This window comes from Meriones unguiculatus, chromosome 18 (assembly GCF_030254825.1).
Source record: "Meriones unguiculatus strain TT.TT164.6M chromosome 18, Bangor_MerUng_6.1, whole genome shotgun sequence".
NCBI classification, from domain to species: Eukaryota; Metazoa; Chordata; class Mammalia; order Rodentia; family Muridae; genus Meriones; species Meriones unguiculatus.
This window is the reverse complement of record NC_083365.1, coordinates 51,224,932-51,369,110: the sequence shown is the minus strand read 5'-3', so window position 1 is coordinate 51,369,110 and position 144,179 is coordinate 51,224,932. Positions and strand designations below refer to the sequence as shown.

Genomic DNA, 144,179 nt, shown 5'->3' with positions numbered 1-144,179 from the left:
TTTTGAATATGATTTCCTGCACTTTGCCCAAAGTTTGGTTATGAGCCACAGAATTTGCTTTGATACACTGCTGGGTCAATAGTCCTCTGTTGAGAATTCACTGCTTAGCTCCATACCCCAGTTTTTAATTGGATTACTTGGTTTCTTGGTGTCTAATTTCTTGAGTTCTATATATATTCTGGATATTAGCCTTCTATCAGATGTAGAGGTGGTGAAGATCTTTTCCCAGTATGTAGGCTGTTAATCTGTTCCGTTGACAGTGTCCTTTGCTTTAGAAAAGCCTTCCAGTTTCATGAGGTCCCATTTACTGATGGTTGATCTTAAGAGTCTGTACTGTTGGTGTTCTGTTCAGGAAGTTGTCTACTGTGCCAATGAGTTCAAGCCTCTTCCCTGGTCTTACTTCCAACAGATTCAGTGTGTTTGGTTTTATTGTGAGATTTTTTTTTATCAACTTGACTTTAATTTTCTGCAGGGTGATAGATACGTCCCTCTTTGCACTTCTCTATATGTAGTCTTCCAGTTAGACCAGCACCTTTAGTTGAAGATGCTGTCTTTTTTTCCATTGTATGGTTTTGGCATCTTTGTCAAAACTCAGCTGTCCATAAGTGTGTGGATTTATTTCTGGGTATTCTAATTGATTCCATTGATCCACTGGTCTGCTTCTATGCCAGTACCATGCAGTTTATATTACTGTTGCTCTGTAATACAGTTTGAGATCGGGGATGGAGACACTGCCAGACAAACTTCTATCATAGTGAATTGTTTTATCTAACATAGGATTCTTATTATTCCATATGAAGTAGAGACTTTTTATGTATTTTTATTGATTACACTTTATTCACTTTTTATACCCCCTGTAGTTCCCTCCCTCCTCCCCTCTCAATTCCTCCCTTCTTCCTCCTTCTCCACACATGCCCCTCTCCAAGTCCACTGGTAGGGGAGGTCCTATTTTCCTTCCTACTGATCCTAGTCTATTATGTCGCATCAGAAGTGGTTGTATTTTCTTCCTCTGTAGCCTGGTAAGGCTGCTCCACCCTCAGGGGGGAGGTGATCAAAGAGCAGTGCAATTAGTTCATGTCAGAGACAGTCCCTGCTCCCATTACTATGGAACTCACTTGGAGACTAAACTGTCATGGGCTACATCTGTGCAGGAGTTCTGGGTTATCTCCATGCATGCTACTTGGTTGGAATATCAGTCTCAGGGAAGACCCCTGAGACTTTTTTATTTCAAGGTCTGCAAAGAATTTTGTTGGTAATTTGATGGGAATTGCATTGAATCTGCAGATTGCTAAAGAAGCTAAACACTACGGAGGACACTCAGAAGGTTGCTTAAATCTCATTCAGAGTGGCCAACAGGATAGGCACCAGAAGCAGTGAAAGAGAGGAAACATTATGGGAGCCTAATATAAAGGGTCTTTGAAAAGCATCCCAACAGGGGATTGAAACAGCTGTTGAGACTCACAGCCAAACTTTGGGCAAAGTTCAAGGAGTCTTATAGAAGAAGAAAGGGGTGAGAAGAGAGGGACATGGAAGGAACAGAAGCCCCACAAGGAGACCAACAAAACTAAAAGATCTGAGCCCAGGCTGTCCTGCAGAGATTGATGCATCAAAGGAGGACCATGCATGGAGAGGATCTAGACCCCCTGTTCAGATGTTGCTGATTGGTAGCTCAGTCTCCATGTGGATCTGAGTGTGGAGAGCAGGGGATGCCTCTTTCATGAACTCAGTTGACTGTTCTTTGATCACCTGCCTCTGATGAAGCAGCCTTACCAGGTCACAGAGGAAGAGGATCCAGGCAGTCCTGATGAGACTTAACAAGCTATAGGCAGATGGCTTAGTGAAGATCTATTCAGTGGATTAGGGGAAGGGGATGGGGGAAAGAAAGGGAGGGAGAGAATAGGAGTAGTTGAGGTAGTAGGCTTCAATCAGGATATATAGTGACTAAATTGTGAAGAAAAAATAAAATTAAAAAAGGAAAAATTTTTTTGAAAGTGGAGAACTGATAAAGTAGAAAAATAAAAGTAGATTTTCTAAGTGAATTTTACTGTGAATTTTGAGGAGACTTATGGTAAACGTTAGGTATGCCAACATTAGAAACAATGCCTCTTTATTGTGCTATTGGAAAACATGGGCAAAAGAACCACATGACATGAACTCAGGGGCAGGCTCTTTGATCACCTCCCCCTGAGAGGGGCGCAGCCTTGACAGGCCACAGAGGAGGACAATGCAGTCAGTCCTGATGAGGTCTGATAAACTGGGGTCCGATGGAAGGGGAGGAGGACCTCCTCTATCAGTGGACTTGGGAAGGGGCAGAGAAGGAGATGAGGGAAGAAGAGTGGGATTGGGAGGGAATGAAGGAGGGTGCTACAGCTGGGATACAAGGTGAATAAACTGTAATTAATATAAAAAATAAAACTTTAATAAAAAAAAGAACCACATGTATGAGCAGCTCCAGCTTAGGACTTCTGTCATTACAGAGTTAGATGATGTGTGAGTTTCTGTAAGATCTACTTACTTGATTTTGCTGTTGAGTTAGAATCTGTGGAAAGAATCAGTCATAATGTTGTGGACTTCGTCTCACCACAGTCTAACCCTCATCATAGCTTCATTTTTTGGTAGGGAGAAGATAATGTGCTCCATACATATAGCAGGAACTACATTATTTTTTTTCTAGTCAGCTCCTTTGAAGTAGTGTACATGAAGTAATGTCCAAAAAGAAGTCAGTGTCCTTGCACCTTGTCCATGGAACTGTAGGCTAAATTTATGTGGAATGCCTAATCATGTTTATCTTTCACCTGAACCCACAACTCTGAATGTTAGGTTATGAATATATTGTCAGGAGCACTGATATAATTGAGAATACAAATAGTCTTCTATTTTCTTTCAAGTGAGAGAAGAGGATCTTATAATGAAGATCTTTACCCAGGTGGCTATGTTTAAACTCTGACAGGTTTTTAATAATTGCTTGCCTTAATTTCTCCCCATTTCCCTCCACTCTGGACATCCCATTAATCATTCAATAGAATGTGAACTCCATTTTGGAGCACATAGATAGTTAAACCCCAAGTCCCTGACTGTGCCTAAGAAACGTCTCAGCTTCCCACAGCAACCGTAATAATCTCTTCCACCATTCTGTCTTGTTGGATCAGATGATGATATCCCTATGCCGCCCTCCTCAGAAACCTCCACTATGAAGACATCAAACCTTTTTATACAAACATGCCTATGGAGTACAGAAGCACAATAGTTTAACCAACATTTGTAAACAAGGTTTGTTATAATAAAAGATTAAAGGACTGTCACATTGACAGTTGACATGAAGAATACACTTGGCAAATTAGCTAGGAGCAAAGCGTCTTCAAATTCTGTGTTTTAGACAGTGCTGTGAACGGTGAGGATAAAATACTTCCCAGAGGCATTTCTCTAGGAGGTCTATACATCAGATCTGTTACTATGACCATAATCCTAACCATATGTCTGATATAGAGCTTTGCTCCTGGGCACACACATAAGCAATGTGTCTGAAGATTTTTTTTTTAAGTTAGGAAGTAGAGACACACCTCTGAGAAAAGTCAAGAATGTCACAGTATTTTCAGCTCTTTCTCTTGTAATGTGAAAGTGAAATGCCCGGAAGCCTAGAGTTCTGAAGGAATTCTTACAGAAAGTTAGTATTTTTTAGTTAGATTCTTTTCTAAAATACATCTTGATTATAGCTTCCTTCCCTCTGTTCCACCCAGCTTCTCCCCACCTGCCCTCCCCTCCAGATACACTCACTTTCTGTCTCTCACTATATAAGAAGAAGCTTCTAAGAGAAAACAACAAAACAGGACAAAATACTATGTGATAAGATAAATTAAAAGCTGTCGTATCAAAGTTGGACACGCTCCACTCCATAAGAAACAATCCATGACTTGGGGAGTGGCATGCATGCAGAGGGAGGAGGGAGGGTGGAAGGATGGGGCTTATGGGGGGATGCAGAATGAATAAAGTGTAATTGATGAAAAATTTAAAAAAAAAGAAAAAAAAGACGTAATCCCCAGGATGTTCTTGAAAAATAAACATTAAAGACAACAACAACAACAACAAAAAAAAAAAAAAAGAAAGAAAAAAGAAGCAGGGAGAGATAAATGCATGCTGCTACTCACTCTGGGGTTTTCCATTTAGTCAACCATGAACCCAGACAGAGAATGGTGCTGCCCATAGGAGACAGTGCATCCCATCTCAGTTAATGTAATGGAGAAAATCCACAACACATGTGTCCAGAGGCCCATTTCCCAGTCATCATGTCAAATTGACATTTAATACTAAGGACATGTCAGGATGCTTGAACATTACTTGCCATGATTTTATTACATACACTGAAATAATATATTGTACCTCATAATTTATAACAAAACCTAGAACCCCTGCACAGATGTAGCCCATGGCAGTTTAGTGTCTAAGTGGGTCACATAATAATGAGAAGAGGGACTGCCTCTGACATAATCTGATTGGCCTGCTTTTTTATCACCTCCCCTTGAGGTGGGAGCAGCCTTACCAGGCCACAGAAGATGACAATGCAGCCACTCATGATGAGAACTGATAGACTAAGATCAGAAAGAAGAGGAGGTCCTCCCCTATCAGTGGACTTGGGGAGGGGCATGCATGCAGAAAAGGGAGGGATGGTGGGATCGGGAGGGGAGGAGAGAGGGGCTTATGGGGGGATACAAAATGAATAAAATGTAATTAATAAAAGTGAAATAAAAAAAATAAAAAAAGAAACAATCCATGTACAAGACCTCATGGGTAAGTAAAAAACAGAGGCTAGATAGCCCAGAAAATTAGGTAATCCAGAGTCCTGCGATGAAATAAAAATGCTACTGATCTTCAAAGTAAAAAGGCATCATTAAAATGACTCCTAATGATGTTCTTCTATATTCATAGATCATTGTCTTATCCAGTCATTATCAGAGATGCTTCCTCTGGCAGCAAGTAAGTGAGAAGAGATGCTGAAAACCACAGTCGGATATTACATGGAGAGAGTATAAATGGGAGGTCACCATGTAACACTAACATTGAGAGCTCAGGAAAAATGAAGAAGAGGCAAAAAAAAAAAATGAGTGTATGAACCAGAAAAGTTGAAGAACATCAGGAGAGCAAGACCCTCTAAATCAACTAAGCAATGTACATATGAGCTCACAGAGAATGAAGCACCAATCACAAGGCCTAAATGGTGCTGCACTAGGTCATATATGATATGATATGATATGATATGATATGATATGATATGATATGATGTAATGTAATAATATATAATAATATATATTATGTATATATTACCTTAGTATTTTTATGGGATTCCTGACTGTGTGAACAAGTAGGTCTCTGACTCCATTGGGACTCTTCTCTTTCTGATATATAATTTCAAGGGAGTTAATTCCTACCTTTGTCAAAGATGGAATCATCTTAAGTACCGTTTAAGATTAAGGTCATACATTGAAGTGAAATAAGACACAGGAATTTATACCAGGAAAAATATATATGTCAGATGCCATAAAATTAAATGTATCATTATGTTACTTTATTCTTATTCTAATGTCATTTGTCATTTCTAAATACATATATTTAAAACCGATAAACATTTTGTTATAAATAGAATAGAAAAAAAACTAAAATTATTGTGAAATTACAAGTTATTAATAATGTTAAAAATAATAATTTTGTGGTCTTGTGTGTTTTGCAGAAGGGTATACATAATGATAATTAACTCTAAGGACTTGAAAATGCTAGGAAAATAATCTAGCACTTAGATACAGGCTTAACCCAATGGTTACATTTATTATGATTCTTATTCAGTAGACTAGCCTTGTGAAGTAGGAATTCTTACTTTCTATCCCACTTAACACATTAAAGCATCACTTTATAGATATCAAACTAAAGTTTCAGTATTCTATGTGGAAATCATACCAAAAACATTACAATAATCCCATTACTCACACCATATTTTATAAAGGAGATGTGCATAGCTATTTTGTGTTAGTGGCTTGTTGTCAGTGATATTTTCTTTAATAAAGTGACTGTGTTCTTACACTGAGTATATTTTGGCAGGCTAAAACATTCCCTTGTGATACATTTCTATTTGTACTTCCTAACAAAAACAGATGTTATAACTGTGTCTTCATTTCCCTTTTAGGAATGGTGGATTTATTCAAACTCAGTGTGACTATTAGAAACTTTATTCAACAGTCTTTAATCTATAATTAATTAATTCTGAAAACATATGCTTTAAATGTTTAATATTGTCTTTTTCTAGCTGTGTGAATTTTCCTTTACTCTTGGCCATATTGCGGGTAGAAATATTTAAAATTAGGTACTATCTTAGAGATTCTACTGCTGAAAAGAGACACCATGACCACATCAACTCTTATAAATGAAAATATTTAATTTGGACTGGCCTACAGGTTTCTTTATTTCTTTTTTTCAATAATATCATGGTACATGCTATTTACCAACAGCAATTCAGAACAAAGAATGATACATGAAACCGAATTATATGAGTAACAAAGAGTATAACTAGAGCAGCATTAAACTAATGTGATTTCATGATCAGGACTATACATACATATATTAGAAAAAAGTATTGACAAATGATGAATGTAAAGGACTGCCATCAATAGGCATTATGTTAACCTGCGTCTTTTTATTGGGGAGTTGAGGCCATTGAAGATCAAAGATATAAATGACCAGTGGTTGTTACTTCCTGTTATTTTGATGGTGGTGGTGGTGGTATACTGTGTGTGTGTGAGAGAGAGAGAGTGAGAGAGAGAGAGAGAGAGAGAGAGAGAGAGAGAGTCAGGGGAGAGAAAGAGAGAATTATTCCCTTCTTTTGGTTTTGCTGATATGGGGTTATTTATTACTTGTGTTGTGCTGGGTGTAGTTGGACTCTTTGGGTTGGAGTTTTGCTTCTAGTATCTTCCAAAGGGCTGGATAAGTGCACAGGTACTGCTTAAATCTGTTTTTGTCATGGAATATCTTGTTTTCTCCTCTATGGTGATTAAAAGTTTTGCTAGGTTTAATAGCTAGGGTTGACGTCTGTGTTCTCTTAGTGTCTGTGAGATATATGTCCAGGTGCCTCTGAATTGTAGAGTTTCTGATGAGAAGTTGGGTATAATTCTGATAGGCTTTTCTTTATATGTGATGTGGTATTTTCCCCTTGCAGCTTTCAATATTTTTCTTCATTTTGTACATTTAATGTTTTGATTATTATGTGGCAGGATGATTATCTTTTCTGGTCCAATCTATTTGGTGTTCTATAAGCTTCTTGTATGTGTATAGGCCTCCCGTTCTTTAGGTTGGATAAGTTTTCTTTATGATTTTGTTGAAAATGTTTTCTGGCTTTGGAGCTGAGCGCCTCCTTCTTCTTCCATTCCTATTATTTTTATGTTTTATCTTTTCATAGTGTCCCATATATCTTGGATGTTTTGTGTCAGGCAATTTAACATTTTTTTAGACTGATGTATTGATTTCTTCAACAGTATCTTCTACCTTTGAGATTCTCTCTTATATCTCCTGCATTCTGTTTGTGATGCTTGTGTCTGTATTTTCCATCATCTTGCCTCAGTTTTTCATCCCCAGGTTTGCTTGAGATTGTGTTTTGTTTTATTACTTCTCATTCCGTTTTATGAACAGTATTACTCATTTTCTTTTCCAGTGTGTTTGTAGCTTCTTGCAGTTCTTTAATTTCCTTAAGAGATTTGTTCTATGCTAGTGACACAAAGTCCAGCATACTTTCATTGACAGCCTTAAAGATGGAGCTGGTTTCCGCCTTCCACCTTCCCGATGGTGAGTGCTCTCTGTCATGAACAATTCCACATTTGGCTAAGGCTGAGGATCTGGCTTGCTTCCATGTATGTGGACCTATCTGCATTGCCCCCGTGGCACGCCTGGGTTGGCTACCCAGAGGCTATTTAAGCTGTGGGCTGGCTTTCCCCGGGGTCCGAGGATTGTTCAATGTTCCTGAATAAACTGCATTGGAAAAAAAAAAAAAAAAAAAAGAGATTTGTTCTATTCTTTCCTCTGTTTGATTGTATTTTCCTGTGCACCTTTGAGAGCTTTATTTTCCTATTTAAGGCCTCTGTCATTTTTATGACCTCAGATTTAAAATCTTTTTATTGTTTCTAGTGTGATAGTGTCTCCAGGGCTTGTGGTCATAGGACGTCTGTTTTCTTCTGGTGTCATAGGTCCCTTACTTTTGCTGCTTGGGTTGTTAAGCTGGACTCTAGCCATCTAGTTGACAATGGTGTTGGCTGTCCTGGTGGACGCTCTGCCTTGTCCACTCTCAGTGTTACAGGTGGGCCAGGCAAATGGGGAGCAGGTGGAAAGATCACCAAACTGAACACTGCTTGGGTGCCCCACAGACCCCTTGAGGATGGGAGACAATGGGCTTGGGTGCTGCCACCCACCTCTGCTGGGTTCACTGTCTCAGGTGGGTTCACCATATGTGTTTCAGGTGGGCTAGGCAAATGGAGAACAAGTAGAAATATCTCCAAGATGAATGCTCCTCTCATGTCTCACAGGCCCACTCATGATGGGAGGACAATGGGGTCTGAGGCCACAATTCACCTCTTCTGGGCTCTCTGTCTGTGACCTAGGTGGGGCAGACAATGGGGAGCAGGCAGAAAGATATCTAAACTGAATGTCCACAGTCCTGTTAGCTCGTTTTTAATGTATAAAGTGTTTTAAATAAATATTCTATCACTTGAGTTTTTCATCTTGGCCATTCTGATGGGTGTAAGGTGATATCTCAGGGTCGTTTTGATTTGCATTTCCCTGATGGCTAATGAGGATGAGCATTTCTTTAAGTGTTTTTCTGCCATTCAATATTCCTCTGTCCAGAATTCTCTGTTTAGCTCTGTTCCCCATTTTTTAATTTGGATTACTTGGTTTGTTGCTTTTCAGCTTCTTTAGTTCTTTGCATATACTGGATATTAGTCCTCTGTCAGATAAAGGGTTAGTGAAGATTCTTTCCCAATCTGTAGGCAGTCGTTTTGTTTTGATGACGGCATCCTTTTCTTTACAGAAACTTTTCAGTTTCATGAGGTCCCATTTATTGATTGTTGCTCTTAGAGCCTGTGCTGTTGGTGTTCTGTTCAGGAAGTTGTCTCCTGTGCCAATGAGTTCTAGGCGGTTCCCCACTTTTTTTTTCCAATTGATTTAGGGTATCTGGTTTTATGTTGAGGTCCTTGATCCACTTTGACTTTAGTTTTGTGCAGGGTGATAAATATGGATCTATTTTCATTTTTCTGCATGTAGACATCCAGTTGGTCCAGCACCATTTGTTGAAGATGCTGTCTTTTTTCCATTGAATGGAATTGGCTTCTTTGTCAAATATCGAGTATTCATAGGTGTGTGGATTTATTTCTGGATCTTCTATGCGGTGCCATTGATCCTCCTTTCTGTTTCTATGCCAATACCATGCAGTTTTTATTACTGTTGCCCTGTAGTACAGCTTGAGATCAGGGATGGAGATACCTCCAGATGATCTGTTGTTGTACAGGATCGTTTTGGAGATTCTGGGTTTTTTGTTTCTCCATATGAAGCTGAGAATCGTTTTTTCAAGGTCTGTAAAGAATTGAGTTGGTATTTTGATGGGAATTGCATTGAATCTGTAGATTGCTTTTGGCAGTATGGCCATTTTCACAATGTTAATCCTACCAATCCATGAGCACGAGAGATCTTTCCATCTTATGATATCTTCTTCGATTTCTTTCTTCAGAGAATGGCCAAGATGAAAAACTCAAGTGATAACACATGCTGGAGAGGTTGTGGAGAAAGGGGAACCCTCTTCCACTGCTGGTGGGAATGTAAACTGGTACAACCACTCTGGAAAGCTATCTGGCACTTTCTAAGACAATTAGGAATAGTGCTTCCTCAAGACCCAGCTATACCACTGCTAGGTATATACCCAAAGTTCGTTTAAGTACACAAAAGGGATACTTGCTCAACCATGTTTATAGCAGCTTTATTTGTAATAGCCAGAACCTGGAAACAACCCAGATGTCCATCAACAGAGGAATGGGTACAGAAATTGTGGTATTTTTACACAATGGAATACTACTCAGCAATCAAAAAGGAGGAAATCATGAAATTTGCAGGCAAATGGTGGGATCTAGAAAAGATCATTCTGAGTGAAATATCCCAGAGGGAGAAAGACAAACATGGGATATACTCACTTATATAGACCTATAAGATATGATAAACATAATGAAATCTATACATCTAAAAAAGATAATCAAGAGAGCAGACATGGGGTAAGATGATCAATCCTCGTTTAGAAAGACAGATGGGATGTGCATTGAACGTATGACAGGAGTCTACTGAGCGCATCTGAAAGACTCTAACTAGCAGTGTTGTCAAAGCAAAGACTCATGACCAAACCTTTGGCAGAGTACAGGGAATCATAAGAAAGAAGGGGAGTTAGTCTGATGGGGAAAGGATAGGAGCTCCACAAGGACCAAATATATCTGGACATAGGGTCTTTTCTGAGACTGACATTCAACCAAGGACCATGTATGGATATAACCTAGAACCTCCACTCAGATGTAGCCTGTGGTAGCTCAGTAACAAATGGGTTTCCCAAAGTGAGGGGAACAAGGACTATTTCTAACAGGAACTCAATGACTGGCTCTTTGGCCTCCCCACCCCCGAAGGGAGGAGCAGTCCTGTTAGGCCACAGAGGAGGGCTTTGCAGCCAGTCCTGAAGATACCTGATAAAACAGGATCAGATGAATGGGGAGGAGGTCCCCCCTATCAGTGGACTTGGAAAGGGGCATGGTGGAGATGAGGGAGGGAGGGAGGGACTGGGAGGGAATGAGGGATCGGGACATGGCTGGGATACAGAGTTAATAAAATGTAACTGATAAAAAAAATAATAATAAAATAAAAAAAGAAACAAATAAAAAAAATAAATAAATATTCTATATAACAGAAAGCAATACCTTTCGTTATGAAAAGCAAATAATAATGTAATCTTTTTTTCTTCTTAATCTTTTTCCACTATGTGTTTGAATGATCTTAATTCTTAATAATATTTCACTAATAGGAGTGTTAGTGTTTCTTATGTAGGGTTACGTATTTTGGTAAGTGTTATAAAATGTGAATAAAACTGTTTAATTTCTATTCTTGGGCTTCATTAATAATATTAAAGTAAACGTGTCATTTATGAGGTATACTCTGTTACTAGAAAAAATGGCATGCTTTGTATTTTTACATACAGTAAACAAATAGTAAACAAATTAATAGCAAAAATTCAGAAAAATTTAAACATGGCTCGTTTTCAAGACAGTATAAAATAATATGGAGAACAAACTACTACATTCTAATGTGTTTCTGTATTGTTTTATACACACTGTATCATCAATCACAGGGTGTTTCCCGTTGTTGTTAGTTCTAGCCTACTCATGAGAAAATGCAGTCAATATGACTATTAGCATTTTTCTGTGTGAATATGCATGCATATGTATGATTGTATTCCCAGGTCTCTGTTTCCTTCTGAAAGACTGACGTCAATAGAAGGTGTCTTCCTTAATTGTTTCTCCACTTTTTTTGTCACATTCATTTTTGTTTTTGTTTTTGTTTTTTTCTTTGAACTTGGTCCAAGAGGTTCGGTTAGACTGTTCAGCCAGTGAGTCCCAAGAATTTTTTGTATCTATTGGTACACTGCTGGGGTTGCAGACAGATACATACTGTCATAATCACTTCCCACATGATTTTGGAGATATGAAGTCAGGTCATCATCTTTCATCCTTACCAACTCTGATATCTCTGCTTACTAAAACAAACTCATTTTTGCTCACAATTACACAAATACAAATTGCTGACCTATTTATACACTATGATAAATTCTATCCAATTTCCAACATAATAAAATATATACTACTGAAAATATGTTTCTTGACTTTACATTTCATAAAATACATCTTATATGGTTTAAATTGCTATTCTGATACATAAAAAATTTAAATTTGTGAAATTTAATTTAATTTAATTTACTAAATGCCAACCTTTAGTAGACTGTTGTAGTAAATGCCAAAAGAGTATATTGAGCTATATAATGTTTATCATTAGTCCTAAGAACATCACAGTGGTATTATTTAACCCGCTATCACAAATAACAAGACACAGACACCTGTTAGATTTGTAATTGCCTCATTTACCTTAGGCAGGGCAGATATTACACCATCTATTTCCCAGCCCTATCCAATGCCATCCTCCTTAACCATCCTATCTTCTGTCCATAACCTTATAAATACTTGCTTTTATTCTTCACTTGGCCCTTTTCATGCCATTATTGGAGTCCTTCTTTCAGGCCCCAAGTGGTTTCTTCTCCTCCTTTTTTCTCTCTTCTTGCCTGACTTCCTCTCATGATTCTCTCTGTCCTCTCCAAGCACAGGAATCTTATCCATGCCTACCCCATTCTTCCCTGTCCAGGTATAGGCTGTATAAATAACCAACAAGGTAGGTGTATCCAGATTTAAGGGCTAGTAACACGTATCAGACCAACCTCCAACAGTAGAGGCAACTTGGCTTTTCATTTACATTGAAAAACTACTAATTGAAATAAAGCATGTCAATATGCATTTTGTATTAGGGTATGAGGAATTCTTTAACTCTGTTAAGTAATTCAGGATTTTTTTAATTGATATTCGTGTCATATCTTTTTTATACTTAGAATTTTAAATTGATGATTGAATTTAAATATCAATATCCAACATTTCTTCATTGTACATTAGTTTCCTTTTCTATAATGACATTTTATATTTGTTCTTTGAAAAACCTATACAGGGATCCAATGTTTATTGATCATGTCTGTCTCTACTGCACACTTCAAATTATCCCTGGAATGTCCAGCACATTTCTCCTCAAGTTTATGTCATTCCTTTTATTAATAAGTCACTGAATCTACTTAGCGCTTTCTATGTGTGTATGGAAATTTCCCTTCTCTTGAGCATAGGCAACCCACCAGTGGCCATATGCACTTTCACACACACACACAAGGTGACATTCCCTCTCCAGCAGTCATCAAGTGTGAATATTTCTTCCACCAGTTGGAGGACACTTTTCATTAGTTTTCCTTTAAAGAGTTTAGTTAGGCATTTTTCAAATCATTGCTTCCACAGACACACTTAATAAAACTTAGAAAGAATATTGAATTGACCATGAAATAATTGTCTGAAAATATGAAGTTAAGGTACACAATCTTTGGACAGTTAATTTTCATTTATCTAATATACCCATATGGTTATGATGCTAATTTCGTGGGTGTGTTTAAGTTATCTAAAAATCTTACACATTTTCAATTTAACAGATATTTCATTTAATACTCAGCTGTTTTATGAGGTTGTTTATGAATGCTTCTTCCTGAATATCATTGAAATTTACTCCTCCTAGAGACAACTCCCTTTGTGTGTTTTGATTGTAACCCTTGTCCTGTTGTCATGTGTGATCACTTACTGATCTCTTAGCTAGGGCTCTATGTCTAAATCCATTTCTGACTCAGAATTTACCTGGCTTTATTATTATTATTATTATTATTATTATTATTATTATTATTACTGTGGTATACAAATAGTTTTTCATTGTTTCTCATTTTCTATGACAAAACTGTCTCTAATTCAATCTGATTTTTATTATGGGACTAAAATAAAACTAAAGATAATTCCTTTTCACTATTGTAACCGATGACTGTATGGTTCCTTTGAAAGTGCAATGGCTGGCTCTTTGACCTCCCCAATAGAGTTAATAAACTCTAACTAATATTAAAAACATAAAAAAAAATTAAAAAAAAAAACAGAAATCTTAACTGGTGAGCTATCTATTCAATCTAATTCAGTGTATTTTCTCATTCCTTGAGATGGACCATTAATTTGGGACATTTTCATTTAGAATTGAAACAAAGGATTAAGTCAGAAATCACTGCATGGAGACCATCACTCACATATGCAATTGGCAAGAGTGATTTATTTTGTGAAAACTTGCACGCAAGGTGGAACCATTTTCCAAAGTGGTTACCCTAGACAAAGGCTCGCAGGTTCTTTTTATAGGAAACTAGGGAAATTCTGGCAAGGGTTAGTTAATCTAAAACCTCATTTGTGAGTGCTAGGGAAGTCATAAGGGTAAGTTCCTCACTGGCTTTCATTCAGGTGGCTGGTGGGCTGCGTTCCTGTGCCATGATGAGATAAGGCTGCCCAGCACAGATGCCCCATCCTGAGACTAGACATTTTCCCATTCTTGTGGTGATCTCCATACTGCTCCTTGGAAAGGGGTTTTTATTGTCTTGTTCCTGGAATTGGTGACCTATGGCCTAGTCCTAAAATGGAGACAAAATGAAGTTTATGTCAACCTCTCAGTATGAATAAAAGGTTTTTGTACTTATATTCCCATTTTAGAATAATTATAAAATCTGCAATATAAAAATGTACTGACTTATATATGATAATCTACATGGTAGTTGGTTTGTTAGCTCTTGAAAAATGGTAATATATTAATATGGAAAGGTATATACCTGTGTTAGTAAAATAAAATATCTCAATAATTCACAGTAGGCTAAGTTATACATGGATATATACTTCTTTTTTTCATTTATTTTAATTTTTATTATTAGCTACATTTTATTAACTCTGTATCCCAGCTATATCCTGCTCCCTCATTTCCTCCCAATCCCACCCTCCCTCCCTCATCTCCACCCTGCCCCTTTCCAAGTCCAAATATAGGGGAGGTCTTCCTCCCCTTCCATCTGACCCTAGCTTATCAGGTTTCTTCAGGACTGGCTGCAAAGCCCTCCTCTGTGGCCTAGCAAGGCTGCTCCTCCCTGGGGGGTGGGGGGGAGATGATCAAAGAGCCAGTCATTGAGTTCATGTCATATATAGTCCCTGTTCCCCTTATTAGGGTACCCACTTGGATACTGAGTTACCATGGGCTACATCCGGGCAGGGGTTCTAGGTTATATCCATACATGGTCCTTGGTTGGAGAAACAGTCTCATAAAAGACCCCTGTGCCCAGATATATTTGCAGGAGCTCCACAAGATTTCTTTTTTCTCTTTCAGAAAACTGCAGTTTGATTTCTGGAACTAACATGGTGGCTCAGAACTATCTGTAATTCCAGTTTGGGGAGATCTGCTGTCCACTTTTAACTCTGCAGATACCAGGCAAAGTTATGGTCCTAAGAAATACTCATAAAATCATGCTCTTTTTAAAACTCACATTCTCAAGAGTTTTAATGCCATAACACAAAGCTGACAAGAGAAAGTTAAGTACAAAAAGCAGAATATAAATGTACCTCTGCTACAGAAACAGATTTCACTAAAACAAGTGTGATTCTGTTTGTTTGAATGGGATGGAGTTAGGGAGAAAATTCTCTCACACTCTTAAGAGTAGTTGTCTGTGCCCCAGTGCATAGACTCACTCTCATGCGCATACGAACAGTACTCATTGGGCTCAGGGAATTATTAGTAGCAAAAATGTGTAAAGGTGGACATGAAATTGAAAGGCTGATGGGATGAGGGCACTAGGAAGGGTTGGAGGAAGATAGGGTTGGATGAACATGGTCAAATATACTGTACATAGCCAGAGAGATGGCGTCAGCAGGAAAGGACACTCTCCACCAAACACAAGGACTTGAGTTTCATCGCTGGTATCTATGCAGTAAAAAGAGAAAGCTGACTCCGGAAAGTTATCCTCTGACCTCCACAGGTACTGAATGTGAAGGCCAATCTACACATAATAAATAATAAATGTAGTAAAATGTATCTTTAAAACAAATTGTATAAATGGACAAATTTTTCAGAGAATAAATGAAAAGACAAAAGGGAAAAATACTAATACACTTGAAATAAGATGAATAAATCTAAAATATTTTAACTGAGTATATCTGAAGTGATAACATTACAAAGGATATATTGTTAATTACATATGGAAATATAGTTAATTGATGTTGTGTTATGTTAATAATAATGTAGGAGAATAAAAGGAGTGAAAGAGAAAGGAGAAAAGAGAAAGAGAGCAAAAGAGAAAACTAACACATAATAGAGCATTGATTAGTACAAAGTTTTGGTACTGGCAATGTGGTGGAAACTTCTGGTAGGAGTTCCTGTAATCTGATGAATCCCACTGTGGTCATAAGGCTCTTTGCTTCTCTTTTCTTTGAGATTTTGTAACATATGGTTGAGTTTATTAAACAAACATCTTAAAAGTCTTTTAAAATGCTATTCATGAACAACATAAAATTTGTTAGAAGGATAAGGATAATATTTGAATTTCACCATGGTTTTATTTAATCAATCTGTTTTCAAACTGCTTTGTAATCCTTTTTATTTATTTTTTTTTCATGGCTCAGGATCCTTTATTTTTTGGCAAAGATCAAATAGAGTATGAATCTTACTCACATGGGAGAAGACAGCTGCTTTGTTAAATATCTGTTTATTTAAATATCAGTACTATCTAAAAGCATTTACAAAATAATCTAAACTAGTGTTTAGCCAAATTGAAAACAATGACATAAGACATAGCTATAAAATCAAACAAAATAAATATAGAGGAGAAAATAGAACAGAAAATGGATTGTGAACTAGAATAACCAAGTGTGGAATTAGACTATGAATATTTTGTATGAAGACACTGCCTGACACATAAGCTCAGTATTTTTGTAAAAATGAAAAATAAAATATTAAGCATTTACTCAGTAGGAAAGTCTTGGCCTTCATAGACACAACTGAGCACAGTACAATGTGAACAATCTGGAAATAATGTGAGTATACAGTCTTTGGGTTTATCTATATTATTAGTATAACATTTTACTTTTTATTATATTTTTTCTTTATTGTTGAGAATTCCATATTTTTATACTACAAAATGTGATCGTATCCAAATCCATGTCTGTTCCAGTATCTCAACATCTTCCCCAACAAATCATAAATTTTACATTTTCATCTATTATATATGATGCTTAGTTTGAAAAGACATGGACTATCTAAAAGAAATAAATAAGTGAAATCATAAATGATGTTAGTCCATGGCGTGCCTGAAGCTATTCTTAGGGGCCCATGTAGAATGTACCTAGTCACAGCTTTGAGTGAGTGTATATATATATATATATATATATATATATATATATATATTTGTGTGTGTGTGTGTGTGTGTGTGTGTGTATATATAAACACATAAAATGTATTAATGTTATTTCTAGATGTTTTATTGCACTGTGTTTATTTGGGTTTATATAATAAAATGACTTTCTGATGAATAAAAATATTTTACATTTTCACATTTATTATATTTATGGTATATGTGATATATATCTCACTTATTCTATTAGTGTTCCCCTTCTGCTGATGGGTATAGGACCAGTCACTAGAGCATGAGAAACCTTCAAGTAGGAACAATCTCAAAAGAGAATTATTTCCCTTACCCAACAGCTGAATACTGTCTAGAGCTCCAAAGTAAATACTGTCTTTAAATAGTTTTAGTTAAAATCAATTTCCAGGGCTAGAGAGCTGGCACAATTCAAAGCCTTCACTGCGTTTGCAGAGGACCCAAGTTTGATTCCCAGAATCCATAAAAGATACATTTGCTTTTCTTAAAAGTTGCCACTAAATAGTGGGGTAGGCATTAACCATTTTTAGTTTAAAATAACAATAAACAAACAAACAAACAAAAAAAGTCATGAGTGGAGATGTGATTGCAGTAACAATAGATACAAATATCTAAGTAAAAATATTGTCTGATGAAAAAAAAATACTGGTGTTGAATGCACTTGCTGCTTCATCCTGAGTCTTTCAAGACTGTGCACCATACATACTGTCACTAAACTATTTCTGATCCTGAAAAGTCAGGACTAGCGATGGAAAGAACTGATGCTTAGTTTGAAAAGACATGGACTATCTAAAAGAAATAAATAAGTGAAATCATAAATGATGTTAGTCCATGGCGTGCGTGAAGCTATTCTTAGGGCCCCATGTAGAATGTACCTAGTCACAGCTTTGATTGAGTGTGTTCAGCTGAGTGTTGCCTGATTCAGGTGACTGACTTCAGCAAATGTCTGAACGTAGAAAAATAAATCAAAGAAAGTTCTTAATAGAACTGACAACTTTTAAAATATATTGTTCTAGCACCAAGTAGCAGAATTGTATTATAAGACTGAAAAGATTCATAGGCATATTTTAATGATCTACTGGCTACTTTCAAAAATTGAATTAAACAATTAAAATAAGTGTCAAAAGCTTGTTCTGTTTAGCCCAGTATTTCTACATCATTATCACATGAAATGTATAGCAACTATTGCCTGGCATGTATATGTGTTGTTTTTGTTGGGGGGGGGGAGTTTGTGGGGAGAGCTTCTTTGTTTGTTTACTTTAACTCTGAAATTCTGTGTATATTTAATTGCAAAAGGAATTATTCTGTATATATTAATTAAGTGTGGTAAATCATTATAGAAGTTGTTATTTCTAAACCAGCTGTTATCCAAATAAAGACAGAGAAACTTGTTAGATTTATAAGCCTTAAAGCAATAGAGCTGGGCATAAATTAGCCTTCTAAGTTATCTTGTCTGCTTCCCAGTCAAAAAACTTACAGATATGTGTACTTGCTTCATTTGTGCTGCTTCTGCTTCATCAGGCCGGCCCTCAGAGCAGGCTTCTCTGACTATGTTCTCCTGGCCCATGTCTCCCCACCGCAATTTCCTGTTCTTCTCTGTCTTTTTCCTCCTCCTTCTCTTCTCTTTAAGATCCTTATGAGACCCAAGCCCAGGAGCCATAGTTCCTCCTACCTTTCTTTTGTCCAGCCCAGGCTGTTGGTAATTCTATAGCAAAACAAGGATAACGGGCAAGTATTATTTATTTCACATAAATAGAGAAGATGGTTCAACATATATAACAATGCCTGCGGCAGGGAGGTAGCCAGATCTCAGAACACTGAAATCAGCACCCAAACACACAGGACACAAGAGCCTCCTCCAACATTTTATATTTATATGACATCTTGGGCCAGATTATCTACATTTCAATTTCTCAATAATCACATTTTTTTTAGTTAAATCATGGGAGAGCTTGACCCACCCTCAGCCAGTCTCTGCAAGACTCTGGAGAACAGTCCCCCGCTCCCCCCAACACACACACACACCCTGCCTGGACAACACAGTAGTCCTGACCTGGGTGGCAGGGATGTAACTGGCTTGAGAGCAAAAGACCTGCACCTCACACCACCATCTGCTGCAGTACCCATAAATGCTGGCCCTGGTGGAGGGGGCACCACTATTGAGCCAACTCCAGGGCATTCGAGCAGGGAAACAGCCCGTTCACTTGCCACCTCGCATAGACAGGAAGGCTAGCCTTTGGCCTGTGCAAAGCTGGCCTTGGTGGAGTAGGTGCAGGAGAGCTGGTGGACACACCAGCTTAATTACCACCCAGGTCAAGTTTTAGACCTTGAGTTAGGCCAACCCAACACTTAACCCATCTATGAACTGCTGGAGCCCTTGAAGGGACTAGTCAGGCAGAACTAACGCTGGCTATGTCCAAGACATAGGACAACAGGTTATCCGAGAGGCGAGTCCCTTGGAGGACCTGGTATTGAAAGGGTGGCCGGGGCCAGAGGCTTCAAAAGAGACCACAGACTCATTGCAATGAACATTTGGAGGTGAAACTGTTTGGACAAAGAGTATCTTGAGTTAGAAACAACCTCTGTACCACTTACTAGGGAAGCGAGGATCAGGTAGAAGGGGAGAGGAGGCCCTCCCCATCAGGGGACTAGGGAAAGGGCATGGGGGAGAAGAGGGAGGGAGGGTGGGACTGGGAGGAGAGCAGGGAGGGGGCTGAAGCGGGGATACAAAGTGAATAAATTGTAATAAGTAAATATATAAATAAATAAAATAGAATTAAATAAATAAAAAGTAAAAACACAAAAACGAAACAAAACAAACAACACCCCCCCCAAAAAAAAAGAAAGGATATACTGTGTAACACTCTACAGCTTCCATGGTCACATTTGTTTTGTTTGGTTTTGTTTTCCCCTTGCTTTAGATCCCCCCCCCCTTTTGGGGAGGAGGGTGAAAGGGCTGATTGCCAATACAGAGGGAAGTAGAGATGAATGTGATTGGGGTGTATAATGTGATTTTCACAAATATCATTTAACAACATTTACCTACAAATCAGGTTGTTCAAAGCACTAACAAATGCATAAAGTTATAGCAACTATAAGGTCTCCCTTGGGAATTAAGAATATCCATGTGAGACACCAGAAATTGTATTCTACATAAAATATGTACTTAAAGATCTAGTTCTATCCAAAATGCCATGTATGTATGTGGTTATAAAAGTCATACTTGAAGGTATGCTCAAATATAGTTTGCAAAATCAGAGCTATAAATAGTAAAGAAAGACTGATTTTGCCAAAATAATTTTTCCTCCTAGAAAATATGCAATGAAAGAGCCACATGTCAGTATATGCACACGAATAAAAGATGTCTAATTTGTCTAAGAAACCACATGAGAACAAATTCTCAGAAATGTATTACTTGCTATTAGTAATTCTTTTATGACCTTCTGTGTGCACATTAATAAATACTTCACTTTCTCATTGATAAATTGGGATAAGGAGACAGCCCATTTTCAAGTCCTTGGTGTTTCTGTTAACAGAGGAAAAACTCTATAAGAAAGTTGTGTTTTTAGAAGTTAATTATTTCTGTAAATTAAATGTCATATAATTTGCCTTTTACCTTTCTTAATGGAAATCAACATGCATAATGTTAACTGATATAATTTGTGTTTAGCAATTACAAGATTAGACTAAGAAAGTAAGGTATCTGGAAATTACCCATGGTAGAACACTGTAAGTGAGTGTTTTACTTTCAAATTGTCATGATGTTCACTAAAACCCAGAATAAATATATCACATTTTAGATGTAGATGATAAAATGTAGGAAGAATAAATTGCTAATTATGTAATATTATCCTCATAACATGATATAAGACTTCTTACTAATTCAATTTTACACTACTCAAATCATTAGGTTCTAAACAATCATAAAGGACTTTGCCTATCCAAGAAATTTTATGTTTAACACGGACTATATAAAATAATGTTGCTGTAAGTTTATGCAAAATAAGTGCATGATAACATTCAGGCAGCCACACTTCATTTAATTCTTATTAAGTTGAAATAGGAAGCATTTATGACCCAAAACAGCAATCTGCTCTCAATCCAATATTATTTATTCTTCTTTCCGAGCTACTGAATTTCACAAATATAATTTATACCTATCATGAGAAACTAATTTAGGTTATCATTGATCACCTTTTAAACACACAGTGATGTACTATGCTCTGAGGTTATTAAAGGGTTAAGTTTCAACATGATAACTTAGGATCAATACAGATGGAAGTAACAGGTGAGTAAAATAATCAAACCTAGAAAGCAGTAAAAAGACATTTTTATAAAAGATAAGTAACCCTATAGTGTCATATAGCTTCGTGTCTTTTAAAGTGGCCAAGCAATAGAAATGATTGGAATTTAATCCTTTCCCGATATATTTTGGATGAATGTAAAAATGTTCTGAAAATGTGTATGTGGAGAGAGAAAGTGCTTCGAATTTATTCTACAGTAAAATTTATTAGTACAAATTCCTATGCCTAGCAGACTGATTCACACTGGATCATGTTTCAAAATAAAATTCCCCATAAGGATACTGTAGTTACATCCTAAAAGGTGCATGTTTTAGAAAGTTTCCATAATTCTTTAGTAAAACACTAAACCCACTTCACTGTTAAATTACATACGAATAAAATGATCTACAGCCCTTGCTTTAGAGAGATGACAGAGATGATGACTATTTAAAGTAGATCTGTGTCTTGTGAGAGGTACTGTATATGATAATCACCATGCAGAAAGTGTCCATTCAAAGAAATGGCTGCATGGGGAGGAATTATGGATGTAAAGTGGAGTTATATGCTAGAGACTGAGGTTACTTCAAAGTCAAACACTTTCAAAAGAACCAAGTGAATGCAGAACCAACTGACTAAGCAACAATAGAGGAACAACAGAGATTGTGACCATCAGTTCTGCGAGATATCGATGAACACTGACTTTGATTTCTGTTATTTTGTTGCTTTTGCAGTGATAATGGTAGTGGTGGTAGTGGCGGTGTGTGAGCATATGGGGAGGATCAGGTTGTGTGTCTGATCACGTCCCTGCTTTTAATTTTGCTGAAGTGAGATTATTAATTCCTCATGTTTTCCTGGATGTAGTTAGCATTTTTAAGTTGGAGTTCTTGCTTCTGGCAGCTTTAGTAGGCCTGGATTTGGAGATAAATATTGCTTTAATTTGGTTTTATCATGAAATATCCCATTTTTCTTTATCTGTGATTATTGAAAGTTTCACTGGATATGATAAACTGGGCTGGCATCTGTGGCATATTACCATCTCCAGTCAATCTGTCCAGGCCCCTCTGGTTTTTAGAGTTTCCACTGAGACGTTAGTTGTAACACTAATATGTCTATCTTTATGTGTTACTTAACCTTTTCTCCTGGCAGCTTTGGCTGTTCCTTCTTTGTCCTACATGTTTGTTGATTTGATCATTATGTGGAAAGGATCCTTTCTTACCTGCTCCAATCTACTTGATGGTTTATATGCTTCTTTTATCTTCATAGCCATCTCCTTCTTTACCTTATGAGGTTATGAAGATTTTTCTTCTATGATTTTGTTGAAAACATTTTCTTGACAGTTGAGCTGGGTTTCTACTCCTTCCTCTGTACCAATCACACTCAAGCTTAGTCTTTTCATGGTGCTCCAGATTTCCTGGATGTTTTGTGTCATACGTATATTTAGATTTAACATTTTCTTTGATCGATTCTTTTTTTATTTTTTTCCTTTATATTTATTTATTACAATTTATTCACTTCATAGCTTCAGTTCCAGAAATTCTTCCTTACCTTGTATTTTGTTAATGCCTGCCTCTGTAATTTTTGTTTGACTTCCTAGATTTTTCATTTTCCAGAATTCAACCTAGGTTGACTTTTCTTTATCACTTCTATGCTCATATTCAGGTCTTGAATAGTTCTATTCCTTTCTTTCAACTGTTTATTTGTGTTTTCCTACATTTTTAAGTGATTTTTTTTATTGCCTGTTAATATTATTCTAGTATATTAGGTGTTTATTCTTCTGTCACTTTATTCTGAGTGGTTAAGCAGATGAAGTTTCATGTGTGCTGGACTCATGTAAACTCAAAGGAACCTTGAATAATGATATATTCCTGTTGTCTGGTAAGGTGTTCCCTTGTAATAGCATGTGTGTTGTTCTTAAATATATAGCACTATAGCATTTCAAAAATATTATATTAAAATATTTAATGTCACTCAAACTCTCAAATAGACAAAGCAATAAAATTTCCCATAGGTAGAGTGCAGGAAATCTTATGAACGAAGGGGGAGATATAAAGACCTGGAGGGGACAGGAGCTCCAAAAAGGGAGCAACAGAACCAAAAATTCTGGGCACAGGGGTCTTTTGTGAGACTGATACTCCAAACAAGGACCAAGCATGGAGATAACCTGTTATACCCAGTTCGCGAGCCCCCAAAAGATCTACAGGAATTGACTCCGTTGCAAAACACATGAGGGTCTTTTTATTGTTAATTACAAGCTGCAGCTTGGGCCTACATAGAACCCAACCCCGAAGTGTGGGAGCTGAGCGCGCTGCCCCAGGTTAGTTGGGTGATATATAGATTCTGGTCCCTCCCAGCATGCCCAAGGCAGGGGCAATTCCTGCCTGGCAAGCATCTATTGGTCAAGATGCTACATTTTGAATTGATTGGCTATAGGAAGGTTCCCAGACCATGACCAGGTGTCCCTCCCTAGGGGCATGGTCCAGTTTCCTAGCAACTGTATCTCTAGTGGGTGGGGAAAGAATGCAGTAAGGCAGTCCTTCCCCTCAGGGCATTACTAGACTTCTCCACCCACATAGTTCAGGCCTTAATAATAGCTGCTAATTTTTAATCTTTTTGGTCTCTCACCTAGAACCCCTGCACAGAAGTAGCCAAAGGCAGCTCAGTATACAAAAGGGTTCCCCAATAATAGGACCGGGGACCATCTCTGACATGGACTCATGGACTGGCTCTTGGATCACTTCCACCTGAGTGGGGAGCAGCCTTGCTAGGCCACAGAGGAAGACAAAGAAGCCAGTCCTGATGAGACCTGATAGACTAGGATCATAGGGAAGAAGAGGAAGACCTCCCCTTATCATGGGACTGGGGGAGGGGCATAGGAGAAGTGGGAGGGAGGGTGGGATTGGGAGGTGATTTAGAAGGGGGCTACAGCTGGGATACAAAGTGAATGAAGTGTAATCAATATAATAAAAAAATTCCCTAAATCTATGTTGTCTACCATTTCTTGGTTAATTTTATTTTTGTTTGCTGCTGAGGCACACTACAGACACAGGCCATGCCATGCGTTTGTTTCTGACGTTTAATGATATGATCTCTCACCTTTGGAAACATTAAAAATGTACACTGCATCCACCACTACCCCAGGGACTCCTTGACCTGACCCTAGTATTCTAACTTGTCTCCCTCTTTTTTTTCATTATCAATGCAACCCGGGATAGATATGATATTTAGAAATTTATTATGATTTCCTCAGAACTGAGGAAATGTATTAGGGCAAAGGCTAATTATAAAAACCACATATTAGATCATTTCTACTTTTGTTAAGAGACAGCCTGGGAGAAACAGAGCTCACCGAATTGGTTTATGAGAGTAACGATCCTGTTGCAAGTTTTAAGCTTCTCAGAGGGACTGTGGCCATGTCAGATATACTTAATTCTAAGCTTTCAAACTTTAAGAAACGCTATTATCAGTAATAATAGAATGCCCTGATTAAGTTAATTCTATATACAGTATGAAAATAAATGGAAGCAATTAAGAGAATGAAATATAGAGTCTGCTTCTAAAACAGACAGTGGTGTTCCTGACATAAAGTATCATTTGGTTTTTAGAATTGTGAGGTGTGTGGTAAAGCAAGAGTCAGCATGAAATAAAGACTAAAATCTTTCTTCCGTTTCAAACCCCACAGTTCTACCAGCTTTGTACAGCACTTGTTAGAAAACAAAACACATTCCAAGGCAGCAAAATAGTACAATTCCAAGACTTTGTGCTATGCAAAATGCCAACACACTGTCATGACTCAGCCATAAAAGCAAAACTATTACTCTTTACACTGGTAATGCCTGCATATGTTAATGAATTCATTAACATTCATTAGTGTTGGATACAAAAAGCAAAAATAATAAAATAAAAATAAAAAGCCTCCAGAAAGTGTCAAAACTTAGGACTCTACTCACATACAAAAGTCTGTGCATGCTGGTGCTATTTTCTGTCCATATTCACTTACTTTCTCTTCTCCTGAATCAGGCAGCCAATGCTGTTATTGGCACAAGTACAACCAATCCCCTGAGCTGATGATGTTCTCTTTGCTGGAGAAAGGCTCATGTCACATACGGCTCAAGAGATCAGAAGCATCAACACTGTCTAATGAACAGGTACAAATGCTAGGGAGGAAAGTCTTGGCCTGGCTGAAGGATTAGAGTCACATGCAATGCTTCAGGACAATGCTTCCTTCATCCTTCAGTTATGTTAAGGAGGGTTTTGTGTGACAAAGCAGCCCTGGAGTCACTCATTTTCTTCTAAATGACTCCTCTTCTCCTGGATGTAGCCCAAGATCACCTTGGATGGGTTATCTCTATATTCTGTTCTTAGTGCCCTATCTGGGATGAATAGACCTTTTTTCTACCCCACCCCAAAGCCATATGTTAAGAAAAACATATAAAATCTCTAGTCATGTGACTAGACCGTTCCCCTTGCTGGGATGACTTGTCTATTGGGCTTTGCCAGGTCATAGTCAAACCAGTGTTCAACCGTAAGAACAATAAATTGCAATTACCTGTCAAGATCAAAACAATGATTCAATGTTGACAATTGTCTCTGTATTCTAATATTTTCTCCAAAAATAATAGCAAGAAAATATTTTTAGATTAATTGCTTTCCATTTGTTGGGATGGAAATAGCATAAAAAGCAATCTTGTAAGCACATGTATTCTTTCATAACGTGCTTAGGTATGCAGCTCCTGATTAATTGTTTACAAAACTAAAAGAAAAATATTGTTTTAAAAAATTGAACATGTTCAGTAACACTAAAAAAATACTTTATCTTTGTTTGAATATTTTAATATATAACTCAAATATGGTCATTTCTTGCAGAAAACATGGAGTAAGTAAAAAGTTATAGTAAGTTACTACATGTTTTATATTATCTCAGATTTTAACTATTTAACAAAACTATCCTACAGTAATTAGTGAAATTTTCTCTCTAGCCCCTAGAGGTTCAAAGTTTCAACTTGGTGTGGAACAACATCACCGGGAATAACAAAATACAAAATGCTAATGGGGAAATGTGTAGCATTAAATATTTATATTAAAACTCATAATAATAAGAAAATGGTTGATGCTCTTTTAGAGTGAGTGTATATATGTGCTTACGTGTGTTCAGGTGCACGTGTGTGTGTGTGTGTGTGTGTGTGTGCGCGCGCGTGTACTGTGCATGTTTGTGTGTGTGTTTTTAGGACAGATGCTGGTTTTAGCTGTCTGGATCAACCTCTCACCTCCTTATTTGAGAGAGAACTTGTAAGTCTCTAAACTGACTAGCCAGAAAGACCCTGATTTTTCTCTCTTCTCCTTCCTAAGCTGGGACTTAAAATGTGTTCTTCGTTGTTGAGCACTTTCCATGAGTACTGGGAAACTAAACTCAGTTCTTCATGTTTCAACAGCAAGTGCATTACAAACTGAGCCTCCTCTTAAGCCCTCATGTTTGCTTTTAAAAGCATATTTTTTTTAAGAATTTCTTCATCCCCTGTATGTATGCATTCCTGTGTGGATATCTATAGTTATATTAAATGCTGATGGAGTGACAGCATCTTAACATTCTAAAAGCAATTGACATACTAATGTATTTGAAGGTTCCAGTTACACAAAATGTATGTATAGCTGGAGACTGTATAGTGTAGTAGAATAAAGCTTGGAATTTTAGAATTCATTGGTTCTATTTTCAACTGTACCTTTTGGTGTATATATGCCCAAAGATTGATACTTCTTTTTCTGAAGGTAATTTTTCTTATTACTACTCTGTAAAGGTGACATAATACATTATATTAATGACAGGGTAGAACTAAAAGTACATTTACATACCCCAACTATAATAGCTTAGAACTGTAGTTATGGAGCTTTGTGAAAGGTTTACTTCATCTATTCTGAAAAAAAAAATGTGAGGATACAAATCTTTCCATTCAAAGTAAGATCATTTTAGATCAAACAGCACACATCCATGAAAACCAGGGAGAAATAACTGCTCTCTTTGAACTACAGAGGGAGCCGAATTCATGTCCACATTCAGTATCACTTTAGAAATATCTGATGCTCACAAATTCCCTTCATTTCAGCTCCAAAGAAGCATCACTGTGTTATCATAAAAGGCACAACAGGATTTATTTATTGAGTATTCTTTTCAGGAGATGGGGATATAGTACATTTGATCAAATATTTGCCTAGCATCTAAAACACCTTGGATTAGATCTCCAACACGTCAGAAACTAGGCATATTCTCAGCAAACAGTAGGTAGTGGTAGGTGAATCAGAGGTTCAAGAACATCTTTGGCTACACATCAAATTTAAAGCCAACATGGGGACACAATTCTTTGTCTCAAATACGCCAAAACACTTCAATTTGAATGTCTAGCTATTAACATGAAGAGGCTGACTAAATCTACTTGTAAATTAGATACTAGGAATATAACATATTTCACGTCTGTTATTTTCTTAACAAATAAGTCTTTGCATAATTAACATTTTATATTAGAATGAGTGAAAACAATCTTGAGTTTTCAAAGTTCTACCAGTATCACTGTATTTCTGAATACAGAGTCAATTTAACAATTGTTATATAAAAATAGAGTAATATGAATGTACTTGATATGTTATAAAGAAGACACTCTTGCTCATGTAAATTGTAGTACAGAAAAATTTATTATTATGGTATGCAATAATGATATGTTACTATTAGTAAGCATATAACATGAAATGTCCAGTTTTGTTCATGTAATTAAAAACTGTGAAACATTTCAAATGATTGGGTACAGTGCTCTACAGGAAAATTTAGTATTAGGAGAGATGCGTTAGTGTTAAATTGACTTAATATAGATGATTAACTTTACAGAGAAAGCTTCCAGAATAATGAAGAAGTTGTCTGGGATCATCGGAAACAATCTGAATTTTGACATGAAATAATAAATGGACAGCTGCCTGAAATGTGCCCAAGTTGTAGCAGGTGCTCAGATATTAAAGATATGGTGAAAATTTACGTGTGTGGGAACACATGGCAAGGTGTGCGCAAATACATTTTCAAAGAGAAGAGGGAAATCTAATTTAAGATAAAGATGCAAAGCTTAATTTGTCAGAAATGAAAACAATTGACTTTTAATTTTAGCTTCTTTTTTTTTTTTTAACACAAATTGAGTGCCATGAATGACAGATGTCGGAAATGGGGAACATATTTACCAGACTTCATATTGGATGCGTTAACATCTATCTCTTTTCTCTTTTCTTTCTTGTAGTTCTAACACAATGAACAGTTAGTTCGTCTGTCACATAAAAAGAGAACAAGTGAACAGCACTAACTCCACTTTAACAGACTTGTTTACAAAATGCCCGTACCAGAATAATAAGTTGCTAGAAAAAGTTATTTGTTATGCAACTTTTCACTTTCTTTCCAAAATAAATGCCATAGAGAAATTATCTTCTACTGGAAAATTCAATGCATAATGTATAAAATAAGCAATTAACTTTTTTTCCTTTGGTAATAACAGAATAATACCCGGAGGGAGGGGTGGGTGGGAATAAATAGAAAGGAAAAGCAAACTAATTATTGCCCCAAATTAATTCATTTTCTTCCTTCTTCTTATCCATTTTAATTTGAGAAGTTGTGTAAGAAGGTAGATCTATGAACCTTTCTGAAGGTAGCATCAATATTTTAATAATTTTCTTAACAGTTATGACATTAGGTATATATGTGCACTATTTGCCATGGTTTAGGGATACTATATGTATATATATATTAGTTGGGTATAGTATAATATAATACATACATTCCCTGTTTATGAGAAATTTAGTTAGATTCTACAAAAACTTCATGCATTCTTAATATCCCTATTTCATAGATCTAGGGTGTCAAGGGAAAGAGTTTTAAATAACTTGCCTAAGGTTAGACACCAAAAAATATTATGAGCTAGAAAATAATTAAAAGTAAACTTTAAAGACCACTTATCTAGCATACAAATAAGGCAAATTATAGAAATGCGAAATTAGTGCACAGATGTAATCAAATCATGTCCAATTTCTTTTATGGCATTAAAATTCTATTGATTTTCTTCTCTAGTCATGAGATATTTGAATTACCATTTCTGGTTTTATTTATGACAGAAATACGTAAATTTATACTCTGGAAGTACTAATGCCTGGCATATATTAAATGGTAAAAGAATACAAAAACTGTATGGAATAAAGTTAAATAAACTATTTTAATATAACCTAAAAGGGCAGGAGAGATGGCTCAGTGGTTAAGAGCACTGGCTGCTCTTTCAAAGGTCCTATGTTCAATTCCAAGCAACCACATGGTGGCTCTAAAATGAGATCTGGTGACTGATTCTGGTGTGTTCACATAAAAAAACAAACAAACAAACTTAATATATATATATAATCTAATATATTTATTATTATTATTATTACTTACAATTAATTCACTTTGTATCCTTGTTGTAGCCCCCTCCCTCAGATCCTCCCAGTCCCACCTTTCCCAACACTTTTTCCCATATCCTCTCCCACTCTCCCATCGGAAGGGACATCTTCCGGTCCCATTGGGGCAGCATGGATCCTCTTCCTCTGTGGGCAAGCTAGATTGGCCTACCAGGGAGAAGTGATCAAGAAGCAGGCAACAGACATGCAGGAGAGACTGCTTCTTCTCTCCTTACTAGGGAGCCCACAGGGATACTTGTCGCGTGCAATCCTTCGCCGATAAGGAAGACGCGGCAACCGAAGATTTGTCCAGCAGAATCTTTATTGTAGAGCTCTTGTAGGTGGATGGAGAAGGACCCCAAACCCCAAGCGCGCTCTGCTTAAATAGCCTGCAGGGCGGCGTGCTCGTCTGTGATTGGTGCTCCGCACAATACCCAATTAGCATGTGTTCTCTGATAGGGAGAGCACTCAAATCCGTATTAGCATCATGTGGCGCATGCGCCGCTGTAAGGCGAGTTCTAGCAAGAAGAACCAGGAAGCAGGAAGCCAGCGCCATCTCGTAATGGCGAATGCGGCTCCCGACAGATACTGAGCTGCCTATGGGCTACATCTGAGCCATGGGTCTAGGTCGCCTTTCTGCATGGTCTTTGGTTGATGAATCATTCTTTGCAGTCCCTCATGGGGCCTGCATTTTCTTGGCCTTGTTGGTCTCCTTGTGTGGCTCCTTTCCCCTCCTAGTCCTTTTTATATCCCCTTTCTTCCATAAGACTCCCTGCCCTCTGTCCAAAGTTCAGCAGCAAGTCTCTGCATCTGCTTGGAATCTCTGCTGTGTGGAGCCTTTTAGAGGACATCTGTCCTAGATCTCAATCTTGTTTCCTCTCTTCTACTGCTTCCGGGTGTTTATCCTGTTTTCCATTCTGAATGAGAAATAAGCATCTTCTCTAGAGTCCTCTTTGTTGTTTACCTTCTTTACATCTGTAGATTTTAGTATGTTTTTGCCGTATTATATGGCTAATATCCACTTATAAGTGAGTACATATCATGCATGTCTTTTTGCTTCCTGGGTACCTCACTCAGAATGATCTTTTCTAGTTCCATCAATTTGCCTGCAAATTTCATTATTTCTTGGTTTTTAATAACTAGTAGTATGCCATTGTTTAATAAACCACAATTTCTGTATCCATTCTTCAGCTGAGGAACATCTAGGTTGTTTTCAGATTCTGGCTATTATGAATAAAGGAACTGTGAATGTAGTTGAGCAAATATCCATGTTGTATGTTTGAGCAACTTTCTGTTATATGACTAGAGTGGTATAGCTAGACCTTGAGATAGCTCTATTCACAGTTTTCTGAAAAAGCACCAGATTGATTTCTAAAGTGATTTTACAAGTTTACATTCCCACCAGCAAAGGAGTAGGGTTTTCCGTTCTCTGCACCCTCTCCACCATGTGTTGTCACTAGAGGTTTTTGTTTTAATTAATTATTTTATTTATTATAATTTATTCACTTTGTATCTCAGCTATAGCCCCCTCCTTCCCTCATCCCCTCCCAATACTCCTCCCTCCCTCTTTTCCTCCCATGCCCTTCCCCCAGTCCATTGATAGAGGAGGTCCTCCTCCCCTTCCATCAAACCCTAGCCTATCAGGTTTCATCCGAACTGGCTGGATACAAAATTTAGTCAAAAAAATTATTAGTCCTCCTGTATACAAAAGACAAATAGGCTGACAAATAAATTAGGGAAACAATAGCCAAAAAGACATAAAGTACCTTTGTGTTTCTCACCAAACAAGTCAAAGACTTACATGAAAAAACTTCAAGTCATTTGAGTTTTTGATCTTAGACATTCTAATGAGTGTGAGATGGAATCTCAGAATCCTTTTGATTTGCATTTCTCTAATGACTAAAGACATTGAGCGTTTCTTTAAGTGTTTCTCTTCCATGCAATAGTCCTCTGTTGAGAATTCTGTTTAGCACTGAACCCCATTTTTCAAGTGGATTACTTGGTTTTCTGGTGTTTAATTTCTTGAGTTATTTATTTATTCTGAATATTTGCCCCTGTCAGATGTAGGGTTGTTGAAGATCTTTTCTCAGTCTGTGGGCTGCTGTTTTGTTCTGTTGACAAGTGTCTTTTGCTTTACAGAAGCTTTTCAATTTCATGAGTTCCCATTTATTGATTTTTTTATCTTAGAGCCTGAGCTCTTGATGTTCTTTCTAGGAAGTTGTCTCATGTGCCAATGCATTCAATGGTCTTTCTCACTTTTTCTTCTATCAGATTTAGTGTGTCTGGTTTTATGTTGAAGTCTTTGTTCCACTAGGACTGCAATATTGTGCAGGGTGTTAAGTATGGATCTATTTGAAATTTTCTACAAGTACATGTTAGAGCAGTACCATTTTTTTAACTTTTTAAAATTTATTTTTTTTAAATATTTTTTTTATTTTTTTTATCAGTTACATTTTATTAACTCTGTATCCCAGCCGTGTCCCGATCCCTCATTCCCTCCCAGTCCCTCCCTCCCTCATCTCCACCATGCCCCTTTCCAAGTCCACTGATTGGGGGACCTCCTCCCCATTCATCTGATCATGTTTTATCAGGTATCTTCAGGACTGGCTGCAAAGCCCTCCTCTGTGGCCTAACAGGACTGCTCCTCCCTTCGGGGGTGGGGAGACCAAAGAGCCAGTCATTGAGTTCCTGTTAGAAATAGTCCCTGTTCCCCTCACTTTGGGAAACCAATTGGTTACTGAGCTACCACAGGCTACATCTGAGTGGAGGTTCTAGGTTATATCCATACATGGTCCTTGGTTGAATGTGAAGATGCCATATTTTTTCTATTCTATAGTTTTGGTTTCTTTATAAAAAATCAGCTCTCTATGGATGATGGGTATGTGGGTTAATTTCTGGGTCTTCAATTTGATTCCATTGATTGTTCAGTATGTTTCTATGCCAGTATCATGTCTTTACAACTTGAGTTCAGGGATGGAAATACCTCTAGAATTTCTTTGATTATACAGGATGGTTTTAGCTATTGTGGATATTTGTTTTTCCATATGAAGTTGAAAAATGTTCTTTTAAGGTCTGTAAAGAATTGTGTTGGTATTTTGATGGTGATTTCATTAAATCTGTAGATGGCTTTTGGTAGGAAGACCACTTTTACAATGTTAATCTTACCAATCCATGAACATGGGAGAGCTGTCCATCTTCTGATATCTTCTTCAACTTCTGTCTTCAGATAATTAAAGTTATTTTTCATACAACTGTTTCACTTGCTTGCTTAGAGTTACACCAAGGTATGTTATGTTATTTGTGGCTATTATGAAGGGTGTTGTTTCCCTAATTTTTGTTTTGTTTTTTAATTAAATTTTTATTTTTTATATTATTTACAGTTTATTCACTTTGTATCCCAGCTCCCCTCATTTCTTCCCTCATCTCCTCTCTGCCTCTTTCCAAGTCCACTGATAGGGGAGGTCCTTCTCCCCTTCCATCTGAACCTAGGTTATCAGGTCTCATCAGGACTGGCTGTACTGTCTCCCTCTGTGGCCTGGCAAAGCTGCTCCCAGCTCCCTTGGAGGAGTGGTCAAAAGCCAGCCACTGAGTTCATGTCAGAGACAGTCTCTGTTCATCTTACTAGGATACTAAGCTGCCATAGGCTACATCTGAGCAGAGGTTCTAGGTTATAGCCACGAATAGTCCTGCCTGGAGTATCAGTCTTAGAAATGTCCCCTGTGCCCAGATATTTTGGTTCTGTTTTCCTAATTTTTTTTTCTGTGCCCTTTTGTCTTTTGTATACAGGAAGACTACTGATTTTTTTTTTTTTTAGTTAATTTTGTATCCAGCCACTTTTCTGAAGGTGTTTATCAGGTGTAGGAGTTCTCTGTTAGAAATTTGGGGTCACTTATAGATGTTTTCATATCATCTGTAATAGTGATACTTTGACTTCTTTCTTTCTGATTTGTATCACCTTTATCTCCTTTAGTTGTCTATTGCTTTAGCTAGGACATCAAGTATTATGTTGAAGAGATACTGAATGTGCAGCCTTGCCTTGTCCCTGATTTCAGTGGGATTGATTTAAGTTTCTCTCCTTTAGCTTGATGTTGGCTATAGACTTGCTGTATAATGCCTTTACTATCTTTAGGTATGTGCATTGTATCCCTGATCTCTCTGAAACTTTAAACATGAATGGGTGATGGATTTTTTTCAAATGCTTATTCACCATCCAAGGATGTGATCATGTGTTTGTTTTTCTTAATTTTCCTTTCAGTTTGTTTATATGGTATAAGACATTGATGGATTTCCATATATTGATCCACCCCAGTATGCTCAGGGTGAAGCCTACTTGGTCATGGTGGATGATGTCTTTGATGTTCTTGGATTCAGTTTGGGAGTATTTTATTGAATATTTTAGCATCAATGTTCACAAGAGAGATTAGTCTGAGATTATCTTTCTTTTAGGTTCTTGTGTGGTTTAGGAATCAAGGTGACCATAGCTTCCTAGAATGAGTTTGGTAATGTTCCTTCTTTTTCTATTTTGTGAAATAGTTTAAAGAGTTTTTAAACTAGCACTTCCTTGAAGGTCTGGTAGAATTCTGTGCTGAAATCATCTGAACCTAGGCTTCTTTTTTTTTTTTTTCTTGGCCTGGGAGATTTTGATGATAGCTTCTATTTCCTTAGGGGATATAGGATTATTTATTTTATTTATCTGATCTTGATTCAGCTTTGATAAATAAAAATCCATCAAGAAATTTGTCCATTTTATTTAGATTTTCAAATTTAGTTGTGTATAGGCTTTTGAAGCAGGACATAAAGATTCTTCAGTTTCCTCAGTGTCTGTTGTTATGCCCCCTTTTCATTTCTGATTTTGCTGATTTGGATAGTGTCCCTCTGCCTTTTAATTAATTTTGCTAAGTGTGTGTCTATCTTATTGATTTTCTCAAAGTACCAGCTCTTGATTTCTTTGATTCCTTCTTTCTAATTTATTGATTTCAACCAAGAATTTGATTATTTCCAGATGGCTACTACTCTTGGTTGTGTCTGCTTTTTTTTTTTCCCCTAGTGCTTTTTGGTGTGTTGTTAAGTGGCTTCTATGAGATGTCTCAAATTTCTTTATGAAGTATCTTCATGCTACGTACTTTCCTTTTAGTGCTGCTTTCACTGTGTTCCATAAGTTTGGGTAAGTTGTGCCTTCATTATCATTGAATTCTGGGAAATCTCTAATTTCTTTATTTCTTCAGTGGCCCAGCTGTCATTGAGTAGAGAGTTGTGCAATTTCTATTCATGTGTAGGATTTTTGATATTTCTGTTATTGTTGAGGTCTAATTTTAAACCACAGTGGTTTGACATGATATACAGGATTATTTAAATCTTCTTCTATCTCTTGGGGCTTGCTTTGTTCCTGACTGTAGGCTCAATAACTGAGAAGGTTCTATGAGGTGCTGAGAAGAAGGTATACTCTTTTGTGTTTTGGTAAAAAGTTCTGTAGCCATCTATTAGGTTCATTCAATATATCTGTATGTGTCATTATTCCTCTATTTAGCTTCTGTCTCATTGATTTGTCCCATAGTTAGACTGGGGTATTGAAGTCTTCCTCTGTTAAGATGTTGGGATTGATTGTGATTTAAGTTTTAATAATGTTTCCTTGACAAATGCAGGACCCTTGAGGTTTGGTCATAGATGTTTAGGATTGTGAAATCCTCCAGGTGGATTTTTCCTTTGAGGAGAATGAAGTAACCTTCCTCATCTCTTTTGATTTATTGTGGTTGAAAGTCTATTTTATTAGATATTAGGATGGCTAATCCAATTTGCATCCTGAGTATTTGCTTGGAAAACCTGTTTCCATCCATTTATTCTGAGGCAGTGTCTGTCTTTGTTGCAGGGCGTGATTTTTTAATTAAATTTTTATTTTCATATTAATTACAGTTTATTCACATTGCATCCCAGCTGTAGCCCTCCCCCTCCTCTCCTCCCATTCCAACATCCTTCCTTCATCTGTCTCTGACCTTAACTCAGTGGCTAGTTCTTTGACTGCCTCCCCTGGATGGGGGAGCAACCTTGCAAAGCCACAGACAAAGACAATGCAGCCATTTTGGATGAGACTAGATAAGCTAGGGTCAGATGGAAGGGGAGGAGGACCTCCCCTATCCGTGGACTTGGAGAGGGGCATAGGTATGTTTCTTTAATGAGGCAGAATATTGGATCCTCTTTCTGCAATCATCCTGTGAGTCTATGTCTTTTTATTAGTGAGTTGAATCCATTGATGTTGATAGATATTAGTGATCTGACATCCAGGATGGGATGGAAAGAGTAGAGTTAAGGCCACGATGAAGATGCTGGAACTGTCCAAATCCCACTGCTGCTGTTGTCTGTGAAGACAATGAGCCTATAACTGGGTTTTCCCAGGATGCACGCGCACTATGTTTTCAGGGACTCATCTCAAGTGCTTGCTGTTTGTTGTTCCTTTACCTATGTGAAATATTCTTTGGATAACCGACTTATTTTTTTTCCCAGCTTTCACTGTTTTTTAATATCTCTATAGGTGGATGGTTCCCACTTATCCAAACTCCTTACATTGCCTGTTCAGGAATAAGCCCTTCCTTCTCTCAACACGGCAGGACTTATCCTCTGCTATACTTAGAGTTCCCTAAATAAACTATAACCAAAATTCTAAAAGTCCAAATTCACTACCTACTACTTGCTCTTTCCCTGCAAATTATTTTGTCAATAGGTAGCTAGACAGCCACATTAGAATATGCAAAATGTATTTACCCTGCTTTCATCCGTGCAATTAGTCTTTACTTTGTGTGTGGTATGCCAGACTCAAGCTAACTCACATAAATTGGGGCACGCTGAGGTCTCAGTATGCATGTGGTATGAACTTTGTTCTGTAGTGCAAAATAAGACCGTGGTATGTGGCTTTTATTTTCCTGTTTTTGATACAACGTGAGAACTTTTTTCTAAAACTGTCTATATTGATATTCAAAAAAATTATCTTAACCCAATGGTATAAATTTATCTATATTCATGGGCCTGTTTTTCATCCATAAATCCAAACTTAAGTATCAAGGTCAAAAAAAAAAAAAAAACCAAACAAAAAAAAACCAAAAAAACCTTTTCACATCAAAGAAGTATACTAAATTGAACTATTTTGAGTAACACATTAATTCTGCATTATATCCTAATGTACAATGAAATTCTTCACATGGATAAATACATTTGGATTCATTGTTAAATCCTAACAAGAATATTTATTGCTCGTTTTCTTTGTACTTAGTCATTAAAGATAAATATAGAGGAACAAAATTCATTATGTTTGTCCCAGCAGGTCTTATATTTGAATAATAGGAGAAAGAATAAAACACATGCTTTTATATTGTTGTTAATTATAAGTAGCTAGGTGGTGTGAATTCTAAGAATAGCCAAAGCAGACCCTACTAGGAGTAAATTAGTAGTCAGGGATGTCTTCCTAAGGACGTTTTACCAGAGGAGATACAAAATGTGAGGAGAGAGGGATAAGAGAAAAGTTCTGAAGACTGTGACAGGTAACGTGAAATAACGATACTCAACACAGATAGAAAGAAGGGAGAGCATGAACATGTAAGGACGGGATAAAAAATGCTGAGTCTCTCAGAACATAGTTGATTATTATCAAAGGTGTTAGGAAGCTTTGGAGACTACACCTTGAGAGAAAAAGAAGAGTAGGTTAGCCTCAGGGAAATATAAATTGAACGCTAACATAATGTGCTGTCATTGACTGACCCATACATTTGTCACACTCTACATCCTGTTCTTAGTTTTTATTTTATTATGTATTCTCTGTTATAATTATGTGAAATAGCGAGATCAGCCTTGCTCTATAGATTACAAACTGAGGTCCAAAAAGATTAGATGGATCATAAAGTTCAGTTATTTCAATTAAAGTAATTTAGCTCACACTCATATCAAGAGGCACAAAAATGTTCTGAGAAACTGTTAATACTGCTTATATACTTTGACTTCTATCAGTAATTTTAAATGTTGCACCTTTTAAAATATGGTAATTTGAAGCTTATATATAAGATTATGAAATAATTATGAAGTTTGAACATATAAATTAACAAATTAACATGACTATGTTAATTTAGATTTTTTTTAAAATGTACAAAACACATGTAATATGTTTAACATGGGAAAGAGCTGAACTTTTGAAGCATTTATGATTCAAGAGAAAATAAAGAACTACAATAGTGTTCATTATTGTTTCTATGAATTTTTTGTTATTGTTTATAGTGAATTGCTGTTTTATTTTTTCATTTATTTTTAAAATTATTTTTATTAATTGCAGTTTATTCAGTTTGTATCCCCCCTGTACATCTCTCCCTCCCCCACTCCCAATCCTACCCTCCCTCCTTCTTCCCTTCCCATATTCCTTCCCCAGTCCACTGATAAGGAAGGTCCTCCTCCCCTTCTCTCTGATCCTGGTCTACCAGGTCTCATAAGAAGTGGCTGCATTGTCTTCTTCTGTGGCCTGGTAAGGCTGCTCCCCCTGTTTGTATCAGTTTTATTCCAGCCAGAAGCTGGAAACAACCCAAATGTGCCTCAGTTGAGGAATTGATACAGAAATTGTGGTACATGTACACAATGGAATATTACTCAGAGATAATAAACAAGGAAATCTTGAAATTTGCAGGCAAATGGTGGGAACTGTAAAAGATCATCCTGAATGAGATATCCCAGAAGCAGAAAGACACACAGGGTATATACTCACTCATAAGTGGATATTAGACATATAACAGAGGATAAACCTACTACACATAGTAAAATCTGTACAACTAAGGAAGCTAATTAAGAAGGACTCTGACTAAGATGCTCAATCCCCATTCAGAAAGGCAAAGAGGATGGACATCAGAGGAGGGAGAAAACAGGAAACAGGACAGAAGCCTACCACAGAAGGGCTCTGAAAGGCTCTACCCTGCAGGGTATGGAGGCAGATGCTGAGACTCATAGCCAAACTTTAGGCAGAGTGCGGAAAATTTTATGAAAGAAGTGGGAAATAGTAAGACCTGGAGAGGACAGAAACTCCTCAAGGACAGCAACAGATCCAAAAAGTCTGGGCACAAGTGTCTTTTCTGAAACTGATATTACAACCAAGGACTGCTCATGGAGATGGCCTGGAACCCTTGCACAGAGGTAGTCTATGGCAGTTCAGTGTCCAAGTGGCCTCCATAATCATGGGGATAGAGACTGTCTTTGACAGAAACTGATTGGCCTGCTCTTTGATGTTTCTAGGAATTTTATATATTTTCTAATATTAGGTAGTACACTGTAAGAAGGCTAATACATGATAGAATAATAAACTTCTAAAGCATACATGAATTATTTTGGGGATTATTTGGTAACACTCTGGTTTGTGCTTCTGCCCCCAAATACTTTTAATGTGTAATGATCTATCAAGACTTCTAATGTCTCATATACTTTTACTCTCTTAACTATTGTGTTTCAAATGTGACTGACTGCTTCATGACTTATAAGGTAATATTGGTGGCAAAAACAAAACAATTCTCATTCCAAATTGATATTTTTTTTCTTTTATTATGTGATATGTTTATATTTCAGAATACAAAGAAAAATATAATGACTCAACCACCCTATTACATACAAAATTATTTGAAATATTTCATATAAATATACATAGTTTGGTTCACGGTCACAAACTATCAATGAAAATGGCCACACAAAGCAATTTGAAGAGCATTGTACTCATTGCATTATTTTCTATTGAAATATAAAACTTGAACTCCATCTTGATTTGGATATAATAAGAAACACATCTTAAAAGTCAATAAAAATATCATGTTTTATTACCAATTACCATGTAGCACTTACTCCTCCATAATTCTATAATGAGAAGTTCAAATTGCTTCTAATTTCAGATTCAATAAAAACTTGCACTGAGGAATCAGTCACATGCTAAGCTCCTACCTTTAAAAGAAATGCAGAGCCTGGCACCATGCTTTATTTGCATGAGCAGCAAAGAGACAGAGTAGGTATAATCACATGTATATAGCATATATATAACATGAGTAAATACTATCTCAACCTTGAATCCAGTAGTGCTGGCATTTAGCTATCTCAATTTTGGAAGAAACCAAAATTTTCTGCAGCTTTCATCAGCTACAATATGTAATAATATAATCACAAGTAAATAGTAACATGTGTTTGGTTATTATATTTTTGCATGAACAGGTTGGGCATTTAAAGTTGCTAAAAAAATAATCTCTGATGAAACTCCTAAAATTATGTTCTGGTTCCCTTTCTCTAAAAAACTTGGAATAACCAAACCAGCACAAGTTATTACATAACTGTGATTAATTCACATATTAAATAGGACCAAATTTGGAATACTAAAGAGTCACGCTTGCAAACATGGTAAACTTTTCAAAATAAAATAATTCATAGATTCTCAATCAGAAAGCTGCTTATTCGTATAAAGAAAATATCCGAGTGCCTTTATGAACCTACCCAGATTTCTCCTGGGTGTTAAAATTAACCTCTTCACAGTACTAGGAACTGGGTACACACGCTTCATTCTTACTTTGTAAAAGAATGAATAGATGGAAAAAAGCATGCTTCATTTTCATACATTTCTCATTTTGCCCCTCAGAATTGTTGAGAATCTCCGTTGTATTACATGGAAAACTTCTAGAAGACCATCTCAGTGAGAGTGTAGCGGTGACTTTCAGCGAGAAATGAAATCTGATTGGCAGCATCCCTCGCAATATCTGTGTTGAACAGGAAATAACCTCTAGTGTGTACTGGAAAAAGATCAGAATTCTACAAACCAGAGCTCCTACCAGACAGAAAGCCAGAGTAGGCCGCTCTCTCAAAAGCCTGTTATTACCTGTATATATGTACATGTTTTATATATGTGCCATAATACTTACTGCATGCTGATATTGGGAAGCCTTAATTGTTTGGTTGCACTGCAGAACCAAACATGCATGCTAATCTTTTAAACCGAGGTCCCAAGTCGTTAAGATAGTCAAAATCATCTTCATGCTCAGTGGCTCTGGATCCCAAGGAGCTCAGAGAGCCAGCTGATGACCCTGTACCCTCAAAGGCAAAAGTCTGTAATGAGTCAAAGGGCGGGGCACATGGATCTGTGTTAGCTTCTTCCAGCTTCTCCTGGATGAATTTTCGGAATATGGCGCTGTCTGGGCCCACCTGCAGGGACTGCCTGTACAGGCTCCGGATCTCCGCGCTCTTGCTCCTGCCGGTTTTTCTTTCTCTCATGACAGTACTGCGTCTCAGCTCTACGATATCAAACGCCTCTGAATCTTCTTCCCCACCGCCTTCATCATCATAGCAAAATATATTCTCTCTAAAATCTTCACTCTTATCTGGAAATAAGGTCTGCTTTCTTCGCTGTTTCAGAGCCAGCATCAAAAAGATGAATCCTGATGGAAAAAGGACATGATAATATGAACTAACTCGTGAAGCATATTTTGCACTCTTAGCCCTTAGTGCAAGTTCAAGACATCACCCTAAACTCGATGAGTCTAAAGAAATAAGAAGGACTTGCAAAACTTTATGGGAAGTGCAGCCATCATTCTGGCTGATGACTTAGAGGGACGTGCAATGGAACAGAGTGAACTGTTTTGGCTCTTGCTCAGTTTAAAACTCAAAGCGTAATTTACTTTGGTTCCAGTATTAAACAGTACAAAGTACAGTAATAGAATGTTTTCCAATCTGAATGTACTTAGTGAGCAATGATCCATGCTAATGGAAGTTCAGAAAGGAATCATTTGATATTCTTTCAGGCAAAATCATGGCACAATTATTTTTGAAGTTAGTATTTATACACTAATATATATATATATATATATATATATATATATACACTATGAATAGAGTATAAATCATATGTGCATGTAAACTATATAGCAGACCTTATTATAAAAACAATATTTATTTATAGACTTTGTTCTTATGAAAATCATATATTATCATTAATGATCTATGAAAACTGGGAAATATAAGGGTATCAATCATATCTCCAGAGAAAATACCCACATACAAAACAATCCAAAAGGACGTTCTCATTTGGATTCTGTGATATAACAGTAGTTTCAAAAATTCCAAATGATAGGTATCTGAATCATACTACTGATTAGTCAAATATAGTAGCTGTTATTGGAGATAATTTTTATAACATATAGAAATGGAGCAACTTTATAATGTATTTTTATTTTAGAAACAACATAACTGTGTATATATATGTATATATATATGTGTGTGTGTGTGTATGTTTTTGAATTTGTGTTTGTGGATAAACAATAATTAGTCCTTCATTAGCTTTGGGTCTTATTTACCTCCTCAGTATTTCATATTATAACCATTGAAATAAATATGAGATGATCTTATTAAAATTACAGCCAAGAGATATATAGTGGGTAATCTGTCTTATAAAAAATGGAGACAGCTCTCAAAAACAATAGGAGAATATTGTATCAGATAAAGCAGAAAACGTGATATTGTAAGAGATGTTGGTGAAAAGTTGCACACTTATGAATTGGACAATGTGGAAAAACGAATGACTTCCTAGAACAAAGAATCTACTAAGACCACACTTAGAAGAAATGTGAAATCTTCAGGCTACGTAGCATGGAAAAGAGATTGGCTCAATGAGTTCACCATGAAAAAGAAGAAAACTGAAGGACATCATGGTTTTGCAGCTGAATTCTACCAAACAGCTTTAAAAGATATAATACCAATCCTTTTCAAAATCTTATAAAGCTTCATAATACAATGTTAATTCGATTGTCTACACATGAATCATGTATGTTAATATCTGAGATCTTGTTATAAAGATTTATTTATCTATACTTTATGTTTATGAGGACTGTTCCTTTTTTGTATGTCTGTGCAAGTCTGTGCCTGAGAAGGCAAGAAGAGGGTATCAGATCTCTATGGGGCCAGAGTTACAGAGAGCCGTGAGCCATGTGTGCTAGAAACTGGAACTCTGCAAGAGTACCAGAGCTCTTAACATCTGAGCCACTAATATAGCTGAGGATATCTAAACTCTTATGTGTACTCCAGCCATATTCACTATAGAAAGACTATGGAATCTAATAACTGTGAGGTTTTTTGTTTGTTTGTGTGTGTATAGCTGAAGATACCTAAACTTTTAGTGCACAGTAGCCATAGTCACCATAGAAAGATTATGGGATCTAATAACTGTAGGGGTTTTTTGTTTGTTTGTGTGTGTGTGTGTGTCTGTGTGTGTTTGTGCAGAGTAGAATATTGTTTGTTGAGAGCACAGCACAAAGATCTTTGTGTCCACTGATCTCCAGGAAAATCAGGACTGTTAGGCATAGAGAATTGTCTTATTAAAGACTGGACATAAAATGTGTTCTTTCATCCAGAAAAGTAGGAATTAGAGGTAAATTAGTAGCCTGCTCATCTGTGTTATCTGATAGATCAGGCCATATCAAACGTCTGTAATCAGGACTGGACCAGAGATGGATAGTTATCTAAATGACACTTACAATTCTTGAAAACTCCCCCAAGCTGCCACAACCAGGACCAGGGGTGGTTAATACCCCAAATTCTTTCAATATCTGTTTGACTTGAGACCAAGTCAGAATGTTCCTGAGGCCTGTAAGCTAACATGAGTAGCCTATTCCATTACCTCTCTTCTTGGAAAAAACAATTACATATACCCTGAGTTGAGTTTTAATGTAATTATGCTTCCCTGTTCACCAATGATGGTATTATACTAGAAAAATATTTTTTTCCAAATTATACTGTATTTAAACTTGCTGGCAATAAACTGCTTGGGATCATGACTCTACCCAGCTATATCCCACTCCCTCACATTCCCTCATTCCCTTCCAATTCCTCCTTCCCTCTCTCCCTTCCTTCCTCCCTTCCTCACTCCCTCCCTCCTTCTCTCCTTTCCTCCCTTATCTCCTCCCTGTCCCTTTCCAAGTCCACTGACCTCTTCCCCTTTCATCTGACCCTGTTTTATCAGGTACCTTCAAGACTGGCTGCAAAGTCCTCCTCTGTGGCCTAGCAGGACTGGTTCTCCCTTGGGGGGTGGAGAGGTCAAAGAGCCTGCCATTGAGTTGATGTATGAAATAGTCCCTGTTCCCTTTACTATGGGAAACCAATTGGTTACTGAGCTACCAGAAGCTACATCTGAGCAGAGGTTCTAGGTTATATCCATACATGGTCCTTGGTGGAGTGTCAGTCTCAGAAAAGACCCCTGAGCCCAGATATATTTGGTCCTTGTGGAACTCCTATACTTTCCACATTGTAATAACTTCCCCTTCTTTCATATGATTCCCTGTACTCTGCCAAAGGTTTGGTTAAGTGTCTTAGTATCTGCTTTGATACCCTCCTAGGTAGAGTCTTTCAGAGGCCCTCTGTGGTAGGCTCCTGTCCTGTTCCTTGTTTTCTCCTATGTCCAATGCACATCCCATTTGTCTTTCTAAGTGAGGGTTGATCATATTACCTCATGTCCTCTTTCTTGTTTATCTTCTTTAGGTGTATAGATTTAGTTATGTTTATCATATTTTATAGGTCTATATGAGTGAGTATATACCATGTGTGGTATATACTGATCTGAGCTTTCATCCTCACTTCTTTGCATTTTATTTTTCTGACTGATACCTGCTTTATTGAACTTTAAAAATGAAGAAAGGCCAGGCATGGTGGTGCACACCTTTAATTCTAACTCTCAGGGAGGCAGAGGCAGGCACATTTCTATGAGGTTGAGTTTAGCCTGTTCTCCAGTGGGAAATCCAGAACAGCCAAGGCTACACAGAGAACCCCTGTCTCAAAGTAAAATAAAATAAAATAAAATAAAATAAAATAAAATAAAATAAAATAAAATAAAATAAAATAATAAAATAAAATAAAAAATGAAGAAATTCATCCTATAACATGAATGATCATAGAAAGCATTATGTTTTGTAAAAAGTTAGCTAGGAACAATATGATCTGAAGCCTTGTTGCATAAGAAGGTATTCATAATTAATAATAAAGTATTAGATATTTTAAATTCTTAAAATAATCATGTGCTGTCAATACAAATGATAAATGATGATTGTCATAATTATGCTAATTATACTCATGTGATCATAACAATGACATGTTATATTGTATCATCAAACTATGAACAATCAGTTTTCAAATAAAGTGCAAATTGAATAAATGCATTGTACTAAAGCTGAAAAAGTTATTATACATAACTAGTCATTCTATAAACACAGTTATTGTACTAAAATTTTAAATAAAAGACTTCTAATAAATATTTTTTTTAATTTTAATTGGAGCATTTATGAAACCAACATTTATTAAAACCAGCCCTATTTGGTTTCAATCCTATTTGGTTTTAAACATGTTTGGAGCAGATAAACATATGCTAAGCTTATTTTATATTTTTTGTTTATATCCTTCACATGTTTAGAGTCGTTTTTTGCAAATTAAGTTTTGTGCCATTCAGTGTGACTTACCAAATATCACCATAATGCATAGCAGGATGGCAATTATTACTTCTCTCTTGAACCCCAGGATTAAAAATAGTCCCTTGTTACTGCAAGTCTCTGTGCTTCCCCTGTCTCCACAGTCACAGACTTGTATAGTGAGGGTGTTTGTGCTTGTAAGAGATGGGATTCCATTATCAGCAATCAAGATGATCATGTAGAAAACAGGCTCTTCTTTAAGGCTGAAACCAGTTCTGTTAGTCAGAATTACAGCTGTGTTATCTAAAACAGAAACCCATGTTCACAACATTTTTTCAACAATATAAAACAAATCTGTACAATATAGGCACTAAGGGCAATGATATTAAAATATAATAATATCTGTATAAATAAAAAATAAAATTTTATATTAAAATATCCAACCCTAAACCATTTAATTTTTTTTCTAAATATGAATTACATAATCTGATGAATTATTTGAATCATTTACAAAAGGTCCAGGAAAATACAGGAATATACATAGTGTGCAGAAAAAAAATGTTTCTATACTCAACCATCAGTATTGTTAGAAGATATTAGCAATAAATCTCTGCTTAGGCTTTTAGCTTAATTTGAGTGAATTGCACCCACTACATCTTTAGAACATTATTTTATGTAAAATTCCACATAAAATATAGAAATATATTACATATGAAATTCCAAACATGCCTTCATCACTTGTCATTTCAATTCATTTATCAAGATAATAATAATGCACAAATTAAAAAACATTTAAAGTATTAGTGAAAATGAATGAGTAATTCCATTTATCTGAAATTTTTTTCTAAATCCCAAATACTCAGAATAACATTTGCATTGTTTTCTTCTCTCAGTATTTGAGTTTTCCCTTTCTAGGTTTTAGTCTCTGTTTGTGTTTGTTTTATTTTTCTTTTAAGATTCAGTTGCCTTCTGTAACAACTAATCTTAGTTTTCAAGTTGACATAATGGAGAAAAGTAAAAGAAAATTCCTCCATTCCTCAATCAAGGATTAATTTAGTTAGCTTGTTCTGTGGGAATAGTTACATGATTTATAGTAGATGTAGGAAGTCCCAGGTTACCAATGCCATACTTAGGCAGATGGCCCTAAGCTTTCTAAGAAAGAAAGCTGACAGGAGAGAGAAAAGCATGCCACTAAGCCATGCTCATCTGTGTTTTCTGCTCCAATCTCGTGCTCTGGCTTCCACCAAGATAGACTGTAAGGCAAATAAATGCTTTCCTTGCCATGTTGTTTCACTTTATATCCCAGCTATAGCCCAATCCCTCATTACATCCCAGTCAAGCTGTCCCTCCCTCTTCTCCTCCCATGCCCCTCCCCAAGTCCACTGACAGGTGATGTCCTCCTCCCCTTCCATCTGTCCCTTGCTTATCAGGTCCCATCCTGTTTGGCATTGTCTTCCTCTGTGGCCTGGTAAACCTGCTCCCCCCTCAGTGGGAGGTGATCAAAGCGCCAGACACTGAGTTCATGTCAGAGACAACTCTTCCCTGTACTAGGGAACACACTTGGATGCTGAGCTGCAATGGACTACATCTGTGTAGGGGTTCTAGGTTATCTCCATGCATGGTCCTTGGTTGGAGTATTCATATCGGGAAAGACCCTTGGACACAGATTTTTTTTTTGTTATGTTGTTCTCCTTTTGCTCTCCTTGTAGAGCTCCTGTCCCCTCCAGGTCTTTTATCTCCCCCTTCTTTCATAAGATTCCCTCAGTCAGTGTTTTATCATTAGCAACAGAAAGCAAAGTAGGACACATTCCCATATTTTTAATAATACCTGTAACTAAAAAACCAAATTGATAGGAACAAGACAACAACATTCATTTTGCTCCAAATATGTGTCTAATTCATAAATTTTAAATAAATAAATTTAAATATATATTTTTATAATGGGATAATCTTATTAAAGATAGATAATAAAAGAACAAAAGAGTACAGTTTTAAAATTTATCAACTATAAACAGAAGTTGCAGGAATTCTTCCTTTGCAAATAAAATCCTAAAATCAGAATATTTTTTCTTCAACTTAAAAATAAGTCTTTGAGCTTTGACTTAAACATGTTTACATAACCTAATCACTCTTGTTAGATATTCATAAGTAACAAGCTAATTGTAACTTAAGTATAGATCATTAGTTCTTCATTTTGATAACTGACTGTGTCAATTATCAAAAGCCTTGTGATGTCACAACCATAGTAATATTTTAGAGTATCTTAATATCCAGTATCTTATAATGAAGGATAGGGCAGAGGTTTTGTAGATCAGACTCATAGCCTTGTATATACCAGGCAAAGCAATTACTTGTCTATCCTCTGTTTATTTTTAACTGTGCTTTATAATTTTAAGAAATATGAGGAAAAATGGAACCAGTGTCTTTTCAACTTGATTTTGAGTAATTTTTCATTTGGCCACTACTCTTTTGTTTTATTTCTCAGTAGTATTATGTTGCAAGAACAATAAATAATTATTTCCATAACTCACTGGAATAAAAGATCTTTGACTGCATCAAACACCCTTATAGATGAGGAGTTACCTTGATTGTCTATTAACATAAAGCTTGAGTTGTTTGCATCTTCCACAGAGTGATTAAAGTAAAAATGGTGATCTTCTATGGACTCATCTCTATCTATTGCACTGATAGTCTGAATTATCTAGAAAATATAAAGAAAGTTGATTGCTATTATTGGGATTTGTAAATTAATCAATGCTATTATTGCTTATATTTTTTAAAGTTTCTTTAACAACATCATTAGAGACTTTGCACATCTCTATTTTTCTTCTTTATTCTTATTCTTCATCTGACTGCCAATTATTATAACTTATAGATATAGTAATGATGATATTGACTTTCTGTTTATACCTATGTTTGTAGCATTATTAGCTTATTTGCTAAAGCAATGAGTTTTGTAATTTATTTTCAGAAATAATACATTCAAACTTACAGGCATTGTATGATTGCCTTTGACTCAAAGAGATAAGAGGCAAAGTCCTCTCAATCAAGTAAATGTCAGTCTCTATCTCAGATCATAAAAGCGAAAAGAAATACAAATACAAGCGAATCAGTTCTCAATTATTTCTTTTATGTCAGTACTTGAATGTGTTCATTATATTCAGAAAAAGTAACACTAGTCATGATCATACACTAAGATTGTGATTAATTCTGAAAATTAAAGTAAATTGATTTCTATTTTCTATAATTAAAATGCTTTTAACAGTGTTTCATATAAAACTTTTCTTGATTGTAAGGTGACAGATCCAAATTAACAAGTATACTTCAAAGAACAGCTATTTCTTCACAAGCATGCAGAGCAGAATGCTATGAATCAAAAGCAGTAGGTATACTATGTGTCCAAACTGATTTATATTTTCCTCATGATTTGTTTATAATCAAATCATAATTACTTAAATATATGACAGAAAGAAACATTTTATTCAAAATATGCTTATGAATAAATGTGGATATCACGTGGTAACAAAGCAGTACTTTTACTTCAAATTCTTTTCATGATTTGGTTTAGATTAATGAGGGCAGGATTTTAGATTTTAGTGTTCTTAATTCATATTTCGCTACTTGCATGTTCTCTAAACTGAGATATAGGCTGTGACTGAGTATGTAACTTTTAGGATTCATTTGCAAGCTAGCCTGGACTAGCATTTAAAGAACTTTTGCACATCTCTACAATTCCAATACTTGCTCACCAAGAAAACTTTCTCCTGTGATATTAGCATAGGATGGTGATAACAAATTGCAAAAGTCAGTTTACCTTGATGTACATTGTCAACCATTTTATATTAGGTTGTGTGTTAAACTTAAATGAAAATGTATTCCAATAGTTAAGGAATGCTTGAGGAGATGAGAGGCTTTGTGTGTGTGTGTGTTTGTGTGTTCTTTCTAAACCTAACAAAACAAACTGTTCATCATGGAAAAAATAAGATGAGCTACCTCTACTCTTGCCTGATGCGTCTAAAACAAAAAGGGGGAACTGTAGAGAGCTGCGGAATGCTATGCCTTAAAGATGGAGCTGGTTTCCGCCTTCCACCTTCCCGATGGTGAGTGCTCTCTGTCACGAACAACTCCACATTTGGCTAAGGCCGAGAATCTGGCTTGCTTCCATGTAGGTGGACCTATCTGCATTGCCCCCGTGGCACGCCTGGGTTGGCTACCCAGAGGCTATTTAAGCTGTGGGCTGGCTTTCCCCGGGGTCCGAGGATTGTTCAATGTTCCTGAATAAACTGCATTGAAAAAAAAAAAAAAAAACAACAAAAACAGCAAAAAACTATAGTTGCCTTTCAGGTGGGAGACCTGGCCCTGTAATGATGAAAGCAGGAGTGCTATCCTTCCCCTCACCTGCTCCAGCTCAGGGAGAGCAGGCCCTGAGCAGCAGCTTAGAGCTGACCTGGACATTGTTATGTTCATATTATTTTTTTTCTTAAACTGTAACAATGAAAATCACTCATCCCATTGTACAAATAATGGTCTAAAATCGTGCTTGCATTTAATGTTGATTAGGTATCCAAACTATTATATGTAGCTCAGTCAAGCCTAATGAACCCTTTGAAATGCATGAAGTTATCAGTAATGAATTATAGGACTTAAATGTAAACTAATCGTGATTTTAGGAAACAAGTAAACCCAAATTATAGCAAATGTTGAGAGCTCTGATTTTCAGAACTCTTTTTGGTCTCTGTGTATAATTTTGTCTACATTCTCCTTGACATGGTACATTTGATTTCTTATGTATAATTATTTTTGAATCCTATGATAAAAATTTATTCTATCAATTTGCAGAATTTGAATATAATCTCCTTTAATGTTAACTTGCCTCTGAGTTAGGAAATGATCTAGTTATTATTTTAGTTAATAAATTTTAGCTCTTTTTTAAATTATTATTATTACTATTATCATTTATTACAATTTATTAAATTTGTATCCTGGCTGTGGCCTTCTCCCTCATCTCCTCCCAAACCTACACTCCTTCCTGCTCCCTCCCCTATGCCTCTCCCCTAGTCTACTGATAAAGGAGGACTTCCCTTCTATTTGAACCTAGCCTATCACCTCTCATCAGGACTGGGTTGCATTGTCTTCCCCCATGTCCTGGCAAGGCTGCACCCCCCCCAGGCGGAGGTGATCAGAGAGCCTGTCACTGAGTTCATGCCAGAGAAAGCCTCTGCTCCCTTTGTTAGGAACCCCGCTTGGAGACTGAGTCTAGGGGCTACATCTGAGGTGGAGTTTTAGGTCCTCTCCATGCATTGTCCTTAGTTGGGGTATCATTCTCTTCACGATCCCGAGGCTCAGTTTTTATGGAACTTTGGTCTCTTCGTGGAGCTCCTGTCCCCTTTAGATCTTTCTGTCTCCACCTTCTTTCATAGATTCTGTGTACTCTGCCCAAAGTTTGGCTATGAGTCTCAGCCTCTGCTTCGGTACCTCGATCAGTAGAGGCCATCTGTGGTAGCGCGAGTCCTGTTTCCTATCGTCTCCTGCTTCCAATGTTACCCCATTTTTCCTTATTTTAGCTAATCTTAACAGTAAGCTTTTGGAATAAATTCTGCCATTAACTTCATTTTTTAAAGACTGATATTAACTTTCAGATGAGGATCAGGGTCAATTAGGGTCAGAATTAGAATGTACCATTCACTGTCTTTTGAATATCTTTTAGAATTATTCTGCCAGCTATAGTGATTGGTATTTTATCATATTAATTTACATTTGGATCATGTAGATTATATACATATGTAATATGTGTATGAATACATACATTAATATATAATATATTAATATATAGTGTTATGTTAATATGTAATAAATGTATTAATACATATAGATTAATATACATAATGTATATTAGCTGCAATCGTATTGTTCAAGTTAACACATTATTATTATTATTATTATTATTATTATTATTAATCACTAATTATGAGAATGAATGTATCCCAGGGTCAACTTGGACTTTTCTCTGTACTGGAGAATGACTTTGACAGGAGTGAATGTGGTGCTATCGACACTTTGAGAGTATTTAAAAAAAAAATTGAAAAAATGTTAATTTTTTTCCTTGAAGTGTTGATATATTTCTCAGTCTCTCCTGTTTGACAGAACTGTGTTGTATTTCTCAGACATCTGGGATTCATTTATCCTTTTGAAATGTGTGGAGAAGTTGGCACCTTCCTTCCCAGGACCCCTGGTAACATAACTGACATTAAAGGACCCAGTAATTCCCCAGCTATAACACTGGCTGGCACTAAGGTTTTCTTCAGCCGTTTTCCCTGTTACAGAAGAGTAGAGAATCTAAGTTTTCTCTCCTTTACTGAACCAAAACTGTAAGTTCTTCTTTCTTTCTTAGTCTGTTTCTTAAGTTTTTATAAATACTTCTTTCTCTTTTAAGATTGTAATACACTACCTAATTTTCTCCTTCCCTTTCCTCCCTCTGAAGTCTCCCATATAACTTCAAATTTATGGCCTCTATTCAATAATTGTTTTCCACGAACCTATGCATATGTGTATATATAGATATATATTCAGAAATACATTAAGTACATTCTGCTTAGTCTGTATAATATTACGTGTATGTATATATATACTCCTGTATCTTGTTTCTCTGTGATAGAACTTGGATAATAAGTTTATCAATAGGCTTCACCTGATGCAACATGTGGCCAGCCCCATTTTCTTTCCTAGATAGCTTTCTTTGTTAGTTACATATCACTGATATTTCTTTTTTATTTTTATTATTAGTTGCATTTTATTAACTCTGTATCCCAGCTGTATCCCACTCCCTCATTCACTCCCAATCCCATCATCCCTCCATCATCTCCTCCCTGCCCCTTTCTAAGTCCATTGATAGGGTAGGATCTCCTCCCCTTTCATCCGACCCTGGCTTATCAGGTATCTTCAGGACTTATCAGGTGATCAGAGAGCCTGTCCCTGAGTGGCCTAGCAGGAAAGTCCTCCTGTGTGGCCTAGCAGGACAGCTCCTCTCTTGTATACCTGATATTTCTATAGCATCTTTTGTTAGCTACAAATATTTGAAAACTGTAAAATATGCATTGTTAAATTTAGTAGCAACTTTACTCCTTTTCCCTAACCTATGAGCAGGAAATTTAGGAGAAAACTCTTCTCCTTCGTGGAAAATTTTATTTGATTTCTAGGTTATCACAGTCTCATTTCCTTTAGGTTTTCACATCCTGTCTTAGTCTCTAGGCAATAGTCTTTAATATCTCACAGATGGCTGATACATTCAAGTTTATCATATCCATCCATAGACTTTTTCTTTTAATTTTATATTGATTTTCAGAAGTCTACACAACAATTTAAAAGTTCACAGCTGAAATCTTCATTTTATCACCTTGTTTCCTTATGTACTACTTCAACCAGAAAAAAACACATTTCTTCCTTCCAGATATATTGGCTGAAACATTTGAATTGATTAGTAATTCACCATTTCTCACTGTACCATGAGAACAATCTCTTACCAAATCCCTAGTATGAAGCATCCAGTTGCTTCCACCAGTTCCTTCAGTACCTACCAGCTGTATTTCATTTCATTGTATTCTGCTAATCACAGGGTATGCCTTGCCATAGACATGACCCTATACATGCCAATACTTAAGGACACGTCCAGACAACCAGCTTCTTGTCAATTCATTATCTCTTAGTGTTTCCTGCCCTTGTTGCTCAGGAGTCAGTGGTGTTTAGAATAGAATTCCATCTTCAGTTAAAATAATGTATCATGTGCTACACAGATCCTAATTTTAGTCTAGCAATCACGCTACTGGCTGATCTATTGCACACATTCACTGAACTCAGTGTTTGATCACAAGGATTGCTCTCAGACATGTATATTTTAGAAATTTGCTGTACCGCTACATCCATCTTTACTCTCTCTATGAATCACCTGTGTCAAGTTGTGTGGTCCCCTGAAAGATGAAATCCTGGAAGGGAAGGGCAGATAACGTGTGTGCCTGTTAGTCTTCTCATTATAGTAAGTGTGAGCCAATTATTGCTGCCAAGTCAAACTATCCTATGCAGATGTGTGTATTCAAATCTGTATACTTACATATTATACTCAATTACATATTATATATACTTATATAATATACAAGTATATATGCTCTATAAGTACTATAATATATAAGTATAAATTATGTTGTAAAATATGTTAAGTATGTATTAATTAATTACTATATATTATATGAGTCTAATACAGAGTATATCTATATATAATTGACATCTTTATAAAACAGTTCTCGACATTCTTATTTACTGGTAATTTTATTATTTATTACAAAATTGTATTATAATCTTTAAATATGATGTTCTAAAGTAATAAAATGAAGCATTGGTAACTTCTAAATATAAATAGATGTCTACGAAAGGATGATTTTCAATCAAGCAGTTATTTCTCCCTCTTTAAGTAGAGAGTTTGTTCATAAGGGTTTAAGCTTTGATGAAGTAAAATATTATGGTAGGAATATAATGTTATATTCTTTAACATTTCAAAATAGAAAAAATATATAATAAAACTATATATATTCATAATATATGTACACATATCATACAAGGTTTATAACATAAATGACCTACTTTATATAATAAAAACATAGTTTCCTCTATTGGTCTGTATTATAAATTATATTTAGAGAATATAAAATATAGAATGCTGGGTTGCTCACGCTTTGGTGATCTATTGTGATCTTTTGTCTTACCTCACCAGCTTCAGCATTTTCACAAACGTAAGTCTCATAGAACTGAGAAAATTCAGGAGCATGATCATTAATGTTAAAAACTTCCACATAAACAGGAACTGAAGACTTCTGCTGAATATTGTCTGCAAATTGAAGATGTAGAATGGAATTAATTATATCTCTATTAAAATTCATGCAATACATTAAATTAAAGGTTTGTTTGTAGTTATATTTTCACCTGAGGAAAGGAAAAGATGGGGTTTATGTGATCACCAGTAATAAAGGCCAGAAAAAGAATCTATGGTCACATCAAACACTATTTATTGTGTGCATTTTATGTGCTGTGGATTTAGGTCATCATGAGAAAAAAAGTGAGTAAAAGATTGTCCTTTGCTGATGGTTAGGAGGTTCTGGAAGGGTGTATATGTGTCCAATGCATTATAGTAAAAACAGGAATTACTATTCTTTCCAGTGTTCACACTCACCCATGAAAATCACTTACATTATAAATTACCTGAAATACTAACAGAACTAAAAATCCTTTATAAAGGCCGTAGTAAACGATATTACAGAACACTACAATGAGGTCATAACTTACAAAGTATAAATGAGTACTCAGTACAGAATGAACATAGAAAGACACAAATAATTAAAAGTAAAATAAATTTTTAAAAGTATAAATATAAGGACCATTAAACAATGAGTGTTAAAATCCCTGTTTATCTTCTTAAAATGAACTGTTACTTTATATTATTATTATTATTTTGTTTTGTTTTGTCTTGCTTCCATATCACAGTTCAACACAAACGGCAGTTATGGCAGGAACTCAAACAGGAGAATAACCTGGAGGTGAGAGCTCCTGCAGAGACCATGGGGCAGTGCTGCCTACTGCCTTACTCTTCATTGGTGGTGAGGACTGCTTTCTTACTGCTCTTAGGAGGCCCATCAGCTGGGAGGCAGCAGCATCCACTGTTGTCTGGGCCCTCCCACATCAATAATTCGTTAGGAAAATGTTCCACAGAGTTGGTTACAGAAGAGTCTGGTCGGTTGGGCGTTTTGTCAGTTGAAGTTCCCTTTTTTTCTTGGTGACACTAGATTGCGTCAAGTAGACACAACACTGGCCAGCACACGTGGTAAGCACTTATGAGTGAGCCATCTCCACAGCTGCAGGCTTTAATTTCTATTGGTCCTTGAGGTTGTTGGCAAAATGAGACCTTCTTGACGTGAATTTCTGGAGCTGGTGGATAAAATAGCTTCCATGTTCAGTGCAGTTCTGGATCCAGCAATGAAAGGGATCTTCGGGTAAAGAACAAAGCAATTCCAAGGAGGAGAAAAGAAAGAAGAAATCATGGAGGCTTAGGCTTTGATTGTTCACGGAACCTGTGAGAAGTCTAAGTGGTGAAGGCTATTTGACCATCTCTGAAATTCATGTTGTAAACCAGAGCTGGCAACAGAGAGCAAAAGGGAGGGAGCACATGGACAGACAGCCTGGGGATACTTAGGCCTACTGACCCCAGGAAAAGGAAGCAGCCTGCAGCACACCCGAGTCCCATCCTGGGGTAACAGTGTCAGCGTCTCCATTCCACAAACGAGATTTTAGTAAGGCCCTTCCTTCTGGGTCACCCGTCTCATCTCTGGGAAGGGAAAATTATTGCTGATGGCCTCAGTGGGAGAGGATGTGTTTAGTTCTACTGCAACTTGGATGCCAGGGTGGGCTGGTATCCCTTGGGAACCTTCTTTTCTCTGAGAAGAAGAGGGGAAATGGGAAAGGTGCATGAGGATGGGACTGGGGAGAGAGGAAGGAGGGGCCTGGGATCAAGCTGTAAAGTAATTCCATAAATAAATAAATAAATAAATAAATAAATAAATAAATAAAGGGAAAATGATATAGAGAGCACAGTTTAGTAAGACACGTCAGAAAACGTTTGGATGGACTCTTTATACTTTCCTAGTTTCACCACTGAAGTCTGGGACCGGATGATCCCTGTGGGAAGCTGAACACTGACCTTAGCTTCCCATTCAAAATAGCATTATGACTTTGTTGTGACTATAACATAATTATTGGACATTGCTACATGTATATTGGAGCTTTCTCTGTTTCCATTTGGGGTTTCATGTATACTCAATATATTACTCTGTAAATTAAAAGTACAGTATATATTTGCCATTAAACTTATAAAATCAATTCTAAGATGCTGATTTTTTGTAAAACATAAAGGTGAACACTTACTTTTTTTCTAAAAGAATATAATATTGTTTGTTTTTAAACTGTAAAATCTAAGTCTTTTGCTAACATTTTACACATATATACATACTGCACTATATAATAAAGAAAATTAATTTATTGCTGTATAACTTAAGAAAATTGGGAATTAACAAACCCATCCTTTTAGATATAAAAAACAAAAAGGTACATATATGATCAATCCATTAGAATTATATGCTTATACTTGATAATTAATACTTAACAACAGCAAAATCAATAAGGAAAACACATTTGAAAAGAAAGGATAGAGATACAAAAGGGCAATTACTCAATGACAAAATTCAGTCCATTATTTTACAAATATAAATCAGAATATCAACACAGTGATACATTTTATTATTTTTCATACATGCATTCCACCAATAACTGCAATTATTTATTTATTTATTTTTAATATTAGTTACAGTTTATTAATTTTGTATTCTTACTGTAGCCCGCTCCCTCATTCCATTCCAATCCTACCCTCCCTCTCTCATCTCCTCCCTGCCCCTTTCCAAGTCCACTGGTCCTCCTCCCCTTCCATCTGACCCTAGCTTATCATGTTTCTTCAGGACTGGCTGCAAAGTCCTGCTCTGTGGCCTGGCAAGCCTGTTCCTCCCTCGGGGTGGGGAGTGAGTCAAAGAACCAGCCATAAAGTACATGGCAGAAATAGTCCCTGTTCCCCTTACTAGGGTACCCACTTGGATACTGAGCTACCATGGGCTACATCCAAGCAAGGGTTCTAGGTTATATCCATACGTGGTCCTTGGTTGGAGAATCAGTCTCTTAAAAGACCCTTGTGCCCAGATAGGTTTGGTCTTTGTGGAGCTACTGTCCTTTCCAGGTCTAGTAACTCCCTCTTCTTTCATATGATTCCCTGCACTCTGCCGAAGGTTTGTTTATGAGTCTTCATATCTGCTTTGATCTACTGCTAGGTAGAGTCTCTCAGAGGCCCTCTGTGGCAGGCTCCTGTCTTATTACCTGTTTTCTCCTACTTCCAATGTCCATCCCCTTTGTCTTTCTAAGTGAGGATTGATCATCTTATCCTGGGTCCTCTTTCTTCTTTATCATCTTTAGGTGTACAGATTTTAGTATATTTATCCTATCTTATAGGTCTAGTACCCACTTATATGTGAGTACATACTGTGTGTGTCTTTCTGCTTTGGAGATACCTCATTCAAGATGATCTTTCCTAAATCCCATCATTTGCCTGCAAATTTCATGATTTCCTTGTTTGCTGAGTAGTATTCCTTCTTGTAACAGAACCATAACTTCTGTGTCCATTCTTCTGTTGATGGTCATCAGGGTTGTTTCCAGGTTTTGGCTACTACGAATAAAGTTGCTACAAACATGGTTGAGCAAATGTCCTTGTGTGCTTGAGCATCTTTTGGAAAGTGGGGAAGAGCCTAGAACTCATTGGCACAGGAGAAAACTTTCTGAATAGAATACCAACAGCACAGGCTCTAAGATCAACAATCAATAAATGGGACCTCATGAAATTGAAAAGCTTCTGCAAAGCAAAAGACACTGTCGTCAGAACAAAACCACAGCCAAAAGACTGGGAAAGGATCTTCACCAACCCTATATCTGACAGAGGGATGATATCCAGAACATATAAAGAAGTTAAAAAGCAATAAATCAAGCAATCCGATTAAAACATATGGTATGGAGCTAAACAGAGAATTCTGTTTAGAGGAATATAGAATGGCAGAGAAACACTTAAAGATACGCTCAACATCCTTAGCCATCAGAGAGATACAAATCAAAATGACCCTGAGATTTCACCTCACACCCATCCGAATGTCTAAGATCAAAAACTCAAGTGACAACACATGTTTTAGAGGTTGTGGAGAAAGGGGAACCTTCCTGCATTGTTAGTGGGTATGTAAACTTGTACAACCACTTTGGAAATCAATCTTGTGTTTACTCAGATGACTAGGAATAGTGCTTCCTCAATATCCAGATATACCTTTCCTAGGCATATATCCAAAAGAATAACTGGTGTTATAGTTAAGATTGATGTTCTTCTAAAAGTAACACTAATATTTTGGCATTAACCTAGGTAGATACTATAAGCCTCCTAAAAACACTATTTTCTGAGATTTTTGTCTTTCTTTAAAATAAAAGGACATATGAACATAAAAGACTCATTATTTTCACCTCCCATTTCTGAGAACTTGCTCTTAGAACCTGTGTTTCCATGCTGAGACAGAGGATAGGAAGAAGCTAAATCTAGGTATATGACATGAGTTTGGCAAGTGTGAGTGATAATTATCTGCAGCAAGGTTGATAACTGAAAGTTTTATGGAGAAGGCATTTAGGCCATCTTTATCTCTACTCTTTTCAGAATGTTCCTTCTGTGCCTTGTCCCAAGATGACCAGGATGCTCTTTATACTTTATACTCCAAGACGTGAATGAAAGAAATTCACCTTGACAGTGTTGACAGTTGTTGCTCTTTCATGTTACAGTTAGATGCCTTAAAGTCACTGTTCCAACTTCTCCCTGCTGCTAAGATCTTTGGTTCCTGAAGAATAAAAAATGAACTATGGACTGTGGATTCTATATGCTTTGCTTAATTATTGATGCAAAAAAATATGCTAGAACAAAGCTGAGTAAAAAAAGTACCCAACACATGTGTACATTTTCCTTTACAAAACCCCAAACTACAAGAGTCTCCCCTAAACTGAGACCACAGAATAAAACTACACAAAAAATGAAAAACAAAACAAAACAAAGTAACAAAGACACCAAACAAACAAACATAATAACAGAAAAACCAACAAATTATAACTAAATTAAATTGCATGTGCACACACACAAACACACACACACACACACAACAAGGTTATTCGTAATAACATATGTTGGTCATCTATTCATGAATATGAAACCTGTCCTTGAGTGACTGATCTATCCAGTGTCACTGTATTGTAGAAAGTTTATTTTCCTTCCCTCAGCAGTTTTCATTGTCACTTCAGATACCACCATTTACTCTCATGGTTAGATTTTCATTCCTCCATTCATTCCTTCATTTGTTCCTTCATTCATTTCTGCAGTCCATAGAAGCAAATATAGAGATCCATAGCCAGATTTTACTCAAAGAGTCTTGGACTTGGAACACCTTGCCATAAATGAGATATCTCCATCTAATCTCTCTTACTCAATGCTCAGGGGACCCCTCAGAAGAGGAATGGAAAGAGTACATTTTCCATAGGAAATGGAGAACAGCAAGATTGCATGATTCTACAAATCAACACAATATGGAAAACCACTACTATAGAAGTTTCCTAAATATATACATGTTCAAAAGCAATCTAAATGGGGCCATTCCAGTGCCAGGAATGGGTTACATCTACTTGAGTCATTGACCAAAGGGTTCCCATTGGCTTCCCTAAAACATGACGTTACTGCCTTCTCTATTGGTTATTCTCCACAACATGGTAAGGTCCTGCTGCTGAAAACAACGATTACTTATTACACACACACACACACACACACACACACACACACACACACACACAAATGGAGAAATCACACTGGTGTTAATACTTACTACTATGGGGATGGGAAATGCTTTCCAGAGAAGAAAGTCGATATGGATGAATGGGTTTTTTGAAACAAAAATGTGAAACATTTTTTCCCTGTGCTCAGGATAATCATTCTTTCATGAGCTGTTCACATGTTTGAGGAAACATGTCCATAAGGGGCATTGCTTACAAGTCAAAAGGCTTGTCTATATTTTTCTTCAAGGTCAAGTGAAGTGGTCGAAAATAATTATTTTTAAAGCTGATATGAATATCATGAATGGAAGGAAGTAGTACCCCCACACAAAGCACACCTGAAGTGAGATTAATGATTTCATTCAGCTTAATTCAGTTGGAAAAATACGCAAATGCTGAACGTACTTATCAAGTGCTCCTTTTTTGAAATTTAATACATCATCCTGTATTCATTACCCTTTAAGCGTAAAAATAAAATAGTATGAGAAAATATGAAAAGCCTCCTTACAAAATGGTTTGTGATTGTGAGCAATATGACATATGGCATCAGAAACATATTAGCATGCGTTCAACTTCCTACCTTGATAACATTTATTATTACTTATTCTGAAACCCCCATGTATTTATGAGATTTAAGTTATATATAAAATAAATAAGTTGTTTGTATTGTTGGACTTTCAAATGTTGGTACTTTAAATATATTTTTTCTTTGTATTTTCATTTTTAACATTTGCTTGGCAAGAATAAGATACACTCTACATCATTCTTAAATTGAGATAATTAGAATTGGCATACTTTTGTATCAAAGTTATTAACTCCTACATTGGTGTCATATGTTGTTTCAAAATTATGCATTTAACTTTACTAAATCCTAGGACTGTCTGATGGACTGGTTGAGTAACTTGACTGTTGGGTTAGGTTCTCACTCTGTAGCCCTTTTGACTCACAAGAATCCACCCATGATAAACTCACAGGCAATTCTTTGCCTCAGCCTAGCAACAGCAATGATTACAGCAATGAAACACCATGTGTGCCTAATAGCTAATGTTTTGTTGTTGGTTTTTTTTTTTTGTCTTTGCTTTTCCTTCATTTCCCTTATGAATGTTTTCCCTTGAAAACATTTTCTTGTTTTCAATTCCTATTATTTTTGAAGTTTTTTTTATCTTTTTCTCTTTGCTTATGATATAACATTATAGCTGCAACATTAATATCTTATGCTTTAAGTTTTCATAATAATTTGGAAACATTTTTAAGATGTAATTTTTCCAATGCTATGTTCTTTGAAAAAAAACATAATTGATATTGTACTCATCTCTTGAAACCTCGCTATATCAAATTAATATGGCTAATCCTAACATTTTTAATGACACATGAATTTGAATGGCAAGACAGTTTCCGAATGGTGAGTAATTAAGGATACATGCTTAGGAATTATTATTTCATTCTAAGAGCTATACAACAAGAACAGCTTACATTCTATAACTGAGCTATTCACTGAAGTTACTTTGCATTTAAATTTAAAGCATAGAAAAGAAATCTATAACATCATTATTATTACAATTTATTAATTCAAAAATATTAGATAAATTATTTTATATTTTCTGCTAATAATGTTCCTTATGAAATGGAATTAAGACAATTTCACTTGAGTTTAGGATTGTATATAATTGTGGTTCACCATTCTCTTAAAATTTAAATATGCTAGCATAAATTTTAGTGGCTACATGTTTAACTTTTGTGGAACAGTATAGGTTTAGAATTTTTATGTAAAAGAGTTTTAACTATCATTGAGAGCTGCCTATCTCTTTGTGAGACTCCAGTTAAAAACAACAACAACAACAAAAAACACCTAAGGAAACATGGTTTTTAAAGCATTAGCAACACCAGCAGCCATTTTTGAAACAGAAATTTTATAAAGAAATGTGTGAAAAGTACAGCTGAAAAATGGCAAGGGGATGGTTCCATCTTATTTCATGTTATGTGTGTATTTTTCCTTCATGTAAGTATGTACACCACTTATATGCCTGGTTTACATAGACCAAAAGAGGGTGTCAGATCCTTTAGGGCTGGATTTACAGAGGTGTTGAGTTGTCATGTCAGTTCTGGTGTTTGAATCTAAGTCCCTTGCAACACCAGCCAGTGATCCCAACCACTAAGTATTTTCTCTACCCCCATGGCTGAAATAATTTTTTCTGGAGGACTTCAAATAATTCCCACACGTTTTTTTGTCACTATCATCATTTGGTTATGTTCCCACAACATGTACACAATTGTTTATATTCTCTCATGTAAGTTTATGAAATATTTAAGGCATGAATTCATTCAGTACTATTCACTGAATAGTGTGTGTGCATGTTCACACATGTGAACACATACATGTAAATTGTATAGAATGCTTAAAGCCATTTTCTTTTTAAATACCCTGAATTTTTGCTCAATGAAAACTGTAGGTAAGGGTTATGCATGGAGGTTTGTTTGATTGCTAATGCTGTGTTTATAATAAAATATTACATTATTACTCATGATCAGAATATATAATGATATCATTATGAGATGGCAAAGTATATTATTCTTTATATCAAAATTTTATAAATATGTAAATGTGAAAATAATCATATGAAAAGTGGCTTTCTTTGAAAACACTGCTAGTTAGAGTCTTTCAGATGCGCTCAGTAGACAGGAAATCATAAGAAAGAAGGGGAGTTAGTCTGATGGGGAAAGGATAGGAGCTCCACAAGGACCAAATATATCTGGACATAGGGTCTTTTCTGAGACTGACATTCAACCAAGGACCATGTATGGATATAACCTAGAACCTCCACTCAGATGTAGCCTGTGGTAGCTCAGTAACCAATTGGTTTCCCAAAGTGAGGGGAACAGGGACTATTTCTAACAGGAACTCAATGACTGGCTCTTTGGCCTCCCCACCACCGAAGGGAGGAGCAGTCCTGTTAGTCCACAGAGGAGGACTTTGCAGCCAGTCCTGAAGTTACCTGATAAAACAGGATCAAATGAATGGGGAGGAGCTCCCCCCTATCAGTGGACTTGGAAAGGGGCATGGTGGAGATGAGGGAGGGAGGGAGGGACTGGGAGGAAATGAGGGATCAGGACACGGCTGGGATACAGAGTTAATAAAATGTAACTGATAAAAAAAATAAAAATAATAAAAAAATAAATAAATAAATAAATAAAAATAACTAAACAAAAAAAAAAAAAGAAAAGTGGCTTTCTTGCAAATTAAAGATTGTGTTCATGTTTTGATTCTAATTTACAATGCTAAAATTTACTGTTACCTTCCTCAGGTCCTCAAATTAAAAAAGAAAAGCAACAAAAAGGTAATTTTATTGGAGTACTTTCTTCAGTGTCAGCATTCCTTTCATTAAAAACATTAACCAATTAATTTATTTAGGGTATTAAAAAATCAAGCCTGCTTTTATTATTATTATTATTATTATGTTATTATTATTATTTATTTTAATTTCATTTCATTTTATTAATTACACATTATTCACTTTGTATCCCCCATAAGCCCCTCCCACCTCCCCTCTCGGTACCATCTTCTCTCCCCCTTCTTCACGCAAGCCCCTCCCCAAATCCACTGATAGGGGAGGTCCTCCTGTCCTTCCTTCTGATCTTAGTCTATCAGATCACATCAGGAGTGGCTGCATTGTCATCTTCTGTGCCCTAGTACGGTTGCTTCCCCCCTCAGGAGGAGATAATTTAGAGCAGGCCAATCAGTTCATGTCAGAGACAGTCTCTCTTCCTATTACTATGTAACCCACTTGGACACTAAACTGCCATGGGCTACATCTGTGCAGGGGTTCTAGGTTATCTCCATGCCTGGTACTTGGTTGGAGTATGACTCTCTGGAAAGACTCCTGTGTTCAATTTTTCTCTCTCTGTTGCTCTCCTTGTGGGGTTCCTGTCCTCTCCAGATCTTACTATTTCCTACTTCTTACATATGTTTCCATGCACTCTGCCCAACAGGTGGCCATAAATCTCAGTGTCTGCTTTGATAGTCTGCAGGGCACAGCCTTTCAGAGGCACTCTGTGGCAGGTTTCTAGGTTGTTTCCTGTTTTCTTCTTCTTCTGATGTCAATCCTCTTTGCCTTTTGGGATGGGGATTGAGCATTTTAGTCAGGGTCCTCTCTCTTGATTAGTTTTTTTAGATGTACAGATTTTAGTAGGTTTATCCTATGTTATATGTCAATATGAGTGAGTATATACCATGTGTGTGTTTTTGCTTCTGGGATAGCTCACTCAGGATGATCCTTTCCAGGTCCCATTTACCTGCAAATTTCATTATTTCCTTAATTTTCATTGCAGAGTAATACTCCATTATGTAGATGTACCACAATTTCTACATCCATTCTTCAGTTGAGGGGCATCTGGGCTCTTTCCAGCTTCTGGCTATTACAAATAAGGCTGCTACAAACATGGTTGAGCAAATGTCCTTATTGTGTACTTGAGCCTCTTTTGGATATAAGCCTAGGAGTGGTATGGCTGGATCTTGAGGAAGCGTTATTCCTAGTTGTCTGAGAAAGCGCCAGATAGCTTTCCAGAGTGGTTGTACAAGTTTACATTCCCACCAGCAGTAGAGGAGTGTCCCCCTTTCTCCACAACCTCTCCAGCATGTGTTGTCACTTGAGTTTTTGATCTTAACCATTTTGATGTTCTGATGGGTGTAAGGTGAAATCTCAATAATTAAAGCATTTGAGTCTACAAATCCTGACAGTAGGGCCAGCATCATTGCTAGGTAGACAAATAGTCCTGCCACAACATCTGAAGCCTGGCTTCTTTCCCTGGAACTCAAATCCTAGAGAAAGAGTGTCAACCACCCAACTTATTCTTTTACCTCAAAATATGCCCCAATCTATCCTTGTGTATGCTTATACATGTCCATAAACGCGTAAAACGAACAAATAATAAAACAAAAGTAGACTGTTTATGGAACATAAAGATTTTTTCTAATCACTTATTTTGAAATGCACCTAATGTAAGAAGATAAATTATTTATTTTATTCTCCTCATCTGTGAAAAATGCTGGTAAGGACTCATTTCTATAGCCTTGACAAATTACAATCATTAGTACCTGAATGTCATTCCACAGAGAATTCTCTTTTATTTTGATTTTTCTCTTGAATAAACTTGATCTCTTTTCACAATAGCTTTGCAGAGTTGTATAATAATTTAGTCTCAGAAACCCAAAATGGATAAAAACTCTGGTGTCCAATGTAAGCATCTTAATTTTATCTGACATGGTAAACCTTGCCATTTTTCTGTCTGCCACAAAAAAAAAAAAAAAAATTCCTATATGCAGTTTTAATCTGTCACTGTGCTACAGTGTTAAATGACTAAATAACAAGAATTATCTTGCAATTTTCATATGATACCGTTAGCTTTAATTAATATAGTTGATCACATAAATGATTGATTCACAATTGAAAGGGCAATAAGTGAGCAACAAGCTGGTATGCTTTCATCTATTTGCAAAAGTAAAAACGGAAGAACAAAGTCCTGCTCTCTGACTGTCTGAAGCAGAAGCTATGAGCACAATTTCAAACGAATTACATTTCTGCGATATACAGACAACCAATGAAGGCATTTGGAATTGTCTATATTCTGCAACAAATTTAGAATGAAATAAGGTTTATGTTAAATGTGATTTGGCACTAATTTACAAAATTGGTTAGAATATTTTATCCGAAAAAGAAGATGAGGAAAAGATATTTATTTCAGCTTCCAAATATTAGTACAAAATTTATTCACTATCTATCCTACTATGGTTGGAAGAAAATAAACCCTGGGTGTTGGTGGCACATGCCTCTAATCCCAGCACTTGGGCTGTAGAGGCAGGCAGATACCCATGAGTTCAAAGCCAGCATGGTCTGTAGAGTGAATGCCAGGACAGCCAAGACTATACAAAAAGAAAGCTTCTCTCATTCTTTGAGAAAGAAACCTCTCATTGAGAAAGAAATCTCTCTTGCTCTTGCTCTCTCTAGAGAAGAGCAGAAAGAAAGAAAACTTAAACTAACAAAACAAAACAAAAAGCCCACACACATTAACAAAAGCCCTAAAATTCCACTGTCTTAACAGTTTGCAGAGTAGTTATTCAGAGACAAGACTCCATCCCGTAAATGGAGAATTTAGTGGTAAATACCTATTCTGTAACATCATGACTGTCATTTTAAAAGTATATGATTTTTGAATATACATAAGTTTTCCATTAAACATACCATTTAAAAATAAACATAGACAATATAAGTTAAAGTTTATGAAACAACCATTTATTTTTATTTGTCAATATAAATATATAACCGAGAAAAAAGCACAATGACACATTGCTACATAATAGATATATTTTATATATAAAGGTAATTTTTATTATGTTGAGTGTTTTCTTCAACCTTTATTTTTTTATTAAGCCAAACATAATAAATAAGAATAACTCAGAATTTAGTAGTAAATTCTATGGGAACTTTAAATTGCATTAAGAAGATGCTAACTTATAATAAGATAACCCATATATAAATATAACATATATATATTAAATATATATATCAGATTCCAATTTCAACACTGTGTAATTATTCACAAAATACAGTTATCAAGTGTGTAGCTGGTTAGTGAAGACTTACTGGTTTCTGTAGCTGTGACACTCAGGTTGTACCATGCACTGACTTCCCTGTCAAGCTTGTTAACTGTAATGATTGTTCCATTGTCATTTATATCAAACATTTTGCTTCCAGAGAGAGAATATCTGCACCAAAAGAAAAAAAGAGACAATATCCAGATTGTATTATTTTATAGCAAAGCTATTTTGACCACCTACTTTAAAAGCTTCAAGACATATTATTAAGTGTATTCTTCACATAGCTAAGATGATGTTGATTAATTCTAATAAACTACATTCACATATCAAAGATTTTGCTCAGAATAAATGCTGTTTAAAAACAGATATGAAGAGGATGGGAGCTCCACAAAGAAAGCAACAGAACCAAAAAAACTGGGCACAGGGGACTTTTCTGAGACTGATACTCCAACCAAGGACCCTGCATGGATATAACCTAGAACCCCTGCACAGATGTAGCCCAGGGCAGTTCAGTGTCCAAGTGGTTTCCCTAGTAATGGGAACAGGAACTGTCTCTGACATGAACTGATTGGCCTGCTCTTTGATAACCTTCCCCTGAAGGTGGGAGCAGCCTTACCAGGCCACAGAGGAAGACAATGCAGCCAGTTCTGATGAGTCCTGATGAGACCTTAATGAAGGAAGGAGAGGAGGACCTCCTCTACCAGTGGGCTTGGGACAGGCATGGGTGGAGAAGAATGAGGGAGGGTGAGATTGCTAGGGAAGGAGGGAGGGGCCTACATGTAAAATACAAAGTGAATAATCTGTAAATATTAAAAATATGCATAAAATAGAAACTTATGAGCAAAAAAAAAGACATGAAACTAAAATGAAAAAAAAAAAAAGAAAGACCCTTTAATTTGATAGAGAAGAGGAGGGTTGTATTGGAGGATTTGGAGAAAGCAAAGGGAAGCAGCAAGTGATGTAATTATATTATAATCTCTAAAATTATTATCAATACTTTTGAAAGAAAAAATATTTTAATTAAACTAAGGTCCTATAAATGCAAATACATTACTCTTAAATCATGAGAGAATTTTAACTGCTGAATGACTTTGTTGAAAGTACTTACAAGAGGTATGTTCCATATAAACGAAAGCACAGCTAGGTCATCAGTGAAATGTGTGACTGTCAACCTGCTATTGTTTCTGCTTGAGGACTAAGCACTTTCCTTAGTACAGTCCTATCCTGGAAGTCTTTATTCTATACCATGGACATTTAAATCAATAACTTTTATCACGTATGAAAATATGTTTATCTGTAAATGTTTAAATCAAGTATTTTTATAGTATTTGGTAAAAATAAACTTTCATTGCATACTGCCAGAACCCAGTCAAAGGAATGATTCATGGTAAACAATGCTTTGATTAACTGTAAGAGATGTTGGGTCTGATATGGTGGCAGAAGCAGCTGCTTGACACAGTTCCGTGCTCACCCAGGAGAAACATCTCTGGATTATGAGTCCACATATGGCGCTGCCTTTCCCTACGCGTCTGCCTGCTTTGTTTCTTACTGCGACTCCCATCTTTTTCCTTGAATTCAACCTAGTCAATGCAACTGGTAAGACATCTAGTGGGACTGGAAAATAAGGAAACGGCTCAAAAACAACCACTGTGGAGGAGGCATTCCTCTTGGCAGTAAAGACAGTGAATCCTGAAATACCTGAGCAAGAAACTGAATCCATAGAAGTCTTTGTGCTAATTGTTCCCTGAAAAACCTTAGTCAGCTCATTGATATCAAACAATATCATGAATTGTTTGAATTTCTACACTCAGACCCCAGAGTGCTGCAGTCAACAATGAATTAGACCCTAGAGAAACTAAAACTGTGTCTAGATTTATACTAAGAATTAGTATATGAGGAAGCAGCTAGAGACCCTCTGAAAGATCCCAAATCCTTTTACAAAAGAAGTTTAGAAAGAGCTCAGAAAGAACTTGCTCAGCCATTCTTTGTGTCAGGCTCCTGACTTGTTTCCTCTTTTCTCCTTCTTCTGAGGTCCATCCTCTTTGCCTTTCTGGGTAGGAATTGAGCATTTTAACGAGTCCTCCCTCTTGATTATTTTCTTTAGGTGTACAGATTTTAGTAGATTTATCCTATATTATATGTCTATATGACTGAGTATATACCGTGTGCATCTTTCTAAACAAGGACTGCCTCTGACATGAACTGATTGGCCTGCTCTTTAATTACCTCCCCCTGAGGGGGAAGCAGCATTACCAGGCCATAGAATACAATGCAGCCATTCCTGATGAGACTTAACTGACTAGGATCAGAAGGAAGGAAAAGAAGACCTCCCCTATGGACTTGGGGAGGGACATGCATGCAGAGGGTGGAGGAAGGGAGGGATTGGGACAGGAGGAGGGAGGGAACCACAGGGGGAGATATAAAGTGAATAAAGTGTAATTAATAAAGAATAAAAAAAGAACTTGCTCAGCTACAAATAGCAGCTAAGACATAAAAACAGTCTAGTTTGTTTAGCACTTCCTTGTTCTTATGCCATTTATTGTAACTGCAGTATTTTCCCCAGATGACCTATGATGTGAGGGTTTGTCTGCGAAAAGCACTGAGAAAAGGATTGCATATGCCTGTTGCTTGCACTGTAATAACTGTACCATGTTTGTATAGTATATTCCGTTTTTGAGTTCTTGGGAACAGTCACTCTGCACCATATATGTAGGGTACAGATGGTTATATTCTGTTTATTCTCATCTTTGTGTCTTTGGGAAAAAGCCAATATTCTTGGGAAGTGTGAAAACGTTTTTGACCATATAGAAAAAAAAATATATAAGGAAATGATTTAACAATAAAAGACTGGAATTGACTCTGCTCAAAACCAAACCAAACCAAAACAAACAACAAAAAAGCAGACACCGGAGAACAGCCTCCTAAAAGGAGTCATCCGTTAGTTTGTACCTCTCCCTGTGTGTGAAGTGATTTTTCTCTTGAACCCATCTATTTCTCCCAATCTCAAGACGCACAATTGGCTGAGGCTGGTCCCTGGCAAAGACAGGCACCAAGACAAAAGGCAGAGGGCTTTTTACTGCAGCTGTATTTTGTTCCCAGGATTGTTCTTGGTCATGAAATCATGCCTCCGGTGTTAAATGTTTACATTCAATTTGTAAGACATATTTATTCTATTTGAATGTCAAATAAAAGCTACAGAACGCAATCCAGCAAAAGGATCTGCTTTCAAGTTTCCCCAGATATAATCTATAGTGCGTGTTTTTAAATTGACGTCTTGAGAAATTTCTGGGAAGGGGCTGCTCTGATTATATTTAATGTATGCATGCTGATGCTTATTTACATGTCTTTATGTTCATGATTTTCTTATTCAAACAACCTTCCTTGAATCATTGTTTTCTTTGTTACATTTATTTTTGAAAAAGTGCACTGATTCACAAATTCTCAATACCTAGACCCTACCCAAAATGTTTTGATTTAAATTGTATGGAGGTCTATATTTTTCAGTCCTCCCCAGAAGGTTTGTGCCTTACTTCCAAATTTGTAAAGTAACCAATTTGTAAAACAAAGCAGCAATTTAGAGGAAAGCTTGTGGATTGCATCAGAGCATTGGCCCTGGGGTTGGAAGAAAGGAGATAAACTATTTCTCAATAGTCTTCTTTATAAAGACAGTTTTAAGCAAGTGGGGAGAGAAAACAAGGGAGGTATCTGCTTTTACATGTATAGCTACAACCTAGTTTGTATAAAAACAGATGATAATTGACAAAGTTGAATAAAATAAACCTGAAAGAAAGAACTGTTACAGCTTTTGAGGGGTTAGATTTGTATGCAAAATTCAAATATGAGGATCACAGATGGCTCTTATTCCAAATCCTTTTTTCTATTTTTTTTTTTTTTTTCAATGCAGTTTATTCAGGAACATTGAACAATCATCTGACCCTGGGGAAAGCCAGCCCACAGCTTAAATAGCCTCTGGGTAGCCAACCCAGGCGTACCACGTGGGCAATGCAGATAGGTCCACCTACATGGAAGCAAGCCAGATCCTCAGCCTTAGCCAAATGTGGAATTGTTCCTGACAGAGAGCACTCACCATCGGGAAGGTGGAAGGCGGAAACCAGCTCCATCTTTAAGGCACAGCATTCCGCAGCTCTCTACAGTTCCCCCTTTTTGTTTTAGACGCATCAGGCAAGAGTAGAGGTCTGATCTCTGATATTAGAAATAAATTGGGACTTTGTACCGATGTTCATTTAGGTGTCATCCACCCAAAGAGCATCAGACCCGTCCGATACCTTTTTCTCAGAGGCGGGACCTGGGGTATCAACCCGCATGCAATCAGACATGCTCTCTGGGTCCAAAGCGGCTGACCCTGAGTGCAGTGCTTAGCCTTGCATCCTGAGCATAACATTTTAGCTTTTTATGGTATCCAACCATGCTTGGGGAGAGTGTCCTGCTTCAATGGCTGTAAAGGCCTGAATGATCATGGCTGCATCACACTGTTGTGAGACTCTAATCTAGGTATTGAGAATTTGTGAATCCTCCCACATGAATACTACTTGAAGAAGAAAAAACCAATACTCCATTTGATTGTATACTTGATATGTCATACTTCTCAAATATTTTAAAGAGCTTTAATACACACTTATTTAATTTTACATTAGCGTTTGTAGCATAGCCTCAATGCTCTACTTTATAGGAACAGCAATATAGTCCCCCCTACAAGACTTAGATTTATTTATAGCTAATTCATTGTACCGTAAGCAATAATTTGTAGAGGAAATGATTCTGGGAAAGATTCTATTTATAAGAGCTTTGGAGTAAAAAAATGATTTTAACAAAAGTAGAGATATTTCTCTTTAAATGGCAATTGGTCCATTGACCAATACTGAATACTGAAGAGCACAATTCTAGATGTGTATATATAATTTGTCCTTACTGAATCTTATAATTCTGTAGTAGTTTCCTGGTTACGAGGACCCAGATATCTAGATTTTTAGCAAACATTCTGCAGATTCTGTAACTTGAACTTTACCTAAAATAAAATTGGATATTATATCTTCGGGAAAAAAAAAAGTGCACTGAAACCTTTGTATAGCATCAGACTGTGTTCTGCACCATTCTTTCACATCCTCAGATCCCAGGTCTCACAGACATGGATCTGCACAGGTTGGCAAAAGTTGACCCAATAACACTTAATTATTTTGGAAAATAAACGTCAAATATTAGAAATAATTTCATTTGGGTTAAACATATTGATGATAAATTTGATTAATTTTCTTGGAAAGTATCTGGGTTACAATTTTTTTCATGGAAAAGTCTGAAATGATTGCAAATCTACAAGAAAAAAAATAATTCTTTGAGGCACTCAATATGTTTTATCTGGTTGAGAATGATTAATAATAAATGTCCACAGAGGAGGACAGTCCTGATGAGACCTATAAGCTAGGGTCAGATGGAAGGGGAGAAGGACTTCCCCTATCAGTGCATTTAGAGAGAGGCAGGGAGGAGATGAGGGAGGGAAAGGTGAGGATGTGAGGGAAGGAGGGAAAGGGCTACATCTGGAATACAAAAAGAATAAAATGTAATTAATGTAAAAAAATTAAAATTAAAAACAATTAGAGTAAAACCTGGAGCTTACATGGCTTCTTATACAAACACTTTCTTGAAGACTTCACAAACATATCTGACATTTGCTATATTAATGTGGGAGGAATGAGCATATTTTAAACCTGGGTTGAAATGTTTCTAAACATATCCTAATTTGAGGCGTGGTGTCCAAAAGACATTTAAAATATGACTTCTAGAGAATAGTACTTTAGGCTAGGATTCAATTTTAAATTTATTCAACGGGAATTATTTAGAAGCATTTTACTTATATAAATATATACATGTGTGTGCATTTTGGTTTAATAAATTTTCTGGCAAAATTAAGCAGTCATTTAATGGTTGTATTTAACATATAATCCTGTTTTTGTAAAGCACTATTCCAAATAATACCCATTATAAGCCTGATAAGAAATGATGATTTTTCATAAATCAGTAAGCATCTACCAACTATTAGAAAGAAATATCAAGATCAAATAAATTGATGCAGATCCCATAAGAAAATTAAATTAGAAATAAAAACCGGTATAGGAATTACACTGATTTAGCAAATTGTTTGTTGTAGGCTGTCCTCCAAGTATTATGACTTCACAGGTGCTGAGATGTTAGCTAGGCTCCTAGGGTCAGACACCATTATCCTCCTATTGAGTGTATCTTAGGTATAATTAGAAAGCGGTTGGTTTGGTTACTACTAAGTTATGGGTTCCACTACTGAACCCTTAGCAATCAAATCACACAGCTGTGGAACCAGCCCCAATGCACAGCTACAAATCATTCCCACACCTACTGATAATGGAATATTGCTAAGAGCAGCAGAAAAATTATAGGAGATCAAGGAATAGAGAGATTTTTTGTGAGATTGTATTTTCTAGTAATGTCAGCAGATAGAGCCGCGAAGTTTCATAAACATGGCTGCCTAAACATGAGCTGAACAGTGACAGTATCAATAGACACACCAGCAGACAGGTCAAAAACAATAAAATATTGTAAACTTCAGTGGAAAGCAGAGATGGGAAGATGGCCTAGCGGGTAAAAGCACTTACTGTTCCTTCATAAGGACCACGTGAAAATTCAATTTGTCGTCTTGTGAGAATGTAATGTCAGTACTGCGGGTCTGAGAGTACCTACAATGCCTGCGGACTGCCAGCCTAGTCCATGTTCAGTGAAGACTCTGTCTCGTAGGGATCAGACAGAAAACAGTGAAGCAGGACAGACACCTGGTGTTGTCTGACCTACACACACATACACAAAACACACATCCGTGTGCACGGACACATGCACACACACGCAATCACAAGTGTATCTGCACTGAAGTTTAGGTGAGGATTGCCTATTCTTACATTTTTTTTTTTTTGCCTTGACCCTTGACTTTTCCAATGCATTTTGAACAACACAGAAGCTATTTAAACTTACTTATTTCATTCTTACGAGTCTATTAAGTTACACATCGAGAGAAATAGTTTACAAAAGTCTTGTTTTGTATTTCCAAGGAACATTATTTCATTCTAACGCATTCTGTCTTTATTTTAGGGGAAAAAAACTTATTTTATTAATTAAATTTATTAATTTATTTCTGGTTTATTTATTTATTTGTTTATTTCTATCCTGAATGCAGCCCCTCCCTCCTCTCCTTCCATTCCCACCCTCTTACTTTCCCCGTTCCCCCCTACCCTTCTACTCAGAAAAGGGTATTCCCCCATACCAACCCAACCTGGCATATCTAGTTGAGCATTTGTGAGCACTATGCTAATGTAAGTAAATCTACAGACCTACCGTATAGGAGATTGCCTTCGATCTGGGTCCATGGCAGAGACTGTCCCTACAATTGTTCCATATGGATTTTCTTCAGAAATTTCAAATATGTAATACGGTAAGAGGAAAAAGGGAGGTTCGTCCTCATCTTCCACTTGGACTTTAATGTATGTTGTGGAGGGGTTAATATGGAAAGGTGCAAGCTCTTCATCGACATGGCAGTTTTTTACTTTGGCTCTAATGCCATAGTGGTTCTGCTGCTCGAAGTTAATGTTCTACAAATAAATACAGTATGTTCAGAAGAAATAATTTCAGTGAACCAAGGTTTCACTTCAAAAAAAAAAAAACATTAACTTTTCAGATCTCAATTATTTTCTTCTGGATTTCATTTTAATATATCCAAATTCATTTTCTATAATCATTAATCAGGCATCAAAATTAAAATTTGCTTATATCACTACTACAAGCTTCTTTGAAATAACCATAGTTTAACTTAGAAATAGAATTATACATTTATTGGCTTAAATATTTTAGGATATCGGGAGTTGTTTTCTTATTAGCTAAGGTACTTTTCATTTAAAATATTCTTCATTTGAAATACTCTTAAATGTAAACATGTAAAATATAAAGTCCTTTAAAGGTCCACATCACCATTTCTAAATTAATGTAGTCCCAAGGTACAAATCATTATCCCAGTTCAGTTATTAGTGACACAAAACATAGGCAACAACCTTACATAATTATATGTATTTGATTACCTTTTGCACTATTTTCAACACTAATGATATAATTGCATGTACCTTTTTTAGTATAACTATCCCTTCTTGGGTCTTATTGTCAGTGATGATGTCAAATGTTTGTGAATCATCCTCTTCGATGCTATAGTCCATTTCTGCATTCTCTCCTATGTCATCATCGTATGCCATAATTTTTCCTATAGATGTTCCATTGGGTGCAGATTCAGATACAGTGAAACGGTAGAAACCTTTAGAAGCAAAAATTCCAAAGTTTTTGGATAAGTTTTGATCATGTGAAAGTCCCAATTTTAACATATTTTCTTTGTGGTCTTTAGAAAAAATGCCTTTTCTGCTAGCTATTATTTCTATATTTTAATATTTCTATCCATAATAATTATGCATCTAGGTATGTACATTCTGTTTTATTTGAAACGGGGCCTTCCTCTAACACCTAATAATCGGATTTCTCTCTAACATGTATGCTACCATAATGGTGCATACTTCCAAATTTCTATCTTTCTGTTTTTTTCTTAACATTATTGATTTATTTTTATTGTATACTACTAATCAAACCAAATAACATTTGGCTAAAAGTATTTCTGAATTTTGCTTGAACAGTTTCTGATGGCTGATGTTCACAATGAATTTTAAGTATAAAACGAGGTTGTGCCCAAATCAATAAGTTTTAAGTGTAATGGCTTAATTCTGAAATACCTTGTTTCAACATAGACTCCTTACAAAGCCTACTTCTAGAATTTTATAATGATATGAGAAATATCATGTGTATATATATATATATATATTCTTTTCTTAGTTTATGATCTTGAAAATGAGGCAATGAATAGCTATTATAGCTGTAAGTGCTAAGTTGCTATTATCATGGAATTGTTTAACATTTTTGGTAATGTAGAATTCATTCGTAGTTGATAAGACTCTTGTATACAAAATGTAATAACTGGTAGTTGAGCGAATAAAGTTCTAGCAACACCCAAAATACCAATGTCTTTAGTATTCTAAGAACAGAGGAGAGGCTAGATGTTAGAGTTAGGGTGGTTTATGTTGTCATGGAGAGGGCAATAATAGATTATTTTTCGAGCATTAACTACACAGTTTATACCAAGGATTTGACTGTTTTCCTTGAGTGAGATGAAACGCTACTGTGAGTGAGTGGATCTACAGTGCAACTAACAATTTCACTAAAGCTATGTTAGATAGAAAAAAAATAATCAATGAAATAAGCAGAAATATTACATGAGAACCTGTTGCGATGAGATGAGAAATGAAGGTATTGACGTGAAACAAAGACAGAAAAGTGAAGTGGAGGGAAGCATTTAGTTATTTAAAGATTGAATCAAGAGAATTCCCAGACTATTCAAGTTTTGGTATAAGAAATCAAGTATAAAAATAAATGGCTGAAAATCTCTAATAAAACCATCTTCACATATCAAATGATAATGAGCTGTGTACGTGTGTGTCAGGTTTGTGGTGTTTTTCTGTATGTTTCTGTTTGAAGCACGTGCGTGCGCATGTTTGTGTGTGTGTGTGTGTGTGTGTGTGTGGTGCGTTTCTCCATGTTTGCATGTGCCCATATGCTAATTTTCTCATAGACTATCAAAAACAAGAACTACCAGAAAGTTTGCAGTATGAATCTTCAATTTAAACAGACTAAAAAATTAGACTTAAAATTGATTTGACACCGTATATTGTGAATTAAATAATCCTTCATTATACATATACTGTAGTGTTTAAATTGATTAATTCAATAAGATTGATTTCAATCAATTCAGGTAACATGATTTCTGCATGGGCAACATGAAACTTGAATTTGTTGTTAATTGGGATGGGAAATACCTAAGGATAAGTGATTTGAGGGATATTTTACACCAAAGCATGAACTTCACAAAATATGTCACATCTTACAATTTTGTCACATATGCGAAGGAAGAAGTTGCATTATATTCTAATAACACTACTGTTATAGGTGCTATGTATGTCTTTTTAAATTTCTGAACAATGTCATTATAGAGTACATAACTTTCTTTTGTTAGGCTAGATTTGATACTGGTAGGATTCAAAATTATTGGCTGGGTAGGGTTATATCTACAGTCTTTAGATATGGGGATTTTTATACATTATTACACATCAAAATCTACTGTAACTATCAACTTAATAAAACCATGAACGATGCCAAGGTTTAAAGTTCAACTTTGTTCACACCTACTGAATGGTAACCCAAGACATGTAAACAATTCGGTAATGTGCCATCCCTGTCAATGTAGGTGCAACTACATAAGAATAACTGCAAAAAGAAGCACTTTTGTAAAATGTGAAAAATGGGGCAAGGGATAGACAGGGAATTAAAAGATAACTTGCTCAGGATATATTCTCCACTATTGGAAAACTGAGGAAGAAGAGGATCCAGGATTTGGAAATCACTGTACCATACAGAATAAGACAAAATACAAAATTTAAAATACAAAAACAGAGCAAACTAAGAAGTAAAAGACAAAAAAAAAAAAAGCCAAATAAAAGAACCATACAAAAAACTTGTCTCTGAAAGACAATTTGGCAGCATTGATCACTCACAGTCAGTACCTGAACAACAGGATAATGGTAAAAGCAGAGCAACTGACATGCTGTGTATTGAACCTTGAACACCATCTTCTTTGTTTTCCAGGTGAGACAGAGCACACTGTGAGAGAAATGAGCAGGTCCAACCCAGGAAAAGTTTTCAGGCTTCCTCCATCTCAGCTCCTAGCCACATGCCTACTCTCACTGTCCCTTGAATACATTCTGGTGGGTACTGGGGGCCTGCTAATGCTCAGGATCTACAGAACAATCTCAGCTGTCATTCCAAAGATTAATCCATCTTCCTAATGAGACCAACCAGACCTCTGAGCTCACAGAATCTCCAAATTGATTGCACTCAGCTAACACTGTGTCTGAGCACAGTGTTTGGATGGCTGGAGACTATTGTGCACAGAACAAGAAAACCAGCAGCAGTACTGCTGACCGACGACTTCCCCTGCCAAGAGGAGGGTCCTGGGCTCCTGAGGAGTCCATCTGGTCCCCAGGATCATACATCTGAGAAGAGACATGGGAAGTTCCCTAGGAACTGACTGCCAGTCCAAGACCACACCCACTAATCCAAGCAGGGTCCTGCCTAGGGTTCTTTCCTGCCATCTTTCAACTTCAGTTGGCACCAGGAACTACCAGTAAAGAAAGAGACAACCAGATGACTCAAGGCCAATGTGAAAATACAATGAACAAAAGCCAGGGCAATATGGCATCTCCAGAACCCAGTTATCCCATGGAAAGCAGCCCCAGATACCCTAACACAACTGAAACACAAGAAAAATGAACAAGTCATTTAAAGAAATGCAGGAAAATACAAACAAACAGATGAAAGAAATCAGTAAAATGCTTTAAGATTTGAAGATGGAAATAAAAACAAAAATCAAAGCATAAACTAAGAAAATCCTGGAGATGGAGAAGTTGGGTAAGAGAACAGTAGCTATAGAGATTGAAAACAGAAAAAAAAGGGGGTGGAAAGAATTTCAGGCATAGAAGACACAATGGAAGAAATCCTTGCTTTTCACAAAGAAAATGTTAAATAATAAAAAAACAAAAAACAAACAAACAAACAAAAACACCTGCTTCAAAACATCCAAAAATTAAGGACATCATGAAAAGACAAAACCTAAGAATAATGGAAGTAGAAGAAAGAAAAGATTCCCGGGTCCAAGCTAGGAAAATATTTTCAACAAAATTATAGAAGAAAATTTTGCAAATCTCAAGATAGAGATACCTATAAGCATACAAAAGACCTACAGAACACCAAATAAATTAGACCAGAAAAGAGCACCCTCCACCATACAATGATCGAAACACTAATTGTACAGAACAAAGAAAATATATTAAAAGCTGCAAGGACAAAAGGCCAAGTAACATATAAAGGCAAACTTATTAGAATTGCACCTGATTTCTCAGCAAAGACCATTCAATCTAGATGGGCCTGGGCAGATGTCTTGTAAACCCTAAGACACCAGAGATGCCAGTCCAGACTACTATACATAGCAAAATTTCATTCTCCATAGATAGAGACAACAAGAAATTTCAAGACAGAAGCAAATTTAATGAATATCTGTGCAAAATCCCAGCCCTACAGAAGATATTAATATTAACTACACCCCAAAATACAGTAGATATAAATAACTATAGAAAAAAAGAAAAAAGTAGACAAGTGCACAAACAGCTACCAAAACCAACAACAAAATAAAAGGAAATAACAGTCACTGGTCAGTAACCTCTGTCAACATCAATGTATTCAACTCTCCAATGAAAAGGCCTTTCTTCTTTTGAATGCTCAACACTGTCTCCGGTTAGACCAACGGAAAGCTCTGCATTATGTTGCAGAACGCAAAGGGCATATAAGCATGTAGAATACCACCTGTGTGGTGGCAATCATCAGAGAAGAATGAAGAATAGCTAGTGACAATGAGGAGGCCGGGCCACACTCAGCTTCCTGTGGTATCTTTTTTTTTTTTCATTTTTCATCAATTACACTTTATTCATTCTGCATCCCCCCATAAGCCACTCCCTCCTCCCCTCCCAATCCCACCCTCCCTCCTCCCTCTGCATGCATGCCACTCCCCAAGTCCACTGATAGGGGAGGTTCTCCTCTCCTTTCTGATCTTAGTCTGTCAGTTCACATCAAAAGTGGCTCATGCCTTAGTTGTACATAAAGGAATTAATGCTCAACTAAAAGGAAGCTTGATGGTGTTCAATCAGAGGATTGACCTCTTGCAGGAGCAAATTGATACCCTATGGCAAATCGCTCAACCTGGCTGTCAATGAAAGTATGCTGGACTTTGTGTCACTAGCATACAACATGAGAATTTTTCCTGTGCTGCAAATCTGTCTAAACAATTGTCGAGCTATATTTTAGGTAATTGGACTGGAGAATTCGATACTACGATGGAGCAGCTGAGAGTGGCCATTGTCACAGTAAATTCTACCGGAGTGGACGCAGGACTAGCCACAGGATTATCAACATGGATTGCTGCAGCCATGAATCATCTGAAGGAATGGGCGGGCATGGGAGTGTTAGCAGGCCTTCTGGTGTTGGTCTCCTTGGTTTGATGTGGTATAGATGCAAGATTAGAGTCTCACAACAGTGTGATGCAGCCATGATCATTCAGGCCTTTACAGCCATTGAAGCAGGACACTCTCCCCAAGCATGGTTGGATAACATAAAAAGCTAAAATGATACGCTCAGGATGCGAGGCTAAGCACTGCACTCAGGGTCAGCCGCTTTGGACCCAGAGAAGAGCATGTCTGATTGCATGCGGGTTGATGCCCCAGGTCCCGCTTCTGAGAAAAAGGTATCAGACGGGTCTGATGCTCTTTGGGTGGATGACACCTAAATGAACATCTGTACAAAGTCCCAATTTATTTCTAATATCAGAGATCAGACCTCTACTCTTGCCTGATGCATCTAAAACAAAAAGGGGGAACTGTAGAGAGCTGCGGAATGCTATGCCTTAAAGATGGAGCTGGTTTCCGCCTTCCACCTTCCCGATGGTGAGTGCTCTATGTCACGAACAACTCCACATTTGGCTAAGGCCGAGGATCTGGCTTGCTTCCATGTATGTGGACCTATCTGCATTGCCCCCATGGCACGCCTGGGTTGGCTACCCAGAGGCTATTTAAGCTGTGGGCTGGCTATCCCTGGGGTCCGAGGATTGTTCAATGTTCCTGAATAAACTGCATTGAAAAAAAAAAAAGGGGGCTGCATTGTCCTCTACTATGGCCTCGTAAGGCTGCTCCCCCCCAGGGGGAGGTGATCAAAGAGCAGGCCAATCAGATTATGTCAGAGGCAGTCCCTCTTCACATTACTATGTAACCCAATTGGACTCTGAACTGCCCTGGGCTACATCTGTGCAGGGGTTCTGGGTTATCTCTATGAATAGTCTTTGGTTGGAGTATGAGTCTCTGGGAAGTTCCTCTGCCCTACAGACTATCAATGCAGATGCTGAGCCTGATGGGCAACTGTTGGGCAGAGGGAAGGGAATTTTATGTAAGAACTTGGAAATAGTAAGAGCTGGAGAGGACAGGGGCTCCACAAGGAGAGCAACAGAACCAGAAAATTTGAACACAGGGAACTTCCTGTGGTATCTTATAAGAAACTGCAGTGAAAGCATAAAGGCTGCTAGGACCCTGCTGAGTCCTGCTTAATTATAGAGCAACTGTTGGTGCTGACTGCAGGTAGACTCACCCAGAGGACTGGCCTGTGCTAGAGTGATTACTTTTGCACAAGGTTCTCTGAACTCCCGAGTCCTTTGTGGCAAAATGGTTTGGGAGTGCATACCCCAAAATATGAACATGGCCATCAATTGAATACATATGCTATTGTCACTCGATGTCAAATGCAAAGAAAGTTTTCTGTTTTGTTTTTACATTAAAAAGATAACTATCAACAACAACAAAAAGATCCAGACTATCAGAATGGATGCACAAATCAGATCCATCATTCTGCTGCATTCAAGAAACACACCTCAGCCACAGAGATAGATATTACTTAAGAATAAAGGGTTGGAAAAAAGGTTTACCAAGCAATGGACACAAAAACCAAACTGGAGCAGCTATTCTAATATTTAATAAAAAAGACTTTCAACCAAAATTAATAAAAAAGAGATGAGGAAGGACATTTCATGCTCACAGAAACAAACAAACTTTTTGTTTAAACAAAAAGTTCCCTTCTTTACTTCTGTACCATAATGAATTTAACTGGATTATCTGGATTTTGGGTGTTTGATTACTTTAGTTCTTTATATATTTTGGAGATTAGCCCTTTTTCAGATGTAGGGTTGGTAAAAATCTTTTCCAAGTTTGTAAGTTGTCATTTTGTTTTGTTTTACAGTGTCCTTTCCAGTACAGAAGATTTTCAGTTTCATAAGGTCCCACTTATTCTTGACCTTAGAAGCTGAGCTGTTGGTCTTTTGTTCCAGGATTTGCTTCCTGTGCCAATTAGTTCAAGCCTTTTTCGTTCTTTTTCTTCTAATAGATTTAGTGTGTCTGGTTTTACATTGAATTTTTTAATTTAAATTTTTATATTTTATATGAATTACAGTTTATTCACTTTGTATCCCAGCTGTAACCCCTCCTTCCTTCCTTCCCAATCCCATTCTCCCTCCCTCATCTCCTCCCATGCCTCTCTTCCACTCCACTGATAGGAAACCCTGGATGTCCTTAGTCATCAGGGAAATGCAAAACCAAAGGACTCTCAGATTTCTTCATACACCGGTCAGAATTGCTAAGATCAAAAATTCAAGTGACAGCACATTCTGGCAAGCATGTGGAGAAAGCAAAACACTCCTTCATTGCTGGTGGGAGTGCAAACTTGCACAACCACTTTGGAAATCAGTCCTTTGTTGAGAATACTGGAAATAGCTCTATCTCGTGACACAGCTATACCACTGTTGTCAAATACCTGAAAGATTTTCCACCATACAACAAGGACCATTGCTCAACCATGTTCATAGCAGCTTTACTCCTAAAAGCCAGAATATGGTAACAATCCAGATATCCCTCAACCGAAGAATGAATACAGAAATTGTGGTACATTTACACTATGGAATACTGCTTGGTAATTAAAAATAAGGAAATCTTGACATTTGCAAGCAAATGAAATGGATGGAACTAGAAAAGATCATCCTGAGTGATGTAACCCAGAGATAGAAAGACCAGCATGATATATGTTCACTTATAAGCAGATATTAGCCATATAATACAGGATATCTAACTATAATCCATAGACCTAAAGAAGCTAAAGAACATGGGGGACCCTGGGAAGGATGCTTAATTCTCATTCAGAAGAGCAAATAGAATAGACACCAGAAGTGGTTGAAGAGAAAGAACAGGATGAGAACCTATCTTAGATCACCTCTGAAAGATTCCACACAGCAGGGGATCAAAGCAGATGCAAAGACTCACAGTCAAACTTTTGGTATAGTACAGACAGTCCTAATGAAGAATGAGGGGGTAGAAAGATGCAGAGGGTAAAGGAGCTCCAAAAAGACTCACAGAACTAAAAAATTTGAGTTCAGGGGGTTTTGCAGAGAATGATGCAGCAACCAAGGTCCATGTATGGGGAGAACTTTATCCCTCTGCTTAGATGTAGCTTACAAGTAACTCAGTCTCATTGCGGGTCCCCTACTAAGGGAAGCAGTGACTATATCTGCAATGGACTATACTTTTATCATTTTCCCTGTCAGAGTGACCATGCCAGGCCACAGAAGGAGAGGATTCTGGCAGTCCTGATGATACTTGATAGGTAGGGTTCAGTTGGTAAGAGAGGAGGATGCCCCCTTTCTGATGAAAAAAATAAAAATATAGTCATGTCAACATCTTATGGTTTCATGAATGTTTCTTGAAATACCTAAAGGAATCAAGCTTGCAGATAGAATTACATGTTAATAAGTTAACTCTTACAAGAAGAATTTATTCTGACTCATTTAGCATCTCACTAAATCTAGTCATGTGAGTCCATAAAAGAAGAAATAGATAGGGATTGAGCATTTTAGCAAGAGCCCTTCTCTTGATTAGTTTCTTTGGGTATGCAGATTTTAGTAGGTTTATGCTATATTATATGTCTATATGAGTGAATATATACCGTGTGCATCTTTCTGCTTCTGGGATAGCTCACTCAGGGAAAAGAGGATGGACATCAGAAGAAGGAGAAAAGAGGGAACAAGTCAGGAGCCTGACACAGAGGACCTCTGAAAGGCTCTCACTTATAGACTATGAATGCAGATGCTGAGACTTATGGGCAACCTTTGGGCAGAGTGCAGGGAATCTTAGGAAAGAAGTGGGAAACAATAAGATCTGGAGAGGACAGGAACTCAACAAGGAGAGCAACAGAACCAAAAAAATCTGAGCATAGGGGTCTTTCCTGAGACTGACACTCCATCCAGGGACCATGCATGGAGATAACCTAAGACCCCTGTACAGATGTAGCACATGGCAGTTCAGTATCCAAGTGGGTTCCATTGCCATAGGAACAGGGACTGTCTCTGACATGAACTGATTGGCCTGCTCTTTAATCACCTCCCCCTCAGGGGGACGCAGCATTACCAGGCCACAGAAGAAGACAATACAGCCACTCCTGATGAGACCTAATTGACTAGGATCAGAAGGAAGGAAAAGAAGACCTCCCCTATCAGTGGACTTGGGTAGGGGCATGCATGCAAAGGGTAGAGGAAGGAAGGGATTGAGATGGCAGGATGGAGGGAACAACAAAGGGAATACAAAGTGAATAAAGTGTAATTAATAAAGAATTAAAAAAAATCTCCAAATAAAAAAATGAAGAAGAAGAAATAAAGTAAAAAATACTGTGTATAGATATGTCAGTGTAAGAAATATTTAGTTCATTAGATGCTTCTGTGATGTGTGGTCAGTCAAGAATTCGCAGGCAACTTTTGGATTTAAGAGTGTCACAAAGCTAACAGCCATCAAGGAAAATGATTAGAGTACTATCAAGTCACCTGAACAATGCCCACAGTCTAATGTGAAATGAAATGGATAATTCCTAAGAGATACAGGAAATTTCCTGGGTATTTTGGATATAGCCCAGTGAGACCCATACCAAAGGCTTTCAGGACACCAATATGTGACAATTTTTGAAGGCAGCAATAGCACACAGACATATTACTTTTTCTTTAGTTGAAGTTTTTATATTAGAACAATTTCACTGTATAAAAATTAGCACAATTGAGGAGTTCCAATGCCCAATGTCCATTGCCCCACTATGGCTGCATCTGTAATGCCAGCACCCATTCATGTTCCACTGGACCTCTCTCCTCATCCTGAAGACTACTCCAGACACCAGAGACAGGTGGATCCAGTCTTAGGTGCATGTTCAAGGAACAAAGAGCCAAGGCTACAGACAAGCATATGTCTAAAGTCCAGCTAAAGAACACAGTCAACAAAACTCAGGACATTAGGGCTCCACCAGAATCACAAAAAAACAAAACAAAACAAAAAATGAATGGATATTATAATGCAGCTGAAACAATAATAATGACCTTAAATATATAATAATGCAGTTATTAGAGTCATATAAAGAGGAAACAAACAAAAAAATCTCTCAAAGAAATACAAGAAAATACAACCAAACAAATAGTGGCCATCAATGAGACTAGAAATAACACTCAAACAGGTGAAGGAAATGAATAAAACATTTCAAAACATCCAAGACCTGAAAATAGAATCAGAATCAATAAAGATAATGTAAACCAAGAAAACCCTGGAGATGGAAAACTTAGAGAAGAGATTAGGAGCCACAGAGGTAAGCATCACCAAACAGAATACAAGAAAAGGAAGAGGCAATTTCAGGCATTGAAGATACAGTTGAAAAAATCGATACTTCTCTCAAGAAAAACATTAGGACAGAAAACATCCTGACACAAAACATCCAAGAAATCAAGGGCATCATAAAAGATGAAACCTAATAAAAATAGGAATAGGTGAAAAAGAAGATTCTGGGTCCAAAGTCCAGAAAATATTTTCAAGAAAATCATAGAAGAAAATTTCCCAAACCTAAAGAAATAGATGCCATTAAGCATACAAGGGGCTCATAGAACACCAAATAGACTAGAGCAGAAAAGAAATTCCTCCTGCCACATTATAATCAAAACACTAAATCTACAGAACAAAGAAAAAAATAGCAAAAGTACCAAGGAAAAATGTCCAAGTGACATATAAAGGTAGACCTATCTTAATCATACCAGATTTGTCAATAAAGACTATGAAAGCCAGAATGGCTTGTGCAGATGTCATGCAGACACTAAAAGACCACAGATGCCAACCCAGATTATACCCAGCAAAATTTTCAGTCATCATAAATGTAGACAACAAGAATATTCTACGACAAAACTAAATTTAAATAGAGTCTAGGCACATTAATTTAAATAATGTCTCTGTCCTATACAGATATTAGAAAGAATAATCCAATGCAATAAGATCAACTAACCCAAGAAAACATAGGATATAGATAGCTTCACAACAGAAAACAAGCACACAATAAAAGGAACTAACATTCATTGGTCACTAATTTATAACAACATCAATGGACTTATCTCTCCAATATAAAGACACAGTCTAAAAGAATGATTACAGGGACAGGATCCAACATTCTGCTGCATTAAAAAAACACACATCAGCAACTAAGATAGACACTACCTCAGAGTGAAGACTGGACAAGATTCTTTAAAGCAAATGGAACCAAGAAGTAAGCCAAAGTAGTCATCCTAATCTCTAATAAATACATTTTTCAGACAAAATTAATCAAAATAAGAATCCACTAAGTGGACAGCAAAATCCTGAACGTCTATGCCTCAAACATAAGGACACCTGCATTCATAAAAGAAACATTATTAAAGCTTAAATCACACATTGAACTCAACACATAAATAGTGGGAAACTTCAACATCACACTCCCACCAATGGACAGATAATCAGGAGAGAAGTTAAATAAATAAATAAATAATGAATCTAAGAGAGTTCATAAATCAAATGGACCTAACAGGTCTACAGAATTTTTTACTCAAACACAAAAGAATATACTTTTTTTTTTCTCAGCATCACATGAAACCTTCTCTAAAACTGACCATATAATAAGTAACAAAGCAAACCTGAATCTATACATGAAAATTGTCTTAACTCATTTTTCCTTCTTTATCTGGTTACCAGGGAATAAAGCCAGACCTCTACAACAAGAGAAACAATAAAAAACCAGCCCATTCATGGAAAATAAACAACTCCCTGCTCCATGAGCTCTGGGGGAAGGGAAGAAATAAAGAAACAAATAAAAACTTCCTAGAATTCAGTAAAAAAAAAACAAAAAACAAAAAAAAAAAAAGCAAAAAAAAAACTTCCCCAACTTATGGGACACCATGAAAGCAGTGCAAAGAGGATAGTTCATAGCACTAAGTGCTTTCATTGTAGAGATCCCATATTCGGAACTTTACAGATCATGTGAAAGCTTTAGAAAAAAAAAAAAAAAAAGCAAACAACCCCAAGTCGAGTAGATGGCAGGAAACAATCATACTCAGGGAGAAAAACAATATATTACAAACAAAGAAATCCATACAAAGAATCAACGAATACAAAAGTCGGTTCTTTGAAAAAATCAACAAGATAGACAAACTTCTAGCCACATTTAAATAAAAGACAGAGAGACAGTACCCAGATTTACAAAATCAGAGATGAAAGGGGGCACATAACCACAGCTACTGAGGAAATCCAAAGAATCATTAGGTCTTACTTCAAAAACCTATATGCCACAGAATTTGAAAATCTAAATGAAATGGACAAATTTCTTGATAGATTCCACTTCTCAAAGTTGAATACAGACTAAGTAAACAATTATATAGTCCTATATCTCCTAAGGAAATAGAAACAGTCATCAAAATTCTTCCAATGAAAAACATCAAGCCCATGGTCAGACGGTTTTTAGCGCAGAATTCTACCAGATTTTCAAAGAAAAGATAACACCAATACTCCTTAAACTATTTCACAAAATAGAAACAGAAGAAACAGTACCAAATTCATTCTATGAAGCCACAGTCACCTTGATACGAAAACCACACAAATACTCAACATAAAAGAGAATTTCACTCCAAAATAGACCACATAGTTGGTCACAAAGCAAGCCTCAACAGATACAAGAAGATTGAAATAAACCCTTGTATCCTGTCTGATCACCATGGAATAAAGCTGAACCTTAATAACAACAGAAATAGCAAAAAGCTTACACATACATGGAAACTGAACAACTTGCTACTAAAAGACAGCTGGGTCAGGGAAGAAATAAAGAAAGAAATTAAAATCTTCCTAAAACTCAATGAAAAGGAAGACACAGCATACCCAAACTTGTGGGAAACAATGAAGGCAGTGCTAAGAGGAAAGTTCATAGCACTAAGTGCCTTCAAGAAGAAATTTGAGACAGTGAATTCAAGCAACTTAATGGCTCACTTAAAAACCCTAGAAAAAGAAGAAGCAGACACACCAAAAAGGAGTAGACCCAGAAAGACACACATGTTATATGCTCATTAACAGTTAGATTTTAGTTATGCAGTATAGAATAGACATGCTGCAATGCACACATCCAAAGAAGATAAGACTGATAGATATCTTGGGCTTCATGTTGTCCCGCTAGCTAGGGGAGTGGGGGATATCTCTGACACAGACTATGTTGCCTGCTTTTTGATCACTTGCCCCTGATGTAACTTCTCTACCATGTCACAGGGGAGAAAGATGATCTCAATCCTCAAATGAATAGATGAGCTGTGATATCTGGGGATGGGGGCTCTCCTATTCTAAAGAATAGAGGAGAAAAGATGTGGGAGTGAGGATGGGACTGGGAGGAGAGAAGAGAGAGGCCATTACTGAGATGTAAATTGAATTAATAAAAAATTAGCATATTTATTTTATATAATACTTTTGCTTGTGCAATGCTTTGCATAGTGTGCAGAATTCAACATCTGTGCCTACTCAAATGACTTAAATACAATGGGAATTCAAGACACAATCTACTTACTTTCTTTGAATATTGGCTTGTTGTCATTAATATCCGACAGCTTAATGGATACAGTTGTTGTTCCAGACAGGGCTCCCGGCTGACCAAGCATGTCCTTGGCTTGAATAATCACATAGTATGTATCTTGCAACTCTCTATCCATTTTAGAAGCTATTCTTATGACTCCTTTAAAAAAGAGTAATACAATTCTTTTTATTATTACCCATGACCTCTTCATAGGTAACTTTTTAAACATCCCATTATGTAATTCTCATTGTTTATATGCTAGATACTAACATAGATCCTGCAATAACAGTAAAAATAAACACTAATTATGTCTTATCAAATCACTAAATATTACTATACCCTTAATACAATAAGATAGCAGGTATCATCTATGTGTTTCAGGAACTTCATTTTTGTTTTGTTTTCAGTTTAAGAGTAAATGTCTTTTATATTTTCTCCATAGTTTAGGAGGACTTCCCTTTGGTCCAGGCTAAGGTCTTCATTCTAGGTTCAGAAAAATGTTCCTTTACGGGAAAGTCTAAAGTTATTCTTACTTTCTCTTTCTCATTTGAACCTTTATGTTTATTTGGGAATTATTGACTGATTAAACATCTATTTATTAATATCTACATGTTCATTAAGAGCTGTAAATTTCATACTACAAAATCCCATGCTTATGTTTTTTTTAATTGTTTTTATTATGTAAGATGTCACAGGGACACACTGAAAAATCCTTTATGTGATATAATCTCTAAGACAAACTAAGATTTGTACAGAGAAGATTATATAAGAAATGAAACCCTCATATTTTAAGATTAATAAGTAGCACATGAAGGTGTAAATCATTTATTGCTGGTGGGAGTAAAAACTGTTTCAGCCACTATGGAAATTTGTGTGAAGGTTCTCCCAGAAATATGAAAATCAATCTTTATACTGCCCTTGTACATATGTACCCAAAAGAACCTAAAACAGAGATATATAATTATCCATATTCAATGATGCTCTATTCTTAATAACCAGAAATTAGAAATATCTTTATTGACTGATAAGTAAAATGAAAATGTGGTACATTTAGCCAGGCAGGGTGGTGCATTCCTGTAATACCAGCACTTGGGAAGAAAGAGGCAGCCAAACTACTTTGAGTTCAAGGTCAGTCTGCTCTACAAAGGGAGTTCAGGACAAGCAAGGCTATCCAGAGAAATACTGTTTCAAAAAAAGAAAAACAAAACAAAACAAAAATGCAGTACATTTACACAATTGAATATTATTTAGCTATTTTGAAACTATAAAATGTTCAGAAAAATGGATAGAGTTTGGAAAAAATCCTAGGCGAGGTAGCCCAGACCCAATAAGAAAAATATAGTATGTTGTCTTATATGCAAATGTTAGCTTTTAAGCTATCAAAGGTTAGGAACCAAATAAGTGGACATTGTGGAGGAGAGGTTCTCCAAAGGAAGGGGAAATAGTATATACTGTTGTGGAGATATGAATCAGAGACTAGAATAGAAAGATTAAATAAGGAAGAGAGTGGGGAAAAAAAAGGACAGCTAACACTAAAAGTTATTTAAACGTCAAGTGAAAAAAGCTTCCTAAAACACAAATATCTTTCAAAGGAATCTAAAGGGAGACATCTTGTAACAGCAGATAATTCCCCAAGTAAAATCTTCCGTTTTGGTACTGGATTAAGTCATGTTGAGTCACTGGCCAAAAAGGTTCCTTTTGGAAACCCTAAATATCACAGCCTTTTGCATGAATATGGGTTGCTCTCCACAACCTTATGGCAGGGTCCTATTACTGAAGACAACACTAACAAGTCATCAAACACAGGGAAATCAAGTCAATTGCCTAATAGATGCTTCACCCCTACTGAATAATGTTCATGTGCTAGAGGTACTTTGCTTAATACCAGAGGAGAAAGCTAATCGTTAGTCAGGTAAAAATATTTGTGACCTACAACAGAAAAAACTGACTGTAAGATATAATGGTAGAAAAGTAGTAGAAATACTTTGGGAGCAACCAACAATTTTTTAAAAGTGTGTTTAAGGACCACTTAATGAGATGGAAGCCATATCCAACATTGCTAAAGGAGCCAAAATCCTGGGACTAGATAGGTCATGGGTCTAGGAGAAAAGCTACTGAGGTAATTTGGATAAAAGACATAACAATGAAATGAAACAAAATATTTCTATCCCTATAGATCAGTGCCTTGCTTAAACTTCATCATATAAGTTTCTTGAAGTAGGCGGGAATTAATACCGAGGTCCACAACTGGACAGTGTCCAGAGCGTAAAAGACTATGGAAAACTCAATCCTAAATGAATGTCTTTACCAAACAGCTTTCCTCAAGGTTTAAGTTTTTATACACAAGAGAATGCAGAGAATTTGTAAGAGCCAGAGGTGATGGATGGATGACTCTGAGGAGACTATGTCTTTAGACACCGCAGGAATGAAGCACATAGGAACTCACAGAGATGGTGAGAGTATGCACCACATGTTAACAAGTAAAAGCATGTGGGGTCCCAGCACGGAGAGAAGACACAGGCTACAACCCCAACCCAAGTAAATATTTGCAATTGATAACTTGCTGCCAATGGAAAATCTGATTTTTTTTCCATGGTGCATCACTCTGAATATGAAAATATCAACCACATCTTAGAGCACCTCATGCTGAGTAGTAGGCAGCCAACAGAAAAAGAATTTCATGCTATTTTTTTGTTTTGTTTTGACATATTTTAGTTTTATTAGTGATTTACTTATTTGTTTTGATTTTCATTTTTGCAGGGGTTTTTGAATATAGAGAAACAGAGAGAGAATGACAGCGAGACACAGAGAGAAGAATGCAGGAGACAAGAAAGTGAGCTTATTTGAGTAAAAATGATAGGAAGTTCTGGTGGAGGAGAAAAATGATCAAAACACATTATTAGAAAATAGTATTACACACCCAAGGATACAGAGGCAAACGCTGTCTTGAAAACAAAACAAAAAAACATTATTGCAATAAAATGTATTAAAATGTATACATGAAATAGAACAGCATTTCTCTTGCATATTCTGAATAATATATTATACGAATACCATGTCAGAAAATTTAGACTCTTACAAACCCAACTCCACAAAACTTCATATTCCATAAAATTGTTAACCTCAAGAAGTCTTGACAAAGACTGACATCAACATCAAATCTCCCAAATGAATGGGGAAAAAAGTAAATATTTAAATATTTAACAAAATATATTATCTTTTAAGAGTAACTCTAAGTATTTTTGTATTCTAATAGTAACCAGATGATTGTCCATTTTTTCACTTGCAAAATTTGGGAACAATTAGCTAGAATGTCAAATGTTTAAAGCCTACAAGTTCTAAAGAGGAAGCTATATAAAGGCTTCCTTTTGGATTGGGACATAATTATAACCCGTTAAGCAAGTGAGTCATATGAATCTTTAATTGTCAACAAATATGCCTACAGCTGATAAGAAGGTTCAGAGATTATTTTAGCATGTATGAGACCATGGGTTCAGTTCCTTTACAATATCAAATAACTATTTTATTATGTACTTCAAATAGAGAATATAAATTCCTATTATTTTCAAAGGTATTCAAGTTACTGTTGCAAACTGGGGCTGCAATGATTAGAAAAAAAAAATCTTTTGTTTAAAATGTATAACTTGACCATGTCTCAAAAACAAAAATAAAGACAACAATGCGCCAAACACACAGCTATGTTTAAAGGGACTTCTTTACCTTCTGACACCAGACATAAAATAGTGTATAGTAAACCCTAGACGCCTACTTAGCAATGTGAAAGCAACCTGGTGGGTTTTAGCAACAAGTCCCCGCTGTTCAACGCAGGTGGCGACTTGTAAGGTGCTTTCAGTCTTTTAATGTACGACATCTGGTCAATTTCCTGTAATGTTTTCTCCCCTTATGTACTCCTTTTTCTCTGGAAAATTTATAAAATTCATTGCATCCATTTTATAGCACACATATAGATATTCTACGGCAGAGGTATGGAAATTTCAAATTCTGAAATCACAGAAACGCTGCTTAACCTATCAGCAAACGTCAGGAAATGGTATCTACCATAGAACACGTTTGTAATCTGATAATTTGTACTGACATTTTCCTTCTGGAGAAGCATAAGGTATTGCATTGTTTGCCTGTCTTGTTTCTTTTTAATGCACAGATACCTGTTGTTGGTTCAACAGAAAAATATGGTTGGCCTCTTTCTAAGTTGTATAGGATGCGGGTGTGATAGCCACTGGCAGGATCATCGTCATCACTGGCTGTCACCTTGATGACAAATGTTCCTAAAAAGAACAGACATATTAAGAGTAAATTCAGCTTTGGGTCTCATTTAATAATAAATTCAGTTCAGCAAAACAAACACAACTATATATTAAAGAAAATAATGCTGTTTTTCTTTTTTTTTAAATGACAAACATGCATTTAACATGTAGTTAACATGCAAACAATATGTGTCTGTATACACACATATTTAACAAAAGTGGTGAAATATGCAGATTTCTAAATGTTTGATATATTTATATTTATCTTAATTCTTATTCATATTTTCCAGATGTTAACTTTAAAAATCTATCACACTAGAAACACAAAGATTATGTTCTCATTTTACGTACTTCTACATTCCTTAATTTAAAAAAAAAATTTGAAAGTAATTTTTACATTCTCCTCTACTTAAGCATTAGCTCTATCATTCATACATAATTGGAAAATTTACTCTGAGAAAAATAATGCAACTCTCAGTGCAAATGATCATTTGCTGGGAGATTCCACTTTCATTATTAGATAAACATAAACTAATAGACATTTGTTATTTGATAGAAAGAAATGATTAATTCCTACCTTTACAAGGGTAGGAGGGGTAAATGTGAGACTTGGAGAGAGAGAAAAAAGAAAGGGGAAATGATGTAGCTATAGTATAATAACAAAAAATAAAATATTTTTTTAAAAGCAGATATCAACTAAAATGTACGCATCACTAAGAAATATTTTCATTTGTGTGTTTCCCATAGCCAACATTATCTACAACATACTCTGTGGCTAAAGGAACATCTCAGAAGAGGGAGTACCATGTTTGTAAGAGCCAGAGGACTAGAAATTAGGCTGTGAGACTTTATCTTCTAGTCATGACAGCAAAGTTCCTGTGAAATACTCAGAACGTTGTTGTCTAAAGTCCTGAACAGCTCCAACAACAGTTGACATATCAGTATAGATGAGGGAACCCTCGTGGGGCTGAATCCCTAGATGAAAATTACAAGAAGTTAATTGATAAATATATGTTGAACCCATCTTCCCAAGGGATGGTTAGTTATTCAATAGCACTAATCAGCCATAGAAATATACACAGGCATGGGTTCAGAAGACTGCATGTATGGGTTTGTTCATCCAAATATGTTTAACGATTAAAGAAGAGGAAACTGCGCTTTGGATGAGAAAACAGACACATGAGAGATACGAGGGAGAAGACAGGGGTAACATGATGATCACATCTCAGCTAAATAACACAAAGAGAGTTACACAAATTTATTCTATATAATTCAGTCAAAATCTAATTTATGCATATATTATTTGTGTATATACTGTATTATATTATATTTCATATATGTTATTTATTATGTAGAAATGTGTATAATATATACTTAAGCTGTTTTCCTGCTTAAACAAAATGAAAATGCAGTATACAAATAAAATTTTGACTGATACACTATGATTCACATAGTTCTACTCTACAAATGCCAAGGCTGGCTTGAAATTTGAAAACCTATCAAAAAATTGATGTGAAAAATTAGTGGTACAGGCATTTATAAAATCAATTTTTATTTGGTCGAAAATTTTAGGAAATAAAAAATTAATAGTTGACTGTAATTTCAACAATGGCCAATTTTAAAGTATTTTTTTCATTTTTTTAATATTTTATGCAAGGAAATCATTTTCAATTCTCTTTCCTCCCTTCAAATATTTCTATTTACCTCTTTTTATTTTCCTTCAAATTACTGTCCACATTCCTTAATTGTTGAGGGTCTCTTCTCTCTGTATGTGTAACTCAGCAGTGATTATACTGGTCTACCTGAATTATACTACTTGTGAAATGTAAACACCATTTCCTAAATGAAAATATGACGTTTCATGCCTCCTATGGTTTTTACTTTGTTCTATATCTCAAAAAATAATAGTATATATTTACAACAAAAATGAAGACTGACAGACATTTCATTTTGGGAAGTATACACCTTGATAAAATTCATTCATTTTTATGACTCAGATAAGATTACTAAAATTAAATTAAAATGATAGGATTATATAATAGTAGAGAAAATATATATAGTGCATGTACAATTTAATAAAAATCACTATGTTTGAGGAAATCTTAATCAGCGCTAAATTCTATAAAGCTAAATAAAATGTGAAGATTAGATTATTAGTGACAGAATCAATAACAGAATTTCTCCACATATCAAACTTGTTCTGTAGTCACTAGGTATAACCTGGTTTAAGGAAATTATAACTCTGTCAATGCGGATTTATTTGACATCATGATCACCAAAGAGTTTTATGGAAGACTTAATGATTCCCATCCAACTGTTAAGTTTAGCATCTGATACTGAACTTCATCGTCAGAGCTCACAGAGAGTGTTTTATTTTCTCATAATGATTGGAGGCATCCAAACACAAACATATAAAAGAGTGCTAAATTTTTACATGCACACTAATCGTGGTGGCCATAAGGAATCCAGCAACCTGTAACTAGGCCAGTATATAATTAATGTGTCTGTTTATTACTGAACACTTAAATAAACACATGTGCCACCGTTTATTTTAGTGTTGACTGCTGAGAATAAAACCATAAATTTCGAAATGACTCATTTATTTTAATACATAAATATTGTCATGGTTTGAAACTTTTAAGTGGTCAAGTTGAGATTTTCTGTATATTAGAAATATGAATTGTGTTATGAGACACTTACTTCGTGTTTTGAGATAAGGCCTAACTTCTCCAGGCTGGACTGGAATTCTTAGTGTAGAGTAGGCTGGATTTAAACTCACAGAGATCCACCTGCCTTTGCCTCCTGAGGGCTGGGTCAAAATGTCTGCACCACTATATGCAGCCCCTGACATTGCAAATGTGAAATGCTGTTACAGTCGTTCTTTGTTTATATATATTTAATTTTTTTCCTTTGTATTTACTTTTTTTACAGATTTTTAAATTATTATTATTTATTACAACTTATTCACTTTGTATCCAGGCTGTGGCTCCCTCCCTCATCTCCTCCCAATCCTACCCACCCTCCCTCTTTCCCTATGCCCTACTCTAGTCCACTGATAGGGGAGGTCCTCCTCCCCTTCCATCTGACCCTAACCTATCAGGTCTCCTCAGGACTGGCTGCAATGTCTTCCTCTGAGGCCTGGTAAAACTGCATCCCCCAGGGAGAGGTGATCAGGGAGCCAGCCACTGAGTTCATGTCAGAGACAGCCTCTGCTCCCCTTACTGGGATCCCACTTGGATACTGAGTCTATGGTCTACATCTGAGCCGGGGTTTTAGGTCCTCTTTATGCATTGTTCTCGGTTGGGGTGTCAGTCTCTGCAGGGCCCCCAGGGCTCAGTTAGTTGTTGTTGTTGTTTGGTCTCCTTTTGGAGCTCCATCAACAGAGTCTCATTCCCAAGTCATCATATAGTTTGACAATAAAATTATCATTACGAAGATGTAAGTAACAGCATACACTCGCTAGTTTGGAAATTAAACTAGGATATCCTAGGATATCTCCTGCTATGATATAATTGGAAGATTCTATTTATTTAATTAGGAATCTAGTAATAAGACTAAAACAAACTTTACTACCAGGAATCTTGATTTCTATAAGGAAAAACACATAAAAAATGCAAATTTTAAAGATTAGTTTTAACATTTTCTTTTTGCATATGCACGTCTGATGGTCTTATGGCACAGCAACAATTTTAATTCACAGTATGAAAACTATAAAAGTTTATTCATTATTATATTTTATTATATATTGATACATAATTAACTAAAGCAATATTTTCAAATAACTTATGGAAAATAAATTACCTGAATTTGTGTTATAAGACCAAACAGTTGTAAGTCCAATAGGGGTTCACAAATGCTATGTAGAACTACAACTTAAACTTACCAAGGAAAGGTTCCTGCCCAATAAAAAGTACACATTTTATTTTATGTGAATGACTTCGGTGTTTTGTTTTGTTTTGTTTTGTTTTGTTTTTCCCCCAACATATGCCTGTGCAATAATCAAGTACCTGGTACCCCTGGAGGCCAGAACAGGATATCAGAATTCCTAGAGTGGACTTACAGAATGCCATGTACTCCTATGTGAGTTTATGGAAACAAAACCCTGTCCATTCAAAGAGCAGACAGTTCTTGAACCCCTGAGACATTTCACTAGCCCCGCACAACCAGTTTTCGATGTCCTGCCTCTGTTTCATTCTAGATGAAAACTGACAGCAATCATTAAAAAGGGAAGATGATTAAAAGAAGTTTTTATTCAGGTCATTCACAATGATATTCAAATGAATAATTCAACTTCAGAAAGCAAATATTTCAGAGTGATGATAGCAATTTGCAATCCCTCGGGTCACTATATGCTTTCATCGACAATCAAGGAGTCTCCCTTATATATACAATGGTCAGCTCTCAAATTGCTCTCATGACTTGTGTAGCATTTTCATAGAAACATGCATCATTTTGTGGATGTATTCAACTATTTTGAACCGCAAGAACTTTTTATCATTGATCCTTATACATCCTATATTTTTTTATGTAGAAAGAAGAAAACTTTCTTGCGTGCGCACACACACACACACACACACACACACACACACACACACACACAATTTTAGCTCAATTCCATTTAAGAGTCCAAGTTGGAAAGCAACTACATTTCAAATGTAAATGCTATTTTGAAAACCCGACAATATATACAAAGAAAAGAGTATATAGCATATGAGAGAGCAAAAGCATCACACTGTAAGTATATGTGATTTTGGTTCAATAAAGAATACTTAATTACTAAACAGCCCACTAGAAACTAGCTTACTTAGCCATCAAAATAACTAATTTCCAAGAGTTTTAAAAATATTTTAACACAATTTGTTTTGACACACATGTAACTAAATTTGTTTAAGTTGTAGTTGAAGACCTGTACTGCAGAATGTTACGATTAATTTATAAGTGGTATGTGAAAAAGTGGAAAATCAGAAAAAACAACATGAGATATATATTTTATAATCAATGGATAATAATCCATAAACTTCAAAATATGTTGGCATAATTTAAGATAATCAACTAAAGCATTTATTAATTATTTAAACAGATTTTTAAAATTAAATTAAATATGATGTATATTGTATTATCGAAATTTTGACTGACATAATAAAGGAACTTTTTAAATATCATAAATTATGTTGGCTGCAAAAATCCTCTTCATCTCCAATGTAGATGATTTACAATTGTCCTATTGCAATAATCTCTTCTTCATTCATTTAAATTTAAGACTTTAATGACAATAGCATTGAAAATAAATTGAAATAAGCAAAACTGCACGTAAATGTTCAAGAACTCTTATTTTTGTATTCCTGGTTTTGATGCCTGTAATAGTTTTTGTCATACAGATAATTTTCTTTAATTCATCATTGTATATCTTGTAGACTTTATTGGCCAAACAAATATATTCAACTAAACTTTCAGATATAAAATAAAAACTGAGATAGAAATAACTTTGCAATACAAAGTAACAAAGAGGAAAATGTAAGTTTCTAGATAAATTTCACGTGAAAGTTCAAGGTTGAAATAAATTTCATTTCAGCTATAAATGCAACCAACAAAGACGAGCATTATAGAAAAGGTTTATGTTTGGTACATACAGTGTAGGAAAGAGTAAAATCATCAAATTATGACTTAGAAGTGCAAACAAGAGTTAATCAATACAACATTAACTAGGGAGACTTTGCTGGAAAGTAGCTACAATTTTCTTCTAATTATACCCAATAAATTGTTATTATATTATCCAATTTTTCAAATATTTCACTCAAAAAGTTTTTCAAAAGAAAAATTATTATGAAAATTAAAGTAATGTACTACCAAACATATATTCAAATGTTTAAATCTATCATCATTGTTAATAAAACTGTGACATAAATTAAAATGCAGTACCTTCTGGAGACATCTCAGGGACAACAGCTTCGTAAGGTTCATCTAGGAATCTGGGTTCATTGTCATTCTTATCCAAAACTCTGATGATAAACTCAGACTCAGTTTCCACAGCCTTTCCAGTAGTGATGTCTAGGACCTGAGCTCTCAGCGTGTAGAGGGATTGCTCTTCTCTGTTGAGCTTCCTTGTGGCAAATATGGCACCTGTTTGTTCATCAATGCTGAAGCTCCCAGTGGCAGACCCTAGCAGCTTGTACTGGAAACGGTTGTCTCCATTGTCTAAGTCAGATTTGATCTGCAAGTATAAAGATAAACAAGTGAGTTCCTAAATGTAAGGAAAATTTAACTTAGTAATTGTGATTTTCCTGTATTTTAGTCAGCACCAATTCTATATAATCTATACAGTTCTAGCAATTCAATATAATTCTTTTGTGGTTTACCCTGGCAGGCTTGGAGCTTGCTCGATATTCCAGGCTGGCCTCAAACTCAAGAGATCCACCTGCCTCTGCCTCCTGAATACTGGGATTAAAGGTGTGTGTCACCACCTTTAATCATCTTGTGATTTTTTTTTATTATATCAATTGAGGTAAAAAATTGACATCAAATGTATATCTATGTCATGCAGTGGAGAGGTTCATAATTTTCAACAACAAACCCCCCAAATTTTACTATTTAAAAAAATTAAATCGAGTTAGAAATATCATCGACATAAAATATTCAGTATATTAATTATCTCAATTTCAGCTGATCCATTATTTATATCTTATTGCTAGTCAATAAAATATGATATTAAATGTTTGTATTAGTTTAAGACATACAGATATCTAAGAAAGCTATCTTCTAGATACATTCAAACACTAGAGTTTTCCGGTTTGGGTGAAAATACATAGAAGATAATGAAATATGAGGATAATTAAAAGCATTAGAGAGAATAATTTTGTCAAGAATGTATTTATTTCATGTACTGAAATGTACAAAGCCTTAGCATACTTTTACAAAAAAATACCCACTATACTATTATGTCTATTATCATTATGATTTTTCAGTTATGTTAAAAATATTTATTTTATGCATTTGTATGTGTGTGTGTGTGTGTGTGCGTGTGTGTGTGCTTGTGCTGACTCTTCATGGTGCTTGCGTGCAGACCTTCAGAGGACAGTATTGGAAGTCAGTTCTCTCCTTTCCATATTTAGGTACCAGAGATCAAACTCAGGAAAACAGGTTTCAAAGATTGCACATTTATTCATTGACCAACCTTCCCTGATTTCATAAATCCCTTTTATAAAGTAAAAAGTAGACTAAGAATATGAGATCTGATAGACTAGGATCAGAAGGAAGGAGAGGAACACCTCTCCTGTCAGTGGACTTGGGGAGGGGCATGCGTGGAATTGGGAGGGGGGAGGGAGGGGTTTATAGGGGGATACAAAGTGAATAAAGTGTAATTAATAAAAAAGAATATAATATGCAGAACTAGTCATTTATGCATGACACATCTGTATATGGTTTGTCTGCAGACCTCTTAGAAAATTAAAAGATGAGGGAAATATCATTTGTGGTGGGCACACACATGCACACACAGGAAGGTTTTTGTAAATATCTGCTTGACTTTATTCATACATGTAATTTATAGTGTTAGGGTAGATAAATTGTTGGTGGATTCTGAAGACCAAATAGACTAAGCCAAATAAGTGAATTATGAGAGCTTCACCATTTAGACTTTAATTCAGCAGTTAACTTACTGTAGTACCTATCTAGAGCAAAAGTGTTGCAAAAACCCACATAGTATTGTAATTACCTGTGTTTACCATAAACAAAATAATAACAAATATGAAATATACAAATTGGAGAGCTTCTGTCTCACCAAGAAAGTTTTCGTTAAATATAATTCTCTGATAAAACTAACCTAGTCATTCTTTACAATTCATCCTCTCTAATCAAAGGATGTGTGTAGGTTGCTGAAGTTCCGAACCACTAACAGAGATAGGATTAATATGTGCCATTAAAAACGAATGAGGACAAGTTAGCAGTTATGCAGCAGAGCAGGACACCAGGCTAAGCCCAGTTGATAATTGTACTTCCCTCTCGGAGTTTGAAAGGGTGTTCTGTTCGTATATACAAATTTATTATGCCTGTGCTTGGTTTGTTTGTTTGTTTGTTTGTTTTCCTAATGGCTGCCTTGAATATGTGGAAGCCATCAGGCTTTCTCAATCCATTCACATTACTTCTGTATAAAGCCATTTACTGCAACTGTTTCAGGAAATAAATACCCGTCCAACGTATTGTCCCGCCTCCATTTCCTCTGGTACAACAAGTTGGGTCCAGACCCAGGCACGCTTAGCTCTCCAAGGAGAGGGCACAACAGTCTGATTCCTCTCAGCTTTCAAAGTCTCTGCGACTGCAAGGCAAGGCCATAGAAACGGAATCACCAGCATCCAGTGTTTCAAGAAGCAGTGATTTGTTCTGCTGTGTATTTGGATTCCAACCATTATTCCACAGCGGAACAGGTATGATGCCAGCAAAATGTGTTTGTTTCTGAATACTCCTGTACAATCTTAAGTATTCTGTGTATTCCTAAAACAAGAAACAGAACAAAAATTGGCATTTAAAGGACAACATTTTCTCACATAATTACAAAAGACAGGTTACAACATTCGCAGCTTGGAATAAAGAAATAAAGCATTTAATTTATGTTCCAGTTAAGCTAGTTAATTGTATTTTGTATCTCAGCAATGATCTGATTGTAATGCTATAAATTTCAGCTCAAGCACCGTTTGTTTCAAACTGCACTCATAAATCTGCCTGAAGGTCGCAGTATTCCTTTAACAATCTCTTTGATTGACAGATGACATTGAGATAGATCCAATGGCTTACTTTGTCTTTTATTTCTATCTCAGAAAAACTCCAGCTAACTTATTAATACAACAGTCAAGACAGGAGGTAAAACAGTCCCCTCCTTTTACCATAACAAGATTTATCTTGCAATTCCTGAGGTTATAGTTTACTAAATAAATTAAATACAAATTAAAAATTCTCCTTAAAACCTGGGAGATACGATAATTAATGATACCAATACAAAGTTTGACTAAAAAGTCAGTGCAAAGTATTTGGTCTTTGAAAATTTGAATAATTGGGGCGTACAAAGATGGTTCTATGGTTGAAAATTGAATAATAAGGGGAAAAAGCTCCCACCATAACAAATAATGTCATTTTTAGACAGCACATATAAGCTGATGAAACAGGAGAAATATTTGGATATGAAGGTTGTCCTCATTCGTTAACTACTAAAACACCCTGGCCTAATTCCACCTAATTTCTAGAATCCCACAGGCTTGGGGCCACTCTTTCCACCTCTGACAAAATAGTCACTCTCACCTTTCCCACATCTGCATTGTTCTTATAGTAATCCAAAATGGATTTGTTAATTTGGCTTTCTTGAAAAAAATATGGTGAAAACCTTATAAGAATGTAATAAAATAATTAACAGAAAATTCACAGCATCTCAGTTTAGGAGATTTTCTACATTACATTGTTATGAATACTATAAATTTATTTTTGAACAGCCCCTTAGAAAATAATTAGGTCTTTGGCTCTTGTTAGGAAAAGTTGTTACAAAACACTTAATCACAGAGATTCTATGATTCCTCTGTAGTACTTTAAGCAGTTGTGTTCTTGCTATCCATTTACTTAATGAAGGTCAGCAAAGAAATTCAGCTTGGGGAAAATTAGCATGAATTTCACCACTACATTCAAAGTTAAAAATTTTGTTGCATATAGTTTAATATCTGTTTGCCTGTGTGAGTTTCTGTGTGTGCATGTCATAGAGATCCTATCATAGAATTATTGTGCATGATTAACAATTATTTTCTACCACTGAACTACAACACAGCCCACAGTTGAACTGAAGAGAGAGAGAGAGAGAGAGAGAGAGAGAGAGAGAGAGAGAGAGAGAGATGGATACAATACACATCATAGAAAAAAAATAATGATAGACCACTGGTGAAACAGATTAGGAACAAGTACAAAATCCTTCCAAAGAATTGCATTTTGTGTGATTTGGAGCATTATCACCAAATTAATATAAAGTACAATTACCACATTTTAGTAAAACTTTTTTTTTTCAGTTTACTTTATATCCTGCTTTTTGGGTAAATTAAATTTTTATATTTTATTTATTATTCATAGCATTTAATGACGTGTGTGTGTGTGTGTGTGTGTGTATATAATATGTATTTGTCAGTGCAAACAATTGCATACCACAGCACACATGGTAAGTCTGTTGACAATTTTTTGGAGTTGATTCTCTTCTTCAAACTTGAGTTCTAGGAACCAACTCATGTAATTATGTTGCATGGCAAGATATTGTGCCTGCTGAGCTATTTGACCATCACTTCTTTAAAATTACCTACCCTGAACAATTTATAAAAACAAAGCTAATTTTCTATCATACTACATGTCATCTACCACAGCGGGCCTCTGAAAGACTACCCAGCAGGGTATTGAAGCAAATGCTGAGATTCATACACAAACTTTGGGCAGAGGGCAGGAAATCTTATGAAAGAAGGGAGGATGAAAGAGCTGGAGGAGACAGGAGCTCCATTAGAGAGCAACAGAAACCAAAAATCTGGGCCCAGGGGTCTTTTCTGAGACTGATACTCAAACCAAGGACCATATATGGAAATAACCTAGAACCCCTGCACAGATGTAGCCCACTGCGGCTTAGTCTCCAAGTGTGTTCCCTGTAATGGGAACAGACGTGAACTGATTGGCCTGCTCTCATCAGCTCCCCTTGAGAGGGGTGCAGCCTTACCAGGCCACAGAGGAAAACAATGCAGCCAGTCCTGATGAGACCTGATAGTCTAAGGTCAGAGGGAAGGGGAGGGGATGAGAGAGGGGGATACAGCTGAGATACAAGTGAATAAACTGTAATTAATAAAAAAGTAAATAACTGTTCACTGATCATTCAGACACCAGACTCAACTCAACAATGTTTATTTTACCCTAAACAGAAACTGACCAGTCAGCACCATAATCTGGACTCAGAGGCGGACTACTAGTTGGTCTGCTCCTAGGGCAGGTATTTTATACAAAAAAACATTACCAGGTAACAATCAGGTAGCAAAACTCTAATGAGGTGTAGGAAACAAACCGTAACTAGGTAACAACCAGGAAACAAACAAACAAAGAACAGCAACAACAAAAAACAACCATATATCCAGTTGTACGAAGCAGCTGTGCATCATTTTGGCTAGACAAAGTTTTTCTAATTGACCTTTAATTTTATTGGCTTTGTGGTTAGGAGACTTCATAGAGTGTCCAGGTAATAAAGTATACAAAGTTTGAGAAATGAAATCATAGAGACATAATCAGAATGTAGACTTGGAGGCATAATGGCTTCTGAAATGTTTTGGGCCACAGAAAGTGTTACAGAGGAGCCATAGTTATGCTAAGAAATAAAGTAGGTCTCAACAGGGGGACTATAGAATTCAAGCAGGTTACAAAAATAGATTAAGACTTTGGGACAACCAAATATTCACCCAGTGTCTAAAATGTAAATTATTTAAGCATCTTTAAGAAAGGATTTAAATATGTTCACATAGCATTTTGTTGATATTTGTCTTTTTATACATTTATTTGTTTGCCATTTGACAGTAGTTTTATTCCTACTGTGTAAAGAACAAAGGTAACTTCATCTTATGATTCTTCTCATATTTGGAAATTCAATAGCTGTGTTCCTCTGGCATTTTTTCATATATTTCTTTACCATGTGTTTTGCATGTAAATCTCCAGAAGCTTAACTGCATGTTACTTAAATTTTCCTCAACAATAATTAGGGTGAATTAACTCATTTCAGAAAGGGTTTTTTGTTTTGTTTTGTTTTGTTTTGTTTTCCTTTGCGGGTATGAAATGTTACAGAAAAATAACATTATTTATGTACTAATGACATTCTAGCTAGGGAAAAAGTAAGTAATGAAAACAGAGAAAGGGAGTAATAGTTGAATTGGTAGTATTGGAATGTATTCAAAGTTCATTATATGTTTGCAAAAAATAGCTTTATATAACTAATTATAAAATGAATATGAAACATTCAACATGTGGTCATATGTTGAATAATTATTTCTTGTTAAACTATTGATTGAGTTTATGTTAGTTAAAGATCATATTCCTCTTTGGCCTGAAGATATGTTCAATTAAATTTCTATATAATGAGCTGTATTGCAGTTTTAAAAATCAAAACAAACCAAAGTTTATATTATGGACTCCATATTGCATGACATTTTGACCTTTCAATCATTTAGCCACTGTCAGCACTCCCCCCCTCTATTTTACTGAGTATAGTGGTAGTCAGACTTTGATCATAATATACATCTGTAGGTTCATGTATTTTCTGAGGAATCACTGTTTAAGAATTTTTTTTAGAAAATGTAATTTCAGATTTGACCAAGTTAGAGCATACTTAAATGCTCTAATATTTTCAGCGAAAATATTGTGGATTCTAAAAATGATAAAGAAATATTAGAGAAACTAATTAATTTCCTAAGATTTACTATTACAATGCGTGTAAAAATCATAAAATCAGACTATCTGCAGGTTAATCAGTGAAAGTTAAATACCTTTGGCCAATCTTACTGAAGTGCAGTAATAAAGCCGATACTATCTAGTTTCTTCTAAAAATAATAAAAAATAAAATAAAATAAAAAAAACACTGCAATTTTAGTATGCAAGTAAGTTGTAAAGAAATCAAACACAGATTGGGAAAGAATCTTCACTAACCCTTTATCTGACAGAGGACTAATATCCAGTATATATAAAGAACTAAAGAAGCAGAAAAGCAGCAAACCAAGTAATCCATTTAAAAAATGGGGAACAGGAGTTCTGGGTTATCTTTATGAATAGTCTTTGGTTGGAGTATGAGTCTCTGGGAAGTTCCCTGTGTTCAAATTTTCTTGTTCTGTTGCTCTCCTTGTGGAGACCCTGTCCTCTCCAGCTCTTACTATTTCCCACTTCTTACATAAAATTCCATTCACTCTGCCCAACAGTTGCTCATCAGGCTCAGCATCTGCTTTGATAGTCTGTAGGGCAGAGGCTTTCAGAGGCTCTCTGTGGTAGGTTCCTAGGTTGTTTCCTGTTTTCTTCTTCTTCTGATGTCCATCCTCTTTGCCTTTCCGGATGGGGATTGGACATTTTAGTTAGGGGCCTCTCTCTTGCTTAGTTTCTTTAGATGCACAGGTTTTAGTGGGTTTGTCCTATGTTGTATGTCTATATGAGTGAGTATATACCATGTGTGTCTTTTTGCTTCTGGGACAACTCACTCAGGATGATCCTTTCCAGATCCCACCATTTACCTATTGGGTTACATAGTAATGTGAAGAGGGACTGCCTCTGACATAATCTTATTGGCCTGCTCTTTGATCACCTCCCCCTGCGGGGGAGCAGCCTTACCAGGCCATAGTAGAGGACAATGCAGCCACTTTTGATGTGAGCTGATAGACTAAGATCAGAAAGGAGAGGAGAACCTCCCCTATCAGTGGACTTGGGGAGTGGCATGCATGCAGAGGGAGGAGGGAGGGTGGGATCGGGAGGGGAGGAGGGAGGGGCTTATGGGGGGATGCAGAATGAATAAAGTGTAATTGATGAAAAAAAAGATTATATATAACTGAATTGATAATATAATTGAGAAAGCAAAAAAAAAATGGGGAACAGAGCTAAACAGAGAATTCTCGACAGAGGAATATCGAATGGCAGAGAAACACTTAAAGAAATGCTCATCCTCATTAGCCATCAGGGAAATGCAAATCAAAACGACCCTGAGATATCATCTTACACCCATCAGAATGGCCAAGATGAAAAACTCAAGCAACAACACATGCTGGAGAGGTTGTGGAGAAAGGGGAACCCTCCTCCACTGCTGGTGGGAATGTAAACTGGTACAACCACTCTGGAAAGCTATCTGGCACTTTCTAAGACAATTAGGAATAGTGCTTCCTCAAGACCCAGCTATACCACTGCTAGGTATATACCCAAAGTTTGCTCAACTACACAAAAGGAATACTTACTCAACCATGTTTATAGCAGCTTTATTTGTAATAGCCAGAACCTGGAAACAACCCAGATGTCCATCAACGGAAGAATGGGTACAGAAATTGTATTTCTACACAATGGAATACTACTCAGCAATCACAAAGGAGGAAATCATGAAATTTGCAGGCAAATGGTGGGATCTAGAAAAGATCATGCTGAGTGAAATATCCCAGAAGGAGAAAGACAAACACGGTATATACTCACTTATATAGACCTCTAAGATATGATAAACATGATGAAATCTATACACCTAAAAAAGATAATCAAGAGAGCAGACATGGGGTAAGATGATCAATCCTCGTTTAGAAAGACAGATGGGATGTGCATTGAACGTATGACAGGAGTCTACTGAGCACATCTGAAAGACTCTAACTAGCAGTGTTTTCAAAGCAAAGACTCATGACCAAACCTTTGGCAGAGTATAGGGAATCATAAGAAAGAAGGGGAGTTAATCTGATGGGGAAAGGATAGGAGCTCCACAAGGACCAAATATATCTGGGCACAGGGTCTTTTCTGAGACTGACATTCAACCAAGGACCATGTATGGATATAACCTAGAACCTCTGCTCAGATGTAGCCTGTGGTAGCTCAGTAACCAATTGGTTTCCCAAAGTGAGGGGAACAGGGACTATTTCTAACAGGAACTCAATGACTGGCTCTTTGGCCTCCCCATCCCCCAAGGGAGGAGCAGTCCTGTTAGGCCACAGAGGAGGGCTTTGCAGCCAGTCCTGAAGATACCAGATAAAATAGGATCAGATGAATGGGGAGGAGGTCCCCCCCCATCAGTGGACTTGGAAAGGGGCATGATGGAGATGAGGGAGGGAGAGAGGAAGTGGGAGGGAATGAGGGATTGGGACACGGCTGGGATACAGAGTTAATAAAATGTAACTGATTAGAAAAAATAAAATTTAAAAAAAGAAATCAAACGTGTGTGTGTGTGTGTGTGTGTGTGTGTGTGTGTTGTTTCAAGACGGCATTTCTCTGTGTATTGCTGACAATCCATGACCTGGAACTCAGTCTGTAGACCAAGCTGGCCACAAACTCAGAGGACTGCTAGATCCACTACTACCTTATTAAATAGTCTTATAAACATAAAAAGCACTTCTTTTAAAATTGATGTACTAAAATTTGTCAAAATTGAAGTTTCATTTCAAATGATAACTTTATACACAATAGAAGTCCGAACACCTGCTTCAAATTTAGTAGGTTAAAATGACACACCGTTTGTTATTTGCGACTTCTGTGGATCAGAATTTCAAGATGGGCTTCACTGAATGAACCAAAACTGAAGACTTAACAGGACTACGCCCACCCCAAGACTTCCTAAAGAAATCCCTTCCTTAAATCGTTCATCTCTCAAGCTATTTACAGGTTATTGCATCTGTGGCTCATGAACATCTTCAGTGCCAGCAACACAGCAGTATCAGATCTCACTGATCTATCTACACCTTGCCTTCTCTCATTATTTGACATTTCCCTCTGCCTTTCTCTTACTGTGGAATATCTTTTTCAATTTCATTTTTTTTTCTTATCTCAGGGTTCCAAATAAAATCTTCTCTGTACCATCATGGTGATATTTATGGACTGTAGAATTGTGATATCAATAATTTTCATCACTATTATAAACTCTAAAAGAAATACTAATAAGAAAATTGAAAGAGAAGCCGAAGACTGACAGCAATTGATTATAGATTATATCAATGAAAAAAGGACTGTATGCAGAATAATTATAGTATTTTGAAAATTCAATGTCAAGTGTGACTAAAATGCAATATAGAGAAGCATTTGAAAAAAATATAAAGAAGTTTCTATTACAGATAAATTTCAAAATAATCAATATATTGTCTTTCAGTTGTATTGCAAATTAAAGTGCCATGAGGTACTACTTGAATTAAAATGGTAATAATTTAAAAGGTAAATCTTTTGAGTTTAAATGCACATAAAGAGAATGTATATCTTTCCTACCACAGTTCTGGTAAAAATATCTTGACCATTTAGGAAGATAATTTTGAACAAGTTTGATGAAGTTTGAACATGCATCTACTCTTTGTATTTATTTTATTTATTTTTGTCTATAAGTAAGTTTGAAGAACAGTCTATCTGTATTCCTGGCTGTCCTGGAACTCATTGTGTAGTCCAGGTTAGCCTAGAACTCACAGAGATGCACTTGGCCCCTCCACCCCAGTGTTGGGATTAAAAACATGTACCTTCATGCCTGAACTGATGCAATCATTTACCTTTAAGTAGTTATCTGTGTAAAGTTAAATCATGTATCTATATAAAGACATATAAATGAAATTTTCAAGCAAAATTGTGATAAAAAAAATTCCAGTCAAAATGAATAGCTTGTTTTGTGATTGTGCAATGCAGTTCAACAATAAAGGAGGAAAGACTTGTTTATTTTTATTTAGTTTATTATTATTATTATCATTTATTACAATGTATTCAGTTTGTGTCCTGGTTGTGGTCCCCTCCCTCATCTCCTCCCAGTACCATCCACCACCTCTCTTCTCCCCTATGCTTCTTCCCTAAGCCACTGAGAAGGAGACTGTAGATCCACTGCTGTTTGATCACCCAGAAACTGTCTCTGAGGGTAACTCTCCAGCGTAAGTTTTCCAGTGGTAAACTAACAGGCCAGAACTGATTATTCTTGTTGGGCCAGAGTGGGTAGCTTCCTGGCGGGAGCTTACACCTAATATGGTGAGCATAGGCTAGAGCTGGGAGTTCTTAGTGGGCTCCTCCAGTGGAGGGAAAAGAAAGAAGAGAAAAAGACCACCAAACACACACACACACACACACACACACACACACACACACACACACACACCTACACTTGGAAATGAAGTAAGACTACAGGAGGTAGGTTCCAACAAACTTTTCTCCACAGGCTTCTCTAACTTCACACATACACATACATACAAACATACACATGCATACATTCATACATTGGGTGAATGGAGAAAACTCCAGAGAGAGAGAGCGCCGAACTACACACGTACACATATACACATATCTTTGTGGATGGAAAATAACTCCAACAAAACAAGCTACTGTCCATATGTCCATATATCCACATGCATATGTATATATGTTAAGAGGTACATATATCAATATATGCATATATATCTACATGTACATATACCCATAGGTACATATGTACCTACGTATAGGCATGTACACAAATACACATATACATAGATATATACATTGGGCCGATGGAGCAAACTCCACAAAGTGAGTTTCAATATTTATTATTTCTCCCACAGCTTATACATCCATACATCCCAGCAAGAGCTTTCAGGCAGTACAAAAAAAAAAAAATCACAATGTGGTTATAGTCCATTTTTTCTTTAAATGAGCAATTACAATGAGTACACATAAGTAAAATATGTTCCCCTATACTCTCACATGATCATGTATTATGTATTATGAATGAGAAACAAATATGAAAACACATTATTTTCTAGAGCCCATATACATTTGTAACTGAGCAACTTGTTATATATTAACAAAGTATGAGCAAGCAAGGTAATTTCTCAGCCAGCTTTTCTATAACAGCAGGCTGAAATTTGCCATTACAAAGAATCAATTATCTTAAAAATTAGGGTATTAAAGCAGATGCTGAGATTCATAGCCAAATTTTGGGCAGAGTGCAGAGGGGGGAGATAGAAAGACCTGGAGGGGACAGGAGCTCCACAAGGAGCAACAGGAAAAAACTATATCTAGGCACAGGTATCTTTTCTGAGACTGATACTCCAACCAAGGACAATGCATGGAGATAACCTAGAACCCCTGCACAGATGTAGCCAATGGCAGCTCAGTCTCCAATTGGATTCCCTAGGAAGAAGAACAGGGACTGTCTCTGACATGAACTCAGTGGTTGGTTCTTTGGTCACCTCCCCCTAAGAGGGGCCCAGCCTTACCAGGCCACAGAGGAAGACACCCACCCCTGATGATACCTGATAAACTAGGGTCAGATGGAAGAAGAGGAGGACCTCCTCAAACAGTGGATTGGGGAAAGGTCATCAGAGAATATAAGGGAGGGAGGATGAGTTTGGCAGGGGATGAGGGAGGTGGCTACAGCTGGGATACAAAGTGAATAAACTGTAATTAATAAAAAATTTTAAAAGGGAAAAATAGTACTCTTACTGTCAGGTGTTTTGCCGCACTCCTGTAATCATAGTACTCAGGAAAGCATGGACAGGTATATCACTATGAGTTTGAGGACAGTCTGGTCTACAAAGCTAGTCCAGGACAGCCAAGGATATACAGAGAAAACTTGTTCTGAAAAAAAAAAAAAAACAAAAAAGTAATCTCATAAAAATATTAAAATAATCACAAACCTAAATTATATATAATAAAAATGATCAGCCATTTCTTCTTTAAATCTTCAAAGAATGCATCTACACATTAATAATTTTTATTTGATCATATCAGGAAGCTGAGGGCAAACATGAGTATAAAAAATTAATCACCTTAAAGCCAAGCTTCAGTGAGAAAGTCACTTCACCCAGTGCTAACTGGGGTATTGTTCTTGCTATCCAACCTCAAAAAGTCCCTGCCTTACTATTAAGAGTGTAGTTGCCTTAACTTCAAATTGTTCAGATTTCCTACATCAGAGCCACTACCAAAAACATCTTTACCTAATCTTGCTATAACAGTCTAAAAGATAATTTTTTCTAAATTCTCTTAAAAGGTGATGGTCATTGCTAACTAACAGTCTGCATCTCTAAGTCCTCTGCAAGGGTGGTGGAATTATTAATCGGACCAGCTGCAATGCCTAAAAGAGATCAATTGTTATGATTGTGAGGCCAGTGTGAGGGACTGAAAGCCTCCTGAGAGTTTCCATACAACTAGTGTATTGTGAGGGATGTGATGACCACAAGAGCGGCAAGCAGAAATATGCTCTGTAACAGCGTGAAGTCCTCAGGACACTTAGTCCTTGGCCCTCTGTCACACTGAGACAAGCCTTTTGTGGTTGTGCTGGCTGTTGGGCCACATTGCAAGAGTTCTAGAGCTCTTTTGCTTTTCCTCCTACACTGTCCCCTGACACCACTTCCTGTCTGATTCTCCTTCAGAGAACAGCAGGCCTTCCTCCATGAGACAAAAACCAAATAATACAAAACAGGCAAAAAATACAGAAAGGCAAGGCAAAAGCTCTCATATTAAGTTTAGACAAGGCAACTTAACAGGAGGAATATAATACCTAGAACAGAAAAAAAAAAAGTCAGAAACATATCCACTCTCACCGTGAGGAGTCCCACAAAAACACCATAACCTATAACAGAGGATCTGGCTCAGCCACATACAACCACTTCTTCCCCCATGCTTGATGCTATAATCTATAAATGTTACATATGAGCCCATGAATCCTGCTTAGGCGATTCAGTGGGCCATGATCTCCTTGTTCCTCCATCCCTTCTGACTCCTACAATTTTCCTTCCCCTCTCTGTGGAGTCCCTGATCTCCAAGGGGAGATTTGCAATTAAGACTCTGTCCGCATAATGTCTGTCTGTGGATCTCTGAACCCACTCCCATCTACTGCAGGAGGCTGCCCCTGTGATGATAAGGCGCCAGTCTATGAGTGTAGCAGAATATCATTAGGAATCATTTTATTGTTTTTGTTTTGCTTTGTGTTGGCCAGTGTTGTTTGATTCTGCTCTAGGTTTCTGGGCTATCCAGTCCTGGTTCCTGGCCATCAAGGCAGTATGAGGCACAGGCTCCCTCTAAATATCAGGGGCCAGAAGTTAAATCAAACATTGCTTGCCATGCACACACAAGTTCTGTGCTAGCATTGCTCCAGCACATCTTTCAGGAAGGACAGATTTAAGAAGGAAGGTTTTGTATCTGGTTGGGTTTTCAAGTTTCCCTTTTAAAATACATTGTGGTGTGTGTGAGAGAGAATGTGTGGTGTTGTGTGTGGTGTGTATGTGCTTGTATAAAGACCAGAATAGTACTACAAATGACCTGCTTTATCACTGTCTATTTGTTTCCTTTAGACAGATATCGCATTGAATCTGGGAAAAGGCTGGTGGCCGGCAATCCTCAGACATCCACAGAGGAGGAAGACAAACTCAGTCCTCATGTGAACAGATGAGCTGTGGTGTCTGGATATGGGAGCTCCCCTATTCTGAGGAAAGAGGGGAAGGGAGGATGTGGAAGGGTAAGTGGGACTGGAAGGATAGGAGAGAGGGACTTATGACTGATAGGTAAATTAAATTAATTAATAATAATAAAAGAAATTAAAAGAAACAAAAAGGTATCCTCCTGTCTCTACTGCCTAGGATACATTCTACTTTCTACATGGATGGTTGGAATTTTAAATTAAGTACACATTGTTGGGAAGCAAGCATTTTTACCCAGTGAGCCACTCTCCACTCTTACAGAAATGAAGTCTTGATGGAAATAGTTTTGCAAAATAATTATACTGAGCATAATTTTTTTATGTTTTTTTTTTCTTTTTATTATTAGTTACACTTTGTTAACTCTGTATCCCAGCTGTATCCTGCTCCCTCATTCCCTCCCAATCCCACCCTCTCTCCCTCATCCCCTCCCTGCCTCTTTCCAAGTCCACTGATTGGGGAGGACCTCCTCCCCTTTCATCTGACCCTGTTTTATCAGGTATCTTCAGGACTGGCTGCAAAGTCCTCCTCTGTGGCCTAACAGGACAGCTCCTCCCTCGGGGGGTAAGGAGGTCAAAGAGCCAGTCATTGAGTTCCTGTTAGAAATAGTCCTTGTTCCCCTCACTATGGGAAATCAATTGGTTACTGAGCGACCATAGGCTACATCTGAGCAGAGGTTCTAGGTGAAAATAAGGTAGATTACACATCTGCATTTATATGTAATTTTTGAAAATTTAAAGGGAACGAGATTAATGGGTGTGAAAGAATTTGGCTGGAAGAGTAAAGAGAAGAAACTTTAAAGAAAAATAAATAAATTTAAGAGTAATGAATTACAAGTTCATCATGTTGACTGTTATGGTGAACTTATCAAATAATTATCAAATAATTCCACATACTGACTCTTTCTTGAGATTTTTCAACACTGTCTGAAAGATAGCAATTTTTCATTAAAAACACAGAACTGCAATGCTTCTGCAAGAACTTTGACTGAGTATGCATCTTATACTACTCAACATATAGATACCCAGAATTTTGAATGTCTCTGCTCTGCCAGAAACATTCCTTCTATATGTCATAGGTGGAGAAAATATTCAGAGGAGATGGGAATGAGATATTTCAAATTAAAAGTAAGTCTAAGACTCGGAGTTAAGGAAAATGAGACAAAACTAATTTAATATTTAATATGGTTCTGATAAAAATATGTGTATGGAGTAATGTTTTAAAAGGTAATAAGGATACATTATTGATTATGTCAAGTATTTGAAATACAATCTAATTGTAAAGAAGCATGCCACATTTTGTCATGCATATTGAACTAACTGGTTTGGGCAAAAAAGTAATGTTTGTATTTACAGAATTATTTGATGTCAGAATAGCAGGAGAGAAAAAATAATGGCAAAAATTGATGATTGTTGAAATTATTATGCGGATATTTATTCTTAATATTTTGTCTTTCCTTTGTACTTAACATATAACTATTAAAACAATACATTGATTATAGTTACATTTTTATATCAACATAATGTGAAATCAATAAATATTTTAATAAAAGTTGTTAATTAAAATAGGTAGGAATTAATTGCTCTCCAAAGATCATTAAATTTAAAATGTAGACAAATATTTGGGTCAATAATGTTACCACACAGTACATTTTTAAAGTTGTTTCTATAAACTGCAGTCATATTTTGCTAAATGTTTCATAGGAACTGTTCAAACTTGCCCACTAGCTGTCAACTATAAATTGGATAAAATGCATAAAATATGAAAAGAAAAATTGAAAGGTAAAAGGCAGTATATTATGACATTCTTGACATGAGACAATTCAGTAAAATATTACCATAGAAAAGGAAAACCAACCTACATGAAGTATTACAGCAAATGATGAAAAAAAAAAGTAGCATTTCCTTAAAGAGAGATGGTTGAAATAACTGTCTCTTCTTTCAATAAAACAGTCTAACATAAACATGGCTAGACTTGTTGATCCATATCTGTTATCCCAAATTCTGAAAGCCGAAGTAGGAGGATTAGGAGCTTTAAGGGAGCCACAACCTTATCAGAAAAAGAAAGAAAGAAAGAAAGAAAGAAAGAAAGAAAGAAAGAAAGAAAGAAAGAAAGAAAGAAAAAGAAAAACGAAATGAGAGGAGATGAGGGAGGGAGTGTGGAATTGGGAAGGAATGAGGGAGGGGGCTACAGCTGGGATACAAAGTGAATAAATTGTAATTAATAAAAAATTAAAAAGTTAAAAAAAAACTACCAAAAGAAGCTCCAAACAAAATCAGAGTGGAAAAAAATAACAACCGCATCTCCTATGTTCTCCATTCACTTCCATACATGTGCTGTGGCATATCATGTCCACGCACACACACACACACACACACACACACGAAACAAAACAAAGATAAATAACATATCAATATCTGTAAAGGTATGAACTTTCTCTGACCACCAATAATGATACAGAGACCTTTATTTCTATTAAAAGCTACAAGCAGAAGCTGGGCAGATAATGAACCCTTCTAACCTGACTATGTCAACCTGGCCAACTTCCCAGCAGATGGCCTATTGACCGCCATCTTAGTCTCATTCTGGCAGTTCCTTCTCCATCCATATCCTGATGACAACTGCGCAGTGTCTCCACCTGAGACCTGCCCCCTGGGGTCTGAAGTCACACCAAAACTCTCCTGCCCAGCTATAGGTTGCTCAGCTTTTTATTTGACCAATCAGTGATGGTGAACAGTGTTTTACAAAATACTGAGTCAGGAGATGCTTCATAATGACTACAATACCACGGTCTGGACTGCAACCATATCTCCGTGAACCTAAATCAGCATTTGAATGCACAGTGCACAAAAGTGTCCTCGAACCAATTCCCATAAAATGTAATTTTCTCTTGCATATATACTATCAGATATTTTCAATCACATAGTTAAAATATCACTTCAGGATTCCAAACATAACAAAGCATATCAGAATAACTTTTCAATTGTCTTCTAGCATATGTGGTGTGAATCTAATGTTTGCTGCTTACGCTGTGCTGTACTTAAAGTTTTCTACAGTTTCCATGTATTTCAGGAGAACTGTAAAACCTTTTCAAACAATGGTCCACTGCAACTGAAGAAGATGGCATCGGTCACCACTGCTGGATGGAGAAGCACTCCAGGAAGAATCCAGACAAAATAAGAAAAAGAAAAAAAAAAAAAACAAAAACACTGATATCTAGTTACAGCAGTTATGCACAAAATGAGAGCCTTTGCTCTGTATTTGGAACTCTGGTTATAGTGTCCAATTAGGTAAAGATATTATAATAAAGCCCTGAATATTTTTATTTCAGGGCTATATGCAAATTTGGTGTTTCAGTGTGGAGATTTTTTTATTTATATGTATAGCTTTATTTGTATTTATTAATAAGTCCAGAATATAGTAAATATTTCATAATATATATACATACACATACTGTAACTTAGATTTATATGAAATTATACAGAACCATAATTATAATACAAAAACTTATGAGCATCATTAACACATCATATAAAAACCATATTTTACCTAATATACCAAGTAGAGAATATGTTTAAAAAATTGAGTCTCTGATCCAGTATTAAGTATTTATTTGTAATCACAGTATTTAAATCCATTTCTGTGTTTTTCTGGATGGAAGGATGAAAAAGACAGTACTTAACAATATGACACAAATAGCTGATGCTGATGTTGTGTTTTGTTTGCACTGAATAAAGATCTATGATTTTTTTTTTCATGTGTGTATGTGTGTGACCTCTAGACAATTCTAAATGGAGCTATGGTAAAGTGTTTTCTATTATATATTTTTTAAGAAACCTTTCTCAAAGTTGGAATAAAGTCTTGAGGATGGAAAAGAAGTCAGATTGAAGAATTTGGTGGCAATATGAAGATAAAAGCTGAGCCGGGTGGAAGTAGATGGACTAAACATAGAAACTCAGTCCTACTTTTCATCTCTTGAAGATCAAGGGGAAGTTGGCAGTCTTAAAGAATGACACTGCACATATGCCTTTAAAATGGGATTCTTGTAAATAGGAATTCTTAGAAAATAGGAGGAAAAAGGAAAAGGGAATGCATTGGAATAACTTCTCCTGCTTACGAGAAGAAAACAGTGTCTCAGAACTCTGGATTCCCGTTAATAGCATGCCAAATCCAAATCCAAAAACATCCAGCTAAACTACAGGGTGAATGAACAGTTTATGTCAGATTTTTATTTTTTAACTCCAGTAAAGACTATATGAAGTCTTGCATGGTCTTAATTACTACAATGGAGTTTTGCCTTTTTTGATATTACAGCCCATGCATTCACTGTATGATGTCATAGAATATACAGGGACTAGTATTGCCATTTTATAGTGTGGAATTCACAATCTGGGTTCTTGATCATTAGGAAGGACTATAAATGAATTAATACTGCATTTGTAGCACCATGCATGTTCAATACTGATGGGGAAAAAGAATACCTAAAATTACAACAAAGAACCAAAAGATTGCAACATAAGAGGAAGAAGTCTAATTTTCTTATATTAATTTTCTTCCTTCTAAAATTATGAAAAGATACACTTTTCCTCAATATTTACTCATTTGTAAGGATATATAAAACTGGAATTACTTTTGAGCAGGAAATGAGGGAATAAAATCATTTAAACTGAAAATAAATGAGTACTATTAATTATTCATCCATTAAATTTGGTGCTGGGAAATACTTCGTAAGATGACAGAATGAAAACAAATTAAAGTACATACAAATGATTTATGTACTTTGGGAGAAAAATTATTTTTACATTCAGAAAGGAAGCAGTGGAAGATTAAGATTGTACTCTGCTAATGCAGAAGGAAAGCCTATCTGAATTATAAAAAAAGTTGTTAATCAGGACCACATTGCATTTGTGGCACCATGGATGATTCTTGAACACAACACACACACACACACACACACACACACAGAATAACACAGGGTAATTTGTAGTGAATTTGATTAGAATACCTTAGCTTAACAGATAAAAATCATCAGAAAAATTAAATAATAAGAATTTTTCCTATGACTATTTGTATACTTCAATATTTATTTCACTAATACATATATGTAACAAGAGATATTGCATATTATGTCACTTCTGTGGATGGTTATTCTTCAGTCCAGATGAGGTGAAAATTTTGTCTCAAAGGCAGTTCTGGAAAAATGCAAGTGTCACCCAGGCTGCCTTATATAGAGAATGTGTTCATGATGGAAGCTATTGCATTCAGAATTTTGAATGACACTTTTACACAATATAAGCACAAATAGGTGTGGGTTTACATATTTGTGCATTTAACTTACTATCTAAACACTGACAAATAAGTAGTTAATTTCTAATGATTACTATTTTCTAAATTTTGGAATGTCAGCCAATATTTTCTGCAATGTATACACACACAAATACCTTTATTAAATATCTGGTACAATTATAGTTTAGGACAGTTGAATGTCATTAGCTTCCTTTGTGCTAAGCATGGTTAAGTGGTTGTGACAAATAAACATGATCGTGCTTGAAGCAATGCGTGATATTGCACAGACATACATAAACTGACAATGATCCCAGTGTGGCTCAGAACAATTATGTTTGCAAAGAAAGACTAATTATGACTTTAGGGATGAAAAATATTGTCATCTCTGCACTAATATAACTTCAAACTGAATCTAATTAGAAATTATAATTTCAATGACCTCTTTTTGGTTACATAAAGATGATTATTCCATCTGTGAAAACATATAAAAATATAACGTATTCTAAAACGCTTGTAGAACATGAAATTTTGAGTCCACTGAGCTCAGCTTGTCATGGTGAAAAGCAGATGGCAATTAATGCAATGGCTCTGTTCCTGGGAAACCATTGAGAAGGCTTGGCCAATAAGATCTACCAAAGGACTTAAAATTTGTGATGATCAGGGCTTTCTGAAACTTTAAAATATCAAAAATACTTTAAAGATATAAGCTGCTAAAATAGGATAAAAAGTTTCTCCACAGTTTAAATATTTTATATTTAAAGCTAGGTGTGTGAAATGAAGAAATACGTTAAGGCTTTGGGTGAAACAAATAATGGAAAAGGCCCTTGGCCCACCAGCTGTATGAATATAAGGCAGTAGCTACAGATGTTTCACCTAAACATAAAATAAAATATTATAGAATAAAACCTATATTTGACATAATTACTGGGATGAAGAGATAGATTTTGTTCTCCGGAGAAGAACCTACTGTTTTTACTACTCCTATTTTGCTAATGGAATATAATACTAAAATTACTCCTAATGACATTTCTTTATCTAGAGATTTGTGCGTCTCTTAGAAATCATCAGAGAAGTGTATTTGTTTTTTGCTAGTTTATCTGTTTTGCTTTGTAGTGAAATCAATCAACATGGAAACTTACAACTGGTCAATACGCAGAGGATGAGAGCCTTTGGAGTCCTCAGTACTAACTGTAAAGTCTATGTCATAGCTTTCCCTTCAAAGCTCAGGAGTCACTGATGAGAAGACTGGGATGTGGTGGAGAGTGTATAATACAGAGGCAGTGGATGACTATAAGGAAAATGTTTTCCAGACAGAACAGGGAATTTTCACATATGAACTCACAGTGACTGTTGTAGCATCCACAAGACCTTTACATGTTTAAATCAAACAGAATCCCAATATAGACCAGGGTGATGGTGAATGCATGAAGCCACATCAGCAGATGTGAAACTATTGACATTTGGTAGCTGCTCTGGGAGGAAGAAACAGTTTTCTTTAAGATGTTATTCCTAAGAAGTTATCTAACTCCAGCACAAGACCCATACTGAAGAATGTTTGAAGAACATTAATTGGAATGCATGAGTTTAAAAGAAGAGAGATCACAGAACTGTGTCTGTCCACATATGGAAGGTGATCTGAAAGAGGTTGGGGCCATGGGCTGAGTATGTGCCGACTGCAGTGTATGCAGTTATCACGCATCAAGAAAAACGTATTGGAATATAAGTATGTGTTTAAATTCCCACTCCCACCCAGAATCACCTATTAAAATTTTACATGACAAACACATGGATAGCAGATGACAAGTGTCAGACTATGACTCATCCCTCATTATTCATATCAAAAAGTTACTTTGTACTTTGTTGACTATGTTTTAAGCCTAACCTGTGAACTTAAACATAGAAACTAGGGTATATTATTCATTTTATTAATATATATTAATATATAATATTAATAGCCTGGTTATGTTTTTAACTTTCATCTACTCTTCCCAACTCTTTCCTACCTCCCATCCCATTTGAATCCACTCACTTTCTGTCTCTCAGAAAACAAACAGGCTTCTAATGATTAATGATATGATACAAATACTATAATATAACATCATAATATGATATAATGAAGCAAAAAACAACACGTAGGAGTTGGACAAAAAAACAAACGGAAAGGAAAAAGCACAGGATAAGGCATCATGCTCAGAGACCCACTCATTTACACACACAGAGGCATCCTAAAAACACTAAATTGTAAGCTATAATATATAAACTGAAGACTTGGTGCAGACCCTAGGATATCAATAGTGAAGAGTTTAGGTAAATAAAAAGTTAAGCTTTCTTTGAACTATCCTTTCTGAAATGTTTTTGAAATCCTAACCTAATTTTCTCATTTCAAATTCATATGTATAATAATTTTAGTCTGCATTTAAGTTTTATTATTAGTTGGACTTCGGTGTTAGTTCTGAAAAAAAATTGAATTCATATTAATTCTTAGAAGAGTCTTATTTGGAGGATATGAAAAGACCGTTCCTATGTCACAATGAATTCCAGACTTCATATTTAACACTTGAAAGTGTTGGGTAATGGCACTCTGAGTAGTTAGTTATACTCCATAGAAAAGTATAATATAAATCAGAGGTTCAATGAAAAACCGGAGATTATTTTATCATGGAGGAAACCAGGGAAGGAATTGAAGAGAAACCACAGGAAAATGCTGAATACTGGTTTGCATCCCTAGTTTGCTCAGTGTGCTTTTTTATACAACCTGGGATCATGTTGTATAATGATGGCTTGGACCTTTGTCATCAATCATTAGACAAGAAAAATGCCCACATACATACCCACAGGTCAATGTAATTCCCACAATGCCTCAACTATGTTCCCTCTTCACAGTTGACTCAATATTGTTGTCAAGTTGACAAAAAATTAAGCAGGAAAACTATTTGTTTTAGAGATATTTAAGAGTAAACTCTCTCAAAAAATTAAAATTTGTATATATTATGAATATGTACAGCCCTGGTCAGTGACTAAAGTTGTATGTAATGACACATGTGCCCTACACATCAATTTAACTTAATAAGACTTTTTGTTTCAGCATCTCCATCAACTACTAAGGGAGGTTGTGCTAGCTAAAATTTTTTGTCCACTTTCTGAAAACTAGTCTGTGAGGAAAAACCTAATTGAGCAAATGTTTCCATTAGATTGACATCCATGGGAAGCTGATTCTGTGCTGAACAGTCCGTAGAGGACAAGGTGGAAAGCTCCACGCCTCAATGGTCTCACCTTCATTTCCTGCCTCTAAGTTCCAGCCTCTGTCCTGACTGCCCTCAGTGAAGGATTGTTACTTGGGAGTTGTAAGCTAAAATAAACTACTTTCCTCCAAGTTGTGTTTGGTAATCATCTTTATCACAACAATAGAAAACACATGGGGATGGAAGTGCATATTTTTTTCTTTTTCATTTTGTTCCATATTTAATATGCATTTAGTCCATGTTACTAATTTTTTATCAGAACACCAGGATATGAAATTTATTGTTTATTTATATGTCAGACTGTTAGCTCAATTTGCAAATCATGCATATTGTATATTTCTGCTAGCATATTTTAACATTCATATTATAATTTGCATATTATAAATATCATTCTGTTCTCTACATATGGGGATTAGCCAGTTAACCTATATTTTAAAATATACCCATCTAACATAGCTCATGAATAAAACATTATTATCAATAAATATCTTATGAATATGTCATATTACAATTTTAAGATATACAATAAAGCATTGTATTCTTTTTCCCATGGTATCGTTTTATACTGTCTGTGCATACTTATCTGTCTGTCTATCTATGTATCTACCTTTTTTCAATTTACCTATCTATTTTTGAGGTATAAAAATTTAGATGGCAGTATTTTGTTTTGTAGGAATGAAGATATTTTTAATTGGTCCTGAAATGAATATTTTTTTAACCATTGAGTAACTCATACAATCACACAATGTGTCTTCTCATATACACACCTTACTCCCCATCCAACAGCTTCTAGGACAGCCTCTCATATCTACCAAATCTGTGTTGTCTTTTTCATTCTATTTATTTATTTCATTATCATTAATAACTCTACTTGAGTTTTTAGTGACTTGCTTAATTGTTTGCAATTATAAAGTTATCACAAATTTGCATAAATTTCTCTCCCCTTACCTATGTCCAAACTCTTTCAACATACATCTTTTAGTTCTTTTCTAAGTTTATTTGGCTTGTTTTTCATTAATTGCTGTAGTAGATCGTGTATTTTCATATACTTTTATATTGTTGGTATATTCAAATATGTGTCTATATTTCCCCATAACGACACAACTACAGGCTTCACTGTTACTTGCATACATGTCTTAAGGGCTGTGTGGTATTAGATAACCAGTATCTGTGTGTTCTCTTTGCGAAACGATTCCTCTCATCTCAGTGTTTCGGGGTTACTTGTAGATTTTGCTGTTGTACCTGTTTTGGGTTTGGTTGGTTGGTTGGTTGGTTTGTGGTTGTTGTTGTTTGGTATAATTTTGAGTCCTCATGGGCTTTCTGCTGCCACTGTTATTACACCAATTGTTCTCGTTCAGATCATGTGTAGGTCGTTCTGTTTGCAGGCATCTGACCTTCTTAGAAAATATAATGTCATAGCAAACTCCTTATTCTTCTATACACAACAAAGAGCAAGTGAAAACATGAATGTTCTTCAACAGAATGAAAGGCATCAAATCTCAACTGAGAAAATGGCTTCTCCAAATGTTCTTCTATGTCTGTAGGACATTTATTTATTTACTTATTTATTTGTTTGTTTGTTTATTCATCTCTCTGTTTCTTTCTTTCCTCCCCCCTTAAAATTTACTTTATCTTTTACTTTTTTTTAATGATTGATATGGCAGGTCTATCTTGCTTGTGGCTTTGCTATTCCTAGGTAGTTTTGCACAAGAATTCAGGTTGAAAAAAAATCTTTTTTTTTTAATTTTTTTTTGACAGTTAAATTTTTTTTTTATTTTTTTTCTTATCAGTTACATTTTATTAACTCTGTATCCCAGCCGTGTCCCGCTACCTCATTCCCTCCCAGTCCCTCCCTCCCTCCCTCCCTCCCTCCCTCCCTCCCTCCCTCCCTCCCTCATCTCCACCGTGCCCCTTTACAAGTCCACTGATGGGGGGACCTCCTCCCCATTCATCTAATCCTGTTTGAGTGAAAGCTAGTAAGCTGAACTTCCCACTGTTGTCCCTTTCACTTCCTCCTCGGAAATAGTATATTTATTCCATTTACTGAAAATAGATATTTTCTCAAATAAAATATCCTGATTAAAGTTTCTCCTCCTTCTACAGCCCCAGTTTCTCCCCAGCTCCCCTGTCATTCGTATCCACTTTTTTTCTGTCTCTCTTTAGGAAAGAACAGCTTTCTAAGGGATAATAACAAAAAGACTAACACTGGAGAGGCAGCAGCCATGCAGCATCTACAAGGAACTGCCTGTTGAGTGCTTCACTCATAGACTCAATGCGGCAAGGCTCATGGAAACCCCTTCCCACATGGCAAGGGCCTGTGGAATGATTTTGGTGACCTCTATATGGTTATTACCTAGATCGAGTGTACTCCAAGCTTTTCTTGCTTTCGCTATGCTGTTTATACTCACAGCAATATTTAGTTTCACTTGGTCAATCACAGAGAAGGCTGGGATCACTTAGGCTGAAAACCTTGTCCATGTGTTTCTCAAAACTCTTTCAAAGGGGTAAAGCTCTTCTGTCCTTCCTCTCCCTATTAAACTTGGACATTCGGGTGCATGTAACCATCCCTCTAGAGAAACAGCTACAGTCCCACTGACTAAACCTGTAACAGTTGGGTAGAGCAATGCGTCCTCCTTGTGTTAACTGTTTTTGGAAGCTGTGTCTTATCAACAGAGACTTAAAACATGGAAAGATGGTATCAGGAACTAATGGGTGCATATCAAAAAAGGTTGCTTGGTTCAATGAGCATGTCTCTGCAATTAAAAAAAAGTTTTTTGGCAAAGAGGTGCTATTTGATGACTGGGGGTAAAACAACTTTAACTTGCAATTTCAAAAATAGAGGTGGATGGACTTATACCCAGAAATGGATAATCCGTCTCGCACCTTGCATAACTGTGTAACTGAATTTTCGCCAACTGGATATGTGCTCATGTCAATGGTACATGCTTAGCTAGACATTTATTTTTGGCTTGCTGAAATTTTGTTTTATAGTACAAAATAAGGTTGGAGAGTGACTGACCCAGGTGAAGAGGGAAAAAGAAACTACTTGAGGAAACATATGGGGCTTTTACAATTACAGAGCTTTTGTTATGCTGATGGTATGATTTGTTGAATAAGAAGAAAACAATAATAACACTCTTCAAGCAAAGACGCTTGTGACTGTATAAATAAAGATTCCCCAAGCTATTCAAAGCCACTTGCTTGAATATCAGCTGGTAGGCAGTGTCCTTATTCTAGATGATGCCATAGATTGGAGCTCTGTTCCAAAACCCTGCTGTAGCACTAGTCACCAATGTTGGAGTTGGGCAAGACAACCCAACAGAAGGAAAAGGGCCCAAGAGTGGAAACAAAAATCAGAGACCAACTAGTTTGCACACTCAGGAATTCCATAAAATACTAAACTGGAAGCCATTATTATATATGCAGAGGACCTGGTTGTAGACCTCTGCAGGCCCTATGATTTCTTGTTTAGGTCTGTGTGAGATCATATGAGCTTTGATTTTGTTGCATTGTAGAGTCTTCTTTTCTTGGTGTTCTTTACCCCCATTTTGTTCTTCTATTTTTTCTCCTTCTTTCTTCTCAGGAGTTCAGAGCCCTGAGAGGAGGAATTTGATAGAGTCATCCCATTTAGGGCTGTGTGGGGCAACATCTCTTATCTGGCTGTGGGTCTCTGTATTTATTCCCATCTGCTTTTGGAGGAATCTTCTCTGATGGTGCTTTAATGGGGCACTAATCTATAATCATTGCAGAATGTCCTTAGCAGGCATTTTATTGTTCTTGGTTGTTCATTTTTTTTTATCAGTCTTATTTGTTTTTACCTATGGCCCTGGGCTGTCTGGTCTCTGGGTCTTGGCCACCTGAGCAGTATCAGATAGGGGTTCCATCTTGTGGAGTGGGCCTTAAGTCAAATCAGATATTTGTTAGTTACCCGAACAAGCTTTGTGACAGCATTGCCCTAGCATGACTACCAGGAAGAGCACCATGGTAGATCACAGTTTTGTGGCTAGCTTGTTTATATTTCTCTTGATAGCTTGAAGAGTATGTCTTGTAACAAAGACACTGAAATGTAAGAGTCAATATTTTTTTTTTCCAATGCTGGGCTCTGGGGAGGAAGTAAAAGCAAAATAAACACTTTTATCATGATTTTTTTTTTACAGTAATTGAAATCTAACTAGAATACCTGCTGAAACATCTTACTGGCTACATGCATAGTTTTTAAAGCACAAACGTTATAGAATAAAATAAAATGTAGGTCAGCTACTTTGTTTTTTTACTGTATTCTGTGAGAAGCTTTGTGTACATGTTATATAAATTTGGTTAAAATGCAAATCCACTAATTTCCCTTTTATTTTTTCTATATTCTATTTCTTCTTTGGAAGAGCCTCTGTTCTTCCTTGGAGCTTTAAGATATCTCTTCTCCTAGATTATGTAGATTGTGGCACACAGAGAGAGAAAGCCTGAAAGCCTATATCAACACACAATAGAAAGCATATGACATTTGTCTTTTTGAGTCTGTGCTATATCACTCAAGATAATTTTTTCTAGTTGCAGCCATTTAACTGGAAATTGCATGGCATCTTTTCTTCTTATGAATTTGATGACATGCCATTGTGCAAATATATATACTACATTTTGTTATCCATTAATCAGATGCTGGACACCAAGGTTGTTTCCAATTTCTACCTATTTTGATTAAGATACCAATGGACATATGTGACTTAATTATATCATTGAAAATGGAGAAGTAAAGCTGGTCTCTCAATAGACCTTCACTATAATAACCAGCATTCCTGGTGCTAGAAGCTAGCCTGCACAGGCTAAGAGGATAATCCTAATGATTAATGTCACCCAACTATGAACTCTGTGACTTACGACAAGACCTGCCTGAATGACATACTGGTGCAATAGTGCCGCAAATGTTATGGGAGTAACTAATATTTTTGTATATTTTATTTAGAAGTTTTCTTATTTTTATTTTTTCTCCAAACTCTCACATATTCTGCTCCATGTTCTCTTTTAAATGCATATCATATTTTCTTTTCACTAATTGTCATTGCATATATATTTACACATACATATATATATGTATACATATATATATATTTCTAAACATAACCTGTTTAGTCTGTGTAATATTACACCAGACTGTGTGTGTGTGTGTGTGTGTGTGTGTGTTTGTGTGTGTATTTAGGGCAGACCAGTTGACTGACACTGGATAGTCAATTTGTGCTCTTCGCTGGGAAAGGAATTCCAGCTCCCAGGTTTTCTCAGTGGTCTATGGTCCTTTGTTCTGTGTATGTCTTTATGGGCTTTCCCCATCCACTTTGGCATTCAGTCTCTCTCCAAATTTAAGGCCACTCCATAAGATGGAATCCATGCCTACCTCTGCCAGAGTGTACAACAACAAGAAACAGGATAATGTCATGGACTAAGTAGAACACCTACTATTAATATTTTGCCAAAGAAACATACCAGAGATAATGAATGACAGAAACTATGGCAACACATAAATCCAGATAAGTTCAATCGGGAAGAGGGTCTCATTGCTGAGAGAGTCCCATCCATGATGGGGAAGTTACTTGTAATTTACATCTGATGACAAGAAGGAAATCAGTTTTCTCTAATGGAGTTTCACTGGGAATATCAACTCTACTCCAGTGCAGGCCTCATGCCCAGATTAGCTGATTGACACAAAATGGGCTCCATAATATTTTATGGACTTTGATTTCATTATTTTTGTCTTCTTGATTTTCTACCCATTTGATTTTACTTTTATTTTATGATTTTTATGTATTTTTTATTTTTAAGAATAAAATAACATAGAGTTGGGTGTGTTGGGAAATGGGGCCATTAAAAATAAAATGTAAAATAAAATTTAACAAAAGCAATGAAAAAATATAAAATGTTTACATAAATGTATTTTAAATTCACGTTTTCTCGTGTATCTTAATTGACTGCAGTATAAAATATACTAGCTTCAACTTTGAGGAATCATTGTATCTTATCTCAGTATTAATAATAATAATGCATTTATATGAGAAGAAACATCATAACACTGCTATGTTCTATAATTTGGATTTTATTATCTTTCTTTTGGTTTAAAATACTGTGATGAGCATGGAAACATATCAATAATTATGTTTTTTTTTCTAAAAAAATAAGAGCTTGGGTAGTTAAATTATTGAATTTCTGTGTTGTATAATTTCTGTTCATAAAAATCTCTGGGAAAGTTTGATAAAATCCCTGTCCTCCAGCTTTTCCTTCCGGCTTGGGTGTTTTTAAGCAAACAAAAAATGATAACCCAAGCCAAAGAGTTGGAGCATTGTGCTCTGCCTTTCTTCACCCCTTCACATTGACTGGTGTGCATTGTCACACTGAAAGCAGCCACGGGAAAACAGTTGTCTTCACTGATTATTTGACACACATGCAACCATTATCGTTTTATACATGTGCACACGGAGCATGCTGAATTCAAATGACTTGATTTAGCTAGTTAGTAAGTCATGAGTTGTTTAAGTCAAATCAATTTAGTCTTTATACTCAGAGCTGATAACTAAACAATATCCTCAAAGAAACTATTGATAATGGATTTGGGGGGAGAAAAAAAAAAGATACACATATGTGCAGTAGTTGACTGTGGTTTATTTTAACTGCAATTCTTCCTAGTTTTTTCTCTTAAAATTGTTATAGCAGTGAGGCTAAAGATGAAGATGAGAAGAAGTGAGAGGACTGAGGATAAAAATAAAGTAATGTAATATGTATGCCATTGAAAATTGATAACAAGGAGCTGGAGAGATGGCTCAACGGTTTAGTGACTGATTGCTCTTCCGGGGTAACCAGGTTCAATTCTCAGCACCCACATGGTAGCTCACAACTGTTTGTAAGACTGAGATCTGATGTCCCCCTCACAGACATGAACACAGGCTAAACACCAATGCACATAAAATGAAAGTAAATTATAAGAAAATTGAAAATCGATAACAAGGCTGAAATTGGACCCTAACATATGTATGTTCATATATAGCATACTAACTAGTAGTATTTATTCAAAGCTTTAATAATTTATGGAATATTTAACTTATTATTCTCAAAATAAAAATACACAAAATGAAGCATAATTAAAAGGAAAAATTCTCATATTTTTTTTCCATAAGTTCTTTTCTCTTCCTTATGGGGCTTGAGAAAGAACACAGGGCCACAAACACAGCAGGAAAAAATCTCACATAATCAAAGCACTCACAAGCAAAATGCTTGCATTTTAAAAATTAACTCTTAATTTAGTGATTTTAAGAATTACTAAAAATACCATAATTATTAAGAACAAAACATATTATAGAAACATTATAATAACATGAAGACACTGGTAAACAAAGAACGAGATACCAGACAGACCAAGAGAACAGTAAATCCAGAAATACAAAGATTTAACAGTATTTAAAAGACGGCATCTTTAACATATCACTTAGAAATATATACAATATATATGGAAAATGAAAATTAAAAACCTTTACAAAAAACAAACTAATATTATATCACTGTTAATGTAAATTCTGGCAATTTGAAATTCCATAGGAAAATAATGAACACAGTTTAATATACAGGCTTTGGTAAAGACTCTTCACTAAATTCTAGCAGCCCAGGAAGAAAGAGGAAGTTCTAACAAGTAAGACCATCCTGTCACAAAGCTTCTGTGCTGCAAAACAAGCAGCACAGAAAAGATCAAGCTCACAGAATCGCAGAAAATGTTTGCCAAACATGATTCTGAAAGGAAATTCGTAAATAAAATACATAAAGGTGAAATAAAAAATAAATGATGCATTATATATTCTTTGAAATTTAATAATTATGATATTATGATAACTCTACTAATAACTGTAAAAGTGAAATTACAAAAATATTATGAATACAACTAGAGATACTCTCTCTGAGGACAAATATTTAGACCTAGGTTTGTGTATGTATGAGTGCTTATTTATTATAGCTTATAAACTTTATCTGCCCCTATAATTGGTAAAATCTACAAGCCCTGGTTAAGAGTGAAAATATATTCACAGAGATGCTCATATCTACACCTGTTCCGCAGGGAGCATTTTTTAGAAGAGATGCATTTATATGCAAATTAAAGGACACTGTAGCCCGGTTTCCTTTTATTAAACACTGCAGAAAGAGCGGCATTTGTATCTACTAGCTCAAGAGCTATTCCACATACTGTCAAGGTGTATTTACTCACTGACAAACAGCAATGCTCTGCTTGACTTTCCAGCGATAACTATATCCTTTTCACATTAACATTTGAATGGTCTCGTTACATTTTATATTTGTCTGTGTATTTTGATAATGTTATCATTTTATTAAAGAAGGTCTTAGTCTATTGACTCGATATGCTTGCATCTTATTAAATTTATTTATTTATTCACTTATTCATTTACATCCCAATGGCAGTCTCCTCCCTCCTCCCCACCCAGACCCAACCTCTTCACCCTTTCCCCATCCACTTTTCCTCAGAAAAGTCAATCAGCCCCCCATTGCCAACCCCAACTCCTGTGCAAACCCACCTGTTCACATCAAGTTAGAACAGAACAGAAGTTCAACCTCTTCCGCTGAGGCCAGACAAGGCAGCCCAGTTAGGGGAAAGGGATCCAAGAGCAGACAACAGAGTTTGTGTCAGAGACAACACTGCCCTGCATGCTAGGGGACCCAGGTGAAGACAAATACATGAGTGCTGGAACCTATGTCCATGCTCTTCGGTTGGTGCTTCAGTCTCTGAAAACCCTATGATTCTAGGTTAGCTGACTCTTCTTGGTCTTCTTGTGGAGTTATCATTCCCTCCAGGACTGCCTCGCCTTTCCCTGACTCTTCCAAAAGACTCCTGGAGCTCCTCCTAATGTGTGGCTGCGGGCCCCAGCATTTTTTTATCACTCATTTTAATAATATAATAGATGACAGAATTTTTGAGACAGTTTAGCCAGATGACAAAGGAAGAAAAAGTGTCATAGTTACATTCCTATAACTTATGTATACACTGCTCATTTCCACAGAAATACAACTTATAAATTCTTCGTAGAAAGAAAATTACCTTGGTCAATTTAAGACATGAATGATGAGCTGAAATTACTTTCAATTCAATATGACATATTGTAAGGGCAAACCATTCATAACATAAGTCTTAAGTAAAGCAAAGATCAAGTAGGAATGCATTGATCCTTCATGGTGATAATTCACTGTGCGCAGTAACAATTTAACCTTCATTTTCTATGTCAAAGTAGACTATTTGAAGATCAAAATCATGTTTTTCCTTCACTGTTAAGTCTTGTTTCACTAACTATTTTATGTAACAACTTGATAATTAGTGTGAGAAATTTTGTGAAATTTGTTCTTGCTTTACTAATTCTAGACCCTGTGGATAATGAGACCAACATCCTCTTAAAAAACCATGTCAACATATTCAACACTTTTGAAAAATGAACTAATTGGATAATGATTTTTACTTTTTCCATCATTCAGCCACATTCTCTCTCTTCAAGGGTAGAGACAGCACGGAAGACAGAAACATGTCTCTTTTTACATATGATTTTGCTCTGTTTTCACCAGGTCAATCATCTTTCTGGTCAGTTTGGTAATCTCATCTCTCTATTTTCTGTCTTTGGAACCATAAAAATGATTCCTGTAGAAATATTAGTAAGTTCCACAGCACTTTACTTTTAGTCTTAATATGTTCTGGGAAACATGCTAAAAGATCATAGTTTCAAAAAGAAATCATGGCTTAGAGCAGTTAAAGTTATTTTTTTCTGTTATTTACTAGTAAGTTTGGTTGTCAATATCAGGCTCATAGCAATAAATTCCAAGAAAGCTTTGATCAATGTGTCCTCTTAAAGCACTGAATAAATTGTTTTCTATTTCTCCTGACTCAATGGAATGCTCAGTACTAATCATTAAAATAAAACATGTAAAATGTTGGCATTCTAAAGTGATGAAGGGTAAAACCACCTTCAATTTATATTTATTTATATATAATTAAACTAAATTAATTTCTGAAAAATACATGGGAAATTTATATGTACATGTCTTACATTTTTATTTAAATTAAACTTATTTTCTCTGATACAAAACAAAATTGTGCGTTGAAACAAGGTAGCATTGACATCTACATACAAGCAATGCATTATTTAAATCATGTTAAGATGTTATATTCGCCTCAATATTCTCTGAAGGTGAAAAAATTCAAAACACACATCATATTAAAGTATCTTTGGTTTATAATAATTTAATCAAATCAATTTAGAAAATTCCTGTGGATAAATACAATGGAAAAATTTCAACACAGGAACAAAAACCAAAACAACAACATCAAAACTGTAAATAAAACTACTCTAAGATGTGTACAAATTGGAAAAAATAATGGTCACAGCAGGGAGAAAGAGAGAGAGAATGAGGAGAAAGAAATCATATACTCTGACTTTGATAATTGTTAGTCTTCAAATAAACACAATTATTAAACCATGCAAAAACTTTTACTCTGAAAAGTATTTATAAAGAAATGAATTGTTATATTTCTTATTTCTTTTATAAAAAATATATTCCCCATATTTAAAGGAATACTTCATTATCCATAGTTCCCAATGATACACAGAAAATGCGAGATAACTTAAAATTAAGCCCAGTCTTATCGATTCACCAAAAAAATATAATTTATTATCTCCAAATATTTGAGAATTTTTAAAAATAAATTTGTATTAGGAAAATAGAAAATTGTTCTTAAATGTTTTAAGAAATGTCCAACACAATTGTTTCCAGATTGCTTTTTCTTATAAAACTCCAACTAGCCTTAATTTTCAACTACGTGATGACTCAATATATTAAATACAGATGATTTATACATTTCAATCTATGTTGAACCATTACAGTCTTACCTGAGCAGATTCAAATCCCAGGAAACATGAGGAAAAGGAAATTGCAGGTTCGTCACAGTTCTGTAAGAAAAGAAGGAAAAGAGCTTCTCTCTTTGATTTACAGGCTTCTTAGCCAACCCTCCCTGAATTACTGTCCTCAGACTTAAGGATGCTGTGCTTTTAGCAGCACAACACGTCAGTATGTCACTGCTTACTCAATGCTATTTTGGGTTCTCCAAGTAGAACCATGAACACTGAGCCTTTTGTTCAAAATACCATAGGGCATTCTGATGACTGTTCTTTGTCTGAGGTTAAAATGGAGACAGCAAAACAACTAGTATGAGTCAGTTATCCTCTCTCTCTCTCTCTCTCTCTCTCTCTCTCTCTCTCTCTCTCTCTCTCTCTCTTTCTCCCTTTCTTCCTTTCTTCTTTTCTCCTTTTCCTCCTTGTTCCTTTGGTTTCTTATTTTGTGTTTTTCCCAACAACAAACAAACTTTCAAAATACTAACCTGATGTAACAAGAAGGGGAGTTATGTAAGTGTGTTCTGCAAATGTAGAGGCCATGCCCCCTCTTGGAGATTAGCCCAGAAAACAAATGATCAATTTAAATCAGGGACACAATTTACTAAAAGGAGAAAAGTCCTTCAGTGTATGTCTAGGCCCTAGCTGCTTTTTAATTCTGTAGCCCTTACTCAGAAATCAAATACCTTGTATAATGAGAAGACATCATCCAAATTATTATATATATATATACATATTATTTTGCTTGGATTACTTATTAACAAATATTTATGTAAGTAAATTCATGTCATAATTAAAATTAGTTATAAAACCTTTATTATCTATTAAAAATCAGTGTTTCTTTACATGTTGCTTGTACGAATTATTTCCCATTAAAATTACTTTTTCATCAAATGAGAGAAAAGGTAAAATAATGTAACCATTGTCTAGAAAGCTAATAATTTCCATAAGATTGTTCTGAGCCTTGATTATGTGAGTGTCATACACTTGTGAGGAAACAACCTTCAATTTCAAGAATGAAGCTGGAGACAAAGTTGAGCTTCATGTAGGTCCATTTTACAATAACCGTGAAAATACAACAGCAAATGGATTACAACATAGTAGCTTATTAGTGACAGAAAGTGTGTGCTGATCAATTGATGCTTTCATATATTAATGTATACAACCAAAATTTATTAATTACAGGTAGACAAAAATTGTTATGTGCCTTCATGACATGAATCAAAAGTTAAGCTCTGTACTAAATGCCCTTATGTACTTATTTATTATTTTGTTTATTTATGACAAGTATAACTGATATATTATAGACATTACTGAAAAGTCTACAATCACAATGAATTAATAATAATTTATTAACTCCTAAAGTTTAACTTACTAAATTTTCAAAGCTAGAAAAGTCTAAAATATTTGTATGTTTCTTCTGGGGTAGTTTTACTGATCATATTTTCTTTTAATCTTTACTGAGATAACACAATCAAAATTAAGGATTATCTTTTTCTGTTTTTTGCCTATGCATTTTCAAAAATATTTTGACTATCTAAGTGTTATCCTGGCACAATAAAATCACAAATCCCAGCACCTGAAAATGGTGAAGGATCTTCTCCATGCAAGAACTGTTGTTTGTGAATCTTGGGTGCAATTAACAGTTTTTTTTTTTCTTTGAATATTTGCTGTGACAGAAGGGACAATTGTGAAACAGTTTTCTTCTTGAGTCCCAGCATTCTACTGTCACCAAAATGGTTTTAGACAACTGTTTATACATGCATAGGTTTTAGAATGTGGGGATATTTTAAGCTGGTTAGGTCAGGTAATACAATCATGAATCTTTTAATAGTTTTCAATAATTTTTTATAAAATATTTTTTATTTATTTATCTATTTATTTTAATTACACTATATTTACTTTGTATCTCCCCTGTAGTTACCTCCACCCTCTCCTCCCAACTCCTCCCTTCTTCCTCCTTCTCCAAGCATGCCCCTCCCCAAGTCCACTGGTAGGGGAGGTCTTCCTATTCCTTCCTTCTGATCCTAGTCAATTAGGTCTCATCAGAAGTGGCTGCATTGTCTTCTTCTGTGGCCTAGTAAGACTGCTCCCCTCTTAGGGGGAGGTGATCAAAGAGCAGGCCAATCAGATTATGTCAGAGAGAATCTCTGTTCCCATTACTATGGAACCCACTAAGAGACTGAACAGTCATGGGCTACATCTATGCAGGGGTTCTTGGTTATCTCCATGCATGCTATTTGGTTGGAGTATCAGTCTCAGGGAAGACCCCTGCGCCCAGATTTTTTGGATCTGTTGCTCTCCTTGTGGAACTCCTGTCCCCTCCAGGTCTTACTAACTCCCACTTCTTTCATAAGATTCCCTGCAATCTGTCCAAAGGTTAGCCAATATTAGCTACAGTTTATTAACTTTGTATCCCAGCTGAATCCTGTTCCCTCATTCCCTCCCAATCCCACTCTCCTCCCTCATCTTCTCCCTGCCCCTTTCAAAGTCCACTGATAGGGAAGGACCACCTCCTCTTTCTTCTGACCCTAGCTTATCAGTTACCTTCAGGCATGGCTACAAAGGCCTCCTTTGTGGTATAGCAGGGCTGCCCCTCCCTCAGGGGTGCGGGAGGTCAAAGAGTCACCCATTGAATTCATGTCAGAAATGGTCCCCGTTCCCCTTGCTAGGGAGCTCCCTTGGATACTGAGCTACATCCGAGATTATATCCAGATATGGTCCTTGGTTGGAGATACAGTTTCATAAAAGACCCCTGTGCCCAGATATATTTGGTCCTTGTGGAGCTCCTGTCCTCTCCAGGTCATACTATCTCCCCCTTTTTTCATATGATTCCCTGCAATTGGCTGAAGGTGTTTAAGATCAACAATCAACAATCAACGACAGCCTACAGACTGGGAAAGGATCTTCACCAACCCTATATCTGACAGAGGGCTAATATCCAGTATATATAAAGAACTCAAGAATTTAAAAAGCAACAAATCAAGCAATCCAATTAAAAAATGGGGTGTGGAGATAGACAAAGAACTCTCTGTAGAGGGATGTAGAATGGCAGAGAAAATCTTTAAGAGATGCTCAATGTGCTTAGACATCAGAGAGATGTAAATCAAAACAACCTTGAGATTCAATCTTTTTTTTAATTTTATTTTTTTATTTTTTATTTTTTTATCAGTTACATTTTATTAACTCTGTATCCCAGCCGTGTCCCGATCCCTCATTCCCTCCCAGTCCCTCCCTCCCTCCCTCATCTCCACCATGCCCCTTTACAAGTACACTGATGGGGGGACCTCCTCCCCATTCATCTGATCCTGTTTTATCAGGTATCTTCAGGACTGGCTGCAAAGCCCTCCTCTGTGGCCTAACAGGACTGCTCCTCCCTTCGGGGGTGGGGAGACCAAAGAGCCAGTCATTGAGTTCCTGTTAGAAATAGTCCCTGTTCCCCTCACTTTGGGAAACCAATTGGTTACTGAGCTACCACAGGCTACATCTGAGTGGAGGTTCTAGGTTATATCCATACATGGTCCTTGGTTGAATGTCAGTCTCAGAAAAGACCCTGTGCCCAGATATATTTGGTCCTTGTGGAGCTCCTATCCTTTCCCCATCAGACTAACTCCCCTTCTTTCTTATGATTCCCTGTACTCTGCCAAAGGTTTGGTCATGAGTCTTTGCTTTGAAAACACTGCTAGTTAGAGTCTTTCAGATGCGCTCAGTAGACTCCTGTCATATGTTCAATGCACATCCCATCTGTCTTTCTAAATGAGGATTGATCATCTTACCCCATGTCCGCTCAATTGATTATCTTTTTTAGGTGTATAGATTTCATTATGTTTATCATATCTTATAGGTCTATATAAGTGAGTATATCCCATGTTTGTCTTTCTCCTTCTGGGATATTTCACTCAGCATGATCTTTTCTAGATCCCACCATTTGCCTGCAAATTTCATGATTTCCTCCTTTTTGATTGCTGAGTAGTATTCCATTGTATAAAAATACCACAATTTCTGTACCCATTCCACCGTTGATGGACATCTCGGTTGTTTCCAGGTTCTGGCTATTACAAATAGAGCTGCTATAAACATGGTTGAGCAAGTGTCCTCTTTGTGTACTTGAACAAACTTTGGGTATATACCTAGCAGTGGTATAGCTGGGTCTGGAGGAAGCACTATTCCTATTTGTCTTAGAAAGCGCCAGATAGCTTTCCAGAGTGGTTGTACCAGTTTACATTCCCACCAGCAGTGGAGGAGGGTTCCCCTTTCTCCACAACCTCTCCAGCATGTGTTATCGCTTGAGTTTTTCATCTTGGCCATTCTGATGGGTGTAAGGTGATATCTCAGGGTCGTTTTGATTTGCATTTCCCTGATGGCTAATGAGGATGAGCATTTCTTTAAGTGTTTTTCTGCCATTCGATATTCCTCTGTCGAGAATTCTCTGTTTAGCTCTGTTCCCCATTTTTTAATTGGATTACTTGGATTGCTGCTTTTCAGCTTCTTTAGTTCTTTGTATATACTGGATATTAGTCCTCTATCAGATAAAGGGTTAGTGAAGATTCTTTCCCAATCTGTAGGCAGTCGTTTTGTTTTGATGACGGTATCCTTTGCTTTACAGAAACTTTTCAGTTTCATGAGGTCCCATTTATTGATTGTTGCTCTTAGAGCCTGTGCTGTTGGTGTTCTGTTCAGGAAGTTGTCTCCTGTGCCAATGAGTTCTAGGCTGTTCCCCACTTTTTTTTTTCCAATTGATTTAGGGTATCTGGTTTTATGTTGAGGTCCTTGATCCACTTTGACTTTAGTTTTGTGCAGGGTGATAAATATGGATCTATTTTCATTTTTCTGCATGTAGACATCCAGTTGGTCCAGCACCATTTGTTGAAGATGCTGTCTTTTTTCCATTGAATGGAATTGGCTTCTTTGTCGAATATCGAGTATTCATAGGTGTGTGGATTTATTTCTGGGTCTTCTATGCAGTTCCATTGATCCTCCTTTCTGTTTCTATGCCAATACCATGCAGTTTTTATTACTGTTGCCCTGTAGTACAGCTTGAGATCAGGAATGGAGATACCTCCAGATGATCTGTTGTCGTACAGGATCGTTTTGGAGATTCTGGGTTTTTTGTTTCTCCATATGAAGCTGAGAATCTTTTTTTCAAGGTCTGTAAAGAATTGAGTTGGTATTTTGATGGGAATTGCATTGAATCTGTAGATTGCTTTTGGCAGTATGGCCATTTTCACAATGTTAATCCTACCAATCTATGAGCACGGGAGATCTTTCCATCTTCTTATATCTTCTTCGATTTCTTTCTTCAGATACTTGAAGTTTGAGATTCAATCTTACACCAATCAGAATGTCTAAGATCAAAAACTCAAGTGACAACACATGCTGGAGAGGTTGTGGAGAATTGGGAACCCTCCTCCATTGCTGGTGGGAATGTAAACTTGTACAACCACTTTGGAAGTCAATCTGGTGCTTTCTCAGAAAATTAGGAATAGTGCTTCCTCCAGATACAGCTCTACCACTCCTAGGCATATATCCAAAAGATGCTCAAGTACACAACAAGGACATTTGTTCAACCATGTTTGTAGTAGCTTTATTTGTAATAGCCAGAAGCTGGAAACAACCCAGATGTCCATCAACAGAGGAATGGATACAGAAATCGTGGTACTTTTACACATAGGAATACTACTCAGTAATTAAAATAAGAAATCATGACATTTGCAGACAAATAGTGAGATCTAGAAAAGATCATTTTGAGTGAGGTATCCCAGAAGGAGAAAGACACAGACAGTATATACTTACTTATGAGTGGGTACTAGATTTATAAGAAAGGATAAACATACTGAAATCTGTACACCTGAAGAAGATAAACAAGAAAGAGGACCCAGGGTAAGATGATCAACCCTCACTTAGAAAGACAAATGGGGTGCATTGGACGTAGGAGGAAACAAGTAACAGGACAGGAGCCTACCACAGAGGGCCTCTGAAAGACTCTACCTAGCAGTGTATCAACGTAGATACTGAGACTTAGCTGTGATGTCCTCAAAGATTCTCTTGAAGCCGCAGTTTGTTGCTGTAGCCTGAGATTCTGCACAATGTTTCTGGTTTTCTAAACACCTTAAACAAATCCTAAATGATTATAATTATTAAGTACATCTCAGGTCGACTAAAGTGTTTAGGAGAAAATCTTACACATCTGCATCTGAGTCCAGTCCACACATTTCTCCACATTCTGTTTGCACCATCCAACAATATCATGTGAACTCAAGTATCGACATCACCAGGCATCATATTTACAATAATTGTGCTCCATGCTCTACTTCTCTGCTTAATGTAAGCTCCAAGCCTCACATAATTATAACTACTACACTTCATCTCTTTCACAGTTAGAAAGTGAAATAAAGCTGACACACAGTTATATGAGTAAGAGTTGAATTGTTTCTTATGGAGCTCGGCTCTTTTAAATCAAAATCGTTGGCTTTTTAAAAAACATATTGATTTTGACATTCATTTAAAATATCTTCCAGTATTATTGCTACACCTTTTTTTTTTTCTCTGTTTACCTGCCTCCATGGTCCAGAGATGTCTCTGATTCTGTAGATGATAGCTATCAGAGAAAATGTTATAAACCTCAAAATTACTGTCAGGAAAATGTTCTCTCAATTAACTCATATGGGTTATAAACCTGTAAAAACGCCCAGACTCACAGAAGGAACTGTTGTTGATCACAGTATATTAAAGTTGTAATAGAGCAGAAGTCGGTTTTATTTTCCAAGTATCTGCCTTGGTTTTCTCTTTTTTGAAATATTTGTTGTTTCCTCTTTGTGTTCAAGTCTTAGTTTGATCATTTTCTCAAATGTTTAGATTTTGAAATAGCTGTCTGCTAATTCATGGACAATGAACGTGAAGCATATGATATGCCATTTCATTGCTTGCACTGGTAGTACATGAGTTTATTTACCCAGGTCTAGAATTTGCACTTTAATTTCAGTGATCATTGCTACTTAATATCTATTTTGAACTTTTTTCCCATTCACCACAGCTCCTCTGTTATTTTCTTTCTTACTCATGTCTAAACTGTTTGCTATGGCCATTTCTAAAAATATTCCAAATAGCTCTAAAAAAAAAAAAAAAAAAAAAAAACAGCTGTCCAATAGCCAGATTTTCAGCTTTAGCAATTTATTTGGTTAATTAATCTTCTAAATCATAGGGGGCAATTTCTGTAATGATTTATTGTAAATGTCAACTGTAGTATTATCTAAAAGAAAGAAATTTGAATATAATACTCAAAATTATATTTTTTTAAAAATATAATGAATTATCTAACAAAACATGGCAAACACAAGCTTACAATGTCATACTATATGAAATACAGAACTAAGTTTATTCAAATAGAGAATTACTTGCTTTGTACCTACAGGATGTTAAAAAATGCATTTAGGTGGATTCAAATAATGATATAAGTAATTAGGATTGCTGAATCCTTTCACAAAAATTAAGTTATCAGAAAATTAATAGGTTTTACTACGACATTTTCATATACATAATTATAGTTGTTTTTATTTAACTATCTCTCCCATTTCAATCCACCACCATCAATGTCCCTTCTTACCTCCTCCTCCCATAAACATCTCCCTCCTATATTCATATTACATGTGTTTCATTACATTTTTTCTTTTTTTAAAGTATTACCATTCTTTTATTTTTTTATTAACATTATCATTAATTATAATTTATTCAATTTATATCTCAGCTATGGTCCCATCCCACATATCCTCCCAATCCCATCCTCCCTCCTTCTTCTCCCCCTATTTCCTCAACCCCCAGTCCACTGGGTTCCTCCTCTCTTATCTCCCCTAGCATATCAGGTTTCATCAGGGTTGGCTGCACTGTCTTCTTCTTCCACCTGGCAAGGCTGCACCACACAAGGGAAGGTAATCAGAGAGCCTGCCACTGAGTTCATGCCCGAGAAAGCCCCCGCTCTCCTTACTAAAGATCCCACTGAGAGACTGAGTCTGTGGGCTATATCTGAGCTGGGGTTTTAGAATCTCTACATGCACTGTCATTGGTTGGGGTATCATTCTCTTCAGGGTATACTGGGCCCAATGTTTTGGGCTCTGTTGGTGTCCTTTTGAGCTCCTGCCCCCTCCAGGTCTTTTTATCTCCCTCTTTGTTCATAAAATTCCATGAATTCTGCCCAAAGTTTGGCTATGATTCTCAGTGTCTTCTTCAATACTTCTATCAGTAGAGTCTCTCAGAGGCCGTCTGTGGTAGGCTCCTGTCCTGTTCCCTGTCTTCTCCTGCTTGCAATGTCTATTGCATTTGCCCTTCTGAAAGATGATTGAGTATTACTAGGGTCTTCCTTCTTGTTTAGGTTCTTTAAGAGTATAGATTTTATTATTCTTATCCTATATTATATGTCTAATAACCACTTATGAGTGAGTATATGTCATGTGTGACTTTCTGCTTCTGGGTTACCTCACTCAAGATCATCTTTTCTAGTTCTATCCATTTGCCTACAAATTACATGATTTCCTTGTTTTTAATAGTTGAATACTATTCCATTGTGTAAATGTACAACAATTTCTGTATCCATTCCTACATTGAGAGACATCTAAGTTGTTTCCAGATTCTGACTATAACAGATAAAGCTGCTGTGAACCTCGTTGAGCAAATGTCCTTATTGAACGGTGGTGCATATTTGGGTATATGCCTAGGAGTGGTATAGTGCAGGTATACCACTATTCTCAATTTTCTGAGAAAGCTCCAGATTCATTTCCAGAGTGGTTGTACATAGCTACATTCCCTCCAGCAATGGAGGAAGGTTCCCCTTTCTGCACATCCTCTCCAGCATGTGTTGTCACTTGAGATTTTGACTTTAACCATTCTGATGGGTATAAGGTGAAATCTCAGGGTCATTTTGATTTGCATCTCCTGATGACTAAGTATGTTGAGCATTTCCTTAAGTGTTTCTCTATATTCTGTATTCCTCTATTGACAATTCTCTGTTTGGTTCTGTACCTCATTTTTTAATTAGATTACTTGGTTTGTTAGTGTTTAACTTCATACGTTCTTTATATTTTCTGGATATTAACCCTCTGTCAGATATAGGGTTGGTGAAAATCCCAATCTGAAGGCTGTTGCTTTATTCTTCTGAGAGTGTCCTTAGCTCTACAGAAGCTTTTCAGTTTCATGAGGTCCCATTTATTGATTGTTGATCTTGTAGCCTGGGCTGTTAGTGTTCGGTTCAGAAAATGAGCTCCAGGTTCTTCCCTATTTTTTCTTCTAACAGGTTTAGTGTGTCTGGTTTTATGTTGAGGTCTTTGATCAACTTGGACTTTAGTTTTGCTCAGGGTGACAAAAAAAGGATCTACATCCATTTCTCTACATGTAGACATACAGTTAGAGCAACACTATTCTTTAAAGATTCTTTTTTCCAATGTATTGTTTTGGCTCCTTTGTCAAAAAAAACAAGTATTTATTTTTGGGTCTTCTATTCAGTACCATTGACCCACCAGCCTGTTTCTCTGTCAGTACCATGTGTTTTTTATTACTGTTACTCTGTAGTACAGATTGAGATCTGATATGGCGATAGCTCCAGAGGATCTGTTATTGTACAGGATTGTTTTAGCAATTCGTTTTGTTTGTTGTTGTTGTTGTTTGTTTGTCTTGTTTTTACACATGAAGTTGAGAATTGTTCTTTCAAGTTCTGTAGAGAATTTTGTTGGTATCTCTATGGGAATTGCATTGAATCTGTGGATTGCTTTTGGCAGGATGGCCATTTTCACTATGTTAATCCTACCAATCCATGAGCATGGGAGATCTTTCCATCTTCTGATATCTTCTTCAACTTCCCTCTTCAGAGGCTTGAAGTTTTTTTCATAGAGGTTTTTCACAAGCTTGTTTAGAGTCACACCAATACTTAAGTGACACCAAAAATTTTACCAGAGAACTCCTACAGCTGACAAACACCTTCATCAAAGTGTGTGGATACACAATTAACTAAAAAAAATAACCAGTAGCCCCTCTGTATAAAAATGATAAATGGGATGAGAGGGAAATTAGAGAAACAACACACTTCACAATAGTCACAAATGATACACAATAACTCTGTGTAACTGTACCCAAGCATGTGAAAGACCTGTATGACAAAACCTTTAAGATGTTGAAGAAAAAAATTGAAGAAGATATCAGAAGATGGAAAGAGTCCCAGTGATTATGAATCGGGAGGATTAATTTAGTAAAAATGGCTGTCAAAGCACAACAATCTCTGATTCAAAGCAATTTCCATGAAAATATCAACACAATTATTTACAAACCTTAAAAATCTTTATAAGTAATATTTCTAAAATTTATAGATATAAAATTTATATTTCCATATAGGTTGTTTCCATATTTTGTAATTTATGTAGAAAACAAAATGAAACAAACAAATATCAACAACAAAAAGAATAGCCTAAACAATCTATGATAAAAGAACTTCTGGAGGAATCACTTCCCCTGATTTCTAGCTGTATTATAGAGCAATAGCAATAAACTCCTGCATGGTATTGGCATAGAAACAGATAGGTTGATCAAAGGATTTGAAGACTTATGAATAAACACATACATCTATGTACACTTGATTTTTGACAAAGAAGCTAAAATCAGGCAATGAGAAAAGATAGCATCTTCAACAAATGGTGCTTGATATCTGCATGTAGAACAATGCTAATAGATACCTATCGATCACCTTGTACAAAACTCAAGGCCATGTGGATCACAGAATTCAACATAAAACCAGATACATTAAATCTAATAGAAGATAAAGTGGAGAATAACCTTCAGCTCATCGATACAGAAGACAACTTCTTGAACAGACCACAAATAACTCTGGCACTAAAAGCAACAATTAATAAACAGGACCTCATGAAACTGAAAAGCTTTTTATTTTTTATTTTATTTTATATTTTTTTGAAAGGAAAGTTCATTGTCAACAGGACAAAATGGCAGACAAGAGAATGGGTACAGATCTTCACCGACCTACATCCAACACAGGGCTAATATCAAATATATAGGATGAAATTACACAAACAACCCAATAAAAAATGAGGTACAGAACTAAACCAAGAACTATGAACAGAGAAATCTAGAATGGCTGAAAAATGTTTAAAGAAATGTTCAAAAGTTCTTACTCATCAAGGAAATGCAAATCAAAATGACCCTAACATTCCATCTTACACCCATCAGGATGGGAAGCTTGTGGAGAAAGGAAAAAAACACATCCAATTGCTAATGGGAGCGAAACTTGTACACTCACTTTGGAAATCAATCTGGCAGTTTCTCAGAAAATTGGAAATAGTTCTACCTCAAGACCCAGCTATACCACTCCTGGACATACACCCAAAAGGTACTCCACCATACCACAAGGGCACTTGCTCGACTATGTTCATAGTAGCTTTATTCATAATAGTCAGGAACTGCACACAACCTAGAAGTCCCTGAACCAGAGAATGGATAGAGAAAATGTGGTACATTTACACAATGGTATACTACTCAGCTATGAAAAACAAAGATATCTTTGAATTTGCAGGGAAATTGATGGAACTTGAAAATATTATCCTGAGTGAGATAATCCAAAACAAACAAACAAACAAACAAAAAGTTGTTCATGGTATGTACTCACTTATAAATGGATGTTAGCCATAAAGTAAAGGATTACCATACTACAGTCCGTACACCCAACAGAGCATGCTTGAAACTCACTCAGAAGGGGAAAGAAAATAGGCACTGGAGGTGGATTTATATTCCTCTTCCATTTTCACCCTATATTTAAAAATTATTTTTCTTTATATTCATTTCCACCTCTGTTTATCCCAGATCACATTCCCACCTCCATACCATAAAGCTTTGTGTTTCTTTTTCAAAAGTTACATCCAACCTGTGCTGCCAAAATACTCTTGAATATACAACCTCGCAGATCTCGTGCCCTTAAAATCAGCTCTTCCTCTCTACATAGTTATCAGTTTCTAGTGGTTCCTCAGCTGTGCTAGAAAACTGTTCCCACTTTGCCCCTTGCATGTTGGATTTTTTATGGCTCAAGCTTATGCAGATCATGTACGTGGTGTCACAGCAACTGTGTGTTTATATGAGAAGCTACCTTGCTATTTCTGGAAAGCATTGTTCCTTGTAGCACACACCACTTCTGGCTCTTAGAATCTCCATACCTGCTCTTATACAATGATCCTTGAGCCTTGTGTAGAGCTGTATGAGTATAGATGCCCCACTTAGAGCTCTTAACTCTACTATTAACTGTATGATGATATCGCGTGTTAT

General features: G+C 36.2%; 1 protein-coding gene across 5 annotated transcripts; it reads right to left on the bottom strand.

Moving 5' to 3' along the window:
- Positions 1 to 39,414: 39,414 nt before the first annotated feature.
- On the bottom strand, positions 39,415 to 132,116 carry Cdh19 (cadherin 19). Of its 5 annotated transcripts, XM_060371464.1 has the most exons (13): positions 131,874 to 132,112; positions 110,463 to 110,597; positions 100,502 to 100,805; positions 98,238 to 98,529; positions 92,220 to 92,339; positions 88,048 to 88,212; positions 74,511 to 74,695; positions 73,732 to 73,985; positions 66,407 to 66,528; positions 54,044 to 54,165; positions 47,874 to 47,991; positions 45,342 to 45,593; positions 39,415 to 41,279 (listed from the first exon to the last, which is right to left on the bottom strand). In XM_060371464.1, the coding sequence occupies exons 3-13, from the start codon at positions 100,718 to 100,720 to the stop codon at positions 40,789 to 40,791; spliced, it is 2,340 nt and encodes a 779-aa protein (XP_060227447.1). In that variant the 5' UTR covers positions 100,721 to 100,805; positions 110,463 to 110,597; positions 131,874 to 132,112; the 3' UTR covers positions 39,415 to 40,788. The 5 variants fall into 5 exon arrangements, with proteins under 5 accessions (XP_060227447.1, XP_060227446.1, XP_060227449.1 ...); XM_060371463.1 differs by lacking the exon at positions 110,463 to 110,597 and having other exon boundaries at positions 131,874 to 132,092; XM_060371466.1 differs by lacking the exons at positions 88,048 to 88,212; positions 110,463 to 110,597 and having other exon boundaries at positions 131,874 to 132,116.
- Positions 132,117 to 144,179: the final 12,063 nt, after the last annotated feature.

Bases quoted from the DNA above. Each gene is read 5' to 3' on its own strand.
- Cdh19 (XM_060371464.1), bottom strand. From the start codon at position 100,720: ATGGTTGGAATCCAAATACACAGCAGAACAAATCACTGCTTCTTGAAA. The intron at 98,530-100,501 runs GTATTTATTTCC...TTATACTTGCAG, and splicing joins CGGGACAATACGTTGGACGG to ATCAAATCTGACTTAGACAA. The intron at 66,529-73,731 runs GTAGGTCTGTAG...CTTTTGGTGCAG, and splicing joins CGAAGGCAATCTCCTATACG to ATATTCTCTCTCTGGAAGCA.